Consider the following 125835-nt stretch of genomic DNA (forward strand, 5'->3'; position numbering starts at 1 on the left):
CAGCTTTCTCTAAATTTGGGATACATACACAATAACAACATTCGTGAAGACTTTGTCAAATTCATTGACGCTTATGAGAACCTAAAAATAATTAGTGAAAATTAAGAAATAGGGAAATAACAAGGCCTGGCAGGAGAAGCATTCGAAAAAATAGTATTAAACTTGTTGAAAGAACTGCACTGGATCCGAAAAAATTTGTAGGAATCGGTACTATGGCAGGAATGGTGGATTTTAAGGCACTTCTCAAAGTGTGTGAAAAGTGACTTAAAACTCACCATTGTAACCCTAATTTTTAAAAATTACCATCGTACTTCTGGTACTCCCCCCAAAAAAAGTTTATGGCCCCTCCCGAAAATCGGTCCTGGATCCGCCCTTGCTCTGAATCAACACAAAAAATTGCCTTCTTAAAGGAAATTTCAAAGATTCGATTTCTATTTCGTCGTCTCTTTGCTTTGTAAATGGTTAAACGCAGAGATGCAGGATGTTAACAAAGAATGATTCTAATAAGGAAAGTTTTACAGATTTAAATTAATATTATTATGCTCTGTATTTTCTCTCTGTTATGAGATTGATCATCATCTCATTAATTCGATTAATTAATTAATTATTTTAATTGCTACTCATGAAAACAAAACCAAAATTTAACAAAACTTTACAATAAAAATATTCTCAGCGCTAATTGATTTTAATGTATTACCTTTAGTTTGTGGCTTCTAGTATTTCTCGTTGCTTGCTTTATTCAGGACAAAACAGGGAAAATAAATATACTCAAAATCATATAAATTGTATAACTATTATTTATTTATATACCCCACCATAAATATAAGATTCAAAATGTATGCTAAACTTTATTCTGTTGTAAAAACTTCTTATCTAATAAAAAAACTTTAATTCTACTATCTCCTGTTCTTGAACCAAAATTCATTCAAATGATTCGGTAAACTGTTCTATTATTATACAGGGTGTTTCATTAATAATTGTCCATATAGTAGCTGGAGAAACCTTAGCACAAAATACGAAGATTTAACCCAAAACACTTAAATAAAATGTGGTTCCTTACTGAGTTACAGGGTGTTTTATCTAAAAATTTAAAAACTATTTTTGCTCAGCATTTTAAAACTATTCCACGTATTCTTTTCATACTTGGCAGGAAGTATAGGTACTATACAAACTACTAAATTATGTTAAACAAACGTCTATGGCTATTACCAGAGGCGTACGACGGGGGAAAGTAAATGGTCGACCCTTTCCAAATTCTACGCCACTGGCGAAATTGCTATTTTAGTTCAATTTTTGGATTTTCCAATACTTTCTATGAAAATAATATACTCTTCATTCGTAACGATAAATTCATTAGTTTTCGAGATATTTGAAGTTAAAAATGAAACGACACGGTTATTTTGATCAGTGTATTGTGTCGCTTCATTTTTAATTTCAAATATCTCGAAAACTAATCATTTTATCGTTACGAATGAAGAGTATATTATTTACATAAAAAGTATTGCAAAATAAAAAAAATACACTAAAATAGCAATTTTGTCAGTGGCGTAGAATTTGGGAAGGGTCAACCAGTCACTATCCCCTGTCGTGCGCCTCTGGTAGTAGCTAGAAACGTTTATTTATCTTAATTTAGTAGGGTGTCCAGTACCTACACTGTCTGCCAAGTATGATAAGGATACGCCAAATAGCTTTAAAGTACTGGGTACAAATAATTTTTAAATTTTAATCATATGAATCATATCATAAATTAATCAAAATAACTGTGCAGTTTCGTATTTAACTTCAAATATCTCGAAAACTAATGACTTTATCGTTACCAATGAAGAGTATATTATTTACGTAGAAAGTATTGTAGAATCTAAAAATGGCACTAAAATAGTAATTCCTCTAGTGGCGTAGAATTTGAGAAGGGTCAACCATTCACCATCCCCTGTCGTACGCCTCTGGTAGTAGCTAGAAACGTTTGTTTATCATAATTTAGTAGGGTGTCTAGTAGCCGTACTTTCTGCCAAGTATGAAAAGGATACGTCAAATAGTTTTAAAATGCTGAGCAAAAATAGTTTTTAAATTTTTAGATAAAACACCCTGTAACTCAGTAAGGAACAACATTTTATTTAAGTGTTTTAGGTTAAATCTTCGTATTTTATGCTAAGGTTTCTCCAGTCACTATATGGACAATTATTAATGAAACACCCTGTATAAACAGAAACAAAATTTAATTTTTAATTTTTAAATAGATTACTTATATCTTCTATGAGTTTATGAATGGATAAATTATACTGTAAAACTGTTAAGTTGACAAAAAAACAAATATGGTATGTAATATAAGACAATTCACTCTTTTCACTAATAATCTGACTAACCTTTTCTATCTTCTTTACTTCTTCTCATGGATTGTGTTGTACTCGGTTCTCCCACAACGTGCACCTCTGATGCTGCAACTGTCCTTCTTCTTCAAACTGTTTCACAAACAAAAACAACACTCGCTCGAATTCTCTCCTCAATTACATAAATCTCGGATTCGATACAAACAATATCAATCTTTATAATTCCAAGATTTCTTCTTTCAGCTCGATATCTCGTGCCAGTTGATATAAACCGGCTACTCGTTCCAGAGAGAAACTGGAATCTATTCGGACACAAGGAGTTTGTATTTATCGACTTGATCACAATTTCGTCTCCAAACGAATCTGCTTCCACGGCCACCAATTAACCACTTTACACAAAAATACTACTTTCGAACTGGACTGGTTACTTCCGATCTCAATTACACAGTGAATTCTTTTTCCCTCATCAATCCGAAACTCAACCACTTTATTCTCCCTCCATCTGTCTCCTCGCCAATCACAAGCATTCTCCACACATAATATCGCTAATTTCATTCTTGAGAGCAAACAGTATTATATAATAGTAGTAGAGAAGAGAAAATACAGAGAAATTGAAAAGAAAGGAAAAGCAACCGGACCAGATGATACTCCTGGGGAAGTATGGAGAGCATTGGGAGAGACAGGAATAAGTTGGCTAGCAGGTATATTTAATAGAATTTTGGAAGTTGGACAAATGCCAGACGAATGGAGAAGCAGTATATTAGTACCTATCTACAAAAACAAGGGAGACATACAACAATGTACAAACTACAGGGCTATAAAACTACTTAGCCATACCATGAAAATATGGGAGAAAGTAATTGATAGACGGATACGTTAAGAAACCGAAATATCCGATAATCAATTTAGCTTTATGCAGGGCAGATCAACAACAGATGCAATTTTCATTGTAAAGCAACTGATGGAAAAATACAGGAATAAAGAGACCAACGCTCATATGGTATTCATTGATCTTGAGAAAGCATATGATAGAGTTCCTCGAGAGATTCTCTGGTGGGCACTCAATAAGAAAGGAGTCCCTGGCGAATATGTAAAGATTGTGGGAGATATGTATGAGGGAGTAACGACTAGTGTTAGGACAGGCGTGGGAGAGACTGATAAATTGCAGGTGAAAGTAGGATTGCACCAATGCTCGGTGCTTAGTCCTTATTTATTCTCATTAGTTTTTGACCAAATAACAGCAAAACTACAGGGTAGCATTCCATGGTGCCTAATGTATGCTGATGATGTAGTGTTAATAGGAAATAGTGAAAGAGACTTAGAACAAAAACTGGAACAGTGGAGAGAAGCTCTGGAGGAAAAAGGTTTAAAACTTAGTAGGACAAAAACAGAGTATTTGGAATGTTCATTTAAAGATGGAATTACTACAAATAAAATGGTATCTTTGGATGGTGAAATGATTGTGAAAAGCAATAGTTTTAAATACCTAGGATCGGTATTACAGAGTAATGGAGAAATAGATGGAGATGCATGCAGTAGAATTAGGGCTGGATGGATGAAGTGGAAAGAAGCGAGTGGTGTGTTGTGTGACAGAAAAATTCCAATGAAGCTGAAGGGAAAATTCTATAAAACAGCCATAAGACCGGCTATGATGTACGGAACTGAATGTTGGGCAGTGAAAAAGAAAGAGGAACAACGAATGCACGTGGCGGAAATGAGAATGCTTAGATGTATAAGTGGAGTGACAAAGAAGGATAAAATTAGAAATGAGTATATTAGGGAAAGTCTAGGTGTGGCACCAATTGATGCCAAAATGAGAGAGCATAGGTTAAGATGGTTTGGTCATGTTCAACGTCGAGACGTTAATCACCCAATACGAAGAATAGCTGAAGTGCAGATTCCTGGAAGAAGTAGAAGAGGAAGGCCAAAGAAGACCTGGGGGGAGACGATAAGACAGGACATGTTGGTAAAGGGGATTAACATTGATATGACCCAAGATAGAATTGTGTGGAGAAGTGCAATTAGGGAAGCCGACCCCGCATAGGGATAAGGCAAAGAGAATGATAACAGAGAAATTGAAAAGATTGGAAAGGAAAATGGTCAGAGCTGTATATGGAGGCAAAAATACGGAGGAAGGTTGGGTGTGACGAAAAAATAGGGAACTAGAGGAACTGTACAACGAACCAAGCAGCAGTCGCTTCATAAAAGCAGAGAGTGAGATGGATGGGACACGTAATGAGAATGGCAAGGAAGAGAATGCCAAAGATGATCCTAAAACTGGGCCCAATTACGAAAAGAAGGAAAGGAAGACCCAGACAAAGATGGTTTGATAGCGTACAGGACGATCTCAGAAATGAAGGAGTGATTAGTTGGGAAGAAAAAGTAACAGAGACAAATGGAGGAAAAATAAGTTAATTTAGTAGGCAAGGAGCATGATTGAACAAGAAGCCAACCCACTTGTTACAAGTTTTGTAATATATAGTATTAAATTAATTGTATTTCTAGCCTTAGCCCTCCACGGTTTGTTGAGCTTTTAAAATAAATATTAGAATTAAACATTACTATACATGTCACATAACTTGCAAGTATCTGTCTTATAATTAATTGACTTTTTGTGTTTGTTGATTTGGTATATTTTGAGAAACAGTCTTTTTTTAGAAAGGCTAGAAAACAAATATAAATTAAACCGATTCGACACAAAGCAAAAAACTGTCTCTTAGTTTGTGTGTCTGCAAACTTTCGCGCTTTGTACTCCAAATAGTCCTCTACGTATATCCCAAAATCCCACTAAATCATTTCAGTAATTCCTAATATTGAAAGCTATTATTTTGACAAATAATGCCAAGACAAACAAATGCTTGCTAGATTGTGGAACCGCTTTTGCAAATTGAAAACAAGTCGTATAAATCCTTTGCAAATACCTTTGATCTCCAAACAACGTTGTTGAGCAATAACTTATTCTTTATTATCTCTTATTTACCCGAAGGTCTTGGGTTTTCTGACGGCAGATCGATTTTGTAAATATATTACGGCATTGTAAATTAAAGTCTGAACTTTTTTTGTAGCCTACTCTGGATTATGGTGCTTAACCTTCGGATGACCAAGCGGGGGAAATGGAGACCCCAGCATATGTTTTTCTTTAATAAATTCAAAAGTATTTTTAATTTTTAACTCCATATTTTTTTATTTGACTTAAATATCATTCTAGATATCCTCATATTTTGAAATAAAAAAAATTCCCTATATTTTACGAATAAAAAATATATTCTGAAGTTGATGTTTAGTAAAATAGCGTCTATTATGTGTAATTACAAGTAGTTTTACGCTAATGACGTCGACTTTGCAAAGTAACAAGACACTTACTTAACATACACACTACACATGACACTAATACTCATGTTGTGACTAGCTGAATGACATAAAGTCCATGCCAAAAAAAAATAAAAAATTAAAAAAAAATCTTTATTTTTTGTTAATTGTCATTTTTGACATTTTTGACCTGGGGTCATTTTCCCCCCTTGGTCATCCGTGTAACAAAAAAAGGTTGGTCATCGGAAGGTTAGCAGAAGAGATTTATTTCGATGTGATTATCATTTATTTGTCCTGTGTACATACAAGGTGGGGCATTAGTATGACCAAGTCCAATTACTCGTTTGTCGTAAGAGATACGAAAAAAAGTTATTTAGGCAAAAGTTGGGGTACTGATAGGACCATAATTTAAAAATATTGTCAAATATACAGGTGCGTGCGTATTGACAGGGTGACACAATCTGATGTTTTTTTTAAATTGAACACTCTGTATATTTTTACATTTTTGGATTTTCCTCAATGTTTCCATTCTTAAAATATATGGTTTTTTAATATCATACGAGATAGTTTAAAAGATAATTACGTTTTTTTGTTAATTTCGTAGCAACATTTACAACTTGTAGAATTGTAGCAATTTGACATCAAATTTTTATTTTATGTTCAAACGATTTTTAATATAGTCTACTTTTGTTAAACATTAACATTATAGAGAAATGTTAAATTTTAGTATACAGGGTTAATCGAAACTCGGAATGAGTATTTTCTTAGTTTTCTTAAATGGAACGTCCTGTATTTTAGTATTGTAATGAAATGTTATTTTATGGTACTGTTTTATTTCTTAAGCATTCCCTGTACATAAGTGCTTTAATTTGTATGTTATTCGTGATTCTTTAAGCCAAACAATAATTGCAAGAAAAATTACGTGAAATTTTATTAGGTAGCCGTGAAAATATTCAATCAAAAATAATTTTTTGAAAAAAATACATCATAATATAGCCTGATCCTTAATTTATTAATATTGGATGATATATCCAAATAAATTCGTAGTTAAGGTTATTGGTGCGCAAAATATTAATAAAAACATACATTATTCTACTAAATTTGACACTAAATTTCCTTAAAAATTTGATATTATACTATTTTTATAGTTCCAGTTGCTTTGTTACCATTACTAATATGAATTTTTGTAATGAGGAACTGATAAGATTTTTGTGCTAATGGAGTATAACAAAAATGTGCTACTAGCAATAAGAACTTTTCATCAGAAATTCCCTGATAGACGACAACTAAGAATAGAGACGTTTAAAAATATACTAGAACGGTTTCGACTGACTGGACACTTAGATTATGATAAATCTGATCGAACAAAAACTATTGTAAGCGAAGAAAACAGGAATTAAATGTAATCCGTAGTATCACTGAGAATCTGCATATTAGTACAACCGTTCTTACAATCTAAGTATCTAGTCTGTTGAAACCGTTTTAGTATACTTTCAAAAGTTACTCTTTTTAGTTGTCGTCAATCAGGGAATTGCTGATGATAAATTTTTATTGCAAATAACTCATTTTTGTTACACTCTCCAAGCACAAAGCTATTTAAACCAGTTCCTCATTAGAAAAATTAATATTAGTAATGGTAACAAATCAACTGGAATTTTATAAATAGTATAATGTCAAATGTTTAAGCAAATTTTGTGTCATAGCCAACTAGGGAGAATTTTGTATGTTTGATTAATATTTTAAGCACCAACAACCTTAACTACGAATGTATTTGGATATTTTATCCAATATTAATAAATTAAGGAACAGGCTAAATTATTATGTTTTTTTTTCTCGAAAAATTACTTTTGATTGGATATTTTCACGGCCACCTAATAAAATTTCACGTAATTTTTGTTGCAATTAATGTTTGGCTTAAGGAATCACGAATAACTTACAAATTAAAGCACTTAGGTATAGAGAATGCTTAAGATATAAAAAAGTACCATAAAACATTATATCATTACAATACTAAAATACAGGGTGTTCCATTTAAGACAACTCAGAAAATACTCATTCCGAGTTTCGACCCACCCTGTATACTAAAATTAAAAATTTGGCTACTGTTAATGATTAACAATAGTAGACTATATTAAAAATCGTTTGAATATAAATAGAAAATTTGATGTCAAATCACTACAATTCTACAGGGTGTAGATATTGCGACGAAATTAACAAAAAAACATAACTAACTTTTAAACTACCTCGTATAATAGTACAAAACCATCAATTTTAAGAAAGGAAACATTGAGGAGAATCCAAAAATGTAAAAATATACAGGGTGTTCCATTTAAAAAAACATAAGTTTATGTCACCCTGTCAATACGCACGCCCATGCATATTTAAAAATATTTTTAAATTATGAAGCTATGTGTGCCCCAACTTTTAACTAAATAACTTATTTTCGTATCTCTTACGATAAACGAGTAATTGGACTTTGTCACACTAATGCCCCACCCTGTATATAAAATTATTAGGGACGGGGGTATCTTTAAACATTCGATTTTTTATTATTTCAAATGAAAGTAGACAACTTTAAAACTACTCTCTGAAAATTTCACATTAATCGGAGTAAAATTACCGGAGATAGAGCATGTTGAATGGCTCTACTTTCAACTTGGTTTGCAGCAACTTCGCGTCGGCGCTCTTGAGTGTAGTGAGAAGCTTTTAATGGCTGTTCCTCTTTTCTTTTGTAAATCACTCACCGATTCAAAAACATACCCCGGCGTGCATCACTTTACGATTTGATAAGCAAAAAAGATATTTAAAAGAAGAGGTGTAAAAACTTTAAACACGTTTTTCTCAAAACTACTTTTTTCAAAGGCGGTACACATTGTATGTAACTCAAAAACTACTTGATTCATCCACCTGAAATTTTGCAAAAATTTTCTTTAGACATTTCGTGAGGTAACACGGTTGTGGTATTTTTTATGCTTATTTTTGTTTAACAATAATGAATATGCTGATTTTCACTCTTTTTTTACAAAAAAAAAAATCGTTATTTTGACTTCAACGTGATACCAAACACTCAAAATCTTTAAAACCAAAAAGTCGGCAGCGTTACCTCGAAAAACTCATAAGCTAATCAATTGTTTTTCAATTTTTTGTTTAACATGATCCAATGGCTAGTTCTGATGTCATTGCGAACTCCATTTTGTTTGAGGTGTGTAAAAATTTGTTACCGTTGGCTTATTTTTCGATATTTTGCCTTGCATTTTTTTGGAAAGTTCTTTAAATTGTACTGAGTACTGAGTACGTTTATTTAATTTAAAAATAAAATAACTCTACTATAGCTAATATATTCTAATAAAAAATTCACAAAAATGTGCTTGAAATGTTGATTTCAAATCATACCCCCCTTAAGGGCATGGGCACAAATATTTTACGGCTATCCCTACTTTTTCTGTCTTTACGCGGCAAATTGCGTGTAGTAAAATTCTCACTGGTATGGATATATAAACATTACATTATATTATGACTTTTAAATGTTCTTGGAAAACTGTTACTTGCATAATTGCATCATTAATTTAGTTAATTAATATGTTAATTGTTTCACTAACTATGTATTCAGTGATTGTAATAATTTATATACTGTACAACAAACACTAAAACTCAATCGAGAAAAGAGGAAAAGTGATAAAGTGATTTTTTAATAATATATTGTTATTATGAAACGCTTACAATTTATTTTGAAAATCTTTAACAAAAAAATACTTGGATCACAGAATATATCCTGGTGTATTCTCTGCTTGGATATTTCATAAATAATAAACAATAAATAACTTTTTATTAAGTTCACGTCTTAAATCAATTATTTATCAAATGCATTATCAACATTATTTAATCAACAACTAAAAATATTCCCGATGCTATGTCAAATATTTAAAATTGTCACTGTGTTGTCACTAGTAATACCACTAGAAGTCAAATTATTTCCGGAAATTTTTTTGAGATCATGAATATTTTGAAAATTTCCCGAGTCGCAGACGAGGGAAATTTTCTAAAAATATTCATGATCAAAAAAAATTTCCGGATATTAATTTGATTTCGCGTGGTATTCGGTAAGAAAATTCCACACCAAATTTGCATTTGAAAATCCAAAGCTGCATGAACAGATTAATAGCGCGCCATAGCTTTGTCAGCAATTATTTAGGCTTTCAAATTCGTAATTTCTACTCATTGTAGTTGCATGGGAATACCATTTCAAGATAGAAAATAGTATATTCTTCAATTTTACATAAGTTTTGAGTAACTACAAGTGATAGAAAATTATTTTTTGGCGTTTTTCTTAACGTGCGTTATGCGCGTTTTAATGGTATGGAATTCATAACCAGCGTCAGCAAGCATCAATCATAGGAGGTTGTGATCATTATATTTTGACACTTCAAAACATCAAAAAAAAACTCGCGTTTTGTTACAATAAATAATATTGCACAGTCAGTAAAACCAATAAAATTCTTTGTTTAAAAAATGAATCGATTTGAAAATCATACAATATGCAAAATATGCGTGAAATTATCTGATGTAAAGATCAATCATCGTACCATGGCTTATTTATTTGAATTAATAGAGGATTGTGGCTTCAACTTGAAGAAAGAAAATCTGTTCCAAATTGTCCACAAATATTTGCGTCTAAACTACGCAAAATTGAAAGTACTGAATGGGAAAAAGGTAAATAAATTAGTGTCTAAATATTATATATATTTTATTAGACATAGAAACTTAATTGAAAACGTTCAAAGTCCTGCATTTTCGCCATTAAGAAGAGAGGAGGTGTCCGAAGAATATAGAAAACACCTTAGCTTTGTAACTAAAATGAATCAAAACTAAATTATGTAAACAAATAAAAACCAGTCTGTCAAAAATGTTCTGTTATTGTAAACGTCAAAAAATTTCCACTACAATTCGCTGTTGGGTACCCCACGAGCAAAAAATTTCCGATAAAATACCTCCGTTGCCATGGTGATCTGTCAAAATAACGTATTTTGATTGGTTCAAAATTACAGGTGTGGAATTTTCACCATAATCTATTCGACTCAGTGCGTTGTATAACCAAGATAGCGAATGTTTAATTTGGATAATATCATTACGGAGATAGTGTCCATTTTTTTTCTAATCCAGAAAAAAACTAATATCTTTCAATAATTTAAACGCAGAATGAAAGACTAAATTATTTTTCTACGAGCGTACAAAAATGTCTACTTTCGCGCACGCATTTTAGTTTAGAAAGTTTTACTTTTCCGCACGCGTGTTACTTTTCCGCACGCGGTTTTTACTTTTCCGCACGCGTGTTAATTTAGATATGTTAATATGGCCTTAAAGTAATTATAATACATGCAATAAACTAATATTTAGATATTATTTACTAATTTATTTCAAATATATCTTATTCTGTTCCTGTTTTAATGAAATTAACGCGACAATTCGATGAAATAAAATTATTTTGACATAATATTCGAAAGTCAAATCGGTAGACAATAACAGTCGTTTTGAATCATCGTCATGGAAACCAAGATCGTCGTCATGCTAACCAATTGTATTGAAAGTTTGGTTTTGACAACCTTGTCAAAGAATTAATTTGTGTATGTATTTTCATATTACTTAAATTAATTGATTAAGATTTGGTAATTTTTTAAAGACTCTTAGAAAAAATATTGTTCCTAACTCTTGCAGAAAGTCTCTTTTCCGCACTCGACTGCTTGCCGAACTCCCGCTTCGCGTCGTTCGGCAAACTGCAGTCGCGAATGACTTTCTGCACTTGTTAGGAAAATAACTATTTCGAGGGCCGAAAGTCCCTTAGAATAAATAAAAAGTTTCTTTTGAATAAGATATTTGAAACTAAAAATTACATTACATTTTCTGTTAGTTTTTCACTCCTGTAACTTATTAAAATAAACATTATAGAAGTTTTCGCGGACTTTCTGCCCTCGGTAAGAACGCAATATTTCATTCTGCGTTTAAATTTTTCAAAAATACTTATCAGTTTTCTCAGGATTTGAAAAAAATTAATCCCATTTAAATAGCATTTAAGCCGAAACTTTGTATCGATCCCCTTAATATAATTTCAGAGTTGTGTTGACTTCATTAGAGGTTGCTGGCTCAAGGGAATATAAAGAGAAGATTATGTGATATACAGGCAATATTTAGTTAAATTTATAAAAAATCTTACCCAAGTCAATGTTTCACTCGCACATCGATCAACGTCACCTATGCAGGTTTCGCACGCGGTGATTCGTTGCGGATAAAACCGGAAGGTATTGTCTGTCTTAGGTAGTTAGTTCACAAAGAGAAAAAGCGTTTATTCAAGCGTTTATCAGAGAGATCTTCGCGATATTTTCGCATATTAGCTAACAAAGAGAGAAAATTGTGTTACTTTACCACGTGTATATTGCCTTGAAGCCGAGAAGGCAAAGAGAAGAATTTTCGCCAGAGGCGGTGGACAATCCAGAAAGAAAACTTCTGTTTCAATATCTAAGCATGTCTGGCTTTGAGTAGGGATAAAACTAGAAAGGGGTAAAACTAGTTACTACTAACTGTTATTCAGTAAGAACTGTTAAGCTTTTTCTATGGATGCTATACAATATGCAACTTCTCTCACTACTTACATACATTCAAAACGACCAGTTCCTCACGCAGTGAGAAAAGTCGGCCATTGCAGTGAGAAATATTTTTTCTCACGGGTTTCCCTACAGTCTTCCATACTATGATCGCCGTTTCCATGGTAACATGCACAATACAAACAAATGTGTTAAAGCAAAACTTACCAGGAATTATCTTTCAAAACTCACACAAAACTCACTCAAAATTCACACATAGCTGGTATATAAGGTATATAAGGTATATAAACATTTATATAAGGTATATAAATGTTAAGAATATTAAATACCTACATGTATATGTATTTGCTAACCAATTGTAGTGAAAAGTATTAGAAGTGAATACCAAGACAACGGAATATATGTGCGTTGGAGGTATACAGCAGGATCTAGCGTTGGAAAATGAAATAACTATTAATCACTGTCAGGAATATAAATACTTGGGTCTTACAATTACACAAGATGGAACGTTGGACAAGAATATCCAAGAAAGGTGCACACAAGGAAGGAAAGCTATCGCATTATTGAACAAAATCCTATGGGACCAAAGTATCGCCAAAGAAAATAAACGTAACATCTATAACAGCATTGTTAAGAGCATTATAACATACAGCAGCGAAGTTTGGCCACTTAAAGAAAAATCCGAAAATATGCTCAGAACAACTGAAATGGACTTCTGGAGAAGATCTGCTGGTATATCAAGAATACAAAAAATCAGAAATACAAGAATATTGGAGATAATGGATGTAAAGCATACAATAATGGACGATATAAAAACAAAGCAACTAAGATGGTTTGGCCACGTACAACGTATGGAAGAAGACAGATTACCCAAGCAAGTGCTACGATGGGCACCAAAAGGACGGCGGAAGAGAGGAAGAACTAGGAAAAGCTGGATAGAAGGAATCCATAGGGAAATCGGAGAAAGAGGCTTGAACGAAGACATGTGCTACGATCGAGAGCAATGGCGATTGGGAATCGGAAGACGTCGTAGAACGTTATGAACCGATTATATATATATATATATATATATATATATATATATATATATATATATATATATATATATATATATATATATATATATATATATATAAGATTATGGTATTCTTGACTGTATATTCAAATATCAAGCAGTGATTCTTGAGGATGCAGTCTATTTTGGCCCACAAGACAAAGAAAACTCTTTGACTTACTGTCAAGCTTTCGAATTTATTTTAATTCTTTTTCAAGACATCTGTTGACAAAAATATACAATTATAAAAATTATGTAGGTACTTACAATTTTCTTAATTACTTACTAGTCATGAGATTACATTGAAAAAATTTTGAAACTTTACTAAAAGGATGTTTTAAAAACTTTACTAATAAACAGATGTCTTGAAAAAGAATTAAAATAAATTCGAAAGCTTGACAGTAAGTCAAAGAGTTTTCTTTGTCTTGTGGGCCAAAATAGACTGCATCCTCAAGAATCACTGCTTGATATATATATATATATATATATATATATATATATATATATATATATATATATATATATATATATATATATATATATATATATATATATATATATATATATATATATATATAATATGTATTTCATTTCAGTTTATGCATATAATATACCTACATTTTATTTAATTTTGAAGTTTGAACTCTTGACAAAACCGCATCCATAGAAAAAGTACAGTGTACAACACATGAGAAAATGACATATTTCTCCCTCGCTTGATTTGCGGTCCTCTCCTCGTGCCTCGGCTCGTGCCAACAAACTTCTGCGCTCGTGAGAAATATCTCTTTTTTCTAACTTGTTGTACAATAAACGATTGCATGTGAAAATTAAACATTTTATTTCATTTTATCTCTTATTTACCCGAAGGTGTTATGCTTTTTTGACGGCAGATTGATTTTGTAAAATGTATTACGGCATTGTAAATTAAAGTCTGAACTTTTCATGTAGCCCACGTATCTCCTGGATTAAATTCGACATTAGTTCTCAATGGAAGTGATTTTATTTGGACGAGATTGTCATTTGTCCTGTCTGTTAAGCCCTTTTCCAATTTTTATTTAATAACAGAACGAAAAATATACCTAGTTAGGGTTTCGTTAATGTCAAAATGTAGACCTTGTTTTGATTTTAGTCCAGTCGTCAGAGGTTTTTAAGACCCCAAAAAATTGGCAAAAAACTTGCAAATCCAATTGAAGCGTTTATTTGAAAAACAGCACGTGTCCATTTTTCCCAAGTTCGACTTTATGTATTCTTCTCATAGAATAGTAGTTTCTTTATCCATCTGACACACTCAGTTGTGTAAAAATCTCAGGTGTCCGGAGTAAACTACATATAAGCTTTGGATAGTATTAGAAAAACAACAGATGTCTGGGAAATTTTTCTTGATTTACCTAAACTTTAATTTTTGGACAAGTGTTTTTCAGCTTTCAGAGTTTTTCAAATAAACGCTTCAATTGCTTCTCATTAAAACCTAAAAAACTTCAAAAATATAGGAAATCAAAGCTATTATTAAGCTATATTCGATTTCTCTCTTTTCGCCCTCTCTCTCTCTCTCTCTCTCTCTCTCTCTCTCTCTCTCTCTCTCTCTCTCTCTCTCTCTCTATTATTATTAATTATTAAGCTATATTCGATTTCTCTTTTTTCGCCCTCTCTCTCTCTCTCTCTCTCTCTCTCTCCCTCCGTGTCCCTCCGAGAGCTTATGCGTGGCGATTGCTAACTGGTCGAGTCCACGCATCTTCTTTCTTGTTTATTCTCTGGATAAACTGTGTACTAGTTTCTGTTACTCTCTTCTATCTCCTACTCTGTTTTTGAATTCACCCCATCTTAGTCCAATTTTGTCGTGTTCTGTCGTTGTAGTTCACAGCTGTTCTCTGGTCTTCTTCCCTCTCTTTTCTCATCTGGTTGCTTTGATATTTCCTCAAAGTATGGCCGATCCATTTTCCTTTCCTGTTTACATTTACTACTATTATGTTATAGCACCTTGCCATCAATTACTGATACTGGCACCCACTCTATTAAAGCCTTTATTCACTTTTGGGCTAGCGGTATTGCTACTCCCTTATAGTGTTGTTTTTGTTGTTTTTTATATTTGTGTTTTCAGAATATATCATTAGTTATTGCTCTCCTACTCGGGTTGATCCACTGCCATTCCACAGTATGGGTCGCGGACGTTTCCCCAACTGTCATCAATAAAGCTCGGATTATAGGCAAAATGCCTTTTTTTGCCTATTTTGCCTATTATAATTGTTTTTTGCACTTTTTGCCTTTTTTCGTAAATTCCGCCTATTTGTGCCTTTTTTAAAATTTCATGGTACTACCCATGATATTGTTCTATTACTAAACCATTCTATAATAAAATTTTGGGTCAATAATAAAATATCAATGGTTTGTTTATATAACAGATTTCTAGAAAAATGTACCTGATCGTGATTTAAGGGTTAACTATTTGGAAATCGCTAAGCTTTATTAGTTTATTATCAGTTGTACAGTCGGTTACTGTATCAGAGTTTAGTCACAAATTGCTATATCCTAGTTTAGTTTTGTTGCATATAGCGAAAAGCAAAGAACACGTTTTAAAACATTTTAGACATTTGTGTGAAAAGATGACATCTAAATTAAGGCTATTGATCGCATCTTATTCGGAACTTTCTCTAGAAGGAGATGGAGCATTTTGTAAACCATGCGGCAAATCGGTAAGTTTTATTTTTTCTCTTTTTTTTTTCTCGTCCCACAACATAACTAAATTCTAAAGCGGTTTTAGAATTCTAATTATTTTTTCTTAAATTCTCAGATTTCAAGTAGAAAAAAGTAATTTATTGACCAGCATTGTGGAACCCCACTTCATAAACGTAATTTGGAAAAATTAAATTCCTCTAAGTTAGCCCAAATATCTCTGCGGGATAGTTTAAGCAGTTCAAAAAAAAAAAGGAGGAAGACGCATTTAAATTTGATTTATGCCAGATGATGATTGCATCCAACATTCCTCTATATAAAGTTAATAACCCTAGTTTTAAATGCTTTTTCGAAAAATATCTTAATAAATCCTTACCGGACGAGAGTACATTGAGAAAACATACTGTGGAAAAATGTTATGTGGAATGTATTTCAAAAATTAAGCGGGAGTTAGAGGGCAATTTTTTGTATATTATCGTGGATGAAACGACAGATGTATGCGGCAGGTATATAGCTAATTTAATGATTGGAATTTTGAACCAAAACTTTGCGAGAAAACCTTATTTAGTTGCCGTTAAAGAATTGGAAAAAACAAACAATTTAACAATAAGTCGATTTATACAAGATAGTTTAACAAACCTCTTGTTACCCAACCCTATACCAGTGAATAAAATAGTTTTAATGCTTTCAGATGCTGCGGCATATATGTTAAAAGCTGCTGTTAATTTAAAGATTTTTTATCATAATTTAATTCATTGCACTTGTGTAGCCCACGGGGTAAATAGAATTGCTGAAGAAATAAGAAATCTGTTTCCGTTGGTAAATAATTTTATAAATTTTATGAAAAAAGTTTTTGTAAAGGCTCTATGCTAGCCACTAGTTAAAAAAAAGCATACCTAACTACATTTTAATTCACACAACTTCAGGTTACACTGTCTTTCTCGTACTGTCATTAGTCAGAAACGCTTTCACACCTGTCACCTCTAATCAGTTAGCTTTCACCTTTCTCTTTGTGAAGACAGAGAAATCGACTCAATCACCCACATGCTTCGTGGAATAGTCATAAGATACTTTGAGGTATCTCTCTAAATTTCATCCATCGTCAGGATTTAATATACATGTCAATGTAAGACTTTTGGTCGACATTTTAGGGATTTTAACCCATGTATTTTTGGTGGCTTAGCATGTAGAGCTTGTGGGTATAACCTAATTTTTTATCTTGGTCAACCTTTAAATTTTTTTACTTTTGTCTTCACTAATTATGGTTATACTTATTTTAGGCTTAGAACACTGATGATGTTCTCTTTAGAGCGAAAACGTTCTGTTTTTTAATGAAGCCCTTTATTGGGTTTTAAATAAATATACCTTTCACACAGAAGAGATTTTTTCTTCAATTTTTGTAATTAATGGTATACAGCCAGCTACAGGAAATTTTTTTCCTTATGGATTTTAATCATTGATGCTCTTATTTGTATATTTTCTTCTTCTGTTTTTTGGGACTCTTTGGGGCTTTCTTTTAGCTGGATACTGCATTTATTCCGTTTATGTAAAGATAATATAACAGAAAATATATTATCTAACAATAAAACACTGAAAACTTTTGTTTTCTATACTTCCACAAAATTTATTACAACTATCTGACTACAGCGGTTTCGGCAGAGTGCCTTTCTCAAGTGATATAGTTTACAATGTGTTTGCCTTTTTAAGTCTTTAACTGAAGAGGTTGAGGAGTGGGGAGCTGTTTGTCTCGAGTTGGTCATTCAGAATTATATCTGTATTTTTCAGTTTATTAAGTTGCATAGATTCTAAAAAAGATAGCTTAAGGCCTTTATTTTGAATATGCAGAATTTGAAACTCTTCATTGAAAGAATGATTATGATCTAGAAGGTGAAGTGCGTATGTAGAAGTTTCTGTTTTTCTATTGTTGAAAGCCCTTTTGTGTTCTGCTATCCGTTTGTCAAGAGTTCTGCCAGTTTGACCGATGTACGTTTTCGGACAGTCACCACAAGTTAGTTTGTACACACCACTCTGTAGTTGTTTTCTCTTTCGGCTTTTATTGTTCTTAATATATTTGCTTAAGTTGTTGTTAGTTCTGAAAGCTGGTGTTATTCCTTTCTTTTTTATGTATCTGGCTATTTTTGTTGTTATCTTGCCAGTATATGTAAGAGAGCAGAAGGTACTGGGTTCTTTCTGTGGTGGTGGATACACTAATTTCAGGGCTTTCTTATGGACTTTTTGGTTTAAAATGTTGTTAACTGTTTGTTCGTTATAGCCGTTGTTTACTGCTATTTGTTTAATGATGTTTAGTTCTATCTCGAAGTTATTTCTTGTCATGGGAATTTCTGCCAGTCTATGTATCATGCTATGGTAGGCTGCTAATTTGTGTTGTGTAGGATGGGATGATGAATTGTGTATAGTTGTGTCAGTATGGGTAGGTTTATGATATACGGAGAACTCATGTTTGTTGTGTTGTCTGGTAATCGTTACATCTAGAAAGTTGATGGAGCTATTCTGTTCTGTTTCTGTTGTAAACTCAATATTACTATGAAGTGAATTAATGTATGATAGAAATTGGTCAAGTTGTCTGTTAGTTCCTGTAAAGCATACTAGTATATCATCCACGTATCTCCACCAATATAAGAACTGTTTAAATACGGGATGTTTAGAAATTGTTGTTTCAAGTTGGTTCATAAATATATCTGATAGCAATGGGCTTAGAGGATTACCCATAATAAGTCCTGCACTGTTGTTTTTGTATATTTGATTATTGAATTGAAAATAGTTTTGGTTTATGCAAATTTCAAGAAGGTGTAAAATTTCAGATGCAATGATCGGATTTGTACTATTATGGTCTAAAAGATTTTTAACTAAAACAAAAGTTTCTGTAGGAGAAACACTAGGAAAAAGATTTTTTACGTCAAACGAAATTAGTCTGGAGTTGTTGGGTAGTTGAAAATGTTGTATTTTATTAACTAGTTCTAGTGTATTTTTTACGGTGAATTTAGGTGAAAATTTAGTGTATTCTGTAATAATATCTGACAGTTCTTTTGAAAGTTTATATGACGGAGCTGTATAAAAAGAAACTACTTATTGGATGGTCAGGTTTGTGTAGTTTAATAAAAGAGTATAATTTAGGAGGTTGTGGATTCATAATATTAAGATATTTCTGTTCTGTTGGATTTAGTATTGATTTTGAATTTTCAATGGCTAGTTTAATTTGTTTTCGATATTTTTCTGTGGGGTCTTTGTTTAGTGTTATACTGTTTTGGTTAGTTAAAAATTCTATTGTTTTGTTATTATAGTCTGTTTTGTCGATAGAAATAGCAGGGTTACCTTTGTCTGCTTTTGTAAATATTATGACATGTTTTATTGATTTATTTTTAATTGAAACGGCTATTTGGTTTTCTTTGTGACAGGAATTATTAGTTTCACTACATACATTCTGAATGACCAACTCGAGACAAACAGCTCCCCACTCCTCAACCTCTTCAGTTAAAGACTTAAAAAGGCAAACACATTGTAAACTATATCACTTGAGAAAGGCACTCTGCCGAAACAGCTGTAACCAGATAGTTGTAATAAATTTTGTGGAAGTATAGAAAACAAACGTTTTCAGTGTTTTATTGTTAGATAAAATGAACTTCCATCAAGTAACGGTCGAATCCATCAATTAGAAAATATATTGTTGAAAATAAAATATAAATTTTATAAATAATTTCACTAACTCTTTTGTGATTAATCGTATACAGCCAACTACAGGAAATTTACTGGTCGATTTTTAAAGTAAATTGATTCAGCAATTAAAAATTAAGCTCGTGCAACAGAAGTAATTGGCATTTACAATATATAATATTTTATATTACTTTGAAAGTAACTCTCTAATTTCTTCTGAATTGAACAGCATAATTCATAGTAACGCAAAACTTTAAATTGATATTTTAATAAAATACAAAATTTTGCATCAAGCCAAAAAAGACTAAAATGTTTTACGTTTCAAACTTAACTGTAGAACGACAAACTTTAAAGAAAAATAACAAGTATTTCTCCGTCTCAAATTAATATCAAAGCTATATCGCGAAAGTCAGCAATATGTTCTGAACCATAACAGTATAATAATTAATACAAAGTTAACCCAGTTTATCATTACCGAATTTCCTCGGAAAAGCACTTTCCAAAACAGTTTTGTCTTATAATATATTCCCCTATTAATTCAAATTACTAGGTATATAGCCTGGATTGGCCTTACCAAAGTTTGAATCACGATTTGTTTATTTAATTATAAACTTTGATGTGTTGTATATTACGACCACCAGATTGTAGGTGTGTTATATTTGATTTGCTCTCGGAAGTTATTTATAGGTGATGCTTTGAAGCCGATTTGTTTTCATTTTAGGTTTGAAGGTATAACCCTAAATATGAATCTCAAAATGTATATCTCAAAATTCTATGTTGAGGACTTATTTTAGGTCTGACGGAATTCCGAGGATATGTATAATATGCAATGGCAGATGTAATTTAAGACAACTGATAACAGTACTGTATTTATAAAGCTGACAGTTTTTAGAGGAAAATAAAAATAATCTGCGGCTCTGAAAAAACTGAAAAAAGTGTGTAGAGTTATCCAGTAATCTTGGGAACACTATCAAAATAAACACAGCCAATTATTTAAATAAAGATACTAGAATGATATCTTAATGAAAGAGTCGCAATACCAGCTGTTAAATAGTGAGAAAAAATTAAGTGAAATGTAGCCAAATTTAAAATTAAACTAAATAGAATCAAAACAAAAAAAAAACAAAACCAGACATAAATTTGCTAAAGAAAGGAGAAGCGAAGCAAAATATAATACGTCACATTAACCCGGGAGCAGTCGCGCTCACTTCTGTAATAGTCTGGGCTGATTATTTACCGGAGAATAGGTTATTTTTGGGAAAAGTTATTTAGCAGCAATTTTATTGCTGGAATCGAATTATAAGATCCTATATATTAATAGTATAGGTATGCAAAGTCCTCAGATAGTGTGCTACTTTTTTTATAAACAAAATGGCGCCCTAAAATCGTATTTTTTTCAATTATTGCTCTAGACCTCCGAAGATTTTAACTTTACAACAAAAACACTCAAAAAATCACCGTGATTAAATTCTGCATAGAGACGTGTTCTTCCCGATCTGCTCCGACGAAAATTTTCCTCGGAAAATGCGGGTTTTCCCAACAAAAGTTTAATTTTCAAATAAAGTTTTAGATAAGTAATTATTTACCAATAATTAAATAATTTGGTGACTTAAAAGCCTTCTTGGTTTAGATTATAGTTCCAGAAGCTGGTGAAAATTAAACGAATATTTTAGCAACAATTCAATTGTTAATTAATAATTTACGGTCGCAATAATAACCAAAATAATTATGATACACTGATCAAACTTTGAAATCTTATAAAGATGAGATGCCTATTTAACATTTTGTCGACAAAATATAAATTTTTTATTTTTTTGCATAATCTTTAAATGTTTAAAAAAATAGTTATAAACAAATTAACGTTTCTCAGAAAGTTTTTATTATATTATAATTTTAATGCGCATTTCAAATATCTCGAAAATAAATGCTTTAAAACTTTTTTGCAACCAATTGCAAAAAAGTTATGAAACAACAAAGTAAACATAGGATTACTACGGTGTTAATATTTTTTTTTAATTCTTTCAAAGCGTAGAAGTGAGTTTAAAGTACAAGCTAATTATTTATAAAACAATATCGATTATCAGCTTAATGGTTATATTTTAATTAAAGATTATAAATATATTTTTTTGTAATTTACACGCGCGAAAGTAGAATAATACAGTACCGTAGCTACCCGCCCACATACACAACTCACGCGAGTTTAAGCGTGTCAGTTGCTTCGAGTGAACATTTTATCTCCGGCTCTGTATCAAGCCTACTTTCGCGCTAAAAATTACAAAAAAAAAAGTATTTTTAATCTTTGATTAAAATATAACCATTGCACTAATTTTTGACATTCTTTGTGAGTAATTAGATTGTACCATAGACTCACTTTTAAGCTTTGAAACAATTAAAACAAATTATAAACAATGGAGATATCGTATATTTATTTTGCTGTTTCCTAACTTTTTTGCAAATGGTTGGAAAAATTTTTTAAAGCATTCATTTTCAAGACCTATGAAATACGCATTTTAAGTATTTTTTAAAATTAGAATATAATAAACAATTTCTAAGAAATGTTAATTTGTTTACAACAATTTTTTTTAAACATTTAAAGATTATGCAAAAAAATGAAAAATTTATATTTTGTCGACAAAATATTAAATAGGCATCACACCTTTATAATCTTTCTAAGTTTGATCAATGTCTCATGATTATTTTGGTTGTTATTGCGACTGTAAGTTGTTAATTAACAATTGAATTGTTGCTAAAATATTCGTCTCATTTTAACCGGCTTCTGAATTTAAAATCTATACCAAGAAAGCTTTTATTTCACTAAGCTATATAATTATTGATAAATATTTACTGGCCCAAAAAATTTATTTGAAAATTCGAGATTTTGTTGGGAAAACCCACATTTTCCGAGGAAAATTTTCGTCGGAGCAAATCGGGGAAAACATGCCTCTATGTAGAATTAAATTGGGGTGAATTTTTATTTGAGTATTTTTGGTGTAAAGTTAAAATCTTCGGAGTTATAGAGCAATAATTGAAAAAAATACGATTTGTCGGCGCCATTTTGTTTATAGAAAAAGTAGCACACTATCTGTGGACTTTGCATACCTATATTAATAATATATAGGATCTTATAATTCTATTAAAGCAATAAAATTGCTGGTAAATAACCTTTCTTTGTACTTTACTAATTAGACCAACGTATTATAACTATTTTTTTTTCAAATTTTAAAGATTATGCAAAAAAAAGAAAAATTTATATTTTGTCGATAAAATATTGAACAAGCATCTCGTCTTTATAATCTTTATAAGTTTGATCAATGTATCATGATTATTTTGGTTATTATTGCGATCGTAAATTGTTAATTAACAATTGAATTGTTGCTAAAATATTCGTTCAATTTTCACCGGCGTCTGGAATTACAATCTATACCAAGAAATCTTTGATGTCACAAGTTATTTAATTATTGATTAATAATTAATTACCTAAAACTTTATTTGAAAATTATAGTTTTTGTTAGGAAAACCCGCATTTTCCGAGGAAAATTTTTGTCGGAGCAAATCGTGAAAAACATATCTCTATGCAGAATTTAATTGCGGTCAATTTTTATTTGGGTGTTTTTGTTGTAAAGTTAAAATCTTCGGAGTTATAGAGCAATAATTGAAAAAAATACCATTTGTCGGCGCCATTTTGTGTATAAAAAAGTAGCACACTCTCTGAGGACTTTGCATACCTATATTATTAATATATAGGATCTTATAATTCGATTTCAGCAATAAAATAGCTGGTAAATAACTTTTTCCACCTACCTCTACCGAAAGTATACTTTTCCGGACCTGATTGTAGGGAGCAAAGTTGTACTTTTCCTCCCTAGGGAGGAAAATATTTTTCCTCCCTAGGGAGGAAAAGTAAAAGTGACGTCATAATATTTCATTCATGAAATATAACTTATTGACGCCCTGTATAATATCTATTTTCTATTACGGAGTATCTATACATTTTAACGTTTATTTATAAAACATCCTGTATTTTGCAGAATGGTAAAAAACAGTAAATTGTTATTTTTATTTAACAATGTTTAGATTAATAATTTGACTTATATTTGACAGCTGACAGTTATATTGTACCTACTTGTTGTTTTAGTTCTAATAAATTTTGTTGGTTAGTTACATAAATAAATTAAGTAAAAATGACAAAATGACTTGTTATTTGAGGAAGGTGGAAAAACCATATGTATAACATGGGAGTAAAGTGCCTTTTCCTCCCTTGAATGATTACTGCCCTCCGCTACGCGTCGGGCAGTAAACTTCATTCTCGGGAGGAAAAGTTACACTTTCCTCCCTTGTTATACAAATAGCTATTCCATGAATTTTGCTAATTAGCCCAGAGTATAACGTAAGTAGTCTCGCGTAGAGAAAAAATCACACAATATAAATTTAAATAAGAATTTAAATCAAATTTCTAATCTACAATATTTTTATTTACTTGTTATGTTCAAAATATCTATTTCTAACAATTTTAAAGCTAATTAGTTCTCACCAAAGCCATAAATTAAAAAAAAAAAATTCTACGCATTACAACGATCTTCCTAGAGGCACTTACGCGTGGAAAGCAATATTGAAAAATGTTTCATCAAGTTATCACAGAAACGGATAAAATGTGAGATTTTTTCTCACAGCGCGACTGATCCCGGGTTAATCAAAAATGTGGACAATATAAGAACATAAATTCGGAAAGTAGAGAGAGAATATCCTGGTGAGTTCTTCACTAACACAATAATTAAACTAACTGAAGACAATTTCAAAAATATAAGCCAGCTGGCAAAAAAACCATGGATGATTGATGATATATTAGAAATGATGAATTTGAGATGAAGTTTCGAGAATACAAAAAATGGGGCCTAAACGTCAATATAGAGAAAACCAAATATATGTATAAAGGAGGAGAGAAAATTAGTTACAACTAAGGGATGATACAGTTATCGAGCCAAGCTCTGATTATGTATGTCTTGGAATGAGAATCCAGCAAAGTGGAAGGACAGAATTTAAAATAGAGGAAATAATTATCAAAGGAAAGAAGGTAGTAGGAGCTTTGAACCCACTACTTTGGTCAAAAACCATATCAAAAGAAAATAAAACTGTTCCGAACGTTGGCGATCATTGTGGCTATGATGACTTTGTTAGTTGCTATACGGAATAGTTGTGTTGAGGTCTTTCTATATCATGCTCTCAGGTTAGCAAACCAGGATATTCTTCTTCGTCCTGGGGCCCTTTTTCCTTCAATTTTACCTTGTAAAATGCACTGAAGTAACTCGTGTCTGCCTTGATTTCTCAATATATGCCCCAAATACTGCAGCTTACGGCCCTTCACGATGTTGACTAAATCTGCGGTTGTGTTCATCCTCCGTAGTACTTCTTCATTGGTGACTTTGTCTATCCATGGTATCCTCAGGATCCTTCTGTACAACCATAGCTCAAAAGTTTGCAGTTTCGATAGAGTTTCCTCCTTCAATGTCCACGTTTCTACTTCGTATAGAAGCATTGAGTACACGTACCATTTAAGGAGCCTTATTTTTGTTTTTAGAGTGATGTGAACACTCTTGAACACAGAGCTCATAGTCAAGAATGCACTCTTTGCCTTTCCGATGTGACATTTAATTTCTTGAGTATTGTCCCACGACTCATTGATTATAGTTCCCAAATAGTTGTATTGTGAGACACGCTCAATTCTTATTTGGTTCACATACAGATTTACTCCAGTTATGTTTTGCTTGCTGATGATCATTAGCTTGGTTTTGCTGGTGTTTATATATTCTACTGGTTTCAGTTATTTTATTCATTAAGTTTTGCAGCCCTTCTATGGTATTGGAAAACACTATTGTATCATTTGCATATCGCAGGTTACTGAGCTTGACTCCATCTATTGAGATGCCTTCATCAATATCTTTTAGAACCTCTTCAAAAATGTGCTCTGAGTACAGATTGAATATCAGCGGTGAAATTATGCATGCCTGTCTCACTCCCCTTAAGATTTTGACCTGATCTGTATATTCTCCATCTATTCGGAGCACTGCTGATTGATTCCAATACAGGTTAGCTATTATTTTCAGGTCTCTTCCGTCAATCCCTGTCCTCTTCAGCACTTCCATCATTTTTGTTTATGTCGGACTCTACCGAAAGCCTTTTTCTAGTCAATCAGGCTTGAAAAAACATCACAACTGACATCTCTACATTTCTGAAACAACAACTGCACGCTAAATAAAGCCTCCCTCGTGCCAACGGCGTTCACAAATCCAAACTGATTGGGGTAATTTGTTCTTCGCATTTTCGGTAAATTCTATTATGGATGACTTTTAAAAACAGCTTGGATGGATATGAAACCTCGGAATCGGACATCTGGCAAAGATAAGCCTGCATCTCGAAAGAAATCCAAGAAAAGCAACTTTGTTGGTATAATATGACCATGTACAAACAATAGAGGAACGTTGACTCCTAAAGCTGATAATGGAATGGCATCCCCCGGAAAGAAGGAAAAGGGGCAGACCGAAAAGTACCTGGATAAGTGGAATCCAGAAAGCAATGTCTGAGAGAGATCTCCGACCAGGAGATTGGACAGACTGACGCGGCTGGAAAACAGGAACCGGAAGGCGCAGGAAACTGGTGTTACATTTGAACATTATATTGAATTGTATTGAACAAATTTGAGTTTTATTTATTTTCTTCTGTTCCTGTTGTTGCTGTGTTGATATTGAACTCTAGACAAAGAAAAATATATTTAAAAATAAATAAACATTTTCAATTTCGTTGCAACACGAAACTACAGCCGCATTATATTTTAATTTAATCAGAGAGCACTGCAAGTGCCCCTACCGGTTTCAAGGCTTATTAGTCTTTCATCAGGAGGCACATATGCAGCTCTCCCTGACCGAACCAAAATATCCCCCGGCGTGTAGTCACGAATTGCAATGAACGAAATGGCAGGAATGTCCTAGCGACAACTGCTAGAAAAAAGTTAAGTTTTTAATCTAATTGCACACAAAATAATATAGAAAATGCCATTTTGTATCCTATGAGATTGAAAACAATGGAAACATTATTTAATTACACCTCCGAGGCTTCTAAAAATGCAAGCCATAACGGATGCTGAGAAAAGAAAGATGAGGGAATTTTACAATTTATAATTCACGACTCATCTGCTTAGCATGGTACAGTTCCAACAAAAATGGATCCACCGTACTACTACAAAGATATTTCTAACTCAGATAAGAAGCCTGAGATACAATAAAAACTTTGGCGCCTGGAACTAAAAATGATCCAGATATTTTAATGATAAAAGTCTATATTTTTTGTTTTAGTACATTTTTTCACGGGTTTTTGCTGTAGGTTTTAAAGAACCGCTTGGATTAACATGGAATTTGGCGTACGCATAGCTAACATATCAAACAAAAAAAAGTGACATGGTCCCGATGTGTGCTTTTGCCCTGGCGGTGAGTTTCACCCCATCTCGGGGGTGAAAAAATATATGTCCAAGATAAGTCCCAAAATGGATAAACTGACTAATTTTAAGCAACTTTTGTTCCATAGAGTTTTTTCACCAAATCAATACATTTCGAGTTATTTGCAAGTGAATATGTTCATTTTTGAACGAAATAACCACGTTTTAGACGGTTTTTCGCAAGTAACTCAAAACGTAAGCATTTTGTCGAAAAAATATTCTTAGAAAAACTATAGCCTATAAAACAGTGAAAAAAACGGTGTATATTTGCTAGGTGTAGGTCTCTATACCTAGAAAAAGCAGAGTTATAGCTAATATAAAATAGGTTCATATTCGAAAAATTCCAAATAGAATAATTCAATGTGAAATATCCAAATAATAAAGCATTCTTGGGCAAAAAACATTTCAACTTTTTTAAAGTGTTTAAAAAAAAGGTTTATTTCTGTTTTTATAAAAAAAAATTTCAAGCATCAAATGTAAGCAATTTACGCTCAAAATAAAGTTGGTCCCTTTTGTTTTGGCAAAAAAAAAACAGGAAGATCACCCCTCAATTAGCAACTTAAATGAAATTAATCGTTACCGCTTCACATGTTACTTTACTTATGTTGTGTTTATATGATCTGTAAGTTTCATCGATTCAAAGTGCTTATTTTTGAAAAAATTTGGTTTTAAAGTAAAATTTTTAAAAATTTTAATTTTGAAAAAAATGCTTTTTTTCAAAAGTCGGCTTTTACTTTTCTGAATATTTTGTATTCTTTGTTTTTCTGTAAGACAAAAATTGGTTAAGATTCGGTGTTTCTAAATTTGCATACACTCGTGATAAGTGAGTCGTTCAATCCCTTTTAACAGTTTTTTCAAAAATAAGCACTTTGAACCTATGAAACTTACAGATCATGTGATCAATACATACGCGAGTAAAAAACTTGTGAAGTGGTAACAATTAAGTTCATTTTAAATGCTAATTAGGGGGTGATTTTCCCGATTTCTTACCAAAAAAAAGGGACCAACTTTATTTTGAGCGTAACTTGTTTAATTTTGATGCTAGAAATTTTTTTTAAATAAGCATTTTTTAAACACTTTAAAAAAGTTAAAATGAGTTTTCCCCAAATAAGTGCTTCGTTTTTGGCTATGGCACGTTAAAATATTCGATTTGGAATTTGACGAATATGAGCCTATTTTTCATTAGCTATAACTCTGCTTCTACTAGGTATAGTGACCTAATATATACACCATGTTTTTCACTTTTTCACGTGCTATATTTTTGATAAGAATTTTTTTCGACCAACTACTTACTTTTTGAGTTGTTTGCGAAAAACCGTCTGAAAACGTGGTTATTTTGTAGAAAAATTAACATACTCACTCGCAAATAACTCGAAAATATTAACTTGATGAAAAAACTTTATAGAACAAAAGTTGCTTAGAATTAGTACAAAAGGGGGTGGTACTCATCTCCAGAAAAAAAGCACACACTGGCACAATATCACTTTTTTCTTTGACTTGTTAGCTATGTGTATGCCAAATTTCATGTCAATCCAACCAGTTCTTTAAAATTTAGAGGTTTTGCAATATTTTACCTTTAGCCCGACCGCACATCAAAGAAACATGAAACGTAAATTACGTTTCATGGAAATAAACCACTGCTAAACAAATATACGTCCGGCCATTTATGAAATTCTCCGAAAATAAAAATGTGTCATGAGCATGAATCACACTCGTTTCATTGGTAGGCGGACTTTGAGATTTGTTTAGCAGTGTTTAAGTTTCATGAAACATGTTTTTCGTTTCATGTTTCATGTTTTTCGTTTCATGTTTCTTTGGTGTGAGGCTTGGCTTAAAGAACGTACTACTTATTTGTTTCTCATTCAATTACAAAATCAATATGATGCTTTACACTGTTTTCCTTTTGTTTCAGGTGACCTAATGGACATCCTAGCCCTGACAAATTCGGGAATTAACTTCATCCTATATTGTACGATGTCAAGGCAGTTCCGGCAAACTTTTTCGGAGTTCTTCAAGTTAAAACATCTGCGGAAACTTAATCCACTTGCCCACGCCAACGGATTGGAAAAAGTTGGTGAAAAGACGACGCAGATTACGGCCGTATAGCCAGAAAGCAATCCGTATGATTTTTTTAATGAAACAAGTGTAACTTGTTGTTTGTTTTGAATAAGAGAGTTACGTCTAAAGGTTCATGTTGCTGGTATTGAAATTACACTGCTCTACAAAAGAATTCAAAATTTTCCGGCAGATAATGAATTAGCTATGTTTATATTAAGTGAACTACTAATTTTGAGTCAAGAAAAATAAACGTGATAAGGTTATTATTTTGTAAGCTCTAATTTTTATGATAACGCCTATTATAGGCTATTCAATCAGTTTTGCGGTTCTATACATAAGAAAAACACAATTTTATGGTTTAAAAGACAAATTATTATTCAGTATATTCTTCATGAACATCAATAAACTTGTTCCAATGAGATTCCAATTTATAAATTCCATCCCTGACACCAGAATCCAGAAGGGCTGCAAAATAATATTCTACAGCTGTTGAATGTTGATGACGTCATCGTCCATGCATGACTTTTTAGGTGTTGAAAGAGATGCAGATCGCTAGGGACTACATATGGTGAATACGGTGGAATCTCCAGCAATTCCAACTTTAATTCGTGGATTTTTTCACAAATTTTCCTTTGGATCTAACACCTTCTTGGCCGATTCCTGGATACGAACTCGTTTCGAAGCCGAAAAACCAGTTTCACACCGCACTCTTTAGCATTTTGGTTTGATTCAGAATCATGGTGATAGTTACGTATCATCTATAGTTAGGAATCAACGCACAAAATCTACTTTTTGCTTTCAAACACACTCTATATGTTGCTAAGAAAGTAGCATTCGAATTTGTTTTCATGCCATTGCTGTGATATGCTCTATTTTTATAATATATGATAGAGATGAAAGATGGACTGCATATTTCGAAATTCTGCTGAATATCCAAAATTTCACTGAAGAAACCGATGAAAATATTGAAAATGATTGATAGAATTTGTTTGAATACGCCAAAGAAATTGTTGATGACTTCCAGTATGGTTTCAGGCCTGGAAAGTCGATTATAGATCAAATATTTACTATTAGACAAATGCTTGAAACGTATTGGGAGTATTATAATGAAGACTTGCATCAGCTCCTTTATAGATTTCAAACAGGTTTATGATTCAATTAATCGTCAAACACTATGGAATGCAATAGTCGAATTGGGTGTATACCCCAGGCTGTGGGTGAAAAAACGTGATATAATTCAGGAATTTTTGAAACCTATCAGGTGTTGTAAAGGACGATGCCAGGAATAACTTCTACTAAAATGTGACCAAAAATATTGTGAGCTTTTTTTTAATTGCGATTTTCATTTGTTTAATTTGCAATTTTTAAAGATTTTTAATTTTGCAGCTTGGGATATTGATTTTAGAGAAAAACTTTTTGATAGAAAGTTGAAAATTAAAAAGCCTACAATTTGAGCTATGGTAAGTTTAATTTCGTTTATTGGTTATTGCAACACAGCCTGCGAAAGGTCCAAAATGGCCGTTTTTACAATTGCGTTATTTATTGTACAAATAATTTTTTATTTTTTAAAGCTTTAAAATGAATATCTTTTAATTCTAAACATAAAAAAAAATTGTAAGGCCGGATTAACGAATTTGTTGCTTAGATATTATAAATTGTTTATCCCAAGAGGTCAAATGTCGAAGGCTATAACTTTTTGAAAAAAAAATCGTAGAGAGTTGGTGAAACATCCAATCTCTTTCTAAAGAGTTACATTTTCATATTCTGATGTAAATAAATGCGTAAAACATTTTTAAACTTCTAATTTTTGGGTTTGAAAATAAAGGGGCAAATTTCGTTATAAACCTTTAGAGCTGAAGCGGCCCAGTACATCCTATGAGTTTTTGACTTACAGATTATTGTTGCTAAAGACGAAACGAAGATTTATCAAAAAATAAAAAAAATTATGCCTTTATTTATAACAATTAAGAAATTATTTTACAGTCATTGACTAGAAAGACTTATATTATCTTAAAATAAAAATTATTATAAACTATAATCACATTTAATTATTAAAAATTATTTTTAAAATCGGTGCTTTTGCGAGCGGCCGAATTTTGCAAATCGCCCGGCTCGCTTCAAATCCGCGCGCTCGGCAAATTTTTACTTAACTTGTATTATTTGACCGAAAACAATTTAATAATATTACCATTATAATATACAGTGTATTTACCACTGTATTTGTTTTTCTTGATAAACTTTTATATGTGAAATCTCATTTCTGAAGAAATAATATTACAAAAATGATGCATATAACAATATTTTTAATTTTTGCATTGTTATATAAATATAATAATAATAATGTTACTTCCTATTATACAATATAAAACTTTTTCTTCTTGTAGTGACTATCCGTTTTGGATGTTGGCGACCATCATGGCAATTTGGCAAACCCCATTTGGAAACTGAGAACCAGGAAGGCGAAGGATTACCTTGCTAGAAAATTTACGTACGTCGTTCAACACAACAACTACAAATCTTTTTAGAGCAGCAGTACCGATTTAGTGTGCAAGTACAGATTGCCATGATGGTCGCCAACATCCAAAACGGATAGTCACTACAAGAAGAAAAAGTTTTATATTGTATAATAAGAAGTAAATAAAATATAGTTATATATTTCTAATATATGTATGTATCATTTTTGTAATATTATGTCTTCAGAAATGAGATTTCACATATAAAAGTTTATCAAGAAAAACAAATACAGTGGTAAATAGACTGTATATATTATAATGGTAATATTATTAAATTGTTTTCGGTCAAAATTTAATACAAGTTACGTAAAAATTTTCCGAACGCGCGGAATTGAAGCGAGCCGGGCGATTTGCAAAATTCGGACGCTCGCAAAAGCACCGATTTTAAAAATAATTTTTAATAATTAAATGTAACTATATTTTATAATTATTTTTAATTTAAGATAATATAAGTCTTCCTTTAGTCAATGACTGTAAAATAATTTCTTAATTGTTGTAAATAAAGGCACCACGATTTAAGAAAAAAGAAACAATTACCTCGGCTTCAGTTGGCTTCAGTTGGTTGTAGAAAATTTATATTTTTTATAAATCTTCGTTTCGTCTTCAGCCACAATAATCTGTAAGTTAGAAACTCATAGGATGTACAGGGTCGCTTCAGCTCTAAATGTTTATAACGAAAATTGCCCCCTTATTTTCAAGCCCAACGTTTAGCTCGGCTTCAGTTGGTCGTAGAAATTTTTTATTTTTTTATAAATCTTCGTTTCGTTTTTAGCAACAATAATCTGTAAGTTAAAAACTCATAGGATGTACAGGGCCGCTTCAGCTCTAAACGATTATAACGAAATTTGCCCCCTTATTTTCAAACCCAAAAATTAGAAGTTTAAAAATGTTTTACGCATTTATTTACATCAGAATATGAAAATATAACTCTTTAGAAGGAGATTGGATGTTTCACCAACTCTCTACGATTTGTTGTCAAAAAGTTATAGCCTTCGACATTTGACCTCTTAGGATAAACAATTTATAATATCTAAGCAACAAATTCGTTAATCCGGCCTTACATTTTTTTTTTGTTTGGAATTGAGAGATCTTCATTTTAAAGCTTTAAAAAATAAAAAAAAATTATTTGTACAATAAATAACGCAATTGTAAAAAACGGCCATTTTGGACCTTTCGCAGGCTGTGTTGCAATAACCAATAAACGAAATTAAACTTACCATAGCTCAAATTGTAGGTTTTTTAATTTACTACAACTTTCTATTAAAAAGTTTTCCCCTAAAATCAATATCCTAAGCTGCAAAATTAAAAATCTTTAAAAATTGCAAATTTAACAAATGAAAATCGCAATAACAAAAAAAGCTCACAATATTTTTGGTCACATTTTAGTAGAAGATATTCCTGGCATCCTCCTTTACAACACTTGATAGGCTTCAAAAATTCCTGAATAATATCCTGAAATCGACCTATTTTTCACCCACAGCCTGGAGTCAGGTTGCAAATGGGTTTTTTGGGTACTATATACCTAATACATTATAAACACAAAAATGCCCGTCACAGTTCGGACGAGAATTTTAGTTATTAACAAATAAGCGTCAAAAATGGCAGTTTTTTCGTTTAAATCGCTACGGGTAAAAATAGGGTAATTAAATATCTTATTTATAATATTCTTCTTTTTGTAGATGAGCAAAGGTTTAAAATGGCAGTTTTTGAATTTTGGTCCGATAATTTGTTGCTTCGCTAATTGCAACATAAAACTAAAATTTCAAAAATAAAAAATTTGCTATAACTTTTGCGAAAATTAACTGAAAACTTTGATATTGCATAAAAAGTTGAGACAACCAGTACATATTATGCTCAAAAAATTTTAAGACGATTCGTCAATTAGTTTAAATTTTATTCAATTTGTTTTTCAAAAAGAGCTTTTTTGCAATGTTATTGTTCAGAAAATAATAATGATATAGCAATTCTGTGGAAAGCACATGAAAGAAGAAAACTTATACTTTCCAAGCATTTAAAAAATCTATTAAACGTCATTTTTATCATTCCGAAAACATTTTACTAAAGTAGAGTCATTTTTGGCTTAAAAACAATTTGAAAAGCTTTGTTAATATTGACTGTAGAATAAATCTACTTTGGGATTTCAAAAGCTGGTATTTTTACACGAATTTTCAGAAAAAAAACTTTTTGCCTAGGTTAGTTGCGGTCAAAGTTAGCCACTTTTATTATTTAATTCACAGTTACTTCTATATACATAAAATTCTCCTGTAACAGTGTTAGTTACTATACTCCTCCGAAACGGCTTGATCGATTTTTAGGAAATTTTACACGTATATCCTGTAGGACTGTGAATAGGTTCTAATCTATTTTCCATGTCCATAAATTGTAAGGGCGGTTGCCCCCTAGACATTTTTTATTTTTTTGGAGAAAATTGTCTACCTTAATTTTCTATGGTGTAGAATTAGAAAATACATACAACCCTTAATTTTCACTATTCTATCACCAACCCCTATTTTTTAATAGCCATCTATATATTTGTATCTATAAAATTCTCCTGTCACACTGTTAGTTACCATACTTCTCCAAGACCGCTTAACCGATTGTTATGAAATTATATATGTATATTCGGTAGATCATAGAATCGGTCGTAATCTATTTTTCATATCCCTGAGTGAGAAGGGGGTTCCCCCTAACATTTTGTAATGTTAGGTGGGGATATGTGTACATAACGTACTCTACAAGACTACGAGTACATACAAATTAAAAAAAATATGATCAAAATCCATCAACAAGCTCCGGAGATATTAATTACAGCATATGTTTGAAGAATCAATTTCATTTTTTGAGTGCACGGATTTTAAAAATTATTCCCCTCCACCGACCACGAGTCGATTTCGTTAGGACGTAATTTTTAAAGCTTTATTAACCACTTTATTGAAGTTCAAAGTTTAGTCAAACTTTACGCATAAACTATATACCTTGAACTTCAAAATGGCGCTAGTAGGTTGCTTAATTGTTATAAGCAAAGTAGCTGTGAATTAAATAAAAAAAGTCGCTAACTTTGACCCTGATTAATCTAGGCGAAAAGGTTTTTTTATAAATTCGTGTAAAAATACCAGCTTTTTAAATCCCAAAGTAGTTTTAGCCTGGAGTCAATATTAACAAAGTTATTCAAATTGTTTAAAAGCCAAAAATGACCCTACTTTAGAAAAATGTTTTCGGGATGATAAAAATGACTTTTTAATGATCTTCTTTAAATGCTTTGAAAATATAACTATTCTTCTTTCACGCGGTTTCCACAGAATTGCTATATCATTGTTATTTTCCGAACAATAACATTTCAAAAAAATCTCTGTGGGAAAAACAAATTGAATAATATTTAAACTAATAGACGAATCGTCTTAAAATCTTTTGTGCATCATATGGACTGTTTGACTCAACTTTTCATGCAATATGAAAGTCTTGAGGTCATTTTCGTAAAAGTTATAGCATTTTTTTTAGTTTCGAAATTTTAACATTATTTTGAAATTTCCGAAGCAACAAAGGATCAGACTAAAATTAAAAAACTGCCATTTTAAACCTTTGCTCATCTACTAAAAGAAGGACACTATAAATAATATATTTAATGACCCTATTTTTACCTGTAGCGATTTAAACGAAAAAACTGCCATTTTTGACGCTTATTTGTTAATAACTAAAATTCTCGTCCGAACTGTGACGGGCATTTTTGTATTTATAATGTATTAGGTATATAGTACCGAAAAAACCCATTTGCAATCTGGTTGCTCAAGTGTCCCGAACATGCTATATTTTTGCCTTATTTCCCTGGCGTATATTGCGATAACGCACATAACTGTGCAAATGTGTAAGTAACTCCTTTGCACAAGTCGCCAAATCATACTCGTCTTTGACGATAACGTAGATGCAGCAGTACAATCAACATTCGAAGTTAAGGATATTTTGTCTAGTTTTGAATAAGCTGCATTAAATATCGGCAAAAAATAAATAAAGTGAGTTCTGAGGCATCTCTACATGCAATTAAGCAATAATTTGCATTAATAGATTCGTTCAAATCAGCTTAGTATTTTTTTTCGATTGGTGATTAGATTCTGGGAGAATATTTGCACACGCCCGTTACAGCTTCGCAACGAGGAAAGGAATAATAATAGTGTAATTTTTTGATTTTTCAATACTATTTATGTAAATAATATACTCTTCATTTGTAACGATAAATGATTAGTTTTCGAGATATTTGAAATTAAAAATGAAGCGACCCAATACATTAATCAAAATAACCGTGTCGTTTCATTTTTAACTTCAAAGATCTCGAAAACTAATGACTTTATCGTTACGAATAAATAGTATATTATTTTCATACAAAGTATTGGAGAATCCAAAAATTGAACTAAAATAGCAATTCCCCCAGTGGCGTAGAATTTGGAAAGGGTCAACCATTCACTTTCCCCCGTCGTACGCCTCTAATAATATATAGACAGAAACGTTTGTTTAGCATAATTTAGTAGTTTGTACAGTACCTATACTTCCTGCCAAGTATGAAAAGGATACGTCGAATAGTTTCAAAATGCTGAGTAAAAATAATTTTTAAATTTTTAGATAAAACACCCTGTAACTCAGTAAAGAACCATATTTTATTTAAGTTTTTTAGGTTAAATTTTCGTCATTTGTGCTAAGGTTTCTCCAGTTACTGTAATATGAACAATTATTAAATAATTATTTTATTCCAATTTCTGTTCAATTTATTATTCTCTCAACTTTCTGTATCATTTTACATTTTTTTCTTCAAAAAATATTCAAAGACAGCAACTAAATATTAAGAAGCATATATTTATTATTGTCTATGCTTCTTTGCCATGCTTCATTTATGAATTGGCGAGCCTTTATTTTCCTTTCCTTCTGTCTGTCATGTCAGTTTTAATCTACATGAAGTGGAAATGTTTTTTCTGCGTCTTTTGTTTGTTTAAGTTCATGTACCTGTTCAAAAATGTGTTTGTATTGTGCCCCACGTAGGGCGCATCTATGTTTATTTTTAACCAGGAGGAGTAAACTAAAAAGACAGATTCACACTCAAGAAAGTAACTAGAATAATAACCAAATACATCTTCTTTTTTGGTTGATCTAGTCGGCCCTCAACGGTAATCCATAAATATTATATTAAATTAATACGTCGCTAAAGAGTTCCAAAAACAACTGCTTTTTATATAAAAGCAGACTAACAATCTAAAAATTAAATGAATAACACAGAAAACACAAAAATCGCCGATATAACTTAATTAACCTATGAAGTGTCACTAGTGTCAAAATTTGATAAATGTCATTAGTGTCAAAATTTGATAAATGTCATTAGTGTCAAAATTTTACAGTGGTGTAATTTTGACTGCGGTTGAACCAATTACAAACAAGCAATACAGCGTGATAAATTTGAATCACTCCTCTTGGTTAAAAAACATACAGTAGTAAAGAGTAACTAAAAACTCTCTGTCATGATGTAACTCTCTTGTTCTGAACAAACCACAAGGAAAAGATAATGTGTTGTATATATGATGAATTTGTCATTGCATTGATGAAATTTATAAGCCCGTCATTGGCACAAATTAGTTGAATGATTTAACTAACAAAAGTGACATATCTTTGTGTAAAAATTTTATATTTTATAAGCAGCTAATATATATGTCGTTAGTTTTGGTTGTTTATAACTTCTCCAACTCCTTCTCCATCTTGTCCTGTTTCCCCTTCTCCTTAGCCTTCTTCTCTTTCTTCCTCTCTTTCTCCGTCATTACAAATCATCCAATGACAACGAGAGAACCTTGAAAACGAAAATAACAAGGCAGAAGAAGAACAAGCTAGGTGAAAACACGTAAAGTCAGGTGAAGAAGCTAGGTGAAGCTAGAAAAATAAGGTAGGTGAGGGAGAACATTCCTGTTTAAGACCTTTAGGGTAAGTACAGAACAAGTGGGTCGAGGTGGAGGTGGAGGCGGTGGACGCTACTAGTTAAGTCACGGTCGATGTCGACAGCACATAGCAAAGAGGCTACCTGCGCTGCTCAGTCGAGCTAGGATCACTATCAAGTGAAATAGTATGATGAAATGTTGATTACAAAAGTGGTAACTGATAGTTAATATATCCAACAGTGCATCCGGGTTTTGTCCCATAATACGGAAGTGAGCTGCACAATTGCTATCAGATCCTCTTTCATATTTAGCACTTGAAATTCAAAAATGAACTGAATACGCAAATGGCAGGGGAATAACAACTTGGGCTTGAACGCATCAATCACAGGGAAGCAACGCAGTAAGTAGGCATCCATGTAAAAACAAACTCATTTGATTTTCAAAAGCATCGATGTAAACCTCCTGGATGGCATCGCGCTAAACCTCTACTGCGACTTACCTGCTCTGTTCTCTTCCATTCACTAAAATGTGTTTGTTTTACATGGATGCCGATATCGACCGCGACCTCCACCTCCACCTTCACCGCGACCCACTTGTTCTGTTCTTACCCTTAGTTATGTCAAATCCTTTTGTTAGCTTATCTCCAGTTTTTATTTTGATTGTTGTATTCTTTTATATATCTTCTTAATCAACGCCGGATTAACCATAAGGCGGACTAGGCGGCCGCCTAGGACCCGCGTTTAGGTAAAATACATTAATTAATATTGAATTATTTAAGCAGTAATTTAAAAAAAAATGTAAAATATTGAATAAATCAAATAGGGCTAACGGCGAAAAAGAAAAAAGGGAATGGTTGATTTATAATTTCCAATCAAACTCAGCTTTTTGTTTTGTCTTCTGTCAAATATTTCAGGAACATACAACCGACCTGAAACCAAATTAAGCAATTTTTTCCAACGGCATTTTATATTCCATGTTCTAATCATTGCCTCAATTTGGTAATCAATTTTGCAAGCAAATTTTGCTTAGAAGCTGTTAATTATTTTGGTATGGTTAAAGAAATATTCATTTTTTTTTAATTTCTACCCACAGATGGACCTTATAGTCCATTCACTCACGGTAAAATATTGCAAAACCTCCGGATTTTAAAGATCCTTTCGATTTTAAGTAAGAGATTGGATTGACATAAAATTTTTCATACACATAGCTAATATGTCAAAGAAAAAAAGTGATTTTGTGCCGATGTGCGCTTTTGCTCAGAGGTTGAGTCAACCTTTATCGGAGTTAAAAAAATATATGGTCAAATATTTCCGGAAGTGGATAAACTGACTAATTATAAGCAACTTTTGTTTAATAGAGTTTTTTCACTGTCAACACATTTCGAGTTATTTACGAGTGAATATGTTTATTCTTCAACAAAAAAAAAACACGTTTTTAGACGGTTTGTCGCAAATAACTCAAAACGTAAGTATTTTATCGAAAAAAATATTGTTAACAAAAATATAGCTTATAAAAAAGTCAAAAAATGGTATATGTGTGAAGTCTGTAGACCCAGTAGAAGCAGAGTTGTAGCTAATGAAAAGTAGGTTTTTATTCGTCAAATTCCAAATCGAGTATTTCGACTTGAAATAACCAAAAAATGAAGCACTTTTCTGGGAAAACTCATTATAACTTTTTTAAAATGTTTAAACAAGCTTTATTTTTGTTTCTTAAAAAAGTTTCTAGCATAAAAAGTAACCAACGTATGCTCAAAATAAAATTGAACCCCTGTTTTGCATAAAAAACTGGTGAAACTAAGTAGCATCCCAAATGAAATTAATCGTTACCGCTTTACATACAACTTTACTTATATACTTTTTATATGCTCTGTAAGATTTACCGGTATAAAGTGCTTATTTATGAAAGGGATGTAGTAGAAAGGGCTTGAACAAGTCACTGATCACGAGTGTACGCAAATTTTAAACAGCCATATCTTAACCAATTTTCATTTTCCAAAATAACAAAAATCTAAAATATTCAGAAAAGCAAAATCTACATTTTTTTACTCTTTAAGATTTTTGGTATCACTAATAATTTTGAAGTTATTTTGAAAAAAGACATTTATTTTCATAATTAAAAAAAATTGTTTTACGTTAAATCCCAATGTTTTGAAATATAAGCACTGTGAACCAGTGAAACTTACAGATCATATAAATAATACATAAGTACAAACTAGGACGAGATTTTCAAGATTTGTTTTGCCAAAAAAATGGACGAACATTATTTTGAGCTTACTCTTAACTTGCTAAATTTTAAAACTAGAAACTTGTTAAAAAAAACAAAAATAAAGCTTTTTTTAACACTTCAAAAAAGTTGTGATGAGTTTTAAAAAGTGCTTCATTTTTGGTTATTTACGTTGAAATATTCGACTTGGATTTTGTCGAATAAGAATCTACTTTTCATTAGCTCTAGCTCTGCTTATACTGGGTCTACATATTTCATACATACACCATTTTTTTTTACTTTTGTATACGCTATATTTTTCCTAAGAATATTTTTTTTATAAAATACTTAATTTTTGAGATATTTTTTTGTTGAAAAATGAACATATTCATTCGCAAATAACTCGAAAAGTATTGACTTATCGAAAAAAAACTCTATAGAACAATAGTTACTTAGAATTAATCAGTTTACCCATTTCCGCACTTATTTTGAACGTATGTTTTTTCATGAAATTTATAAAGTCGTAGTATAAAACTCAATAGAGTCTACGACTTGGTCTTGAATAAACTAGTGTCTGATCGGCCTATGGAGGAGCGGTACGGCAAGGGATACGGGCTTGCGGCTTGGTGATACTCCTCTATAGATCCCTACCTAAGGGCGTTGACGCCTAAGAACGGTGTATATATATGTTTTTTCACCCTGAAGGGGTGGCACCCATCCCCAGGGCAAAATCTCACATCGGCACAATATCACTTTTTTTAAATAAATAATCATTTTCCAGTAGGTTTAATTCAGTGTCTCATTTTATTTAATATTCCATGAAGTTTAAGATATGGCTCATGACAAAAGGTAAAAGGCCAGAGACCAAGATGAAGACCTCCAACACGCTGGTAGAGCAAATGAAGACTCTGTTGAAAAAATCCCACCATGAAGTTATCCATCTGGCTCAGGATCGCAACCAATAGACAGCAATTGTCCCCACGCGCTGACAAGACCTCAAGGAATGAGGAGAGGATTGGTATTTTATCTGGATTTGTAACGATCCCAATATTTGCTTTATATAGTCTTGTATGTTAAACATATTCTCTTATTTCTGATATTATCATTATCTGGTGATACTACCCGCCATGATAGCGTGGTAATTAGTTCATCCTTCTACGTGAGGTTATAAATGAAGCTGGATTGCCATTTGCCACAAAATCTGGGAGTACTAACTTTTATAATTCTATCCACCTTCGAAAAAAAGTGAAAAAATAAACACATTTTCTTAAATTTTCTAGTTTATTAGATCATTTATATTTCCTAACAGTAAAACATTTTGATATTGTTCGAGAAGATGCATACAAAACATCAGTATTCAATAACAAAACATTTTTTAATTAAGTCCATCCAAAAGTATCACTAAAAGTTTTCCTATAATCCAAAGAAATTAGTATGACGTTTAGAGTAGAGAAAGTATCTGAACGTCATGTGAAGAAATAGTATGTACTATGCAAAAATTTTATTCTATAATAGATTTGGGTTAGTGTTTTTTCGCCTTTTTGTTACTGGATTTTTTACTAAAAACTACGAAGTTGACACATTGTCTAATTACGAACACTAAAATAACAACCGCTAATATTGGCAAAGCTATCACATCTAATAAATACAGTTGGTACCACCGCAATTTGACAGATTGAGATCTCAAATGTGGGGCTCCTTTATGCCTGACCACGTACTCTATCCAGAACATTGCTTCATCGATTTGCTTCGTTGGTTGGTCATGCATGATCTTGGATCTTGTTTTGGCACCTTCTCTGTATCTAAAATAAAAGTAAAATCAAATAGAAGAATATAAATTACATGGCCATAGTCATCAATAGGGAGCGGATTTATATGCGATCAATTTTGATGAAATATGCGCATATATATGTAGTAAAAAATTACGAAATATGCGCAAGATATGCACAAAAATTCAAAAAATGCGAATTTCGAGAAACCACAAATTTTCTGTCCTATTCTATTCTAGGGGGTTCTTTTATAGGGGGGTCGGCAATCTTATTTATTATCTTTCAAATAAAATCATTATTTTTTATATATGCAATTTATTCACATTTTTTACAAAAACTGATACCAATAGTTACCTATTTAAAATAAAACAACAATATCACTATATCTTAGATTATAATTCACTACAATGTGTTTTTTTACGAGGAAACATTTTCTTTGATCAGATAAAATATTTTTATAACTTGAAAAGCTTCTTTCAACATCAACAGAAGTAATTGGGGGGTATTTAAAATAACTTGTTAAATCAGAAAATTCTGCACCAAAATCAATTTCAAAATTTCCATTAAAAATTTCGCATATGTCCTCCAAAGTTTTAAAGCCGTTTAAAGACGGGATCTGATCTAAAGCATGAATATTTCAATTTCCGTTAGAAAATCGTAAAACTATGGGTAAAGGTGTAAATTATCTTAGCAATAGGGGATTTAAAAGAATCACAAGAATTATAGGTACCTACTAAATTGGGATACAAATTGTACTTAAATATAATAAAAGTAAATAAAATTCGGATTTCCCGGTAAACCATCCTTCATCATTTTAACATCCTACAATCATTTTATAACGGCGTACTATAAGCACTATAAGTCTTTGTGTAAAGATCGGGTATTTTCTAAGAAAAATGAAAAGGCTGTGAATGAGCCGTCTCTCTTCAGGTAGTTCTCGAATTAATAGATACGACAGCCTGTGCGGGGAAATATTTAGTGTCGAATTAAAAAATTAAAATTTTTTTTTGGACTAAATAGGCACAAAATATGCATGTTTCTTTAAAAATATGCAAATTTAGTAAAGTTCTCAAATATGCGAAATATGCATGCAATATGCATTTAGCATAAAATCCGCTCCCTAGTCATCAATATAAAGCTTGCAAAAATGTTTACCTTGAATGTCAGTTATATTGTAACGCAGAGAGTTACGGTGAAATTAGGTACCGAATTATTGAGCAGGCCGGAGCCGCTTTTTGAAGGATGGGTTTTTAGAGTCACTAACGACGAATATGATATCGGAAGTGATCTACGGAATACCTGGTGCCCAGGGTATCTCGTCTTCTGTAGTTTTCGGCAAATGCATTAAAAAATTAGACAAAAATTATTACTCGGGAGTTTTTGGGTCGCTGACGACGAATATGACATCGGAAGTGATCTACGTAATACCTGGTACCCAGGGTACCTACTGTTTACCTAGTTTTCTGGAGTTTTCGGCAAATCCATTAAAAAATTAGTCAAAATTCATTACTCGGGTTTTTGGTGTCTCTGACGACGAATATGACATTGGAAGTGATCTCTGTAGTACCTGATGCCGAAGGTACCTACTGTTTACTTCGTCTTCCGAAGTTTTCGGCAAATTCATTAAAGAATTAGTCAAAAATCATTAATCACGAGATAAACAGTAGGTACCCTGGGCACCATGTACTCCTGAGATCACTTCCGATGTCATATTCGTCGTCATCGACCCCAAAAACCCCCTGAGTAATAATTTTTAACTAATTTTTTAATGAATTTGCTGAAAACTCCCGAAAACGAGGTAAACAGTAGGTACCCTGGGCACCAGGTATTCCTGAGATCACTTCCGATGTCATATTCGTCGTTAGCGACCCCAAAAACCCCCCGAGTAATGATTTTTGACTAGTTTTTTACTATTTAGTTTTTTATGCTATTTAGGGTGAAATTGAATATAATTAAGATAGCTATGGGGGCATCCATAAACTACGTCGTAAAAAATTTGGACTATTTAATACCCTACCACCCCCCCCCCCCGTCGTAATTCGTCGTTTAGAGACGCCCCCCCCCCCCCATGTCGACGTCGTCATTGCAACTCACGACCCCCCTTCATTGATTTAAAAAAAATCAATATTATTTCTGTTTTTTTTTTAAATCAAATATGAGGGGGTACGCGTACAATCTTGGTCCAATGCTATTTAAATGCATTAATTATTTTCGAATCCTGAGATAACTAATAAATATATTTGAAAAATTTAAACGTAGAATAAAATATTACATTATTACCGAGAGCTAAAAGTCCCTTAGAATAAACAAAAGGTTTCTTTTGAATGAAAAATAAACAGATGAACATTTGATAAATATTTTAATAGATTTAAAACTTGACTACTTGTAGTTAAATTTTCATTTTAAAGAATCATACTAATTAGTTAGATAATAATTGTGTATAAAAGACTCGGCGAAAAAACGAATTATTTTTATTTATCCAGAGTAACTAATATTTCTAAAATATTTTTTTACTGTATTAATCATAAATTTAAAAGGTACTTACTGTAACAAAAAAGTTTGTAAACGCAGCCTTCCTTTTTGTCGCTGATTCCAATAATTTTTTTATTTCCAAATCGGTATTATTATGTAGGTCATTAATATCTGCGTACTTTTTTTTCAATTCACTCCACAACTCATTAGCCTTATTTTGACAAAAAACACCACTTTTATCGGGGTATGCTTTCTTAACTGCATCATATAAATCTTGATATTTATTTTGTTTTGATTTCGATGCCATTTTATTTCTATTCGTTCTTCAGAACTGTTGTTTCACACACATATGCAGCACATAAATGAACTAACATTGACAAATATTAAATTGAATTTAATATTTTTTGCTTCCAGCCGTTGTTCTGTATATAGAAGCGATTGTTTAAACCCAAAGAACAATGTCTTATTGTTTTGCTGTCCTGTACAAAAGTGCTACCTAATATTATTTTAACGCTGTGACTGATAATAAAAACGAAATGAAAAGTATGCGATAAAAGTATCTATAATAGAATTATTGTTTTTAATTTTAACAAAGGTATATTTATTCGTAAACGTTTTGTTCTATTTTCAATTTCATATCAAAAACTATACGTTTTTATATGAATATCTGATACTTTAATGCTGGTAGAAGCTAGTAAAAAAATTATTTTTATAGACACAATAGCGACAAATTTAAATATAGCTACCAATATATTAAACGACGTCGAATGGTCACTCATACCCCCCTCCCCCCTGTCGTATTCCGTCGTAATAAGCAAGCCCCCCCCATCCCTCTTCTCAACGACGTAGTTTATGGATGCCCCCTATGATGGTAGTCAATGCTCTGAAAGGAGTGAAAGGACATGATACATAATGAAAAAGATTCTGATATACTAGTCTTATTGATTGCTCTGCAAAATCATACACAATTGACAAGATAAATTTTATTTTTCCAGGACACAACAGTATTTATATTGTTTTGAAGCTATTTGTTTGTGGCATCTTATGCAATTTACTATTTAACTTGGAAAATAAGCCACAATTTGTAAAAAGATAACAATCGTTATAAATAAAATAACATATTTTATCAAATCTTCACAAAATTCCACATAAAACTTTATGGTAGGGGAGCAAAGTATGCTAAATTTGCAGTCACTCAAGCGTCATGGGGACCTATTGGGTTGTGATTATTAGGTCCTAAAACCAAAAAAAGTTAAGTAAAATTTTCCATTTTAGTGGGGACTTTCCATTTTTTAATTTAATTTTCCATTTCCAACAATCGTTTTTTCCGATTATAGCGCGATATATCCATAATTCGAAAAAATGTCTCGAATAAAAGTTGCTGATTTTTACGTAAGGAATCTAAATCTGCAATAAAAATTTGGGGTCACATTTAAAATTTTAAATTAACCCTCCACCCCACCTCCGTGAAGGGTCGTGTTTGATACCATTCGATAGATTTTTCAAAAACATTTTGAAAGTTTATTTTGCAGTTTTTCGATCTGACGTTCATTTCGCGAAATATTCGATTTTTTTGTGAAATTTTTGACCCACCCATTTCCTTACTCCCCCTTGAGCCCCGCTCAAATCGTCAGATTTTTGGAATATACACTGTTTTGCATGTACTTAACTTACCTTATCTTAATCTGACAATTTCGAGTATTTTTAAGGAAAGAATTTTTTTTCGAACCCCCCTTAACGAACTTCCCTGTGTTAAGAGCCAATATATGGCAGAGGTACATCTGCAGGGTACCAGGTTTCTCCCCATATGATAATCTGACGCGCTCGAGTAACTGCAAAAATCCCCGCTTGGGCTCCCCTACCATTATTTTATTCCTAAAAATATCACATCCCGATAGATTGCGATAGATATGTAGTCCCTTCAATCCTAACGAACTTTTTAAAGTGAAAATTAATGAAAAAATCACTCAACTTCGACAAAATTAAATTTTTGAAGCTGTATAATCCTATAAGGTAATATTGAAGCATCTAATGAGAAAAAAAACGAAAAAATATCATGAGAGAGCTTTTATCGAAAAATCGAACTTTAATTTAGCAAAAGTTACTTGTAAAGGGGATGGAAAAATCGTTTCGGATAATTTTTAATCCCCCTTTCCTTGACAGCAAATTTTAATAACCAATTATTGAATACAGAGTAAGGATAACTTTGAGAGTCTGATCAATGAGGCTTGCATTTTAGTTTTTAATCTTTTATTAAAAAAAGATTCTAGAAACTAAAGTCCCTTGTAACTTTGGTATGGTAAAAGTAGAGTAACAAATAGTGCAGGAATGAGTTTTAAAATAAAAAATTTGAGACAGAATTCATCAGAACTAAAGTTGAAGTTAGGCAGAATATTAATGACCAAAACTTCAGAGTAGTAAAAGAATTTAAATATCTGGGACGGTAATCACAGATGACCACCACATAAAAAAAGAGGTATCAGCAAGGATAGCTGTGGGAAAGAGCATTGTACTCCCTATCATCATTGCTAAGATCTAAGCTGCTACTTGTATAAAAATTGCAGGAGGAGCATTTATGAAATTAGATGTATACTGTGCAATTCTCAGCTGAATTTACAGCTAAGAATTAAGTTCCTTAAATGTTATGTGTATCCTGTATTACTATATGGATCTAAAACCTGTATAATGAAGGTTAATATGATAAACAAATTAGAAGCCTTTAAGATATGGTCATATCGTAGAATGCTCAAAATCCCATAGGTTCAACGGATGGCTTTGGCCTTCCACAGGGTTCTGTCCTTGCCCCTTTACTTTTCAGCCTCTGAAACCGAATCTCGGAAGTTTGGATATGCCAACGACTGAACCCTTGCAACAAGCCACCAATCTTTAGAAACTACAGAAATCAATCTCACGAATATCCATCCTCAACGAATACCTTAAGAAATGGAGACTACAACCCAGTACTACAAAAACTGAAGTATCAGGTTTTCATCTCAACAACAAGCTGGCAAACAGAGAATTGCGAGTGTATTTTAAAAACAAGCTGTTGAAACACAATAAATACCCGAAATACCTTGGGGTTACTGTAGACAGAACGTTCACATTTAGAGAACAACTGACGCAAACAGCAGCAAAATTGAAAACACGCAACAATATAATACAGAAACTCTGCGGCACTACATGGGGGTCCACAGCATCAACTTTAAGATCCTCTGCTCTTGGCCTGATATATCCGGTGACAGAATACTGTGCACCAGTGTGGCTAAATAGTAGGCATACCCACCTGGTCGACACTCAACTAAACCGTGCTATGCGTATGATAACATGCACAATTAAGCCCACCCCTACAATGTGGCTACCTACCATTAGTAATATAGCACCACCCGACCTACGCCGCGAACATGCATTGGTTAGAGAATATAACAAAATAATGGACAGTAACCAACTTCTAGTGCACAACAACATCGCCGATATTCTTGAAAACCGTCTCCGATCCAGGTTACCCCCTCTACAATCTGCTCAAGCGCTGCAGCAGTCCAAATTTGACTTAAATACCCGATGGAGAGAAGATTGGGAAGGTAAGACAGATCCTCATTACCATAGTCTACCGGACATCATAGGGAAACCTGGCGAATTTGAACGTCCCCGTAAGATTTGGGCAGCCGTTAATCGAATTCGAACAAACTGTGGAAGATGCGCCGACTCCCTTTACAGATGGGGTAAACTTCCCTAGCCTTCTTGTGACTGCGGCGCTGCAAGACAGACGATCAGTCACATTGTTCAGGACTGCCCACGCAGAGCATACACAGGCGACCCTATAGACTTTGTAATGGCAACCGAAGGGTCAATCGAATGTATAAAAAAACTGGACATATGTTTGTGATGCACTGTATAATGCATAAATTTAAATATATTCTGTGATGTAATAAGCCATACGCTAAATAAAAAATAAATAACGCATTAAGCAGAATAGGTCAAGGCGAATGAGACTTGGCGAAGATAATAAAAAAGGGAAAACTTGAATGTCTGGGGCATATAATGAGAGGTAGCAGATACTGATCGAGGAGAAAAAGGTAGAAACTAGCAGAAACAATTAACACTTACTTCGGATTGTTGATCAATTCATTTAAGGACTTTTCAAATGTCTCCTCAGTTAAGTCAGCAAAGTTGAGTTTTACACCGTAACCTTTTCTAACAGCTTCCTCGATATTCTTCATTTGGTCCCAAAAGATTGGCATACCCAATATGGGCACACCATGATATATGGCTTCAATAGTGCCGAGTAAACCTCCATGTCCAATAAATCCTATCACATTTGGATGAGCTGAAATAAAGGTTAAAATACTTATTAACAAAAAAATTACAATATGTTTAATCACTCTGACTGGTACATACCCAAGGCATCTTTTTGAGGTAGCCAGCTAGAAATCATCACATTATCACTCTTCTCTGGAAGGTCCGTCTCAAATTTCCAAAGAACCTTTTGCTTGATTTTCGAAAAAGCCTTCAAGATTGCTCGTTTTTTCTCTGGTTCAAAATCTGAGCTTTTTAGATTGGATCCCATAGAGAAAATGATTGCTCCGTTTTTGGCGCTGTCTAAAAAGTCAATAAGATTCTTCGGCAGAGGTTCTGGATCGGTGACATGGTAACCTCCGATTTCCTTGATGTTTTGTTGTAGAGGCATGGCATCTATTAAACTGACATGGGAGGTGATGAGAATGAGGCTGGCATTATACAAAATAGTGTTTAGGTCAGGAGCATCTAGAAAAGAAACAAATATTATTACAAAGAAGTAATTATCTTTTAGCTCTAAACTATATATAAGGTTTATAGAGGCCTGCATCTGTGGGTTTTCCAGATCCAATCCAGGTCCAGGTCCCAGTCTCAAGGTCGTATATCTCTCTAACATTGCTTTTTGGACTCCAACGAGCCATGTTGACTTCGGTCTTCCTAATTTTTTTCACTCAGGTGGCTGCCAATCCAATATTAATTTAAGTAGGCGATGGTATGTTATTCTTTGTGCATGTCCGTACCAAATAATTCCATTTTAAACTAAAATAGTACCTTCTTGAGAGATTTGAAAGCATGTGTGTATTATGTCATCATAAAGAAGTCTACGACGATGGAGAGAGTACATCGAGGAACTATTTCATGACCAGAGAGAAGCTAGTACATCCGTAGACAGCCAAACCGAAGATCTCGGTCCAGAGATAACCAAATCAGAGGTTAGTCAGGCAATAGACTCTATGAAAACCAATAAATCTGCTGGTCCAGATGAATCACCTAGCGAGCTGATAAAGTTGATCAACGAGAAAAACCTGGACATAATAGTAGAACTGTTCAACGCTATCTATACTATGGTAATCATCCCTAGAGAAACGTTGACATCAGCATTTGTGAGTTTGCCAAAGAAAGTGAATGCCGAAGAATGCAGTGACTACCGAACCATAAGCTTAATGTCACATACCTTGAAAATTCTGCTGAAAATTATCCACGCCAGAATACACTCTAAACTGGAGCTGGATACTAGTGACACTCAATATGGGTTTCGCAATGGTATGGGTACCAGAGAGGCATTATTCTTCTTCAACGTGCTGACACAGAGATGTTTGAATGTTAACCGCCCTCTTTACGTCTGTTTTATAGACTACAATAAAGCGTTTGATAAAGTAAAACATGATCGACTCATGGAAATTCTGAAAACTAAAAACCTAGATGAAAGAGATTTAAGACTAATAACACACCTCTATTACAATCAGCATGAAATAGTAAAAATTGAAAAAGAAACATCTGAAGAAATGGAAAAAAAAAAGAGAGGAGTCAGGCAAGACTGCATACAATCACCTCTATTATTTAACGCTTATTCTGAAGAGCTAATGCGAGAAACTCTGGAAGATGAAACAGTCGGCATAAGAGCAAATGGAGTCTTAGTAAACAAAATCAGATATGCAGATGATACAGTAATAATAGCCGATAGTTTACAAGACCTGCAAAGACTCATGAGTAAAATAGTAAGGTGTAGTAGGGAGTACGGACTCTCTCTCAATATCAAAAAGACGAAGTTTATGAAAATTAGTAAAAAACAACCATTATACTAACGAAATCTTAATAGTAGAGGGCCAGGAGATCGAAAGAGTAAAAAAAAAGTACACTTACCTAGGAACACTTATAACAGAAAATAATGACTACACTGCAGAAATCAAAGTCAGATTCGAAAAACACGTTCTAATTTTATGAAAATGAAAAAGGTTCTATATAGCAAAGATTTAACATAAGCTCTTAAAGTACGCCTAACAAAATGTTACGTATACAGTGTACTATACTATGGAGTAAAATCATGGACGTTAAATATAGAGACAATGAGAAATGTGGACCTATAGAAGAATTATGAGGGTTTCCTGGGTAGATACAGTTACGAACAACGAAGTACTGAGAAGAATAGGTAAAAAGAAGGAAGTTGAACTTACAATTAAAGAAAAAAAGCTACAGTATCTCGGACATGTAATGCGGGGCGAGAAGTATGGCATCCTGCGACTCATAATGCAAGGAAAGATAGATAGCCGAAGAAGCATCGGAAGAAGACGAATTTCATGGCTGAAGCACCTGAGAGAATGGTTTGGATGCAGCTCAAAACAACTATTTAGAGCTACTGCCTCAAAAATTAAAATAGCTATGACGATTGCCAACCTCCGTAGCGGAGATGGCACCTGAAGAAGAAAGAAAGAAGGCTAATTTTACAAAAAAGTTTATATCAAAAGAAGAAATTGATACTGGTTGAGGAAACACTTTAAAAGAATGTTAGACCTTCCAGTTCTTAGTTTTTATTTCGGTCTATCGTCGAAGTTTCCAGACTTAATGTTTCGCTCCAACATTGCCCTTTTAAACACCTCCTTACAATGTCTGGTTTGGTCTTCCTTTTTTCTTCTTCATGAATGTAGTATTCATTTCAGTATTTGCTTAGAATGTCATCTTTCATCCATTCTTTGGATATGGCTGTACCAGAGAAGCTACTACCTGCATTCAATTTCTTCTACTATAGTAGCTATGACCCTTGCCTTTGTAGTATTTGTTTTTTTTAAGGCGGACCTTCAGTAAAATTATGTTTCTGATATTAAAAAATGACGTTCTAAGGATTCGTTCATGCATGCTGTATCTAGAACAATGTGGTAAAAGCTGTAAGCAGAAATCACTGAGATGATACATGAAGTGAGGATCAGAATGTCCAAAAACTGGACAGAAGCTATCCTAATGCCAATACACAAAAAGAAACAAGAAAAATATTTTTACGAAAGTTCCGTAAAATTATTAGATATAGAAAAAGCCCGTTGATGAAAAATAAGGAGTATTTAAAATCTAGAATATTCTAGATGTCATAGAAATATCGCGAAATATCTCGTAGGGTTTGAAAAGTCAGGAACTGTATATAAACAGGAAGAAGATATTGATCAGACACTTCTTTGGAAGACCTGAAACAGAGTTTAAAGAAACATTATTATGAGCCCATCTTCTCTGCTTCCTTCTGCAATATGTTAAAGGTCTCCTTCATCCTTATAGCCCGATCACGGAACACAAAATTCTACGAAAACCTCCAAAAAAATAAAGGAAGGATGAAAATTTGGGAATAGGTAGTTTAAATTGTCTATTATTATATAAGAAAAACTTTACAATTCTACATCCCCCCCATTTTACCAAAATTGGGAAATACGAGGTGAAAAATATTTTCTCGGGAGTGAAAAAATATACGTTCAAAATATGCCCGGAATTGGATAAAATGACTAATTCTAAGCAACTTTTGTTCTATGTATAGAGATTTTTCACTAAATCAATACTTTTCGAGTTATTTGCGAGTGAATATGTTCATTTTTAACAAAAAAAAAACATGTTTTTGGACGGTTTTTCGCAGATAACTTAAAAAGTAAGTATTCTAGCGAAAAAATATTCTTAGTAAAAATATAGCATATAAAAATTTAAAAAATGTGTACGCGTGAGGTCTGCAGACCCACTAGAAGCAGAGTTGTAGCTAATTAAAATTAAGTTCTTCTTCTTCAAATTCCAAATCGAATATTTCAATGTGAAATAACCAAAACACAGCGAGCACTTTTCGGGAAAAATTCATGACAACTTTTTTAAAGTGTTTAAAAAAAGATTTATTTCTGTTTAAAAAAAAATCTAACATTAAAAATAAGTGAGTTACGCTCAAAATATTGTTGGTCCCTTTTATTTTTTGGTACAAAAATCGCGAAAATCACCCCCAAATTAGCTGCCCAAATAAAATTAATCGTTACCGCTTCACAAGTTACTTTACTTATACAGGGTGTCCCAAAAGTAGTGGAACGGTCGAATATTTCGCGAACTAAACATCGGATCGAAAAACTAAAAAATACGTGTTCAATCATTTTCAAAAATCTATCTAATGACACCAAACACCAACCCCCACTACACCCCCTGGAGGTGGGGTGGAGGGTAAATTTAAAATCTCAAATGGAAACCCCTAGTTTTTCTTGTAGATTTGGATTCGTTACGTAAAAGTAATTAACTTTTATTCAAGACATTTTTTCGAACTGTGGATAGATGGCGCTATAATTGAGAAACACGATTTATCCTGATACCATAGGTAAATTATAGAAACGGTCTAATATCTCGAGAAATACACTTCCAAATGAGAATCCAAAAATAAAGTTTTTAATACTTTTCGAAAACCTATCGAATAACACTAAACATGACCCTCCAACCCACTACCTGGAGGTGGGGTGGGGGGTAACTTTAAAATCTTAAATAGCAACCCCCACTTTTTATTGCAGATTCGGATTCGTCATGAAAAATTAAGCAACATTTATTCGAAACATTTTTTTTAGAATTGTTGATAGATGGCGCTTTAATTGAAAAAATACGATTTATTAGCGCCATCTATCAGCAATTTTAAAAAATGTTTCGAATAAATGTTGCTTAATTTTTCATGACGAATTCGAATCTGCAATAAAAAGTGGGGGTTACTATTTAAGATTTTAAATTTACCCCCCACCCCGTCTCCAGGGGGTGGGTTGGAGGGTCATTTTTGGGGTTTTCGATAGGTTTTTGAAAAATATTAAAAACCTGTTTTTTGGTTTCTCATTTGGAAGTGTATTTCTCGAGATATTAGACCGTTTCTATAATTTACCTATGGTATCAGGATAAATCGTTTTTCCCAATTATAGCGCCATCTATCCACAGTTCGAAAAAATGTCTTGGAAAACTAGGGGTTTCCATTTGAGATTTTAAAGTTACCCCCCACCCCACCTCCAGGGGGTGTAGTGGGGGTTGGTGTTTGGTGTCATTGGATAGATTTTTGAAAATGATTGAAGACGTATTTTTCGGTTTTTCGATCCGATGTTTAGTTCGCGAAATATTCGACCGTTCCGCTACTTTTGGGACACCCTATATATTGTTTATACAGTCGGAAAAATGAAAGAATACCCATGAACGAACATATAAAACACGCTGTATTTTCCTGTCACCGTGTCACAAAGAAAATTGTCCAACGCAAGTACATGTAATAATAATTCTTACATGTACTTGCGCTGGACAATTTTTTGTGTGACACGGCGACAGGAAAATACAGCGTGTTTTATATGTTCGTTCATGGGTATTCTTTCATTTTTCATACTGTATTGTCTATAAGTTTCATTGGTTCAAAGTGCTCATTTTGAAAAAAAAATAGGTTTAAAATAAAACATTATTTTTAAATTTGAAAAAAAATGGAATTGTTCATGGAAGTAACTTAAAAATTTTTGTAATACCAAAAATCTTAAAGAGTAGTAAAATATACGTTTTGCTTTTCTGAATATTTTTACTTTTTTGTTTTCCTGTTAGACAAAAATTGGCTATGCTATGGCTGTTCAAAATTTGCCTAAACTCGTGATTAGTTACTCGTTCAAGCCATTTTAACTACAGATTTTTCAAAAATAAGCACTTTGAGCCGATGAAACTTACAGATCATATAAATAATACATAAGCAAAGTAACTTGTGAAGTGGTAATGATAAAATTTATTTGTGGTTCTAATTAGGAGGTGATTTTCGCGTTGTTTTTGTCAAAAAATAAAAGGGACCAACAATGTTTTGAGCGTAACTCACTTATTTTTAATGTTACAAGTTTAAAAAAAAAACAAAAATAAACCTTTTTTAAACACTTTAAAAAAGTTAAAATGAATTTTCCCCGAAAAGTGCTCCGTTTTTGGGTTATTTCACATTAAAATATTCGATTTGGAATTTGATGATGAAGAACCTACTTTTCATTAGCTACAACTCTGTTTCTACTGGGTCTACAGAACTCAAGCATACACCATTTTTTTTCAGTTTTTTATAAGCTATATTTTTGCTAAGAATATTTTTTTCGCTGAAATACTTACTCTTTGGGTTATCTCCGAAAAACTGTCCAAAAACATGTTTTTTTCTGTTAAAAATGAACATATTCACTTGTAAATAACTCGAAAAGAAAATCTCTAGGAAATCTCTGGGAAAAAACTCTATAGAACAAAATTTTCTTAGAATTAGTCATTTTATCCAATTCCGGACTTATTTTGAATGTATATTTTTCACGTTCGAGAGGGGGGTATTCACTTTCATTTTTGTAAAATGGAGGGGATGTAGAATTGTAAACTTTTTCTTATATAATAATAGACAATTTCAACTACCTATTCCCAAATTTTTATCCTTCCTTTATTTTTTTTGGGGTCAGATTGTTCTTTGTTCGGGCTATTAATCTGGTGCTATTCATTAGACCGATATCGCCTGCAAATCGATATCGTCAATACAAAGTTTGGTTCTTTTCAATGGAATACTCTAGTCGGTTTTCGATTCCTGTACTTCTGGTTATGTGTTCCAGAGCTAAAGTTGGACAGATATGGTGAAAATGCATCTCCATGTTTTGGGCCATTGTTTATTTCCAATGTATCCGGGTATTGTTGTCCAACTTTCTCCTTACATCGTAAGCCTTCCATATACATCCGTATCAAATAGACTAATTGTTTTGAATAGCCAAGCTCTTGCATCGCTGTCCACAGTCTTATATAAAAATGTTTAAAATGTTTAAAAATGTTAAATAAAATTTTTAAATGCCTGTTTAAAATCTATGAACATTTTACAAGTTCGAAAGACCTAGCTCAAGACAGAAAGATATGAAAGCAAACTATCTAAGCTTCAGAAGACTCTACCACATCAGTTTCTTGAACATCAAGATCTGTACATACACATATTATAATACTTACCTGGAAAAACTCGTTTCAGTAACTCGTTGTGCGCAGGAATAAACTTCGTATGCATGAAAATTTCTCCCATTATAAATTTGTAAGTGTTCGACAGTCTTTCCCAATAGTTCATTTCAGCGTCGTAGTTTCCCAAAATGCTTGGTACATACGAAGGCGGAGCTAGATTTCCTACCAGGTAGTTGTTCATCATGCTCATTGGTCCGGGAGCTAAAATCACTAAGGGACAGTTGAACCTGAAAGAAGTATTGATATATAGATTTACATGAAGTTAATGATACTTTTAACATATTATTATATAACACAGTTAAACAAAGAGAGAACGAAGACAGAACAAAGGAAACATATTGAAACGGTTCAAAGAACGCAATTATTTTGCCTTATGCAGAAACCAAAAATTGTAAATGTATCGTAGCATAATTTTGTCCCATCCTGTAGACATAAAAATATCGCTTCACATGCCAAGTAAATTTTAGGAATTTATTTCTGATCCGAAAAATACGTGAGGTATATGGAATTGTAGTTTATCAGTTTTGTTAAAGAAATATGTTATATTATTTTGCAGTCATGTCTAATTTCGGTTTTCTGTGTTTAATTTCTCGTCCGTTCAGTTTGTGATGTAAAAAAGAGTTACATTGTTGCTAATGATCGTTTTGGCTCCACTAATCTTGCGAGTTAGATACACAAACGTGCTGCTTTGGGTATTAGAGAGCACAGGTGTTAATTGTGGACTCAGCAATATCTGACTTCGCGTTATGATTTTTTGATGGTTCCATACCAAGTAGGTTGGGCTTAAAATATATTTTGTTTTTACCTGTTGGGTCGATAGTAAATGTAGGAAGCTTGGTTATTTTTTTATTAGACCATAATGAAAGAAGGAAGGATTAAACTTTTTTCTTATTGGTTTGGTTTTGGAAGGAAGCGTTTTGGTTTGGGAGATCAATTCAAGTTGTGAGATTAGAGATTTCAAGTTGAAAGATGAAAGTTGAAGAGAGAGGTTAAGTTGTAGCCTCGGACGGAGACCACTTATAGCGGTTTCTGAAGAGTTGAGTTGAAATTTTAGTTTTTTAAGTGGAAGTTTGGTTAAGAATTTAAGTAAGAATGTAGCCGATTTCGAAGTTTTATGAAGAAATCATGGCGTTGCCGCGGTCAGGCAAAAAGCTGGTTAGTTTTAGTGTGTAATACACTAAGTTTTTTTGGAAGCAGTCATGGATAAATTCATGCATTAGGTGTCAATATTAATAATAAATACTTCAATAAGTTAATTAGAATTTATTTAAATATTTTAAAAAGTCAATATGAGCAGATTTGGAAGTTTATTTATTTTTTTGGCTGAAACTTTTCATGGAAATAAATATTTTTGTAATATTCTTTATCTAAATTCAGTGAAAAGTGCGTATTTTGGACATTCACAACGTGAAGAATGAGGACAGGACTAAATGATAAGGTACTGTTTGTAAACCTTTTTATTGTTTTTGTAAACAGAATCTCTTATATTATTGTCTACAAGAGATCCATCATTTTTTTTATTTTTAAATTTTAATAAAATTTATTTCATTTTGCAATATTTTTTTTTGACTGATAATATTATTATCTGATCCCTTCTCTCTTGTTCATCAGTGAGAAATCAACATGAGGACGCTAAGGTAAGGTCATGATATATTTATATGAATAAATGAAAAAAACGAAATATATGGTGCTAGGAAACACAGAAAGAGAACCTGAATATAATATGCTAAAGTTAACAGCGCTGGATGATGGAAAGCAAAAACCTGTGCTGATTATAGAACCATCAGTTTGTTAAATCACTTATTGAAAATTTTTCTGAAGGTAATACATGGCCGTATCTACAATAAATGCGAGGAATACCTGGATGACACACAGTTTGGTTTCCGTAACGGGTTTGGAACGAGAGAGGCACTGTTTGGAATGAACGTAGTTGCTTAAAGATGTCTAGATATATCTGTAGACATATACTGTTGTTTTATTGACTTCCAAAAGGCATTTGATCGTGTTAAGCACTCTATATTGATAGAAGCTCTAAAAGACATTGGCTTGAACGGCAGAGATGTTCGAATAATTGCAAATTTATATTGGAATCAAACAACATCAGTTTTTAGATGGTGTGAAATCACAGGTTCTTAATATTTAAAGAGGAATACGGCAGGGATATCTCTTGTCACTCCTGCTTTTTAACGTTTACTCCGAAAAAATTTTCAGAAAAGCACTTTCTGAAAAACAAGAAGGAATACTTGTGAACGGTGAAGTCATCAATAATTTGCGATATGCGGACGATACAGTACTCCTAGCTTCTAGTTAAGAAGATCTGCAAACACTACTTGATAGTGTCGTTGAGAGTTGTAGGGAGGCAGGTCTGGATCTGAACATACGGAAAACCAAAATACTCGTAATAAGTAAACAACAGCATATAAAACCGTCTATATATGTAAATAATACCAAACTTAAGCAAGTTGATAAAATCGTTCACCTTGGACAGCAATTAAATTGTAACGCAGAAAGTCACGGCGAAATTAGATCTAGGATAGAGCAGGCTAGAGCCGCTTCTAGAAGGATGTCCAAGGTGTTATGTAACAGAGACCTAAAATTGGCATTGAGGATCCGCCTACTTCGCTGCTACGTGTTCTCGGTCTTACTTTATGGTGCCGAGTCCTGGACTGTGAATAAAATCGATCTAAATCGCCTTGAGGCTTTTGAAATGTGGTGCTATAGAAGAATTTTAAAAGTTTCCTGTGTGGAGAAGATTCGAAACTCTACAATACTAGAAGGTCTCAACAATACTACTGAGATCATCAAAGCATCAAGCAGAGAAAGCTGGAGTATTTCGGACATGTAATGAGAGGTCCCAAATATATGTAGGTTGCTACAAAATATCATGCAAGGAAAAATAGTAGGCAAACGCAGTCCAGGACGAAGAAGAACCTCATGGTTGAATAACTTGCGAGATGGGTATGATGTTGATACAAGCATGCTATTTAGGGTGGCAGTGAATAAAATTAAGATAGCTATGATGGTAACCAACGTTCTGAACGGACATTGTACATGAAGAAGAAGAAGATGATGGAAAGAGTATAAAAAGAGTAAAGCACTTTAGATATCTAGGTGTCACAATGGATGAAAAACGACACGAGTAAAATGAACTAAAACACAGAACAGCAAAAGGTAACTTAAAGGTCGGCAGTTTAAGAAAACTAATATCAAAGTACGTATCGAGAAAGACAAAAACCAGAATATACAAAACCGTAATAAGACCAATAGTCACCTGTGAATATGAGACTAGAGATGTGAGACTGAGTTTATTGCTTGGTTTACCACAAATAAGCCTAACTCTAGGCACCATAAATTGTGAACCTGGTATACATTATGTTAGTAACATTGTCTCATTGCTTACATGTCAATATTTATCTCTTTATCATTTAAAATAAATAATGCCTACGACTTACTGTTATTTGCTCTGTTATATTGATTGTTTGGGACCAATTTCCTAATTATTGTCTCAATTACTCATTATTTACATGGTAGTATTTTGTTGTCAATTATTTTAAAAAACCATTCCTTACAATTTAAAAACAAACATTGCATGATGACAAATAGTTAAATCGAATGTTAGCTGCCTAAACTATGTAATTTTCTTCTGCATTATCTACTGCAAACAAACTAAAATTACTACAATATTTAAAACAGTTCTTTTATAATTTATAATCATTACGGAATTGAGAATTAAAAGTCAGTAAAAACACAAGTTCAATATTTTACCAGAAAGCAAAAAGGCTGCATATTATCGGGCAAAATTAAAATTCTTTAGAACCTAAAATTTTAAATCTACCAGCGCTGTATTAGTTAATAGATATTAAAATTCGCATTTTTTCATTTTGTTGCAAATACCTTCGAAAAAAATTAGAAAATAAACACGTTGTCTGTAGCAACAAATTTTTAATATTTTGTTGGTAGGTATACCATAGAACCATATCGGGACCTTATTGTATAGTATTGTTGTGCAACTAGTATATAATCCAGGGGTGGCCAAGCTCCATGATAGTCCGAGCCATTTTTCAAAATTTGAAATTTTTTGCGAGCCGCAGTTAAACAATTATTTTAAAAGTGTAAAAAAGGTATTCAATTTTTCTCTCAGTTTTTGGATTTCACGAATTTTAAAGTGTATAAAATGGTTCTCATCGTTATTTCAAATATGCAAATAATTCTACAAGCAGCCTTTACTATTTCAGAATACTTCGATTCTTCATCGTTCTTCCATTTTTTTTCTGGGACGGCCTACTGATCTTCTACCGTCTTTTAAAAAACACTGTCTTTAACACTCCGTCTTCCTCTAATCTTACGACTCAACCTGCCCATCTTATCTTAGCTTTTATATGTCTAACGATGTTTTCAATTCATCTCTATGAGAGCTTTTCAATATGATTTTGAAAACTTCCCTTTCGAAAATCAGCAGCATATTTATTTCCAGCTGATATAGAGTCCATGTTTCACTTCCATGTGTAATTATTGGTGTGTCTTAATTTATATTTAGTCCAGAAAGCCAATGCGCATCCGCTAGGAAAAATATTCTAATTCGGATTTTTTGCATAATCTTATTCAAAAAGGACTCCTTTTAACAAATTTGCATGTTGCCAGGACCAAAAGGTGGTCAAAAATTTTTTAAACGTTTTTTTTTTTTGTTTATTCCTAAAATTATTTTTTTTGCATGGAAAAAAGTTTTTTTAGGTTTTTTGGATCATTCCAAACAGAAAAGGTCTTTAGCGACTTTTCTCTAAAAATGATAGTTTTTGACATATAAGCGATTAAAAATTGAAAAATTGCGAAATCGGCCATTTTTAACCCTCAAAAACTATGTGAAAAACTGAAAATTTGAATGTTGCCAAGGTAGGTAGATATTCTTTAAACATCGATTGATGAAACCCCGAAGAGTTTTTTGCAATACAATATTCAGAACTCCTTTGTTTTTTAATTGCTAATCAAGCGTGCGCGACACTATTTTCCACCGATAGTATGGTGCAAATGAAAGGAATAAATTCGTTATTTCGTAAACCGGCAACTTTAAGGAAAAATCCCGAAACAGGTCGATTTTTATTTTTAAGTTATGATATTGTGGCATATATGGTATACTAGTGACGTCATCCGTCTGGGCGTGATGACGTAATCGATGATTTTTTTAAATGAGAGTAGGGGTCGTGTGGTAGCTCATTTGAAAGGTTCTTCAATTCTCTATTCAGTAATATAAACATTTAGATAATTATTTATACAGCGTGTCCTTCTACTTCTTTTTTTGTCAAATAATTTAATTTAATAAAAATTTTTTGGACACCCTGTATAAATAATTATGTAAATGTATATATTACTGAATAGAGAATTAAAGAACCTTTCAAATGAGCTAGCACATGACCCCTATTCTCATTTAAAAAATCATCGATTACGTCATCACGTCCAGATGGATGACGTCACTAGTATACCATATATGCCACAATATCATAACTTAAAAATAAAAATCGACCTGTTTCGGGATTTTTCCTTAAAGTCGCCGGTTTAGGAAATAACGAATTTATTCCTTTCATTTGCACCATACTGTCGGTGGAAAATAGTGTCCCGCACGCTTGATTAGCAATCAAAAAACAAAGGAGTTTTGAATATTGTATTGCACAAACCTCTTCGGGATTTCATCAATCGATGTTTAAAGAATATTTACCTACCTTGGCCACATTCAAATTTTCCGTTTTTCACATAGTTTTTGAGGGTTAAAAATGGCCGATTTCGCAATTTTTCAATTTTTAATCGCTTCTATGTCAAAAACTATAATTTTTAGAGAAAAGTCACTAAAGACCTTTTCTGTTTAGAATGATCCAAAAAACCTAAAAAAACTTTTTTCCATGCAAAAAAAATAATTTTAGGAAAAAAACAAAAAAAAAACGTTTAAAGAATTTTTGGCCACCTTTTGGTCCTGGCAACATGCAAATTTGTTAAAAAAAGTCCTTTTTGAGTAAGACTGTGCAAAAAATCCGAATTAGAATATTTTTCCTAACGGATGCGCAGTGGCTTTCTGGACTAATTGTCTTTTTAGTAACTTAGATCTTAATAATGATGATAGGGAGTATAATGCTCTATTCACCGCAGCTCTCCTTGCGGAGACTTCTTTTTATATGAGGTTGCCATCTGTGATTACCGCCCCTAGATATTTAAACTCTTTTACTTCTTCGAAGTTGTGGTCATTGATAGTTATGTTCTGTCTAACTCTTGGTCTTGGATTTTTGGTTACTAGCATGTATTTAGTCTTCTCTTTATTTATTCGAAGGCCCAGGTTACCTGTTTCCTCCTCGAGTTGTGAAAACACCTCTCTCACGTCTCTTGTAGAATGAGCGACTGCACCTAGATCATCAGCAAACGCAAACAATAGTTTTGATCACCGATTCGCAAATCCTCCTGTCAAATCAAATGATATTTTACTTATTACATATTCTAAGGACAAATTAAATGGCAACGGTGATAAGGGGTCTTACACTTAGTCTTTTACATTTCTTGTCACTAATTTAAGACATTTTGAAACACAAAAATTAAAAGTAAATAAGGTACATTTATTGAAAGCCACAAATAATCCTTCAAAGAGCCACATGTGGCTCGCGAGCAACAGTTTGACCACCCCTGATATAATCTGACAATAAAGTTACTATTTCTTATTCAAAAATATTTTTTTCATAATTACATATAGGTTTTTCAAATAGAGAGAAAAAATACCCAAAATACGATCGAAAACTTTGTGGCTATGACTAAAAGAATTTGCAGAGAGAAGAAAACAGAACTAAAAGAACTAAAGAATTGCTAAAAAATTGAAAGACTTAGAGAAACCTACATAAACAAAGAGTTAAAAAATTTCTACCTATAGTCAGTCATTGAAGCGTAAAATAGGTTTTTACCTCCGAATTTTTTTACTATGAACCGATTTACATGAAATTTTGGAATTAGGCTTATCTTACCCTTAACTTCAAAAGTAATATTGACCCTGACTCCGTTTTTATTTTTAAGGGGTAAAAACAACCCCTTAATGGAAAAATTGACATTGAGCCATTTTATCGCCAGAAAACGTGTTTAATAATAAAGAGTGACATTATGAAGTGTTTTCTAACACAATAACCTCATGTTAAACTCATTTTCATCCCCTTGAAAACCGTACAACCCTTGCAAACAACCCCTAAATCAAAAAAATTTACAAAAAATTAATTTAGTATGACATAAAAACATTTAAATATAGAGTAAATGATATTTTACGTTCTCTATCTTAATTATCATATTGTTAACCCCCTTTCAACCCTTAAAATCAACCCCTAAATAGAAACAATTTACAAAAAATTAATTTGGTTTGACAAGAAGACTTAAATATAGAGTAAATAATATTTTACGTTCTCTATCTTAATTATTTAATTGTTAAGCACTTTCAACCCTTAAAATCAACCCCTTGATTAAAAATTGTATAAAAAATTTCTTTTTATAAACTAAAAAGGATTTAAATATCGTTCCACGTTCTCGAAAAAGCTATACTGGAAAATCATATGCTCAAGTTCTTTAACCCTTAGAACTACCCCTAAATTAAAACATTGAATATGTATGATTATACATTTAAAAATAAAAAATCCAAAAATTCACGCTCCGAAATGTTTAGTTTACTATAGTAAATCGTAGAAAAAAAATACGATTAGTTTTTGGGCCATCACTACTTCAATTTTGAAGCTATCGCAACTTATAAAAGACTATTTTGAAGGAAATTAAAAAAGCTACAACTTTTTTTAGTATAATATGTAGTGAAAAACCTTTTATTTTGAAACGGTGAAGGGTCAAAGAGCTCGAGAGAGACTGTGGTTGCGTTACCACGCGCTCTTTAATCAATCATGTCTTCGTCAATTTTTGTGTGATACGAAAAACAAACAAACCAAAATTTTTGACAAAAAAAAAACCTATTTATTTTATTCTTACACTTTTTTACGTATCTTTATATTATGGAAAGAAGGTGTTTTTTTTAAATTTTTTTTTTCAAACGTTTTTGAAAAAACTTCATACAAAATTTTTTGCTTGAAATTAGGTCTTCTATCGATATGTGAGGTAATTTTGAAAAAAAAATCCACCAACGAAAAGGGGTGGCAACCACCTCCAGGGTGAAAACGGAGTTCGGGTCAATATCACTTTTGAAGTTAAGGGTAGGATAAGCCTAATTCCAAAATTTCATGTAAATCGGTTCATAGTAAAAGATTTCTGAGCTAAAAAGCTTCAATGACTGTACTACTAGAAGTTAAGAAATCCAGAGAAAACTAAAAAGAAACTTCAGGGGAAACTGGAAGGGGACTAATAATAACGGGATAATATAAATTTGAAGAAGTAACCAAGTTCAACTATCTAGGAGTTACCATATGAAAAAGCAGCAAAGAAAGAATACAAGAGAGAATCCACAAGCTTTTGGAAGAAATAAACAATTACTCAGATCCAAAATCATCAGCTGACAAAAAAAAATCAGAATGTATAAGACACTGATCAGACCAGTTATCACGTATGCAATGGAAATCACGACGCTAACAAAAACAGATGAAGAAGATCTAAGAATAGTAGAAATAAAAATAATGAGATCAATATTGAAAACAAAAAGAACAAGCGACAGAGTAACAAAAATGAAGACCAATAAAGAAATGAAGTAAAAGTCAGACTTACTCTCAATCTTTATTATAGCGAAACTATAATTTATCAATCTTAAAGAGCGAAACCGGTCGTCGGAAGTTATAATAAATATTGAGAATAAGTCTGACTTTTACTTCATTTAAAATGAACTCTCACATACAACCCATTCAAGACCAATAAAGAAATTCAACAAGAAATGGAAGGTGAGGTGAGAACATAGCAAGATACATAAAAGCAAGACGACTATAATGGGCAAGACGCATAATGGGAAAAGTATTCACAGAAATGATAAAAGAATCACGAACTGGATACCTCTGGGACCAAGAAATAGAGGAAGACCCAGGAGAAGATGGTGGAACCAGATAGAGAGAGACATAAAAATAATGAAAATAAAAGACTGGAAAACAAGATGCAGAAACAGAAAAGATTGGAAATACATGGATAATCACACAAAACAGAATTAATCCACATGGAAAAAGGAATACTATATGCCTCGGCATTGCCATAATCCACTGGCATTGAACGGCTGTAATGATGATGACAATGATCCAGAAACAAAGAAGGTAAAAAATAAAAAAAAGTGCATAAAGTGGTATTCCAACTGAGATTTTTAAAGAATGCGGCTAAAGACTGAACGAAAGAATATTTCGTTACCAATATACCATAAGCGCTTAAAAGGCCAGTGAGAATGACGCTAGTTATAGTACAACGACCGCTACCATCCAGTATATTCTACCACGTGGAATCAACACGAGGCTACGCCGCGTCGCAGCGTTGAACATTCTGGACCTAATTGCGACGTATTGGACAGCAAGATCAGCAATTATAAAATTATAAAACACCATGTAAAAATCAATATTTTTCAGTCTGATTAAAAATAGTAAAAGTAGTTTGATTTAAATGCTAAAGTAAAGTCTGATTTTAAATTATTGAGTTGTAACTAAAATCTTTGTCGAAATAAAAGTTTTAATTGTGAAGTTCAGTTTTTTAAAAACGTGTTTTTCCAAAGAACATTCATAATTCGCTGAAGAACACGACAAATAGGGTAACAATGGAAAATAAGAAGTACTCACTTCAAAAGCTTTTCAATCTTCTTCTTATTCTTTACGTGCCATCTCTGCTACGAAGGTTGACAATCAGCATTGCTATTCTAACTTTTGACACTACAGCCCGAAAGAGTTCAGTTGAACTGCATCCAAACCATTCTCTGAGATTTCTCAGCCAGGACATTTTTCTCCTACCTATGCTGCGCCTTCTTTGGATCTTTCCCTGCATATTTAATTTTAGGAGCTTTTCAGTGTAGATGATCAAAAACGCAATATATGGAATTGAAAAGCAGGAAAAAGAAACAACCGGTACTAGATGACAGTCCAGTAAAATGGACAAATAAAAAGAGCAGTAAAAAAATGAGACCCCACTGGAGAAGATATATATGACAAAAAGAAATGCTAATTGAGATGAAGTTAACAGTAAAAAGAATATGCTGTATAAAACCAAGGATACGTGACTAAAAAGAAGGAGTAGGCTTGTCTCAGGAACAAGGCATTTAGTGGTTCATGCAAGGCCAATAAAATTGTATAATTGATAAAGAGTATTACATATAAAAATTACCTGTGATGAAATATCGTCGCTGCATCATTAATAAAATGCTCCATCACAACAAGATCAAATTCCTGATTAGAGTTCCATAATTGTTTTACTTCAGGAGCAGTTAGTACATACTCTGTATAGGCAATACCTAGACCTTTTATCCATTCTAATTGGCCCCAAAAGCTCATCTGTCCAAAATCTGCTAAATCGGCGTTAAAACCTAAAACATAATTAGTAATTATTGTTTTTTCTATATTAATGCCTGGTTGCACCAACAAATCTTAAGCTCCAGCCTAGCCCAGCTCAGCTTATAGATAGGGCCGATTTAAGTCTAACTTAGCACCATAATTTTCGATTCTTGTCGATCCAATCCACGTGGCAATTCATTGTGACGAGCTTAAAATTGATCTAAGACTCAATGGTGTAACGCATATTGAAGTTATACTTCTTTAGGCGCGATTGAGATTGAGGGTGAATTTATATTGATCTGCGCGCATGCGCACACCGACAGTATGGTATTAGTCGTTATACGGGCTCTGATTGGGTGTTGAAATGATCTGTCAATAATAAATAATTGTTCAATATGAAGGTAAACAAATGTACAATATATTAGTTTTATTGTTGTGAGGACAGAAACAAAAAAGTTTATAATTGTAGTGACTTTTAAATAGTTTTTAAAGCAACAGGTACGTAATAATTGTAAATGTATCATAGGTACCTACCTATTTGAACTTACTAAAATACATAGTATGTAATACTTTTATTTACATAATTTGATTACCATCAAAATTTCTATCAATATTCACCTAATATATTGTTTTCTTACTCTATGTTTTGTTGTATTTTTTCAATTCTAAATCATTTCAATTCAAAATCAAAATAATTTGATTTATATAATTCAAAAATGTCAAAAGTTTAATCCGTTTAGTTAGTCGATCTTCGCACATAATGACACGTTATCTCCGTGGCGAAGCGTTTAATGCGAATGAACCCCAATACAACGCCAATACCAACCGCGCTGATGAGTTGGTTCGAATCCCAATAGAAACTTTTATTTTTTTATTTTTTTTATACATTTTATGATTGTAAGTATATTTATTATATAATTTTATTTTCAGAAAATACGTATTTAGTTAAAAAATTTTCCGACAATTAATGTTCAGAAATCATTTGTGGCATTTTTAATGTGTTTGTTTGTGTTTTATTGTTTTAATTTTTGGCACTGTTTTAATAAAAATGTTTGAGAAGTAGTAAGTATAAATTAGTTTAATATTTAAATAAAATATAAATAAAAAGTATATTAATTTCGTTTATAATCATATAATCATATAATAGAAGTATAACTTCTTACGTGCGTACAAAGTACACACACATTCTTTTTATGTTTCGTACGCTGAAGCTGAGCTTAAAGCACGTCTTAAGCTTAAGATCTGTTGGTGCAACCAGGTATAAGATTTCAAAATAAAGTTGTTAGAATAAATAGGTCTGGATCCCGGGTATGAAAAAAAAGTTGATTAATAGCAAGCTGAAAATTTGTTAATAGCTTAAGGGTGTCTAGTCGGACAAACTTTGATATATGGGAACACTGGAACAGGGGAAGTTTTAATTGTGGAACAGGTTAAAAATTTGGATCGGTCACGTCACGAAAACGGCATATGTATTTTGTCCGACAGAACAGACTTAAACTCTTCGAACAGAGATTAAACTCTCATGCAAAAATCAGACTGCTATTTATCACCAAATGGGCGTTTTAATCAGTGGAACATGTAGAATATGTCAAATGACAGGAATTATGACAGGTGATAAATAGCAGTCTGATTTTTGCATGAGAGTTTAATCTCTGTTCGCAGAGTTAAAATCTGTTCTGTCGGACAAAATAAATGTGCCGTTTTCGTGGTGTGACCGTTCCAAATTTTTAACCTGTTCCACAATTAAAACTGCCCCTGTTCCAGTGTTCCCATATATCAAAGTTTATCCGACTAGACACCCTTAAGCTATAAAAAAATTTTCAGCTTGCTATTAATCATTTTTTTTTTTTTCATATGCGGGATCCAGACGTAAAATAGGTAAGATCTGGATCTATTAATATTTTATTTTATATAAAAATTAATTTTATTAATAATAAATAAATTACAATTATCTATTGACTAATATTTGGTTTTAATTTTAGATATATATTTACATAATTGTTAATATTAGAATTATATATTATAAATTTTTTAATTTAGAATATAATAATTTTATCCTACTAACTTAAGAAGTATCGAATGGAACAGCACAACTTAGAACGGGATCCTACAACATTCACAAGAAATAATACGAGGAAAATATCAATAAGTACCATATATAAAATGACTATCCAAAAAACTTATAACAATAGGAAATAAATTCAACATTTCAACAACATTCAAAACAACAAATACCTTGTGAATGCGAACAATTTTATTTAGGTGAAACATCAAGACCATTAAACGTTAGAATAAGTGAACATCAGTCTTATATTAAAAATAGAGAATTTGATAGATCTCAAATATGTCAACACGCATGGGATAATGAACATAGAGTTCAGTGGAGAGATTCAAGTATAGTCCTGAAAAAAACAGACAGTAAAAAGAGAAAAATAAAAGAAGCGGCTCTAATTATGCTAAATGAAACCAATTGTGTCGCTGATTCCTCGGTAGAATGCAGTAGGATGTGGTTACCCATATTGAAAGAGGAAGTCAATAGAAATAAAATACCACGATTAGTAAGTCAATAACATATCGAGTTAGTACATATTTTATATTTTAGTATTACTTATATATCTATGTATTATTAATATTTTCTATAATTTAAACAGCATATTATTGTGGATCAATCTATCAATCAAAGATAGAATAAAAATTATATTTTTTTTATATAACGCGGGCACATAAATTTGATACACCCGGTATATTGATTTGTAAATATTTATTAGAAGTTAGTTTGCATGTAAGTGGATTTCTCCTTTAATGAGTTTTTCGATGAAGAACTAAAGACTTTTGTGAATAATTAAAGTGAAAGGAAGATATATTTGCTGGGCTATAAAGCTGGGTGGCAGCTTTAACATTAAATTTAAGCGAAAAATAATATTTATTTCTCAAAATTGTTGCCTGTTTTCTGACAGCAATAAAATGCATTTTGAATTAAATAAATTACATACATTCTTCTTTTTGTATCAATTAATTTAATTAAAAAAACATTTTTTAGACACCCTGTGTAACCCACATAACAATGATGTTCGTATCATGTTCTAAGCATATGCTGCCAACATTCGTCAGAGTATATTCTGTTTAGTATATGCGTAGTACAAGCATAGCATGTACCTTAAAAAACATTCTAAATTTCATGTTCTTTGCATATACTTTAAAGTATATTCTCGTACCGAATATACTGAGTACATTCGTGTACGTAGTATCTCGGAATATTCGTAAAAGTTTATTCTTAGAATATACCTTTATCGAATATTCTTAGCACATACTTATAAGTACATTCTTAACACATCCTTATAAGTAGATACTATTCTTAGAATATACCTTTATCGAATATTCTTAGCACATATTTATAAGTACATTCTTAACATATACTTATAAGTAGATACTTTTAAAATATCTTAAAAATAATATGTATGTATAGTATAGGAAGTATGAATAATATTAGCCTTATCAACTTCGTTATATTTTAGAATAATTAATAAAATTTATGTAGGTATGTAGGTAGTATTGGACGAATTTCATTTCAAAATTGTTGTATGGTAAAAAAGTTTAAACATTAATTGTATTAACGTTTACATAGATACTATTAAAAATTCGTTTTCATAATTGAAATGACTTTACCATTTCGAGATTATCATGAATCATGAGTATTTTTATATCCTTGGAATTTGAATTTAGGTACATTCAATTCAAAATGGGCCATTTCGCAGAACCAAAACGTGCCAAACTGCACAACAAAAGCAACCAAAGGCTTTGGCGTTGCCAACCGTCGAGTAAGCTTTTTCCGTCAACTTACCTTAAAAATTCCCACTTTTATAAAAAAAACTTCCCTCCTGTTTACAAAATCTGAGAAGATATGTTTAATTATTTTCAAATATTTTGAATTTTTCTTAATATTTTACAATTTGGAATGGATAAGTTACCTTTTGAGTTAACTTTTTCCCTTTATCACCTTTTATGTTGAAAATTCCCGCAAAAAGGGAAATTTCTCTCCGTTTGGCAACACTGACCACCGATGTTATTCCACAATACATTCATATCACCCATCTGACCATTTCTTACCTGAATGGATCAGGGATAGGAAAAAACCGTAAAATATGAAAAAGAAAACAGGCATTATTTCATTATTTGTATCATCTATGGATCTATGTAGTGTTGAGGATGAAGACGAATGATGTAGTACTAGGACTAAAGAACATACATACAATAGCTTTATTGTAATATCTTTATTTTGTTTGCAGTGCTTCAAAATACATAAAATATAATCTATATCTATTTTGGTAACTCATTAAATAGGTAAGTACATATAAGTATTATATAAATTTTAGTTACTTATGCATAGTTTAGTTTAGCTAAATATATAATGAGTTATATAAATAACTAAAATTTATAAATATGTACTTACTTTTTAAGTAATATTGTAGAATGTAGGTACTAACTACATTCTCATTTGCAATTAAAATATGTAAATATAATAAGTATTTGGTAGAACCAGTAGAACCTAAGATGAGATTAGGTGATGCTGAAAACATACTTCTAAGCAATATATCACTTTCTTAGAATATTCTTAAAAATATATATTCTTCCCATTCAAAGATGTGCGGTAGTAGGTACGTTCTAAGTATATAAATAGAAGGTTTATAGCACTTCCTTGGAATATTCTAAAAAGTACCTTCTTGGTATAAACTAAAAAGATGTGCGGTAGTATGTTCTAAGTATACACATAGAAGGTTTATAGCACGTCCTTGGAATGTTCTAAAAAGAACATTCTTGGTATATACTGAAAAGAAGTGCGGTAGTACATTCTAAGTATATACATAGAACGTTTAAGTACTGTAATGTAGTATATACTCAGTATGTGCTCTGCACATTCGCAATGGTAATTACGCATATTCTCAGTATATACTTTTTCTGAAAAGTATGTTCTATGAATCTACTAAGAACATGAAATTGTTATGTGGGAAATAATCAATTATTTTCAATGGGAAACAAGCCACAATTTTACCAAAAAAGTGATTTTATGAACGTTCGACGCCGAAGTCGAGTGTCCTGGTCAAAATAAGTATGTTAAGTATGTTAATGTGTACATTACTAAATAGGGAATTAAATAACCTTTCAAATGGCCTATCACACGACCTCTATTCTCATTAAAAAAATCATCGATTATGTCATCAGGCTCAGATGGATGACGTCACTAATTTGATATATTATGCCAAAAAATCATAAGATTTCTCTCTAAAATCGCCCATTCGCGAAAAAATGAATTTTTTCCAACCTTTACGTGCTCTCTGTATATTAGACTAGATTTATTTGTTATTTTAACTTTTAAAGTTAAAATAAGTTTTAAAAATTAGCTGATCTATGTTCTTTTTTCTACAACCGTGTTAAAAATGCAATTTTATCACTCCATACGAGTGTTAAAAATGCTACTTTAAGACACTAGTGCTTTAAAAATTTTATGGCACTGCAGTTCGTATTGACCGTATAGGCAATTTTGATGTAATGTCAAAAAAATATAAAATGGAATGTCAGTCAAGTTCAAGTAAAAGTTTTTGTAGATATTTTCCTGCATTACGTTTGTAGAAAAAATATTGTATAATATGCGTGTTAAAAAGTACATTTTTAAGGCACTCATGTGCAGAACTTGCTTCGCTCATCCTTCAAACTTTTACATGCGTGCCTTAAACGTGTACTTTTAATAGTTATATCATAAATAACTATTAATCACTATTTTTTTTTCTTTAAATACGTCATATTATAAATTTGTATTAATCTTTAGGAAGCTCTGTTAATAGTGGAGTCAATGAAGGTGGATATGAGTTATTACCTCAGATTTCGTTGAACCTCCATCGATTTTCATAAAAATTGGTGAGTGGTTAAAGGATACCTCAAGGAACAAAGGTGACATAGTGCCAACTTGCGTTTTTTTTGCATTTTAGAGGTGCAGTCACTGTAAGTTTTCACTTCCTATTTCGTTCAACCTTCATCGATTTTCATGAAAATCGGTAAGTAGTTAGAGGATACCTCAACAAATAAAAGTTATATAGCGTCAACTTGCGGTTTTGCCTTTTAGGGGTGCAATACACCCCTACTTTTTAAATTGTAAAAAATGCAGATTTCCTCATTATGGCGCAAGTAATCTCGTTTAATTAAGAAAAATAAATATTTTTTTTTATATTTATGTGCATGAATTACATTTTTTTTTTTATTTTTCAAACCAAAAATCCGAAAATTAACAAGTCGAAAATCACGAAAACCTTATTCTTCTATATTTCTGGAAGTGTAGTCACTGAATGTTTTCACCCACGATTTCTTTGAACCTTCATCGATTTTCATGAAAATTGTTGAGTAGTTAAAGGATACCTCAAAAAACAAAAGTGATATGGCACCAAGTTGCGCTTTCTGCATTTTAGGGGTGAAATCCACTTTTTTTTTAATGATAAAAATGCAGATTTCAGCATTCTGGCTCAAGCAATCTCGTTTAATTAAGTAAAATAAATATTTTTTTACATTTATGTGCATGATTTATAATTTTTATTAATTTTTCAAACCAAAAATTATTCTTTTATATTTCCAAAAAGGCAGTCACTGAAGGTTTTCACCCCTGATTTCGTTGAACCTCCATCAATTTTCATGAAAATTGGTAAGTAGTTAGAGCATACCTCAAGAAACAAAAGTGATGTGGTACCAACTTGCGCTTTTATCCTGGGGGTGGATGTTACTCCTTCTCATGGGTGAACACTATTTTATTAAAAATAACCCCATAATTAGATAGAGGAGTAAATTCTAAGCAAACTTTCTTTTATCAAGTTTATAAATTTTTTATTTAAATAATGTTTCATAATTTAATAAAATATTATTGGTACAGTAAAACCTGTCAATAACGGCCACTAAAAATAGAAAACAATTGGCCGTTATAGAAATGTGGCCACTAATGCTAGGTTTCCTTTTCCACAAATACATAAAATATAATTGAAAATTTATTTATTTTAGTAATTAAAGCAAATCTAATTAAATATAATTCTAAAAACAAACGGAACATACCTTTCATTAGATATCGCAAATCACTTTGGCTGATTTTGTCTGCATATATATTATGTTTGTGGAATCCCTTTTTTTGTGAGACTGGATATAGGACATTTCTCAAGTATGAATTCACATTCATGGTATATCGTTGCTATACAGGGATAATAACCTGTGCAATGTTATGGTACAGGCTACGTTAAATATGAAGTAAATGTGGAAGATATACACTGGTTATTCATTTCAATTTAATTTGATTGTTTTTTAATCGTTTACAATATTTAAAATAATTAAAGGCATAAAGTTAGGGATTTCAAAAATAAATTCAGTTCTCACTGGCAGGGTGGGAAATAATAAAGTACCATACAATAGCATTTCATTATAATGCTCATTACAGGCATTACAGGCTGCTCCGTTTGAGAAAACTCATACTCTCAAACTTTGAGAAAACACTCATTCAGTTTCGACCAACCCTGTATTAGCTAAAATTAAACGTTTTGCTAGATTAATAATTTTTAACAATAATAGACTATATTAAAAATCACTTTCTGATGTCAAATCACTACAATTATACAGGGGGTGAATATTGCTATGAAATTTGAAAAAAAAACGTAATTATCTTTTAAACTACTTTGTATAACATCACAAAACCTGATATTTTAAGAAATAAAACATAGAGGAGAATCCAAAAATGTAAAAATATACAGGCTGTTCCATTAAACAAAAGATAATTTTGTTTCACCCTGTCAATATGGGTGGCCCTGTATATTTGGAAATGTATTTAAATTCTGATATTATCTATGCCCCAATCTCACCTAAATAAACTTTTTTCATATCTCCTACAACAAACGACTAATTGGACTTCCCACACCTGTATACATACAAAATCTCCGCTATAAAATTTTTTCAAAGAAAATGTTATTGGTTTTTTTTTTAAATAACTCCGTTAATTTTTGAAATATGAGAATTATCCAAAAACCATTACAAAGCTAAGTAAAAGGTCTATAACACTGTATTAAACATAATTTTGTAAATCCTTTATTTTTTTCTAAATACAAGGTGAAAGGGCCCCGGTTACATGGTTCTCGCAGTAAAATTTACGTTTTAAATGTTTCTATCTCGGTTATTTTTTGTCGTAAAAAAATATTAAAAAAAGAAAAAGCTTAAATAAAGTTAAAACTAAAATTTTACTTTCTACCATTTTTTAAGTGGATCGAGTATTTTTGGAGTTATTATCAAAAGAAAATGAAATTCACGAAAATTTGAAAAATTCTAATTTTTTTTAATCGTATTTTTTTTTCAAAAATATGCATTCTAAACCGGTCAAAATTGTTGAAGTTATTACTCGTGTTAAAATAAATAAAGTTTTAAATGGGTTACTATAAATTTTAATTTTTGTGGAAATGACGAAGGTTTCATTTTCCATTCTTCCCTAAAAAATCTGAAAGGGTCCTCTTATTTCCATCATAACTTGCTTAATTTTGATGTTATCGACTTCTTATATAGCTTTTTGATAGTTAATTTTAAGTACTTTATTAAAATGTTTAGTATCTCTATTTAACAAAGTGCATCCTTTTCCTGTTATTTAAGCTTGAATACTAAGATTTGAGTACTCGCGGAAAAAAAATATACATTCAATTGCATATGACTCACTTTGTATATGTAATAAAGTATTTTTCGAATAAGGACCTTATTTATTTTTATATTATCTTCGATTTTGGTAACAACAACTTTTTTGAAGAAACTTATGGTTTTTGAGTTATTTATGAAAAACTGCTTTAAAACATGGATTTTTTTCAGGAAAAATCAAAACTTTTGATCTTTAATAACTCAAAAACTATTGATTTATTGGAATAACTTTATATAACAAATTTTACTTATAATTTATCCCTCTATCGATTAGTGGTATTATTTTTAATAAAATAATTTCCACCCCCGAGAAGGGGTGGCATCCACCCCCAGGGTAAAAGCGCAAGTTGGCACCATGTCACCTTTGTTTCTTGAGGTATCCTCTACATACGTACCAATTTTCATGAAAATCGATGGAGGTTCAACGAAATCGGAGGTGAAAACCTTCATTGACTCCACTATAACTTTGATCCTGCTTATAGTATGGTACAGTTAGACCCAAACCCAGACATCCAAAGTGAAAGTTATACTCCAACACCAAATTGTTCTATATGGTCCACATAATGTTAAAAAAAAAGTCACACCATTTTGAGCGTCGGGTTTGGGGGGAGAGGGGGAGAAATCTGCAAATTCGTAGTTCTTTACGTTTTTCGTCAATACTTCTAAAACTAAGTGGTTTAGCATGAACAACCCTCTACATAAAATTGTTCTACATTAAATTTCAAATAAAAAAGGTCCTATGCATAACCCTTCTAAAATGAACGGTTCCAAAGTTACAGAGGTAGAATAGTATAATTGGTCCAAAAAAAGGCCTAACTCAGACATCCAAAGTAAAAGTTTTCCTTCAAAACCAAATTGTTCTATATAGTCCACATATTGTTCAGTAAAAAGTTACACCATTTTGAGCGTCCAGTTTGGGGGAGAGATGGGGAAGAAGTCGGTAAATTAGTAGTTTTTTTTACGTTTTTCGTCAATATTTCTAAAACTATGCTTTAGCGTAAGGAATGTTCTATAGAAAAATGTTCTACATAAAATTTAAAACAAAAAAGTTTCGATACATAATTGTTATAAAATAAACGGTTCCATAGTTATGGAGGGTGAAAAGTGGAGGTTTTCGATACTTTTTATATTTACCGAATTCTCCCCCCTCTCCCCCCCCCCCCAACCCGACGCTCAAAATGGTGTGACTTTTTTCTGAATATTATGTGGATCATATAGAACAATTTGGTGTTGGAGGATAACTTTCCCTTTGGAGGTCTGGGTTTTTGGTATAGTTATATCATAAATATTGCCCAAAAAATATAAAAAGTATCGAAAACCTCGACTTTTCACCCTCCGTAACTCTGGAACCTTTGATTTTATAACAATTATGTATAGAACATTTTTTGTTTTAAATTTTATGTAGAATATTTTTGTATATAACATTGTTTACGCTAAAGCACAGTTTTAGAAATATTGACGCAAAACTTAAAAAAACTACTAATTTACCGGCTTCTTTCCCATCTCCCTCCCAAACCGGACGCTCAAAATGGTGTAACTTTTTACTGAACAATATGTGGACCATATAGAACATTTTGGTGTTGGAGGAAAACTTTTACTTTGTATGTTTGGGTTAGGCCTTTTTTTGGACCAGTTATACTATACTACCTCCGTAACTTTGGAACCATTCATTTTAGAAAGAATATGCGTAGGGCCTTTGTATTTCAAATTTAATGTAGAACAATTTTGTATAGAAGGTTGTTCATGCTAAACCGCATAGTTTTAGAAATATTGGCGAAAAACTTAAAAAACTACGAATTTGACGATTTCTCCCCCCTCTCCCCCCTCTCCCCACAAACCCGACGCTTAAAATGGTGTGACTTTTTTCTGGACATTGTGTGGATCATATAGAACAATTTGGTGTTGAAGGATAATTTTCACTTTGGATGTCTGGGTTATGCCATCTTTTGGATCAACTATACTATACTATTAGCTGCTATCAGCATTTATATAATATTTAAATAGATATAAAAATATACATTATGCTGATTTTGTAATTTGTTATGCGAGTATTTGGTGTAAAGTCATTATCAGGTCAAACAAAGTTCATGATTTATTGGATGCATTAAATATTCCCCTTCTTTAGGTTCCGTCTCCCCTTCGAAGGAGGAGGCCAATTGTTGTAATTCCAAACTAATCTGGCAAGTTCTTAAGTTTTTCTTCTGCCTTGAGTTCATTTGGTTTTTATTTTTCCTAGCATAATCTTTTGCAGCATTACGTATTTAGGTCCTCTAATAACGTGTCCAAAGTATTCAAGCTTTCTTATTCTGAGATGGTTGATAATTTCTTCGATTGATTATTCTAATGGGGAAGTTCTCCATTCGTTACTCTTTCTTATTCTTCTTCTTCTTTCTCTTTATATGCAGTTCTTCTTGTTCATTGGCAAATTTTTACCTCTATGGAAGATTGTTACTCCATCTTTTACTGTATCGTCTTATATCTATTAAAAAATCAGAAATATATCTTCCTTCAACTCGTGATAACAGGTAATTGGAGGAAAACGCATAGTCAGGAGAAAAAACTCTCTTGGACACAATACAGGTACAATTTTTGTATCTCAGGAAATATTAAATTAAATTAAATCATGAAAACGGTATTGGAAAAAAAGCGACAGGACACTTCTTTTAAAAGAAAAAACGTTTAATTGTGGTGAGTGGTTCCTGAGATACAACCGGTCAAAGATGATAGACATTTACGGCAAAAATATAAACAATAGGATCATAATTTTCGAACCATCACGTTTTTAGTTTTGTCCTCTTTCTCTACACCAATTTTCATATCTTTAAAATACTCATAACATATATTATTATAATAAAAACTATCGATATTACGAGTGAAAATTGCCAAAAATAGCAAAATTTAAATCCAAAAATTAGGTTGGAGAAAATGTAATCTCAAAGTTCAAAATCGGTATACGTTAAAAAAATGCATTTTCTCGGCTTCCCATGGAGCAATTTTCTTCATCCTTTTTTTTTTGTTCCTAAGTAACTCGAGTAGAGCCATCTAACTAACGCATTATTAAATGTCAAACTTGCTTTTTTTGGTTTATTAGATTAATTTATTTATAAGAAAAGAAAACTAAATATTTTTTCCAGTTGTAGACTTTTACTTAAATTTAATAAAAGTGTACCTTTTACTGTTAAAAACACAAATATTCTCATTTGTAAGCTGTATAATTATTAAAACAATCTTTATTTTAACAAATTAAAATTTTTTGGTATAATCAATAAATTAATTTATTATAACAAAACAAAATCAAGTTTGACATTTAATAATGCGTTACTAATATGGCTCTACTCGAGTTACTTGGGAACAAAAAAAGAATGAAGAAAATTGCTTCATGGGAAGCCGAGAAAATGTAATTTTCTCCAGCCCAATTTTTGTTTGGAATTTTGCTATTTTTGTCAATTTGCACTAGTAATGTCGATAGTTTTTATTATAATAATAATATGTTATGAGTATTTTAAAGATATGAAAATTGGTGCGGAGAAAGAGGACAAAAATAAAAAGGTGATGGTTCGAAAATTATGATCTTATTGTTTATATCTTTGCCGTAAATGACGGTCAACTTTGACCGGTTGTATCTCAGGAACCACTCATCACAATTAAACGTTTTTTCTTTTGAAAGAAGCGTCCTGGCGCTTTTTTTTTCCAATACTGTTTTCAATAGGCGTAACCAGGATGATCCTAAGGGTGGGTTACAACTACCTAAAAGGGGGGGTTACAATGACTGGAAAGTCTCTGAGGGCTATGGTGTTAAGCGTATAGAGCTCAAAGTACATCCCAATGGGGGGGGGTCATAACCCCCAAACCCCCCCTGGTTACGCCTATGCTGTTTTCATGATTTAATTTAATTTAATATTTCCCGAGATATTCTATTTGTTTATAAGCCAAAAAATTTTAAAATATTCCTGAGGCCTCTTAAATAGTTAAATTTTAATTCTGTAAAATACATTAGATAGGTACAGTGTCTTTTTTACAAAAATCATAGTTAATCTTATATATCATAATTATTGTGGGTATTATAGCGACCGGAAATTTTTAATTAACAATTCAATTGTTTCTAAACTGTTTATTCAGTTTCCATCGGCTTCTGGAATTATAATCTATACGAGAAGAGCTTTTATATTGCCAAATTATTTAATTATTGATAAATATTTACTTATCTAAAATTTTAGTTGAAAATTAAAGATTTTGTTGGAAAAACCCGTATTTTCTGGGGAAAATTTACGTCGAAGTAAATCGGAAAAAACATGTCTCTATCCAGAATTTAATTACGGTGAACTTTTATTTGGGTGTTTTTGGTGTAATAAAATCTTTGGAGTTATAGAGCAAAAATTGAAAAGAACACGATTTTCGGGCGCCATTTTGTTTATAAAAAGGTAGCACACTATCTGCGGAATTTGCATACCTATATTATTAATATATAAAATCATAAGATTTGATTCCAGCAATAAAATTGCTGGTAAATAACTTTTCCCAAAAATGGCCTTTTCTCCGATAATCTACCATAAAAGCACACATCGGCACAATATCACTTGTTTTGTTTGACATATTATCTACGTGCATGCCAAATTTCATAGCATTTCAATTGTTTTTTTTTTAATTTAGAGCAAAAACCGTGAGTAAACGTACTATAAACCGTTATTTTTGTTATTAATAACTAGGCCGCGGATTATAATATGTAAGTTACATATTTTTACATATATTACATATATATTGTTATATTTCTATTTGATATGAAAATTAAATTTTGATAATTATAAACAGAATTCAATTTAATATAAAATATTTTCAATTTTCTCAACCACGGGCATATAAATTTAGAACAACCTGTATACAACAAATTGTTATATTTAATTTTAAGAAGTGAATTAGAAGAAGCTTACGAAACTCGGGACAATGCGCCGAGAATAAACAAAGTGAATGGCGCGTACCATTATCGTTGTTCGCGGAAGGTTCGATCATTAGCCTATGCTAAATAAGACTCAGTTGAAATAGAGAATAGGTCATTATCGTTGTTCGCGGAAGGTTCGATCATTAGCCGATGCTAAATAAGACTCAGTTGAAGTAGATAATAGGTCATTAAATTTTGTAAATAGTAGAAAGTAATTTTAGAATGGGAATTAACTATTTTTTTTTTGAAATCCATTAAGCATATTTAGAAAGATTAAAAATTGGTTTTGAGAGATACTGCGAATGAGAGTTGGTGGTGGAAGGTTGATTTGTGAATCTGGAAGGGATATTTAGAAAGTAGGGGAATGAATGACAAATATAGATCAGAATGTTTTGAGCTGTCGAGAAGGGAAGTCCAGTAAGAGACGGTAGTGTACGGAGAGTGAGAAAGCCGGTGTAGTTCCGTGAGTGTGGAGTATCTATCGTGGAACGAGAGATAGGCCAGGTTGAGAGTAAAGAACCTCCTTGAGCAAAAAGTGTCCCGGTAGCTGATTGCAGTTTCGAAAAAGGTAGAATACAGCATCACGACAGAAGCAGGAACGAGAGCTATACGAGCTAATTTTCAAAGGAGAACATTACTGAAAGCCAGGACGAGGTTTTGATCGCAGCCAAGGATAGCAGGAAACGGGTCTTGTGCGAAGACATTCTCAGTTCACCAGAAAAAGGTCAGTCTCATTTGTTTGGACATGAATGTATGGGTTTTTCGTATTAAATACCACATTTAAAATTGAAGAAACATAATCAATAATATCAGAAAAGCTTCATCAAACTTAAATAGAATTGTTGCTAATAAATCATAATAGTTAAATGTTAATAAAAACTTTCAATTGGAAAACAAAAGGAAATAAGATTCCCATTTGTAAATGTTATGTTTAAGAATAATAAGATCTAGCAAATATTAAGCAGTAATTGCCATTTAAATAAAATAAACAATATTTTGATTATAATTGTAACCCATATGTGTGTATTATTTTACTTTTTTCTTTCCTATCCCGATTAGGAACCATTGAGAAATATTTAGAAGCCACGAGAGTAAGTAATTAATTTTATAATTCGCCCTGAGATTGAAAACATATTGATATGTGATCTGGTAAATTAATTAGATTATTATTAATGCATTGATTAAATTAAATGACATATAAGAATATTATCTCATATCAATAATCAAGATCACATCAATATATATATATAGATTTTTTTAAAAAAGTGCATATTTACGTGATAAATACATATATTTACATATTTTCGTCACTTTACTCTGCAATGGAAAACCCGAAAACCATTAAGATGTAATTATATAGGGCCTGTCCGTTCATTTCTAGCATTAGCTGGGTAGTTTTCAATCAATGTTTCTAGGTACTATTTACGTGAGATCTTAACAATTCTTAATCTCCGCAAATTGAGTTGACCGACTTGGATGTGGGGCCTGGAATTAACCAGAAATGGTCATAAAATGAACTATTATTTATTTTTCATTTATAATTTGAATAGACTTACAGCTCCCGGAACGAAGCAGTATTGCTTTCTTGGACTTCAATTCAGCGCTGCTTTTAGTTGAGTGTAAACGTGTTTTAATAAATTGTTACGAAAATGGTCAAAGTGAAATTTAATGTGCTGTGGATTAATAGACCAGAGAAATTAGCAATTAAATGGCCTCTTTCGTGACATCCGTTGATACAGCTATCTAAGAACTGCTTTGGGTAAATTTAGTTACAACAATATCCAATATAAAAATTATGCAAAAGATTTACCGTACTTTTTAACTTATAAACAATATATAAGCAATTAAAAATCGCTGTTTGATTTTAAATACAAAAGGTGGAGACGGGTAAATTATATGAAATAGTGACACAATTTTTCTGAAGAAGCATAGAAAATTCTTTAAAATGATAGTTTGCAAAGTTATTTTTATTAATCTGTTGCTTAGTTATTGGGAAAATAGCTCCAAAAGTCGATTATTTGAAAATGATTAATAACTTTTCTGAAAATAAACAAAAAACTTTAATTTTGCGTCAGAGTAGGAACAATGTTACAAGCATTTTGTTATTAAAATTTCAAGAAGGTCCACTTAATAGTTATTGCAAAATTGCATTTGTTTTTCCCAAAAAGCTTTTATCTACAACGTCATTATGCGTAAGCTGTTAGGTTTACATAAATTCTAAAGACAACAAATTAAAGAAAAAAGATCATTTTATTAAACTGAATCATTAAGTGGTATAAAAATGTATTCTAAACATTGTAAAATATTTTTGAAAAAGTGGTATGATTTTAAGCTTATAAACAATTAGAATAACTCAGACGCATTAACATGTAGGAAGTTAGTATTTTTTATTTGACATGTTGGAATTTTTATACAAATTAAAACAAAAAATATAATGCCCTAAGGCCCTTAAGACCCGAGTTAACCATTTTTTTTTCAAAAATTCACCGTGGCTTTGTTTATAAACATTAGGAAACTTAAAAAGTAACATTTAAAAGAATAGAAGTTCAAGTATAAACAAAAAGAAAATCAAAACGATTCTTCTAAAAGTGAGCTGTCCATGATGCGCCAAAAATGGAAGGTTTAAAAGCAAAGCGATTGTTTGATTTTACTGTCGAAAAATGAATTCACAACTACACATTTACAAAAGTCGCAATAACTCCGGTTCTAACCAACGAAAATTGATGTTCCTTTTTTTATTTGGGGTGCCTCGGTGCATAGATTATAAAAATATGATCAGCTAATTTGTGATTTGTTTATTTAAGCCAGTATTTTGTTTAAACCATTTAAAATAAATATTTTTTTGCCAAATTTTACATTTTTATTATTATTATTAGTATAAAAGTTAATGAAATGATGGGCTACATAAATATTTATGTATTACGATTATAAATAATATTATTTAACAATAAATTTTACAAAAAAATATTAATTTTTATTTAAAATCAAAATGTTTGCATTGTTAATTTTTCTTGAGGTATGCTTAGGTATATTTTTTGTGACAATTACTTTTCTTGACTAAACCCTACAAGGCTACAAATATTATAAACTTCGTATAATTATAAAATATGTTAAAATAAAATTAAGTCTGTCAATTTTAATGGGTTCATTATAACATATAGGTATAAATTGATAAAATTTGATATTTGATAGTTGCATCTTAGGTTTCAGACCATGCAGAAATTTTTATGAATTTTACCTGTGTTTTATGATTACTGAATAATAATGATATGATTACTTATGAATTTAGAAAACTGATGAACCACGAAGTAAGAGAACTTCTGAAAGGAGAAGACATCGTCAGATTTATCAAGGCACAGAGACTCAGATGGATGGGACATATAGAAAGGAGGCATCCAGAAGCCGTTATTAAGAAAATTTCCAAATGGAGACCTGTATCAGGCAGACCACGAGGAAGACCCAAAACTAGATGAGAGAACCAGATAGTGGAGAACCTTAAGAAGATAGGAGTCAGAGAATGGGTAACCAGAAGCAAAAACAGGAACGAATGGAGGAAAAGTATAGAAGATGCCAAGTTACACAACCAATTGTAAAACCAAAATGTTGATGCGGATTGATTCACTGCGACAAATGAATTGGAAGAGTTGAAAGACTGCGGCAAACACTCCGCTAGGAGTGTATGTAGATGCCATGATGATGATGATTATTTATGATTACTTAATGAAAAAATAATGAAAAAATGGCTTTCGGTTTCAGATTTTTAATTCCAAACAACTTTTCATAATAACAGTTTTTGATATTGTGAAATACTGTAAAGCGGGATTTATAATTTGTGACATGACTGCTATAAAATTGATAATAAAAAAATGTGGTTCCAGGTTACGTAGATACTATGTATAATGTATATTATTTATTTTTAGCACATAAGCAAAACGCTCGGACAGGCCGATTTTTAAAATAATCATAGTATATTATAGCATCAATGTTTCGAACTGTACGCGATCCCCGATCCCTCTTCAAGTGGCAGACCTAACTTTGATTTTTGTAAGTAGAAAAGTGCATCATGTGGCATATCATTTAAAAGCTTTTCAAATATTGATTACAAAAATGTAAAGCAGTTAATTCCTTTTTGAGAGCGTAGGCGCAAACTTTCGTTCGAATTATATTTAAATCCATTAATTTTTTTCGAATCCTGAGAAAACTAATGAGTATTTTTGAAAAATAATTTAAACGCAGAATGAAAGACTACAATATTACCGAGGACCAAAAGTCCCTTGTAATAAACAAAAAGTTTCTTTTGAATGATATTTTTAAAATTAAAAATCACACTAAATTTTCTCTTTTTTCACCCCTGCAACTCTTTAAAATAAACAAAGCAGTTCTCAGGGAACTTTGACCCTCGATAATACTGTAATCTTTTATTCTGCGTTTCAATTTTTCAAAAAAAAACGTATTACTTTTCTCAGGATTCGAAAAAAGATGAATACATTCAAAAAAAAATTTCACCGAAATTTTGAGCCTACGCTCTCAAAAATAATTAAAGTATTAAACATTTTTGTAATCAGTATTTCAAACGCTTTTAAATGAGATGTCAAATGATGTTCTTTCCCATTTAAAAAAAATCAAAGTTATGACTGTCACCTAAAGAGGGATCGCGCAAAGTTCGAAACATTAATGCTATAATATACTATGAAATTTTAAAAATCGACCTGTCCAAGCGTTTTGCTTATGTGCTAAAAATAAATACGTTAATAAGGGGGGCAACAATTATTCCAGTGCACTGTATGTATTGTACATATACAGTACATTCATAAAAGGTGGAAACGGTCTATTATCTCATGACTTTATTATTTTCAGAGTTAAAGCTCTGACATGTCGATTTTTATTTTTAAATTATGATTTTTTGACGTATAGTACATAATGGTGACGTCATCGATGATTTTTTTAAATGGGAATAGGGGCCGTGTGGTAGCTCATTTGAAAGGTGATTTAATTGTCTATTTAGTAATATAAACATTAACATCATTATTTATACAGGGTGGCCAAAAAATAATCTAGGAATAAAAATAATTGACGCAAAAAGAAGAATGTATGTAATTTATTTATCTCAAAAAATGTTGATTTCATAAATAAACATTGCTTTTCGCTTAAATTAAATGTCAAACAGCCACACACCTGCCTCTTGGCAGTTTGAACATTTAATTTAAGCGAAAAGAAATGTTTTTTGTCAAATAAAAAACAGCGCGATGTTTTTTTATTTAATTTATTTTATGTTATTCGATTTGACGCAATTTTATTTATTGTATTAAATTTTACTTAATTTTATTTAATTTGATTTAATTTTACGTAATTTTCTTTAATTTTATTTTATTTTATTATGTTTCGACTTTCCGCATGAGTTAGGAATAATATTTTTTCTAGGGCTGTACGTTTGGAAAAAAGCCACAAAAAATAGAGATATATCAATTTTTGTTTGATTTTGTTTGACAAGGTTGTCAAAACCACACTTTCAATATAATGGGTTATCACAACGACGATATTGGTTTCCATGACGACGATTTAATACCATGGTAATTGTGTACTGATCTGACTTATAAATATTATGTCAAAATAATTGTATTTCATAGAATTATCGCGCTAATTTCATTAAAACATGAACACAATAAGATAAATTTTAAATAAATTAGTAAATAATATCTAAATATTAGTTTATTGCGTGTATTATAATACATATACTATAATGCCATATTACAAGGTATTTTACTTTCCCGCACGCCGTGCGGTAAACTTTCGGAAACGAAATGCGTGCGTGAAAGTGGCTCTTTTAGCATGGCCGTAGAAAAATTAATTTTTTTGATTTTTTTGTAATATTAATTGTTAACCACTTAATGCACACATTAATTTCGAGGTGACTGTCAAAAAATGATTTATTTTTTTCATTTTATGATTCGGTTATGCATTATAAGGTAATTAAAAAAACAATTATAAGGGGCGTAGTAAGTGTATTTTTCATAACAAGGGCGTATTAATAAAAATTAAAAATTTTTAGTATTTTTAATTTAGTAAATTTAATATATAAATTTTAAGTATTTTTATATCAGAAAATTTAATATTGATGTACAATTAAAAGCAAAGATTTATAGGGGCGTAGAATTATAGTAAAGGCATAAATAAAAAAAAGTTTTATTTGAAGTCTGATGATAAAGTTGTAAAAAGTTCAAAAATATTTTGTGGACCGCTCTGTAATACTGTAAACACTGCAATTGTAGATAATACAATAAAGATCTACTACCTGACAGTAACGAAATAAAGTAAACTCTAAATATTGCAAACACAATACAAGAAACATTTACCAGCTGACAGAAACGAAAATAACTTAATAAATTCGTTATAAACCAAATACGGCCTTAAAACATTTCAACGAACTTACAGTTACCATTAAAAATAACATAATAAATTCGTTATAAACCAAAAACAGCCATACAATATTAGAATAGCGCTGTACTACTGTAGCCCGTGTGAGACACGTGCAAGTACCAAAATTTTCGGCAAGCTGCTCCATGGCACGTTATAATGCATTAAATGGTTAAAAGATATTATTTATAACTGTAATAGATAAATGTTAGGTTATTTTTTACTTGATTAACTTTCAATACTACTAATAATAAGAGAGATGCAAAATTTGGCAAAAAAAATATTTATTTTAAATGGTTTAAACAAAATACTGGCTTAAATAAACAAATAACAAATTAGCTGATCATATTTTTATAATCTATGCACCGAGGCACCCCAAATTAAAAAAAAGAACATCAATTTTCGTTGATTAGAACCGGAGTTATTGCGACTTTTGTAAATGTGTAGTTGTGAATTCATTTTTCGGCAGTGAAATCAAACAATCGCTTTGCTTTTAAACCTTGCATTTTTGGCGCATCATGAACGGCTCACTTTTAGAAGAATCGTTTTGATTTTCTCTTTGTTTATACTTGAACTTCTATTCTTTTAAATGTTACTTTTTAAGTTTCCTAATGTTTATAAACAAAGCCACGGTGAATTTTTGAAAAAAAAATGGTTAACTCGGGTCTTAAGGTCTTTAGGGCATTATTTTTTTTGTTTTAATTTGTGTAAAAATTCCAACATGTCAAATAAAAAATATTAACTTCCTATATGTTAATGCGTCTGAGTTATTCTAATTGTTTATACCTTAAAATCATACCACTTTTTCAAAAATATTTTACAATGTTTAGCATACATTTTTTAACCACTAGATGATTCAGTTTAATAAAATGATCTTTTTTCTTTAATTTCGTGCCTTTACAATTTATATAAACCTAACAGTTGACGCATAATGACGTTGTAGATAAAAGCTTTTTGGGAAAAACAAATGCAATTTTGCAATAACTATTAAGTGAACCTTTTTGAAATTTTAATAACAAAATGCTTGTAACATTGTTCCTACCCTGACGCAAAATTAAAGTTTTTGGTTTATTTTCAGAAAAGTTATTAATCATTTTCAAATAATCGACTTTTGGAGCTATTTTCCCAATAACTAAGCAACAAATTAACCAATATAACTTTGCAAACTCTCATTTTAAAGAATTTTCTATGCTTCTTCAGAAAAATTGTGTCACTATTTCATATAATTTACCGATCTCCACCTTTTGTATTTAAAATCAAACAGCGATTTTCAATTGTTTATATATTGTTTATAAGTTAAAAAGTACGGTAAATCTTTTGCATAATTTTTATATTGGATATTGTTGTAACTAAATTTACCCAAAGCAGTTCTTAGATAGCTGTATCAACGGATGTCACGGGAAAATCCTTAGTTCTCTGGCCTATAAACCGTACGCAGAACTTCAAATGGAAGATGAAAATGTGTTCTGCACGGCATGTTCAAAAATTGTAAGTAACTTTTAATGAAAGAAAAGTTTGCATTTCGTTTATTTTTAATTCTCGTATTTATGAAACATATATCACTCTAAATATTTATTCAATTTCTTCTTGCTTCAGATAACCATCGATACAAAATTTCACGTGCATCAGCATGTCAAAACAGCCAAACATACTGCAAATATAAAAAGGATTAGAAATGGGGAAAAAGTCAACAATCATTGAAAAAGTGTTTTAATTCGGGTTCATTAAGCAACGATAAAACACAATTTAATGAAGATCTGTACAAGGCAATAGTTGCTTCTAACATTCCATTTAAAAAAATGAATAACGTTAATCTAAGATCATTTTTCAACTACGAAATACTATTAGGAGATTTTAATGCTAAATTGGGCAAAAAACAAGAAGATTATGAACATTTAATTGGCAATTATGGCTACGGGCAAAGAAACGATAGAGGAGAAATGCTTCTCAATTTCATGAATGAACATAACATGTACTCAATGAACTCCTTTTTCAATAAAAAACCAAGCAGAAAATGGACATGGATGAGCCCCGATAAAAAGACAAAGAATGAAATAGATTGATTATATCTTAACGAAAAATAGAAACCTAGTAAAAGACGTATCGGTATTAAATCAGTTTGACCTAGGAAGCGACCATAGACTAATAAGAACAAAACTAGTAATAAACAAAAAACTAGAAAGAAAAAGAATACATGAAAAAAGATACAAATGGACATCTGAAGAAATAAAAAATAGTGAATTTAATAAAAAGATAATTCATGCATAAAATCAAGTTAACATGCAGCAGATAAACTCCAATGATATTGATGATTTGAATAACCTTATAACCGAAACAGTGAACAAAAGCATTCTGCAACTGAAAAAAACCAAAAACAACACACAATGAATTAGATACAGAAATATTACAACAAATAGAAAAAAAAAAGATCTTAAATAAATCTAACAAAAAGGGAACCGCAGAATATAGAGAACTTTATAGGCAGATTAGAAAAGGAATCAGAAAACAAAAAAGAAAAGAAGAAAAATTAATAACAACAACTATTGAAAAAAATAAGAGTATGAAATGCCTCAGACCGACACTAGGACGACGTAAGATAATATCATTAATGGGAAAAGACGAAAATGAAATTACAACTAGAGAAAATATACTGAAACGAATAGAAGAATTTTACACGGAACTCTACAGAACACATCGATGAAATGAGACCAGCACGGAAATTAATAAAAAATGTTGGATCGGAAATAATGCCAAAAGTAACAGTTTCAGAGGTAACTACAGCATTGGGAAACATGAAGAGAAATAAAGCTGCAGGAGAAGATAGTATTACTACAGATATGATATTAGAAGGAGGTAAGGAACTCATTGCAATTGTAACTAAGCTTATAGACAGTTGTTTACACCAGGGCAAAGTCCCTAAGAGCTGGAACAACTCTAAAGTAATCTTATTACAAAAGAAAGGTGATAATCGAAAGTTAGAAAACTACAGGCCCATTAGTCTATTGTCACACCTATTTAAAATACTCACCAAAGTCATAACTACCCGACTAACAAGAAAATTAGATGAATACCAACCATATGAACAGGCAGGTTTTAGAAAAGGCTATTCAACTTCCGATCACCTGTTAACCACAAAAATATTAATAGAAAAATGTAACGAATACAAGTTTCCAGTTTTTATAGCATTTGTAGACTACTAAAAAGCTTTCGACACTATAGAACACACGGCCGTAATAAACGCAATGCAAAATTGTAGAATAGACAGCAGATATATTAACTTAATAAAAGAAACTATGAACCAAGCTACAGCTACATACTACCTAAATGAAAATGAATACTCGAACCCTGTACCATTAAACAGGGGAGTCAAACAGGGAGACACTCTATGACCCAAACTGTTCACCTTAGTTTTGGAGGACGTTTTTAAAAATCTAAATTGGAAATATAAGGGAATATACATCAATGGCCGCTATCTCTGTAATCTACGATTTGCGGATGACATAATCGTGATAGCTACTGACCTACAAGAACTGCAAACCATGCTTTCAGAAATACACACAGAATCTTCTAAAATAGGACTGAAAATGAATTTAAACAAAACAAAAGTCATGCACTCCGAAGACACGATGACAATAATAAACAAAAAAGTTATAGAAAAAGTTGAAGAATATATACACTTAGGACAAAAAATAATACTAAATAGGGAAATTCAAACGGAAGAAATAAAAAGAAGAAGAAAGTTAGCATGGACAGCATTCGGCAAACTGAACTATATACTCAGAAATCAGCAAATTCAACTACATCTTAGATCTAAAGTCTTTGATGCATGCATTATTCCGATATTAACATATGGGGCACAAACATGGACAATCACAAAAAAGAATATGAACATACTCAGAGTCACTCAACACGCGATGGGAAGAGCAATGCTTGGCATATCACTTAAGGACAGAAAAACAAACACATGGATAAGACAGAAAACCAAAGTCACCGATGTAATACAAAAATCATTAAAATTTAAATGGGAATACGCTGGACATGTAGCTAGGAGCGATCTTAACAAATGGCACAGAACAATTCTAACCTGGAGACCATACGAACACAAAAGACCCAGAGGCAGACCTTCTATGAGATGGACAGATGATCTGAAACGAACTGCCGGGAAAAATTGGCTACAAGTAGCGTACAACAAAAAACAATGGAAAGGAAGACTTGAAGAGGCTTATGTTCAGATGTGGACGTGAATGGCTAGACGAAGAAGAAGAAAAAGAAGATCATTTTTGGAAAAATATTGCAAGTTTGATATCCCGGATGAATCCACGTTGAGGAAATCAAGTGTCGACTATATATAAATCAACAATGATCCAAATACGGTCATGCGTGATAATTATTTTATGTTATTGTTGACGAAACTACAGACGCCTGTGGAAGATATATTATTCATTTGCTAATTGGCTCACTAGAGAAACATGGTCCAGGAAACTCATTTTTAATATCTTCAAAACAACTTGAAAAAGCCAACAGTTTGACCGTTACACGATTCATTCAAGACACTTTGACAAACTTCTTTTTGACAGATGCCATTCCATTAAATAAATTTGTGATCTTCTTATCAGATGCTGCCCCATATAAGATGGGTCAGAATTTAAAAATATTTTATCAGAATCTTTTTCATATTACTTGCTCAGTTCATGGAGTTAATAGAGTTGCAGAGATTATAAGAACCCAGTTTCCTCTTGTGAACGAATTAATTAGCAATGTAAAGAAAGTGTTCCTCAAGGCTCCTTTGCGAGTTCAAATACAGTGGAACTTGGATATTACGGCCTTGGTAGTTACGCCATCTCGGTTGTAACGTCAATTTTTAATAGGTCCGGCTAAAAACTATTCAATAACATGATTAAAAACCCGGTTTTAGCGGCTTAAAATAAAGTAACACTCATCTATAGCGTCATAAAATTTTACAGTAGGTTGTCATATTTTTATTTTATGAAGAAAACAGTTCAATGCGTTTCCGGTTTTGCGACATTGCTGCTTCCAAGAATGTGAGAAAGTTAAATCATCCCTTCTGTGTACAGTTATGTGACCTTAACAGTTCTATGATTTCTCATTTGTCAGTACCGTCCTAACAGTCAAATTTTTCTGTTTCAGATTTTAATTTAGTAATTAGCTTTTTATTTTTTAATATGGCAAGTTGTAGTACTAAAAGGAAGGTTTTGCCTATTAAAGGTAAAGTGCGTGTTATAAGAACATTTGAAAGTGTCGAAAAATTACTGATGTATGTCGGCAATTTGGACTTGTTAATTCGAATGTCATCTTGGCTCAATCCTAAAAAGCAAGGATATAATTTTAAAAGCCTTTAAGAAGACGGAGAAAATGTTAGAAAATTAGAAAGCGCGCTCGTGGCGATGTAAATTCATTAAAAAATAATATATCTAATGTACCTAATATAGCAATAATACTGTAATAAAATTTTCCCTCGTTAAAATTTCAATTTTCTATACCTCTCTTATAACGTCACTCTGATATAGCGTCATTTTTTTAATGGACCCTTCAATGACGTTATAACCAAGTTCCACTGTATACAGGGTGTTTCATTAATAATTGTCCATATAGTAACTGGAGAAACCTTTACACAAAATACGAAGATTTAACCTAAAACACTTAAATAAAATGTGGTTCCTTACTGAGTTACAGGGTGTTTTATCTAAAAATTAAAAAAATATTTTTGCTCAGCATTTTAAAAATATTTAGCGTATCATTTTCATACTTGGCAGGAAGTATAGGTACTGTACAAACTACTAAATTATGTTAAACAAACGTTTCTGGCTATTACCAGAGGCGTACAACGAGGGAAAGTGAATGGTTGACCCTTTCCAAATTCTACGCCACTGGCGGAATTGCTATTTTAGTTCCATTTTTGGATTCTCCAATACTTTCTATGAAAATAGTATACTCTTCATTCGTAACGATACGTCATTAGTTTTCGAGATCTTTGAAGTTAAAAATGAAACGACACAGTTATTTTAATCAGTGTATTGTGTCGCTTCATTTTTAATTTCAAATATCTCGAAAACTAATAATTTCATCGTTACGAATCAAGAGTATATTATCTACATAAAAATTATTGCAAAATAAAAAAATTACACTAAAATAGAAATTTTGCCAGTGACGTAGAATTTGGGAAGAGTCAACCAGCCACGATCCCCTGTCGTACGCCTCTGGTAGTAGCTAGAAACGTTTACTTATCTTAATTTAGTAGGGTGTACAGTACCTACACTTTCTGCTAAGTATGATAAGGATACGCCAAATAGTTTTAAAGTACTGGGTACAAATAATTTTTAAATTTTAATCATATTAATCATATCATAAATTAATCAAAATAACTGTGCCGTTTCATATTTAACTTCGAATATCTCGAAATCTTATGACTTTATCGATACCAAAGAAGAGTATATTATTTACGTACAAAGTATTGGGGAATCTAAAAATAGCACTAACATAGTAATTCTTCCAGTGGCGTAGAATTTGAGAAGGGTCAACCATCCACCATCCCCTATCATACGCCTCTGGTAGTAGCTAGAAACGTTTGTTTATCATAATTTAGTAGGGTGTCTAGGAGTCGCACTTTCTGTTAAGTATGAAAAGGAGACGTCGAATAGTTAAAATGCTGAGCAAAAATAGTTTTTAAATTTTTAGATAAAACACCCTGTAACTCAGTAAGGAACCACATTTTATTTAAGTGTTTTAGGTTAAATCTTCGTATTTTGTGCTAAGTTTTCTCCAGTTACTATATGGACAATTATTAATGAAACACCCTGTATAGAGATAGGCTTCGTGACGTACCGCTACCCCCCCCCCCCCAATCTGTATTAACTCGATGGGGGACTTGGCTAAGTGCAGCTATTTTTTACGCTGAAAAGTATGATAGAATTAAGGACGTAATAAACGACTTCTCAGTTTCTTAACAGGCTCTTATATCATCAAATACAGTTTTCGATAATAAGGAGGTGCATAAAAGTCTAATATTTATTAAGACGAATTATAGATTTATCCCGGAAACAATTACGTTACTAGGATAGAAGTCGCAACTTCTAGTTGATTCTGTGGAACTAATTGAAATTTTTCAGAAGGAATGCCAAAAAGTAAAGGGCGACATTGGTTCAAAAGTTTTGGGAAAGCTTAAGCAGGTTTTAGAAAATAATGAGAACTTCAAAATGATTCAGAATGTAGCATGCATTTTTAGAGGCCATTTTGATATAGAAACGTGTATTGATGGAAACCTGTTTCCAAAATGAAAATCTGCGCCTATTACCTCAGTAGATGTGGAGCGCAGCTTCTCTTTACATAAACATATGTTTTCTGATAAAAGACAAATATTTACCCTACAAAATTTTGAAAAATATTTAGTTGCTTAGTATTAATGTTGTTTGTTTTTAACTCATTATTAGGATAGTTAAATCAATTATAATACAGGGTGTCCAGAAACTCTACCGACAAACGAAGACAGGAGATTCCTCAGATAATTTTAAGACAATTTAACCCAATTCACCTAGTCCGAAAATGCTTCCTAAGGGAGCTAGAGCTCTTTGAAGATGGCGCCATGTAATTAGTTTTTCTTAAATACCTCCAGAACGCTTCTATTTAGAAAAACGAAAATTTGTATACATATTTACTTTCCAGAAATGAGTCGATTCCATCCATTGCGAATTTATAGTACCGGTCATAGGCGTCCGTTTTGGGTAGGACAACGAATATGTTATCGCATGACTTTTTTGTCTTTAACTTTTAAGCATTTTTGATACTGGATTATTAAATTGTGAGGTATTTTAGTACTAAAAGGTACTCTTACTTTAAGTCGGTAGGACACACCGTTTTCTAGAAAAATCGATTTGAAAGTTTTTGGTTTTGGGAATTTGAAAAAAAAAGTTGAAAAAAATTAATAAAAAAAACGATGTATTTTACCAACTTAAAGCAAGAGTAACTTTTAGTACTCGAATATCTCATAATTGAATAATCTAGTGTCAAAAATACTTAAAAATTATAGATAATAAAGTTATGCTATAAACTGACTGTTGACCTACCCAAAACGGACGCCTATGACCGGAACTAGAAATTCGCCATTAATGAAATCGATTAATCTCTGGAATATAAATAAATGTACCAGTTTTCATCTTTGTAAAAAATTTTTTTTTAATCTTTTTTTTGAAATTCAAAGAACGAAAAATTTTCAAATCGATTTTTCTAGAAAACGGTGTATCCTATCGACTTAAAGTAAGAGTACCTTTTAGTACTAGAATCCTTAAAATTTAATAATTCAGAGTCAAAAATGCTTAAAAATTAAAGACAAAAAAGGTAGGCGATAAAATAACCGTTGCCCTACCCAAAAAGGTCGCCTATGACCGGTACTTGAAATTCGTAATGGATGGAATCGATTCATTTCTAGAAAGTAAATAAGTACACCAATTTTCGTTTTTCTAAATAGAAGCGTTCTGGAGGTATTTAAGAAAAACTAATTACATGACGCCATCTTCAAAGAGCTCTAGCTTCCTTAGGAAGCATTTTCGGACTAGGTGAATTGGGTTAAATTGTCCTAAAATTATCTGAGGAATCTCCTGTCTTCGTTTATCGGTAGAGTTTCTGGACACCCTGTATAATTATTGCTTTAATTTATTTATTACATATTTTCGACGAATCCTTACATATATTTAAAAAAATCCTGACATAAATATGTACATATTTTCATACATTTTAAGTACTTGGTTTAAGTAAGCTATCGCGGCTAGTGACAATCGATTTAGCGTATAAAAATACTATGAAAAAGACTACAATCTTGCTGTATATAACGCATTTCGAGCTTTTCGGCGAATAAACAATATTATTTTGTTATTAACAAAATAACAACACATTTTGAGTAATCGCAACTACGCGCATTCGATTCAGCGACCAAAAATACACCCGAGAAAAACTTAACACTATCAATTTATTTACAGGGCTTCTCATATAGTTCCTGAAAAACACCTAATTTTACCATATTTTGTTAATAACAATTAAACGCACCCCATTTGGGCTTCCAGACCACTTCCATTGGATTCAGCGACCCAAAAAACCTATAATACCACCATCAAATCGCGGCGAGCTAAAAGTGCCCACAGAACCACTATGTTGCGACTAGACTATTTTAAGAGGTCTGTATCTCAAGGTTATAAAACAAGACTTACATCATTTCAAAAATATTACTTACACCACTTTGGCTTTATCACCCTCAAATAGAAATCTTACTTCAATTGAGTTGGCAACTGGCCTAAGCGAAGTCTGAGTTGAAACAGTATAACCTAGACTTAGAAAAATATGCAAATAAAAAAGTATGAAATATGCGCATAAATATGCAGTATTTTATGCAAAAATATGCGGTATTTTATGCAAAATATGCATATTTATCTAGAAAATATGCATGACAATATTTACAATATTTTTTATTTACAAAAATACTTACAATATTATAAATACATAACATTTATGTTAACATATAAATATTATTTTGAATTGTGGTAACAATAGATTATCAAATGATGTTCAAAATTTTCTAATAAAAACTTATGGCTTCTATCTGAATACATGTATTTGTAAATAGAAAAAGTTCTTTCGACATCAACTGATGTAACTGGGGCATTTTTCAAATTTACTATAATAGATGGTTCTAAATTAAGTGATTCGGAAAATGTCCCAGCTAGTACTTGAACCACTTCAGAAAGAACCTGGTAACCACTATTTTTTCCAAGGTTACCTTAAATTGTTGAAAAATTTCCTTTCCAATAGTACCTTTAACGTTTTGACACAATGACTCAAATTTTTTTATCAAAACTGTACTGTCTAACAATGATAATTTGGAGGATTCTAATTGAGTTAGAGTTTTCTGGACAAAACTATGTTTAATTTGATTTTATGAATGACAGTTGCTGTTGGAGGATGTTATTTTGGAAGGCTTGCTTAGCTTTCAATAAAGATTGGCAACTATTATGCGTTAAAAGGTTAATTTTTTTTTAATCAACAAAATGATCAGCATAGAAATTAGCTGTTTCCAACCATGTTCCCCAACGTGTTAAAATGGGTTGCGGTGGCAGTGGAACAGCAGGAAGCATATATCTGTAACATTGTATTCTTACAGGTGATTTCAGGAATACCTTTTTGATGCTCGCTATTAAACTGTTAACCAGTGGAAATTTTTTTCTTATTTCCTCCGCAACTCTATTTATTCCATGCGCTAAACAAGTGACATGTATTAAGTTTGGATAAAATATTGTTAAATTTTCTCCTACTTTCACCATATATGGTGCGGCATCAGATAAAATAAGCAATAATTTATCATTAGGCACAGCAGCAGGAAGAAAAAAGTTTGCTAATGCTTCTTGTAGAAACCGTGATATTGTTAGAGCGTTGGTTTTTTGCACTTGCTTACAGGAAATTAAATACGATTTTGGAAAGGTTTCATCGCTAAGTACACCAATCAATAAGTGCACAATGTATCTTCCTGATGAGTCAGTGGTCTCGTCCACACATATTATGTAATAGTAATTATTACCTATTTCGGCTTTTATGTTGTGGATAACTGAGGAGTAACACAAATTGACATTATTTCTCTTTAGAGTTCGTTCACTGGGAATGTTTTGCTTGCAATAATTTTTTAAAAAAGAACTAAAGCTTTCATTAGATAATTTTGAAAGCGGTATATTAGAAGATACTAATGCACAACATAATAAGTCTTCGTTAAAAGTTTCTTGTTCGGTTTGTTTTTTGGAACTTGACTGGAAGCACTTGGACACTGAAGGTTGATATTTTTCACCGGATGTGGTTTTTACTTTTTTAGCTAAATGTTTCGCGGTTCTGACATGCTGATCTATTTGAATTTTTTTTTTCACATGAAATCTAAAAAAGAATATAAATATTCTATAGTTGTACCCATTTTAAAAATGTAAGATTGTAGAAATAAACTAAAAATGAACCGTTTTTGCATAACAATTAAAATATTTAAATTAAATCAAATAAAGATCGGTGTAGTAATCTTAAAAACGTCAAGAAATGGCTGTGCAAGAAGGAAGAACCCCCAAATATTTACAAGAGGCTCTTGGTCTTTTCTGTTTACATTTAAAGAAAAAATACTGTGAGCATAATTTAAAAGCACTTAATTAATGAAGTCCAAAATATGATATGTTTTTGTTTTTAGCAAAATTAAAGCAAACTATGCTATTGTTAGAAAAAAAAATGTTAGTGACCTTTCAGTAGACTATTGAATGATTTGAATTTTAAATAGGTATCCTATTTTTTATCGCAAGGAGTTTAAAAAATGCTTGAAAAAAAAATACATCGATTTATGTATGTACTTACGGTTTAGCCTCACCATGAGCAATAAATTTTATCCATATCCATAGATAGCTCTTTGTAAGGTTTTATCCAAGTTGAAACATTGCTTATTTTTGTCATTTTCAAAGCACAATAAATATTGGCAATTAGAAATTCACGTTCTTTACGCCTCCAATTTTACAACAAAAGTGAAACTGACCGTCAAAATAAAAGTGTTTACCTAGAGACATAAACTGGCAAACAAAAACCCTTAATTCCAGGACAAAACGTGACAAAACTATATGCCGCTGTCTTTTATAAGTTACTATCTATAACCAAGAATTTGAATACCAAGTGATTATAAAACAAAATTAAATATTGGCATTTTCATGCTATCTATAAGTTTGAATATAGAAATATATAGTTAACACCAAAGTTTCAAATTATATGCACTTACTCTGCTCACTTTTATAAAAATATGCAAAATTTTACATTTTTGCATTTTTTATGCATTATATGCAAAATATGCAATTTGCATATTTGCCTAAGTCTACAATAACAAAAAGCACAAGAATCGACCGTAAAGGAGGTAATAGAAGTAATAAGAGACCTAAAAACTAATAAAAATGCTGGAGAAAGCGGATTGCCAGTAGAAAAATTCACAAAAGATGATTTATTATAAAATTACTTATTATAAAAATATGGGAAAACGAAAAAAATGTCAGAGCAATGGAACACAGCATTCATCTGTCTAATTCACAAGAAAGGTGATGAAACTGTCTGTAAAAATTACAGAGGATATAAGTAAAGTAGATAAAGTAAAAATAAAGTTACAGTCGAACCCGCTTATTGGAATAGCCTTTGTACCAGGCAAAAATATTCTTATAACCGGGATATTCTAATAACCGATCATTGGTGGCTAGTCGAAATAAGTGTACCGAATATACGTAATAATATTATTTACATACTATGCCAATGTGTAGTTTTACATACTATGCCAATATGTAGTTTTACATACTATGCCAATATGTATATCATATATATACCTACATAACCAGTATATGTAAATGTTTTTAGGTCTTTTACGTCAATAATACAGTAGTGTAACTACTACTTATCTATGTATGTGTTAAATACCAAATTACATTATATTATGCATGTGAATGAATACAGTAGCAGTAGGTAATTAATATAAAATGTATGCAATAATATGTAGATACGTAAATATTTTCTTATTAAAATGCATATAACAAAATTACTTATTTTTTCTTGAGAAATTATCGGTAATATAGCTTTTTGTATTGTTAATCCGTGTGGTCATCCTTAATCCATTGGTTGAATGGAACTTTTATTGGCGGCAAGAAATGGATGAATTTAACAAAGCCATAATTCGCATCTTGCAAACAGGTTGGTAAATACTCTCTGGGTGAATTCTCAATAAACTGCTTGTAACAATTTTATAGCAGGCAACAGTGTCTTTGTGTAGACAAATAAAAATTACTTTATGACCCATGCATTTTTCGGCTAAAGTTCGAATTGGTAGGTACTCGTAACAAAGTAATAAATATTTATTACCCTAATAATATCTAATCCAGCACTACAGGCCCTTGACGACTGACGGACTGACCATAATACCAAACATAATTTAAATTTTTAGTAAATTGTAAAAAAAATATCCGTTGACCTGCAAAATATGCTAATAAGCGGTATTATCTAATTAGAACCTATTCCAATAAAAGGATAAATTTATTAAGGAGTAAATGGAAACGTTTCGGGAACTCGAATTTATATTCCATAAACCGGGATATTCCTATAACAGGGATTCTAATAAGCGGGTTCGACTGTATCTCTGTACTTTCAAATAAATTCAATAGTTCAAATACTAATTGCTGTTTTTAAAAATGCACAGACCTGTCGATTAGTATTTCAAATCGAAATTTTTTACATTCAATCAAAAAGTATACAGGGTGCCCCAATTTATAGATATGACGTCATCGTTGATTTTTTTAAATGGCAACACTGGTATTTTGATAGCTTTTCTGATAGAGTCTGTAAAGTTATACAGAACTGCCAAATATCAAATTTTTACTCGCTACCGTTTAGAAGATAATAAAAAATAACAAAGTTATAAAAAACAAATAATCAAATAATTGAATTTAAGTATTTCAACTACGAAAATGCTCATAATGTTGCCCATTGACTATTTGACAATATCTTAGAATATCCTTAAAATTGGGCAACATTATGATCATTTGCCTAATTGAAATAATTAAATTCAATTATTTGATTAGTTGTTTTACATAACTTGGTTATTTTTTATTATCTTCTAAATGGTAGGGAATAAAAATTTGATATTTTGCAGTTATGTATAACTTTACAGACTCTATCAGAATAGCTATCAAAATACCATACCAGTGTTGTCATTTAAAAAATCAAAAATGACTTAATATATCTAAATTGGGACACCCTGTATACATTATTATTGTATGTAAAAAATTTATTTCGATTTTAAATACTAATCGACACGTCTGAGCATTTTTCAAAACAGCAATTAGTATTTCAACTATTGTAGGCGAACGAGAGATACCCCTAAAATGACCAGGTACTGACCAAGGAGAGGTGAATGGCTAATTTTATTCATACTTTATATTTTTAAAGGCGCTGAAAACGAAAATGAGGTTTATTTTGAATTTTATGTGGGGGAACATTGTCAAAATCGCAATTTTAACCCAAAAATAAAAAAAATACGTTTATTTTGCGTTTACCTCGCTACACCTCTGTTCAATTTTAACATTTTTTTCTGAAATTTTTACAGTATATAGCTATAACCTTTCTGACGACAACGGTACCTGCTTTAAGCTTTAATTCTTATTCTGATAAAGATTATGAATGTTTCAAAGGAAAAGGTGCGAATTTGTGCATTGCAAAGTTTAATCGCAAAAGTTAAGTGACGAAATTTAAAATTTAGCCTTTGAATCACGTTTATGTTAAAATAGAGAGTACAAAGAAGTTTTCTGGAAAATTTTATATCAAAATGTTTTATAGAAAAAAAAATAGTGCAACTTTTATTATCGACATTAGAAATCCCCAATATAACGGTTATTTTTCGAGATACTGACCATGGGTGGTGAATGGCTAATTTTGGTCTTATATTATGTTTTTAACGGTGCTGAAAACGAAAATGAAGTTTATATTAAATTTTAGGTGGGGGAATATTGTCAAAATCGCAATTTTAGCATAAAAATTAAAAAATTGAAATCACGTTTTTTTGCGTTTAACTCGCTACAACTCTGGTCGATATTACCATTTTTGTCTAAGGTTTGTCCACTATATGCTGCTCACTTTTTTGAAGACAACGGTATCTGTTTTAAGATTTTAGTCTTATTCTAGTAAAAGTTAGGAATCTTTTAAAGTACAAGGTGCAGATTCGTGAATTGCAAAGTTTAATCGCAAAGGTTAAAAGGCAAAATTTAAAATTTATTTTATTAATCACGTTTATGTTAAAACATAGAGTACAGAGAAGTTTTCTGGAAAGTTTTAGTTACAAATGTTTAATAGAAAAAAAATGGCGCAACTTTTAATATAGACATTATACATCCCCAGAATAACGCTTATTTTTCGAGATACTGACCATGGGAGGTGAATGGTTAATTTTGGTCTTTTTTTGTTTTCGATGGTGCTGACAATGAAAAAGTGGTTTGTTTTGAATTTTATGTGACGGAACATTGTCAAAATCGCAATTTTAACCTAAAAATAAAAAAAAAAGTGAAGTCACGAATTTTTACGCTTAACTCGCTACAACTCTGTTCCATTTTAATATTTTTTTCTAAAATTTCTACGGCATATATTTCTTACTTTTGTGAAGACTTTGAAAGTAACTGTAGTCTTTCAGTCTTTTTTTATAAAAGTTATTAATTTTTAAAATAAAAGGTGTAGATTCGTGAATTGCAGAGTTAAATCGCAAAAATTAAGTGACAAAATTGAAAATGTATCTATTTGATTATGTTTATGTTAAACCATAGAGTTCAAAGAAGCTTTATGGGGAGTTTTAGGTCTAGATGTGTTATAGAAAAAATATGGTGCAACTTTTAATTGTAAGAAAAAGTGGTTCAACTGTTTTTATTTTTAGAGCAAAATTGCGATTTTGACAATTTTCTCCCACCTAAAATTCAAAATAAACTTGATTTTCGTTTTCAGCACCATAAAAAACATAAAATAAGACCAAAATTTGCCATTCACAACCAATGATCTGTATCTCGAAAAATTAGCGTTATTTTGGGGATTTATAACGTATATGTTAAACGTGGCACCATTTTTGTTCTCTATAAAACATTTTGATCCAAAACTTTTCAGAAAACTTCTCTGTACTCATGTTTTATTTTTGAATTTAATTTAAAATCTATATTTCAAATTTTGTCAGTCAAATTTTGCGATTAAACTTTGCAATTCACGAATCTGCACTTTGTACTTCAAAATTTTTTTAAACTTTCACTAGAATAAGACTAGAAGCTTAAGGTAGAAACCATTGTCTTCAAAAAAGTGAGCGATATATAGTGTACAAACATTAGAAAAAAATATTAAAACGGACCAGAGTTGTAGCGAGCTAAACGCAAAAAACGTGATTTATTTTTTTTAATTTTAAAATAAATTAAAAATTTAAAATTTAAAAATTTAAAATAAATTTCATTTTCGTTTTCATCACGGTCAAAAACATAATTTAAGACCAAAATTAGCCATTTTCCACCCATGGTTATTATCTCGAAAAATAAGCGTTATATTAGGGATTTCTAATGTCGACATTAAAAGTTGCACTATTTTTTTTGTAAACAACATTTTGATCTAAAACTTACCAGAAAACTTCTTTGAACTCTCTACTTTAACATTAACGTGATTAAGAAGCTAAATTTTAAACTTCGTCACACAACTTTTGCGATTAAACTTTGCAATGCACAAATCCGCACCTTTTCCTTTGAAAAATTCATAACCTTTATCAGGATAAGAATAAAAGCTTGAAACAAGTATAGTTCTCTTCAGAAATGTTAGAGCTATGTATATACTGTAAAAATATCAGAAAAAAATATAATCGAACAGAGTTGTAGCGTGGTAAACGCAAAAAATTTTATTTCATTTTTTTTTATTTTTAGGTTAAAATTGCAATTTTGACAATGTTCCCCACATAAAAATCAAAATAAACTTTATTTTTGTTTTCAGCAATCTCCAAAAATATAAAGAATGAATAAAATTAGCCATTCACCCCTCCGTGGTCAATATCTCGAAAACTAAGCGCTTTTTTGAGGGTGTCCCGCGGGTGTATTGCATTTATTTGAAATGACAGAGATTATTTCATTCATAGGAGATTCTGACCAATAGAAAGCTACAGAAATAAAAATTAAACTGATAATTTTTGATAATATCCCGTCGTCAAGTATATTACGTCAGATGCCCTTTGTTGCTACGAAAAAATACATTCGGTGACATTAATGACAATTGTTTTAAAAAAGTGATAACTTTCAACCGTCAAATATTTATAATAACTGTGTGTTTAATTGTACTAATTTGTACTTACATAAATAAATTACAATAAAATTTTGGTTTTGAACAGTTTTATTCATGATCTCTAAAATTATTATCGAATTTTTGCCCTCGTGACACTTTTACATAATTTCACTCGCCTTCGGGTCGTGAAATTAAAACTGTCAAAGTGTCACTCGGGAAAAATTCGATAGTTTTAGAGCTGTTGTGCAATTACCTACTACTGATAATTTTATTATTTTTTATTATCTTGTAAATGGTGGGGAATAAAAATTTGATATTTTGCAGTTATGTATAACTTTAGACACCCTATCAAAATAGCTATCAAAATGCCAGTATTGCCATTTAAGAAAATCAACGATGACGTCATATCTCTAAATTAGGACACCCTGTATATATTATTATTGTATGTAAAAAAATTCGATTTGAAATACTAATCGACAGGTTTGAGCATTTTTCAAAAAAACAATTAGTACAACTATTGAATTTATTGCAAATTAAAGACTCAATCTGTATAATAAATAACTATTGTTTCATGATTTACAGTACACTTATAAAAATTTACTTGAGATCTTACAAAAAATATTTTACAAAAATATTCAAACAACTCTTACTTTGAAGATGTTTTTTAAGCCCTTCCACCGACACTTCTTTTAAATTCTTCACCCCCTTTCTCTGCGGTTTGCAAGTTATCATAGTCACATCATGCCCTCGTGCAGCTAATTCCGATGCAATTCGATACCCCAAACTAAAGTGACTATGGGCACAATAACTAAAAACACCCAGTATTTTGTAACCTCGAGTTAACGCAATGCTGCACACCAAAAGTGCAACGACTGCAGCGAGTTTCATGTTGAGACGATTATCCGCGATGCACTATGTATTTTTACACTGTTGCACTCACTAGTACGATGGGTTATTATCTTCGAATACTTAAGTAGTTATAACGGTCCAGATACTGTCCGATCGGCTTAAGTTAAGCTGGTTCGTAGATACAAGGGGTATATCATAAATAAAGAGCGATATCATAGTAATTCAATATTTTATCAAGCTAAATACAAATGAATAATATAAGGTGAAGTTGTACTGGAACCAGAGGCGGCTGAGTGTGCGGTGCACACGGGCGCCGGGATGCTGGGGGCGCCGAGCGCCTAAGAGCGGGTCCTTTACTTTGTTTCAACATAAAATATGCTTTCATAATCACAAAGTTGTTCTTTTTTATTCATCTAACCGCTAAACAATTTCTCTCAAAAAGTATTATTTACTCATGTACTCAAACCTGTCAAATTTCCTCAACCAAATTTTCAACCTTACCTCATAGATAAAAAAGTTCATTTTTACTTAAATATTTTTAACAGATTTCGGTAGGTTGTTCCGACGCCGTGACATCATTTAATATTGGCTCCCGACATCATTTAATATTGTATTATTTGCATCTGGATTTTTGTTTACATTATAAGCTGTGACCTCGTACGTAGAGGGGATATTTACAAATTCGCTAGCGCCAGTAGTGGCAAGTCTGTAAACGTTTACCGGAAATTTGACATAAATGTCAAAGTGATTAATTTAAAATTAAAATTAAAAACATTAATTATAAAAAATATTAGTTGGTCAAAGCTGTGGTATATATTTTTACCTTAAATATACTTACGTCTTAAATACTGAATTTAAGTTTTTTTAATGTTCCGTAATATGTAATTATAAATTAATCTTAGCGCCATCTACACGATAATTGTGAAAGTATCCGAAGTAAGAAATTCATATTTTATCAATAGAACGTCAAAATGATTAGCAAAATCTTAAAAAAATCGATTACAATTTAATTACTTTTTTGCGTTGTAAATATTAAGCGATAACAATTAAATAATAAATTTAAAAATTACCGGTAAAAGTTGAATTATTAACCGCTAGGAGCGACACCAGCGAAGCTCAGAGCGTATAAGCGTACCTAATGCCCTATGTACTAGTACTAGATAGGTACCTATTCGACTCTATTTTGACTGCGCGTCTACCAAAGGCCGCCAGGGCGTCGACTTCACACGGGCGCTACATGGGCTAGAGCCGCCTCTGACTGGAACTTAGAGGTAACTGGGCCCTAATAATTTCATAATCTAACATTTTACACTTCCCGCGCAATATAACATGATAGCTATCACCCCAAAGCTTCCGTAGCATCTAGTTCTTATGTTCTTGTTATGAGTCTTGTCTTTTTAAAAGTCTTTAACTGAAGAGGTTGAGGAGTGGGGAGCTGTTTGTCTCGAATTGGTCATTCAGAATTATATCTGTATTTTTCAATTCATTAATTTCCATAGATTCGAAAAAAGATAGCTTAATGCCTTTATTTTGAATAAGCAGAATTTGAAACTCTTCATTGAAAGAATGATTATGATCTAGAAGGTGAAGTGCGTATGTAGAAGTGTCTGTTGTTCTATTGTTGAAAGCCCTTTGGTGTTCTGCTATACGTTTGTCAAAGGTTCTGCCTGTTTGACCGATGTAAGTTTTCGGACAGTCACCACAAGTTAGTTTGTACACACCACTCTGTAGTTGCTTTCTCTTTCGGCTTTTATTGTTCTTAATATATTTGCTTAAGTTGTTGTTAGTTCTGAAAGCTGGTGTTATTCCTTTCTTTTTTATGTATCTGGCTGTTTTTGTTGTTATTTTGCCAGTATATGTGAGAGAGCAGAAGGTATTGGGTTCTTTCTGTGGTGGTGGATACACTAATTTCAGGGCTTCCTTATGGAGTTTTTGGTTTAAAATTTTGTTAACTGTTTGTTCGTTATAGCCATTGTTTACTGCTATTTGTTTAATGATGTTTAGTTCTATCTCGAAATTGTTTTTTGTCATGGGAATTTCAGTCAGTCTATGTATCATGCTATGGTAGGCTGCTAATTTGTGTTGTGTAGGGTGGGATGTATAGTTGTGTAAGTATGGGTATGTTTATGATATACGGAGAACTCATGTTTGTTGTGTTATCTGGTAATCGTTACATCTAGAAAGTTTATGGAATTATTTTGTTAAGTGAATTAATGTATGATAGAAATTGGTCAAGTTGTCTGTTAGTTCCTATAAAGTACTAATCATCTACTAATCATACTAATTAGTATGACCATCAGTATCTCCACCAATATGAGAACTGTTTAAATACGAGATGTTTAAAAATTGTTGATTCAAGTTGGTTCATAAATATATCTGATAGCAATAGGCTTAGAGGATTATCCATAATAAGTCCTGCACTGTTGTTTGTGTATATTTGATTATTGAATTCAAAATAGTCTTGATTTATGCAAATTTCAAGAAGGCTATAACGAACAAACAGTTAGCAAAGTTTTAAACCAAAAACTCCATAAGAAAGCCCTGAAATTAGTGTATCCACCAACACAGAAAGAACCCAGTACCTTCTGCTCTCACATATCGTGGGCATACTGCAAAAACTGACCAAGTCGAATATCGTGCTTTCGAGATAATTGATGTTGAATATTCTGTAATTTTATTTGAATTTTTTTTAAATCATTTTAAAAGGATATGCATTTTTTCTTTCCAGGTATTAAATGGTTGAAGTTAGTGATTCTAAATAGCTCTAAAAATCGCAATAACCTTTTTGTTTTCCGAAAAAAAATTGACTTGGTCACTTTTTGATGTAGAAATTTGCTCAAATTTAAATCATAGTCACAAAAAGATGATTATTTATCAATAATAAATCACAAAGAAAATACTTTTAATTTTATTTATTTACAGTGTAAGGCTGAAGTTTCAAATAATAGTACATTGTTTACCGGGTAGGAAAAGCTTAACATTCCTGGACGACTGTGAAGATTGCTAAGTCGAGGCGCAAGCCGAGACTTAGCAACACAGAGTCCAGGAATGTGGCTTTTCCTACGAGGTAAACATACTATTTTTCCGCAAATCGTTTAAAATTCGACAGATATTGATTGATTTAAAAAAAAACGCGATAATTTTATTCCCAAATAAATGGTGCTTTGAAATTCCTAATAAAATTACTTGGGTTACTATGGAAACGTATTGAGGTTGAATTGTCAAACTTGACGCTTATAAATTTAATTGCTGGTGTTCTCGAAAGTAAAATGATAAGTGATGATGAAATTTCCATTCCTGGGACTCCTCCAGAGCTGGTTGAGGCAGTGAATACTGCTTCATTAGAATTATTGCCAAAGAAATCAAGAGAAAAGTACGAAAATGCATACAGACGTTTTATGGATTATCGCATGAGTAAAAATACGAGTTCTTTCTCAGAAAATGTTGTAATGGCATACTTCCTAGACCTTTGTTTAAAGATGAAATCTTCAACATTATGGGCCAATTATTCAATGCTGAAGTCAACCCTTGCACTTAAACACAATGTAGATATATCTACATACTCAAAACTTCGTTCTTTATTGAAACGGCAAGCTCAAGGTTATAGGGCAAGGAAATCTAAGATTTTAACGAAGGAAGAAATTGAAAAATTTATCCAGGAAGCTCCAGATAAAGAAAATTTAATGATTAAGGTAATTTACAAGGTTTTAATAGCAATGTGTTTTCTATCATTTATGTAGAACACTAACAACTGTACGGAAATATCATTTCCTTACAGTAAGGAAATGACATTTCCTTACAGTAAGGAAGTCCTGACTTTTTCTTCAAGAAATTTTGACAGGAATGTCAAAATTTCCTGGCGATTTGCGGAAAAAACTTTTACTTTATTTTTTAAATTGTAAAATGATAACAAAAATGTAAAGGTTTCTCTACTAGAATTAATCTGAATCCGAATAGGAGAAGTAGAGCTAATCTGAATCCGAATCGGACAATACTGATGGCTCTGGAGCAACAACTTTCCACTCTCTGAGGGTATTGACTGATACCCAAGCATGGAATTCAGAGGGAGTTGTTCCTGTCTACACAATTTTAGAAGATCCTGCTTTTTAAGTTAAGAAATAGGAATATCTTTGGAGTAAAATAGTAGTTGAATTTCTTTTATAAAATTTATAACTCGTTTAGTACGACCAATTACATTGAACATAAGAAAGTCTGGATCACTATAGTTGTACTTTAAATAAAATATATTGCGGTTTGTCTTCTTCATATCACATACATAAAATTTTTAGCCAATTAACACGATTTCAGTTTTCGTCAATGGTTCTATTTTTAAGAGTACATTAGCAGCTAGAGTATTTATATCAAGAAAATCATTATACCTTAAAATCCTCTACTTTATATGGATCACATTTTTTGTTTCGGCCAATCTAAAAATGTGTAACTAATCATGCATAGTGCACACTGGAACATTATTTTTAGCATTTTCTATGGCACTGCATATAATCTACTTCCATGTAAGAATGCCCAGATTCTAAAAAATTATGCTGCACAATATTTAAATTGCTGTTTTATTTGATAAAATGAAAGATTAACTTAATATCTATTTTCCAACACGTGACCGTTCAACAAATAAACATACAACGTATAGATCAAACTAGAACATAGAAAAGTGACCAAGTCATAATATCCAATTGTCGCAGTTCAATGTTGACATGAATAAAATATGAATCATATTTCATGCAAAAGTGACCAAGTCAACATGTTCATTTCTTCCAGTCTGTTGATACGCATATCCAGACATAGACATTTGTATGTTATGTGTGTTGTGGCATCAAACCTTATAATTTTGCATTGGGTATTTTTTCAGGTATTCGGTTAGTTCTTTGGAGTGACTTGGTCACATAACTAAAAATCAATAAAAATTGACTTGGTCAGTTTTTGCAGTATACCCACGATATACTGGCAAAATAACAACAAAAATAGCCAGATACATAAAAAAGAAAAGAATAACACCATCTTTCAGAACTAACAACAACTTAAGCAAATATATTAAAAATTATAAAAGCCGAAAGAGAAAGCAACTATAGAGTGGTGTGTGCAAACTAACTAGTGGTGACTGTCCGAAAACTTACATCGGTCAAACTGGCACAACCTGTGACAAACGGATAGCAGAACACAAAAATGCTTTCAACAATAGAAAAACAATCACTCCTACATACGCACTTCACCTTCTAGATCATAATCATTCTTTCAATGAAGAGTTGCAAATTCTGCATATTCAAAATAAAGGCCTCAAGCTATCTTTTTTAGAATCTATGGAAATTAATCAATTGAAAAATACAGATATAATTCTGAATGACCAACTCGAGACAAACAGCTCCTCACTCCTCAACCTCTTCAGTTAAAGACTTAAAAAGGCAAACACATTGTAAACTATATCACTTGAGAAAGGCACTCTGCCGAAACAACTGTAGTCACATAGTTGTAATAAATTTTGTGGAAGTATAGAAAACAAACGTTTTCAGTGTTTTATTGTTCATAGTATATGATTGGAACTTTTTAACCAACGTTTGCACATTTTTTTGCTTATTTTGCTGTATAAACACATTTTTACTCAAATATACAAAATACCGTGAACACTTTAGATTATTGTATAATTCCTATGCACTTTTCGTCGTACCCGTTTATTTTATGTTTTAAAACTGCTCTCGATATAAAAATCAAGTCACATTCTTTACATTCTGGCAGCAATCCACATCCCTGAGGGAACATATTTAAATATTTTAAGGAATTGCGACTTAAACAAAATTCACTTTGAGCCTCAGTAAACTGTACATATTAAATTTACATACTGCGGAAATCGAACCTCAACTTTTCGGCATCTGTGCAAGTTTATATCAAAGGTAAACGTGGAGTTACTATAAAAATCTAAAATAGCGATTTGGCAGATTTGTATGAAATATACACACGAATCTGATAGACCAGGACTAATGAAAAATACAGATATAATTCTGAATGACCAACTCGAGATAAACAGCTCCCCATTCCTCAACCTCTTCAGTTAAAGACTTTAAATAGGCAAACCATTGTAAACTAAATCACTTGAGAAGGGCACTCTGCCGAAACAGCTGTAGTCAGATAGTTGTAATAAATTTTGTATCAGTATAGAAAACAAACGTTTTCAGTGTTTTATTGTTAGATAAAATGAACTTCCATCAAGTAACGGTCGAATCCATCAATTATTTTACAAAAATGTTTAAATAAATCTTACTTTCAAGATGTCTTTTAAATCCTTCTACTGACACTTCCTTTAAATTCTTCACTCCCTTATTCTGAGGGTTACACGTTATCATAGTCACGTCATGCCCTCGTGCAGCTAATTCCGATGCAATTCGATACCCCAAACTAAAGTGACTATGGCCACAATAACTAAAAACACCCAGTATTCTGTAACCCCGAGTTAAGGCTACGCTACACATAAAAATAGCAACTATCGCAACTAGTTTCATGTTATCACGAAGAACTAGGACACACTGTGTATTTTTATAGTATAGTAATAGTTCGACAAGTTATCTCCGGATATACTAACTAGCTAACGGTCCAGATACTGTCCGATTAGTTTAAGTTGGTTCGTAGATAAAAGAGGTGTATATCATAAATAAAGAGCGATATGACCAGTGTTGCCAATCGGCGGATAATTATCCGATTTGCATACCTTTTTGAGAGTTGTCGTATCTTCTTCGTATCTTTAAATAAATCGGATATTTGCGGATATTTTTCAGTGTATCTACCATCGACTAAAACTTTCTCATCCATATATTCCCAACACCAACAACACACTGATTTTGTTTGGTTCCACCCAAATTTTTATACTGGATGAATGTTAGTGACATCCGATACTTTTCATCTTTTGACAAAAGGGACATGTGCCAATTCTTTTGTTTAGAATTTAAATGCACAAGTGCGTCCACTTAAGGCATACTAATCCAATTCAAATTTCAAAAACCGTCTGCCGTCCGATGTTATTTAGGAGTTTTTAGTTTTTCGTCTTTGTATGCAGTGCTTAAGTAAACTTCTGTCAGAAATACTGTCAGTTATTCTGTGAGAAAATATTAAGTTTATTAACATAAAATTGTGCAGGAAAATGCATTTGGAATAGTGGTTTTAGAAAAATTTACTTATTTGAAACTAGCAATATCTACTAATTAACTCAAAAATTCTTCAAATTGTTTGCTTATAAAAATTATTTAGTCTTGCATTAAACGTTGAACGCACCACGGGTATTATGGATAATAACCTTGATATCTTAATAACTACAAGACTGTCAAATACATTTCTATTGTTTTAGTTGTAATAAATCTTTAGTTGTTAAAAGAGCGTAGGCGCAAAATTTCGGACCAATAATCTTTAAACGTATTCAATTTTTTCGAATCCTGAGAAAACTAATAAATATTTTTGAAAAATTTGAACGCAGAATGAAAGATTACATTATTACCGAGGGCCGAAAGTCCCTTAAAATAAACAAAATGTTTTTTTTTTTTTGAATGAGATATTTGAAATTAAAAATCACACTCAAGATTCTCTTTTCCTTTCACCCCTGTAACTTATTAGAATAAAAATTATAGAAGTCTTCAGGGATTTTCGGCCCTCGGTAATAATGTAATATTTCATTCTGCGTTTAATTTTTTAAATAAAACTTATTAGCTTTCTCAAGAATCGAAAAAAATAATGCATTTTAAAAGCATTGACCAGAAATTTTGCGTCTATGCTATTAATGTAGCTGTAGTTTTTTTTGTATTGATTTATTTATTCTTAGTCTTAATTTACCTACTTTACCTACCTTATTAGAATTTAACACTTACGATAATACAAAATACAAATAACATATTGTAGCGTGATTAGTGTAATTACTTCTAATTACAATAAAACTAGCTGTTCGTAATTTATATACGACTTGTTTTTTTTATTTATACAAGTTTACTTTACAAACTTTAGCTTAAGACTAACCCTATTTACAAATATGTCCTATTTATATATGCGATACAGATATTCCAGAAATATCTATATATCTCCAGCTATGTCCATGTGACCGCTTGCACGTCATCGGCGCTGCATCGGCGTATCTCGAAACATCGATAGTGTTCTGTCTGTGCTAAGACGGGAGCTGGTATACGAGGGTAGGTCAATAATTATTTTGTTACACTGCTCCCCTCTTAAGATCTGAGCGTCCCGATCAGCAACTCTAGATGGCCCAGGATGGCGGAATCTACAGGATTCTCCAGCTCTGCATACACCCCTAGAAAAGAAGTAACAGTCTACTGTCTTTGAAGGGTATGACATCTTCGGGTTCATGCAACACACAGTAATCCATACGCCAGTTTCTCTGAAGATCACTTCCAGCATGCTTCTCACAATCTTCCAATCCAGATTTTCTACTGCATGGCCAATTTTTGGTAAAGCCAAATCTTTGATGTCATAATTACAGACCATTTTCTTCAAATTAGTTAGAGCACGCCATATGTTCTCGTAGCTTGGCGTGTCCGTATAAGACTTCCTGGTCACTATATACAGCAAAGATCGAGGACCATCTTCCAATCGCAATACTCTTCCAATTTTAGGTTGTTGATTCCTTAACTCGTCCAGGCGGCCGAACTTTCTATTGAATACGGACGAGATTCCTTTAGTCATCTCGAGGTCTTGTGCAACACAGTGGGCTAGAGAGACGTTTTCTGGAACACCAAACAGATCTTGCTGAACTTCTGTGGTCACGCCGAATCTAGCACTCTTTCTTTCTGCGTAATTTGACATAAATTCCTTAAAACTTGGCTGTGGTGCATCTTTCATCTCCTGTTGGAGGACTCGGGCTTCCTCTGTTTCATTTGAGCCAGCATATGGTGCAAGACGATTTATGTGAATAACTTTTGGTTTACCGTTTGGTAACTTCTTAATTCTGTATATTACGTCATTTATTTTCTTCTTAACTTCATACGGACCTTCCCATTGTCTTTGCAGTTTAGGACACAGGCCTCGACGACGTTGTGGATTATAAAGCCAGACAAGATCACCTACTTTGAAGCTTTCATTCTTGCAGCGAGAATCATATTGATCTTTCATTCTGTCACTGGCTATCTGGATGTGTTGTCGGGCAAGTTCATGAATGTTGTTCATTCGTAACTTCAGGCGGTCTACGTATTCTTCGCCTGCAACATATTCCTCGGAAGGTCTGCAGCCAAACTCTAGGTCGCAGGGCAAACGAACTTCACGACCCAACATCAGGCAGGTTGGTGTTTGACCTGTAGTTTCATTCACGGCCGAGCGGTAGGCCATCAGGAATAAATGAATGTGTTGGTCCCAATCTCGCTGATGTTCAGATACAACTTTGGACAAGTGTTTACCCATCGTTCGGTTCATCCTCTCGACCATTCCATCTGATTGAGGATGCAGGGGTGTTGTTCTGGTCTTATTGGCACCAATCAATTTACAAACGTTTTGGAAAAGAGCTGACTCAAAGTTTCGCCCTTGGTCGGAGTGGATCTCCAAGGGAACACCAAATCGGCTGAAGAATTCTTTAACAAGTACCTCTGCAACGGTAGCAGCTTCTTGATTCGGTAATGCATAGGCCTCGGTCCATTTCGTAAAATAGTCCATGGCTACCAGAATGTATTTATTTCCAGCATCGGTTTCTGGAAATGGACCTGCAATGTCGATAGCTACTCTTTCCATAGGACTTCCAACATTGTACTGTCTCATGGGTGCTCTCTTTTTACCAACCGGACCATTACCGGATGCACACGGTTCACATTTTCGGCACCATCTTCTTACATCATCTTTACAGTTCACCCAATAGAACCGTTCTCGAACCTTTTGCAGAGTCTTCGTAATACCAAAGTGTCCACCTGATGTACCGTCATGCAACTGACGCAATACTTCTGACACTTTACTTTTAGGTACAATTAACTGAAGCTTAGATTCTGTACCATCATCGTTCTCAAAGGTTCTGTACAGAAGATCATCTTTTAGTACCAGGCAATTCCATTGGCTCCAGTAGGCCTTGACTTCTGGACTACATGCACTAATGTTCTGCCAACTAGGTCTCTCACCTTGCCGCATCCAATCCAATACTCTTTTTATACATGGATCATCTTCTTGGGCGTCTTGTAACTGTTGGGGCTGCCATTGCTCATTAATTACGGTGGTTCGTCTCACGGGGCAAAATCGTTCCTCTAATTTGGCACAGTGATTACAATTCGCACTGCATGGTCGTCTCGAAAGGGCATCAGCATTTGAGTGAACTCTTCCGGCCCTGTGTTCTATCTCGTAATCATATTCTTGTAATCGTTCTAACCATCTTGCCATCTGGCCCTCTGGATTACGGAATTGTATGAGCCATTTTAGAGCAGCGTGATCGGTGCGAAGAAGGAACTTTCTGCCATACAAGTATTTATGGAAATGTTCGCAAGCCTTCACTACACCCAGCAGTTCTCTTCTGGTAACGCAATAGTTTCTTTCCGGTTTCGACAGGACTTTGCTGAAATAAGCGATGACTTTTTCCTGTCCGTCCTGGATTTGGGAGAGAACAGCTCCTATAGCACTGTTGCTAGCATCGGTATCCAAAACAAATTTTCCTGCCTGTCCCGGGTAGCTTAATATCGGTGCACTGATCAGAGCCATTTGTAGTTGTTCGAAAGCTTTTTGGCACTCTTCACTCCATGTATATTCTTTGCCCTCCTCCGTCAACTTTGTTAGGGGCTTGGAGATATTGGCAAATCCTTTGACAAATCGTCGGTAATATGTACATAGGCCAAGGAAACTTCTAATTTCATGTTTATCTTTTGGTACTGGCCAATCTTTAATTGCTTCAATCTTTTCGGGATCAGCTGTTACACCATTACTCGATACAATATGTCCCAAATACTTAACTTCTCGTCGAAACATGTGACATTTCTTCGGACTTAACTTCAAGTTCGCTGCCCTCAATCGTTGAAAGACTTCTATTAGATTCTTGGCATGTTCATCAAAGGACCTTCCAACCACAATTACATCATCCAAGTAAACCAGGCATGTTTTCCATGTTAGACCTCTTAAAACTGCCTCCATTAATCTTTCAAATGTGGCAGGGGCATTACATAAACCAAACGGCATAGCCGTAAACTGCCAAAGCCCTGATCCTATCGAAAATGCGGTTTTCTCCCGATCGGCTGGCTCCATGTCTACTTGCCAATATCCACTTTTTAAATCGAGTGTGGAAAACCAACGAGAACCGGAGAGAGTATCCAATGTATCGTCTATTCTGGGCAAAGGATAACTATCTTTTTTTGTTACCGCATTGAGCTGGCGGTAGTCGATACAAAAACGCGTTGAACCATCTTTCTTCTTTACCAGAACTACTGGTGATGTCCATGGACTGTTCGATGGTTCAATTACCCCTTGTTTGTCCATATCCTTGATAATCTCTTCGGCTTCATCTCTTTTTGCAAATGGAAGTCGTCTAGGCCGTTGTCTGATTGGCTGAGCGTCTCCGGTATTTATTTTATGCGTTACTATGCTTGTTTTGCCCTTATCCTTCTTATCAATAGCAAAAACATCTTGATACTCTATCAGCATAGACCTTACTTTTTCCGTTCGTTCATAGTCAAGGTCTTGGCATCTTTCAATGATCATCTCGACAAGGTCTTTTGGATACTTTGACTTTGATGATTTCTCATTGGTATTCATAGAGCAAATTGAAGCCACGGGAACACACTGTCCGATCAAAGCTCCTCTACTTAACTTAATAGCAGTTTCCCTTAAATTCATAACTCTTACAGGGATGACATCTCGAACTTTTACCAAAGTTTTCGCCGTTAGGAACTCGACATTTTCTACATCTTCGACCATCCTTAAACTTCCCTCTCGGCAGTGTCCATCAAGCATGGTCATCAGAATTTTCTCACTATTACCGGGTATGGTTACGTCGCATGTAGTTAGTAAGCGGATGACATCTTCTTTGTCGTCGTGAAAGGGCAACTCTTCACCGTTGATCCTGAGAACTCCATTTTGAACATCCAATATTGCCCCCACTTTTCGTAGTACGTCCATCCCCAATATGAACTCGTCGGAGATCTCGGCAATTAATACTTGATGTTCAACTGTGGTCTGGCCAATGGATACTGACATATTAGCCTCGCCATATGTATTAATTAGCTCACCAGTCGCTGTTCTAAGCTTTACTGTTGCAGGTGATAATTTATTATGGTCTCGTACTACATCTGGACGTGCGATAGTTCTCGTTGCACCTGTATCCACCAAAAATGATCTACATCTATTACTGATACGACCTTCGATGTATAAGTTGTGGATTCCACCGGAGGACGTAAGGTTGACAGTTACTATGGGGGCTCTAGTTCTCGAGGTCGGCAGTTGCCCCTTGGTGTCGACCCGCTCTAGTTTTCCGACGGCTGTACGATCTTCTTACAATTACGACGAATGTGGCCTACGTCTCCACAATTCCAACATCTAGGCTCGCGTCTCTTTGGCATCTGATTACTTAATACTCTCCGTATCATTTCCTCCAGACGTTCATCGTTGTGTTCGTCACTTTCTTCAATGGTTCTTACTCTATGGCCTCGTGAAGTTTGACTAGCCGTTTCGTGTTCCAATGCAATAGCAAGTGCTTCATCTAAAACTTTCGGTCTTGCTAGTCGTAAAGCTTTCTGTAGTTCATTATCTTTCAGCCCATTGACGAAGGTATCTACTGCAATTTCTTCTAAAACGCTGTCTGGCACCTCTGGATAAGCCAACCGCACCACACGAGCCACATCTGCTTCAAATTCTTGCAGATTCTCACTTGCTCGTTGACTTCTACTTCGCAGTTGTGCTTTGTATACTTGTTGTAGATGGGCATCTCCATAGCGTTTTTCTAGACGAGTGAACAAGGTCTGGTAACATTTTTCTTGACCCTTAGGAATTGATCTTAATATATCTGCAGCATCACCTCGCAAAGCAGCAGTCAAGGAAACAGCCTTTTCTTGTTCGGTCCAATGGTTGGCGGTCGCAATAGCTTCGAATTGTCTAAGGTATATGGACCAAGAGGACTTCCCATCGAATGGTGGTAATTTAAATCTCATATGATGCGATGTTTCGTCTCTCGGTGTTTCATCCTTCACTACAAGATCTAAAGCTACTGCATTAACTGATGGTTGTACTTTTGTATCAGTTATCATGCTCTCTAGTTGTTTGATCTTCTCTTCTAGCATTTCTTTATTGTCGTCTACACTTTTCTGTATCTTATCGAATGTTCTGGAAACTTCTTCAAATTTCTCGTCGGTCTGTCTACAAACGTCTTTTATTACTTGAGAAACACTTTCAAATTTCTCATCGATCTTTTGAGAAACACTTTCAAATTTCTCGTTGTTCTGTCTAGAAGTTTCATCGATCTTTTGAGAAGTCTCGTCGAATCTTTTAGCAACATTTTCGAATTTATCGTCGCTTTTTCTACTAACTTCTTCAAGTTTTTCGTTGTTTTTTCTAGAAGTTTCATCGATCGTTTCAGAAACAGTTTTTAATTTCGATAAGATTACTTGCTCTGCTGACTGGAAGTGGAACGTCTCTGGGTCATCTCCGTTCTTCGTGAGGACATCCTTGAGTCGTGCTTGTAGGACTATCTTGCACCCACTGCTGTCTAATTCGTACTCTTCTAATTGTTCACGGAGCTGTTTTATGGTCAGTTCTTGTAGCAACATCTTTGGTCGGCACACACGTACTTTTCAAAATGTCTAAGTCTTTCCGAATACCGAACAATCAACGCACTTCAATTATTAACGACGAATAAAGTTCAAAAGTCTTTTAAAAGTCTTTCCGAATACCGAACAATTAACGCACTCCGATTATTCTCGACGAATAAAGTTCAAAAGTCTTTTTTTTCACTTTTCATTTATTTACACTCCACACCGTTAACACCACTGTAGCGGTTATTTACTGTAATTACTTCTAATTACAATAAAACTAGCTGTTCGTAATTTATATACGACTTTATTTTTTTATTTATACAAGTTTACTTTACAAACTTTAGCTTAAGACTAACCCTATTTACAAATATGTCCTATTTATATATGCGATACAGATATTCCAGAAATATCTATATATCTCCAGCTATGTCCATGTGACCGCTTGCACGTCATCGGCGCTGCATCGGCGTATCTCGAAACATCGATAGTGTTCTGTCTGTGCTAAGACGGGAGCTGGTATACGAGGGTAGGTCAATAATTATTTTGTTACAATATTAATAGTAAGTAAATAGTATTTACACACATGGATTAGGTAATCAGCTAGGATACGACATTTTCATCTATAAACGAAAATTTTTAAACTGTGAAACAGAGAATCCAGTAGATTAAAGGGCCGGTTGTTCGAACGCTAATCAGAAATGGAATCAACTGATCATTATCAAATATTTAATTACTGTCAATGTCAACTTTGATTGGGTTGCTGAAAACATACCTAATTGATTACAATTATGAGATTCATTGATTAACTAATCAATTATGTTAATAATGGTTACGTTAATTGATAATTAATAATTAATTAATCAATTAATTATGTTAATTATTATAATGATAATTGATTACAATCAACTGATTGGCGTACGAACAACGGATTTTATTATTTGATGGTTGTTAAGGGGACTAAAAGAATAACATTGGCAACATTGATTTTAATAACAGAATAATTTTTGATCTAGCGCACCTTTTCGTGACAAATCGGATATTTTCGAGCGATCATCGGATAATCTAGAGAAATGCGATTGGCAACACTGGATATGACTAAGTTTTCGATCTAATAGCACATAAAACAATACCAAAAATATTACTCTATTACTTCAATGGGAACCTTCTCTGGTTACACCTCCGAGGCTTCTAGGATTTGCAAGCCATAACGGATGCTGAGACTAAGGAAGATGAGGGAATTTTACAATTTATAATTCACGTCCCATCTGCTCAGCGCGGTAAAGTTCCAACGAGAATGGTTGTTTTAGTACTCCAATCAGAGTAAACATGTAAATAAAAAATAAATAACCATTTTCAATTTCTAACAATAAAACACTGAAAACGTTTGTATTCTATACTTCCACAAAATTTATTACAACTATGTGACTACAGCTGTTTCGGCAGAGTGCCTTTCTCAAGTGATTTAGTTTACAATGGTTTGCCTATTTAAAGTCTTTAACTGAAGAGGTTGAGGAGTGGGGAGCTGTTTGTCTCGAGTTGATCATACAGAATTATATCTTTATTTTTCAATTTATTAAGTTCCATAGATTCTAATAAAGATAGCTTAAGGCTTTTATTTTGAATATGCAGACTTTGAAACTGTTCATTAAAAGAATGATTATGATCTAGAAGGTGAAGTGCGTATGTAGAAGTGTCTTTTTTTCTATTGTTGAAAGCCCTTTTGTGTTCTGCTATCCGTTTGTTAAAAGTTCTGCCAGTTTGACCGATGTAAGTTTTCGGATGGTCACCACAAGTTAGTTTGTAAACACCACTCTGTAGTTGTTTTCTCTTTCGGCTCTTATTGTTCTTAATATATTTGCTTAAGTTGTTGTTAGTTCTGAAAGCTGGTGTTATTCCTTTCTTTTTTATGTATCTGACTATTTTTGTTGTTATCTTGCCAGTATATGTGATAGAGCAGAAGGTACTGGGTTCTTTCTGTGGTGGTGAATATACTAATTTCAGGGCTTTCTTATGGAGTTTTTGGTTTAAAATTTTGTTAATTGTTTATTCGTTATAGCCATTGTTTACTGCTATTTGTTTAATGATGTTCAGTTCTATCTCGAAGTTACTTTTTGACATGTGAATTTCTGTCAGTCTATGTATCATGCTATGGTAGGCTGCTAGTTTGTGTTGTGTAGGATGGGATGATGAATTGTGTATAGTTGTGTCAGTATGGGTAGGCTTATGATATACGGAGAACTCATGTTTGTTGTGTAGTCTGGTAATTGTTACGTCTAGAAAGTTTATGGATTTATTCTTTTCTGTTTATATTGTGAACTCTTATAGTGTAATGTATGATATAAATTGGTCAAGTTGCCTGTTAGTTCCTGTAAAGCATATCATCAGGTCTATCATCAAGTGTATCATCCACGTATCTCCACCAATATAAGAACTGTTTAAATACGGGATGTTTAGAAATTGTTGTATCAAGCTGGTTCATAAATATATCTGATAGGAATGGGCTTAGAGGATTACCCATAATAAGTCCTGCACTGTTGTTTGTGTATACTGAAAAATACAGATATAATTCTGAATGACCAACTCGAGATAAACAGCTCCCCATTCCTCAACCTCTTCAGTTAAAGACTTTAAATAGGCAAACCATTGTAAACTAAATCACTTGAGAAGGGCACTCTGCCGAAACAGCTGTAGTCAGATAGTTGTAATAAATTTTGTGGAAGTATATAAAACAAACGTTTTCAATGTTTTATGGTTAGATAAAATGAACTTCCATCAAGTAACGGTCGAATCCATCAATTATTTTCAATTTCGTTGTAACACAAAACTACAGCCGCATCATTATTCTAGTTCAATCAGAGAGTGCAGCAAGCACGTCTACCGGTTTCGAAACTTATTATTCTCTCATCAGGAGGCACATAGAACTAGAATATGATGCGGCTGTAGTTTCGTGTTGTAACGAAATTGAAAATGGTTATTCATTTTTGAAAATGGTTATTCATTTTTGAAAGAGCGATATCTTTAAATCAGTTTCTTCTAAGGTTTTTCTCACGTCCACTTTCCCTTGTTCTTTTTCTTTTAGTACTATTTTTACAACAGAAATTGGCTATAATTTCTAAAGAGAACCATTGTGATGACTACATTCTATTGTTTTCTTCTTTAGCCAAGAAGTACCTGGAGCTATCTTTCCTTCGATATTTCCTTCTATTATTATTTATCATGTTTACCATAACACTTATGTTTCTAATTGAATCTTAGGATTCCTTTGTTACGTATTTTATCCATCAATGATATTCTGAGCATCCTACGGAAGCACCTCATCTGAAAGGCTACCAGGTTTTTACACATGACGCTAGTAAGAGTCCAATTTTCGACTTGTTCTCATAGGGCTTTTCATTAACAGTCATTTGTTTCGAGCTTCTGTCATGTGTCACATAATATTAATATATCTACGTCATACGTTATTGGTATACAGTGCGTCCATAAAGTAACGCATAAATTCATTATTTCGTAAACCGGCGACTTTAAAGAAAAATCCCGAAACAGGTCGATTTTTATTTTGAATTTCCGATTTTTTGGCATATACATCATACTAGTGACGTCATCCATCTGGGCGTGATGACGTAATAGTTGATTTTTTTAAATGAGAATAGGGGTCATGTGATAGCTTATTTGAAAGGGTATTCAATTCTCTATTCCCTAATATAAACATTAACATAACTATTTATATACGGTGTTCAAAAAACATTTTTTTAATTAAAATAATTGAAACAAAAAGAAGAATGTATGTAATTTATCTAATTCAAAATACGTTTTAATGTTGTCAGAAAACAGGAAAAAAATTTATTTGACAAATAAATATTGTTTTTCGCTTAAATTCAATGTTAACGCTGCCACCCACCTGCCTCTTGCCAGTTTGAACATTTCTTTCAAGCGAAAATCAATGTTTATTTGTCAAATAATTTTTTTTCTGTTTACTGACAGTAGGAAAACACCTTTTTTTTCTTTAGAATTTCCGCATCAACCATTAAACGTTATTAGCGGGTTTTAGCCAAAGATCTTACAGTTATTAATTAATATACTAATTACAAATTGCGTATTAAATTACAAATTATTACAAATTACAAAATGATACATATATAATATAACTTAAATTTTGTGTAGTAAACGTATGTCCTTAAGGAATTTGATTTGGAAAACGCATTTTGAATTAAATAAATTACATACTTTGTTCTTTTTGTCTCGATTATTTTAATTAAAAAAATATTTTTTGAACACCCTGTATAAATAATTATGTTAATGTTTACATTAATGATTAGAGAATTGAACACCCTCTCAAATGAGCTATCACATGAACCCTATTCTCATTTAAAAAAATCATCGATTACGTCATCACGTTCAGATGGATGACGTCACTACTATGAAATATATGCCAAAAAATGAGAAATTAAAAATAAAAATCGACCTGTTTTGGGATTGTTCTTTAAAGTCGCTGGTTTACGAAATAATGAATTTATGCGTTACTTTATGGACGCACTGTATAACAATGATACAAACCAAAGACGTATGACGTAGATATATTAATATTAGATGACACATATTATGAAACAAATGACAATCGATGAAAAACCCTATTGCGTCGTCTTCATTCGAAGGTTGGAGATGCAACTGGCAATTATTGTAGTTTTGGAAATTGTTGCACGAAAGATTTTTGCGGGTAACCGAACAAACAACCTCCTCCTCAAAAAATATATACAAACACTAACCGATTAATTGACAAAAACAATAAGCTTATTAACAACCCAGATGAAATAAAAAAATTATTGGCTAAATATACAGGGTGTTTCATTAATAATTGTCCATATAGTAACTCGAGGAACCTTAGCACAAAATACGAATATTTAACCTAAAACACTTAAATAAAATGTGGTTCCTTACTGAGTTACAGGGTGTTTTATCTAAAAATTTAAAAATTATTTTTGCTCAGCATTTTTAAATTATTCGACGTATCCTTTTCATACTTGGCAGGAAGTATAGGTGCTATACAACGTACTAAATTATGTTAAACAAACGTTTATGGCTATTACCAGAGGCGTACGACGGGGGAAAGTGAATGGTTGACCCTTTCCAAATTCTACGCCACTGGTGAAATTGCTATTTTAGTTAAATTTTTAGATTCTCCAATACTTTCTATGAAAATAATATACTCTTCATTCGTAACGATAAAGTTATTAGTTTTCGAGATATTTGAAGTTAAAAATGAAACGACACGGTTATTTTGATCAGTGTATTGTGTCGCTTCATATTTAATTTCAAATATCTCGAAAACTAATCATTTTATCGTTACGAATGAAGAGTATATTATTTACATAAAAAGTATTGAAATATCAAAAAATTACACTAAAATAGCAATTTCGTCAGTGGCGTAGAATTTGGAAAGGGTCAACCAGTCACTTTACCCCGTCGTACGCCTCTGGTAGTAGCTAGAAACGTTTATTTATTTTAATTTAGTATGGTGTAAAGTACCTACACTGTCTGCAAAGTATTATAAGGATACGCCAAATAGCTTTAAAGTACTGGGTACAAATAATTTTTAAATTATAATCATACGAATCGTATCATAAATTAATCAAAATAACTGTGCCGTTTCATATTTAACTTCAAATATCTCGAAAACTAATGACTTCATCGTTACAAATGAAGAGTATATTATTTACGTAGAAAGTTTGTAGAATCTAAAAATGGCACTAAAATAGTAATTCTTCCAGTGGCGTAGAATTTGGGAAGGGTCAACCATTCACGTTCCCCCGTCGTACGCCTCTGGTAGTAGCTAAAAACGTTTGTTTATCATAATTTAGTAGAGTGTATAGTAGTCGCACTTTCTGCCAAGTATAAAAAGGATACGTCCAATAGTTTTAAAATGCTGAGCAAAAATAGTTTTTAAATTTCTAGATAAAACACCCTGTAACTCAGTAAGGAACCACTTTTTATTTAAGTGTTTTAGGTTAAATCTTCGTATTTTGTGCTAAGGTTTCTCCAGTTACTATATGGACAATTAATAATGAAACACCCTGTATTTGAAGATCATTTCATGGACACCAGAACAAAAACAACAAAAATAGATGTCGAGGAAGCTTCTTCTTATGGAGCCGTCTCTTTTTGAAGGTTGGCCGTCCAAATGGCAATAGTCAGGGCCGTAACTACCATGGGGGCAACCGAGGAAGTGACACGGAGCCTCCAGCCAAGAGGGGCCCCGCAGGGGCCCTCGTTTGTTTGGCCGTGCATAGATTTTAACAAGGAAAATAAAAATATTTGTTGAAGTTATACTTCTTTACGGGCGTAATGACGGTGAAATTTTATATTGTAAAACCTAGCGACCGGGCGCATGCGCATTATAACTTTGTTCTGATTGGATGTTCAAATGACATGACAAAAATTACAAATCCAATATGGCAGCTGTGGCACAGCTGTGGGACTGTGGTTTGGTTATAATGTATGCTTGTTGCGTTTTAAAATTTGTAGGAAGAGAAACAACAAACAAAAAGTTAGTTAATGGTTATACTGCCTTATAAACTTAAATAGTTTTCATATTATATTTTTGGACTTATTTACATAGAAGAGATGATTGTTGCATGCCAATGTGAAAGCTCATCAAACTGTGACTAGTATGAGTGCCACAGATCTCGCTTATTCAAAGCTAAAGAATCTTTCACTGGTAAGTGTTTTATAAATAGTTGATCAAATTTTGTTATGATATTTGAACATAGCCACTTTGCACGACGCAAGTAATTGCGAAATTTATTAGTCGTTATACGGGCTCCGATACCTACCTTGAACCTACCAAAATACATAAGTAGTATGTAATACTTTTATTTACATAATTTGATTACCATCAAAATTTCTATCAATATTCACCTAATATATTGTTTTCTTACTCTATGTTTTGTTGTATTTTTTCAATTCTAAATAATTTCAATTCAAAATCAAAATAATTTGATTTACATAAGTTAAAAATGTCAAAAGGTTAATCTGTTTAGTTAGACCATCTTCGCACATAATGACAAGCTGTCTCTGTGGCGAAGTTTTAATGCGAGTGAATCCCAATACAACGCAAATACCAGCCGCGTGATAAGTTGGTTCGAATCCCAATAGAAACTTTTATTTTTTTATTTTTTTTTATACATTTTATGATTGTATATTAGTATTGTATTGAAGTATATTTATTATATAATTTTATTTTCAGAAAATACGTATTTAGTTAAAAAATTTTCCGACAATTAATGTTCAGAAATCATTTGTGGCATTTTTAATGTGTTTGTGTGTGTTTTATTTTTTTATTATTTTAATTTTTGGCACTGTTTTAATAAAAATGTTTGAGAAGTAGTAAGTATAAATTAATTTAATATTTAAATAAAATATATATAAAAAGTATATTAATTTCGTTTATAATCATATAATCATATAATAGAAGTATAACTTCTTACGTGCGTACAAAGTACACACACATTGTTTTTTTAAAAGCCGATCCCAACGAAATAGTTTAAAATGACACAATTTTAAAAAGACCTTACAAATGCACCCTAGACCTCAACATAAAGTTGAAGGGAATAAGCTGGGGCCCCCGAGACCATAACATAAAAATTTAAATTATAACCTAGGAAATTAGTTATTTTGGCGTAATATGCCATTGGAAGAGGAGGCCCAGGCTAAGCTGGAGCCCCCGAGACCTTTCGTAAAGATATAAATTGTTACTGAGAAAATTAGTCATTTTGGCGAAATAAAAACTAAAATGCAACCGGAATATGGGCTCCCCGTCCCAGCTATATTGTCTTAACCAATTTACCCCAGGCCACTTATTGGTACGTGAAAGGAACCACATTGTAGCCGAACAATGTACTTGCATAAAACAGATAAGATGTTACTTGCAAAATTATTTAACTTAAAATAAGGTGATTTCAAATTTTTTTGCGTTGGTCAACTAAAATAGCAATTGTACAAGAGACTTCAGTCATGAAATGCATTAAAATTAGTTTTCAAGGGGTTAAATATCAAGAATTTTTCCGGACCCCCCCCATTCCGCTGGAGGGGCCCCAGATCACGTTTGTCCCGGGGCCCCCAACATCGTAGTTACGGCCCTGGTAATAGTAGCTTTGAACCTGATGCAGATTTCTGCCAATGAGCGGTCAAACCACTTCTCAAGTCTTTCAGTCACGAATCATGGCATCTTCCTACTTATTTTTTGCCCTTTACGTTACCTTCCAATATGATTTGGAGTAATTCGTCGAGTAACTGAGTTGCCATTAAGTCATTGAAATGTAATCAACTCAATTTGGATCCCACGTGTTGGGAAATCTGTATACATTACCTTAGGGCATTATCCTGGTTGCCATGTGACCATCACAGGGCTTTTTATTGAAGTATGCACTCTTAAGGCATCTATATTATATGTAAAGGGTTTTTACCCAGATATTTTTCTTTTGTGGCTCAGCTGGCATCCAGTTTATCGAACACTGATGATGATTTTTTATAAAAATCGAAAACATTTTGTTGTGATGTAGCCCTTCTAAGGGATTTTAATAAAATTTTATACCTTTTACAAAGGATTTCTTTCCAATTTTTTTAATCTTTAATTCAGATTCAACAACCTGTTAAAAATAAAGAC

General features: G+C 32.3%; 1 protein-coding gene across 3 annotated transcripts; it reads right to left on the reverse strand.

The window, feature by feature from the left end:
- Positions 1 to 41055: 41055 nt before the first annotated feature.
- LOC114338372 (UDP-glycosyltransferase UGT5) lies at positions 41056 to 110061 on the reverse strand. Of its 3 annotated transcripts, XM_050662927.1 has the most exons (7): positions 109925 to 110061; positions 103272 to 103454; positions 65575 to 65773; positions 55279 to 55511; positions 48430 to 48795; positions 48139 to 48358; positions 41056 to 41595 (listed from the first exon to the last, which is right to left on the reverse strand). In XM_050662927.1, the coding sequence occupies exons 1-7, from the start codon at positions 109977 to 109979 to the stop codon at positions 41316 to 41318; spliced, it is 1536 nt and encodes a 511-aa protein (XP_050518884.1). In that variant the 5' UTR covers positions 109980 to 110061; the 3' UTR covers positions 41056 to 41315. The 3 variants fall into 3 exon arrangements, with proteins under 3 accessions (XP_050518884.1, XP_028144761.2, XP_028144760.2); XM_028288960.2 differs by lacking the exon at positions 103272 to 103454 and having other exon boundaries at positions 109742 to 110060; XM_028288959.2 differs by lacking the exon at positions 109925 to 110061 and having other exon boundaries at positions 103272 to 103570.
- Positions 110062 to 125835: the final 15774 nt, after the last annotated feature.

The sequence above is a fragment of the Diabrotica virgifera genome, chromosome 9 (genome assembly GCF_917563875.1).
Source record: "Diabrotica virgifera virgifera chromosome 9, PGI_DIABVI_V3a".
Classification (NCBI taxonomy): Eukaryota; Metazoa; Arthropoda; class Insecta; order Coleoptera; family Chrysomelidae; genus Diabrotica; species Diabrotica virgifera.

Coding starts and splice junctions, on each gene's coding strand:
- LOC114338372 (XM_050662927.1), bottom strand. CDS start 109,979: ATGAAACTAGTTGCGATAGTTGCTATTTTTATGTGTAGCGTAGCCTTA. Junction 65,774..103,271: donor GCTTAAAAAACATCTTCAAA/GTAAGAGTTGTT, acceptor ATTATGTTTTAG/GTTTTAACGCCGATTTAGCA. Junction 48,359..48,429: donor ACCTCAAAAAGATGCCTTGG/GTATGTACCAGT, acceptor CCTTTATTTCAG/CTCATCCAAATGTGATAGGA.